Consider the following 124,178-nt stretch of genomic DNA (forward strand, 5'->3'; position numbering starts at 1 on the left):
GGACAAGATGGCCGCCTCCGAGCCAGTGTCTACGCACAAGATGGCCGCCTCCGAGCCAGTGTCTACGCACAAGATGGCCGCCTCCGAGCCAGTGTCTACGGATAAGATGGCCGCCTCCAAGCCAGTGTCTATAGAGAAGATGGCATATTCAGAGACTGTTCATGTTACTTCTGCCAATTTAGAGACTATTCACGTCACCGCCTCCAAGCCACTGTTTAAGGACAAGATGGCCGATCCAGTGTCTCCGGACAAGATGGCCGATCCAGTGTCTCCGGACAAGATGGCCGATCCAGTGTCTCCGGACAAGATGGCCGATCCAGTGTCTCCGGACAAGATGGCCGATCCAGTATCTCCGGACAAGATGGCCGATCCAGTGTCTGCTCCCGATCCAGTGTTTGTTTCTGTGTCTGTATCTGTCCTTGTGACCATTTCTGTTGTAGTGTCTGTTCCTGAGCCGGTGTCTGGTCCTGAGAGGTCTTCGCCGCCGTGGCCGCCCGAGGGGTCTTCGCCGCCGTGGCCGCCCGAGGGGTCTTCACCGCCGTGGCCACCCAAGGGGTCTCCACTGCCTTGGTCTCCCGCACAGCCAGCTCCGCCCTGGCCACCTCCACAGCCTGCTCCGACCTGGTCGCCTCCACAGCCAGCTCCGCCGCAGTCTCCAGGTCCTCTTCCGCTCCACGGGCCTGGCCCTCCATCCCGCCCCCAGGTCCGCCTCTGCTCCACCTCCCTCCTGGACATTTTGAGGAGCGTCTGGAATCCGCTCCTTAAAGGGGGGGCTATGTAACGGTCACCAGCTGGAGTGCCCTTGATACCCACCAGAAGGCACTCCAGATTAGTCTTGTATCACTCTCAGACTACATTTCCCATAACTCATTGCTCGGACTCATCTTCACTGATCACACTCACCTGTACCTCGTTCTCTGATAGCATTCACCTGTGTATCATCCTGTTTGTCTGTCTATATATACCTGGTTCATTTGTTCAATCCCTGCGAAGTCTTGTTGTACTGTGTGTCTGCATTTCTGAGCGTTTTCCGTGTTTGTTTTGTGGTTTTTGATTTTTGGATTGTTCTTGGATTCTGATTATTGCTGCCTGCCCTGACCTCTGCCTGTTTCTTGGGTTCCCTTTGTTTATTCTCCATTGTCCTGTCTGCCAATTCTCGACCCTGCCTGTACGACTATTCTTAATAAAGCTGCATTTGGATCTACATCTCCCAGTCTCGGAGCAGTTCATAACAACTGATATGACGATAGTTTTTTTCTCTCAAATGAAACGATAAAATGCTCATGAAGTGACTCTCAGAGTGGCTCTGGAGATGAAGTTTATGCATTCATGTCCTCAGTGAGGTGGCAGAGGCTGAAAACAGTGAACATCACACATGCTTCAGATTGTGTGTGTGTGCTAAATGAAACACAAAGACAAGCAGAACATGGATTTATATTTAAATATTCTTTTTGCGGTTTAATATTCATTGACACTAGCATATATCGCAAAATTTATCGGCTACAGTGCTCCTAAAGAGTTAGTCTGGAGCCCTGCGCTTAGATAAACATGGAAGAGACTGAAAGCAGCTGCCTATTAGTGGATACCAAATATACCCAGTACTCAGTACAGAAATGCTGGTATCGTCTCATTTTTCAAAATTTCAGAACCGACTTTGTCCCGAAGTACCAGTTTGACAACCATAGTAAGACCAATAGTGATAGTCCCCTAAGCGTTCAGAGATCACCCTGAACTTTACATGAAGGTCCACCAAATGACGTCCCCCAACCATTAAAAGTGCACATGACTGTCTCGGAACGTTCTGGGAATATTAGGTGGCGTCATTGACACAGCGGGGACATTCTGAGAACATTGAACATCAAAGTTCCAAATAAAATATGGTGCGCTAAATGTTCTGAGAACATCCTGAATGTTCCGTGAAGATCTGCCGAATTACTTCCCCCAACCATTAAAAGTGCACATTGTGACCTTCTCGGAATGTTCCGGGAACGTTACTAGGCGATGTCCTGAGAACATTCTGGGAATGTAAAATTTTCGATATACTTCCTTAGTTTTTGTTAATTTAATAAACATGTATTTTTGAGTTAATTTAATCTGCATGTGGCCTCACGCATTAATTGTTAAGAGAAAAATATGCCTCAAGATAATGCAAGAACATGTTCAGTATCAGGATCTTTGTATAAAGATACTGTCATGATGAAAGGTTATTGTAGGCTACTAGTTTTGACATTTAGGCAAATTAGAAAAAAAATAGTTTTGCTAAATCTAGAGTATTTAAGTCATTTTAAAATAAAACAATAACATGGTAGTAATGTAATACTTTAATTTTAATTAAAATAAATGTTTGTGCAAACAAATTACAATGCGATGTGGTTGTTTTGCAGCAAAGTAGAGACAGTAACAGTAGACATGCTAATGAAAAAGTGACAGGAAAGTAAACACACACACACACACACACACACACACACACACACACACACACACACACACACACACAAGAGATATCAGTGAAAATTAAGAGACTAAGGGGAAAGTGAAGGTCCAGTCCAAGAGAAAACTTTTAATTAGCTATTTGCATGGCCCCATCCTAAGGATTTAAACCTTTTTTTATGAGATGGCCATCCAAACAAACACACATAAAAACAAAAAAAGTCAGAAAATGTTGTGGATGACCTGGAGTGTGAGATTTGAGCATTAACATTAAGATTTGAGACACCCATTAATTGGTGTTTGTGACAATGTTAACATCAGAGCAATTTTTATAGCACCAAAGAGCAACCACAGTATAAGCACTTTTTTTTTTTCAAGGGAATTAACATGGCTTAGTTCCCTCAGCATATATACTGTATTTAAAAATATATAGACCTATATTTAAAAATACATATTTGAACATAAAAAGCGACGCTTCAGCTTTAAGGATCTCGGTGATTGGGGAGGGTTCTTCAGGCTTACAGCTCGAGTGTGAAGGTGTTTCTGAGGAGGACAGCTCCCGTCATCTCTCTCCCCTCTTCTCACAACCGAACGAACGGGTCAGCGTCAGCAACCGTGCCCAAACCTGCATGTTTGGCTTGGTCATGGCCTCCCCCCCTCATAAGTGAGCATTATGGATTAGGCTAGTGGAGGGGAGGCGACTGTAAATCCCCACTGTAGTGCTGATCTGGATTTAAACGCTGGACAGATAAATTGTCTTTTGGGTATAGCAGCCGAAGCGGGACAATGGATACGAACATGCGCAAATTTACTGTTAGAAGATGGTTTTCCGTCTACCTGCGCAGAAAGTCGCGATCTAAAAGCTCGAGTTTATGCAAACTAGAGGTGGGTATCGCTTTATTTGTTTCGTATACTACCAACATGTGCGTTAAATCATTGAATTATGTGTGGAGACAGACAGTGCAAACAATGTCGAAATCTGACCGCTGCGGTGTAAAGTTGTGCTGAAGTGCGATATGTGAAAACGCAACGGCAAATATTTTAGTGTTCAAGATATAATAACAAGCTTTTTTTCTTTTCTTCTTCTTCAAACATGCGTTGTATTTTCCATCAGATTTCTCATTGGTTCGGTTGGAAATAGCCTGAACTAGTCAATAAAAACATAAGCTATGTGTCCAGGATCCCTCTTGGAATTTCTATCATAATTTGGAACCCATTCTATCCTAAAGGATCCTGGAATCAAATAATTCGACAAGAATAATACAAATAGCTTGTATTATTTAGCTACAAATAGTTGTAAAATCTTAGAAGAGTATCTTTACATTTTTATACATTCGTCCAGGATAATTTTATTGCTTTTTATATAGGCCTGGCGGTTATTAACCTGATAGTGTGATTGGTAGGCTACTTGCACAAAAGGAAAGAAAATGCAAACAATATTTATTATATTACAAAAGCAGCATGTTTATTGTACGTTTTTAACATAAAAGATTGGTAAACAAAAAGTTTGTTTTATAGGTAAAAATATGATTGGTGTCCTTAATTTGAGAAAAGGCTATTTCCCTGCACAAAACCCATCTCATTTTTTATGGTGTATACTTTTAAAAAGCTTGTGTTTTTTACTATTCCACTCTAAACTGGGTTGTTTGAACCCAAATTTGGGTAAAATATGGACAAATCCAAATGTTGGGTTAAAAATGTAATTTCAAATTTTAACCCAACTTCAACTTTCACTTTCAACTGTACATTTTTTATTGCATTTTTAACCCGACATTTGGGTTTGTCAAAATTTTACCCAAATTTGGGTTGAAAGTTGACAACCCAGCATTTTTTAGAGTGTGTTATCATGTCAATTTAGAGTGTTTATATTGTGTGTACTATTACCCTCAATTTCTGGGGAGTTATTGTGTACCCTTTATATCACCTTAACAGTACAATTTACCGAAAGAGGATTTTAATAGCTGAAATAAGTGGTTCTACTTACATTATACAATTTAATACAATTATGATATTTACAATATGCTCCTCAAAAGTATCTTCCATAATGTCTAACAAGATCACTGTATTTAAATGGTGAAGTTCTGTGTGTTTTTTTCTCCCACTGCACAACATTTTCTTCAGCTAAAATTTATGATAGATATTCTTGGACAATAATTCAGCTCAAGTCTAAACTGCCTTTTTTATTATACAATTTTAGAAGCACTGCAATATGAATCTCATCAGAGGCATTACACACTAACATCAGCAGTAAACGTCGTCAGCATATCTTGGTTGGTTTTCAAACAGCTGTGGACCTGTGTTGTTTTTGCTGAACCCTCAAATGTCGGGTGCCTGCCGGCAACAATGATCAAACCTGGCATACCTGTCTCTCAGTATTAATGGTCAAGGTCTCAAAAGAGTTCCATTCTATGAAGCATCTGTGCCTCCAATGTGTGATAAAATGGACCTATCTTTTATGTCTCTAATACCTGTATGCTAATTGATGAATGTGTAATGTAATGTCAACAACAGAACATGTTTGGCTTGCAGGTTGTTTTAAATTGTGTACACTTTAGTAACTCTTAGAAAGGTTTTTCCTGCAGTCACTAGTTTGAAATAGGCTATAAGGACTTTTTATTTTAAAGAGTGTAAAGAGCACCTGAAAACCATACTTGAGTAAAAGTACAGATACCTTACAGCGAAAATGACTCCATTACAAATTACAAGTTACCTATTCCAGCACGACTTGAGTCAAAGTCTTAGAGTATCTGATTTTAACAGTACTTAAGTATGTCACTCGTACCAAATGTAGACTCAAAGATGCACTAGTCCTCAACACCTAAGGCCCCGTCCACACTACTGCATTTTCGTTTAAAAACGGAGACCTTTTGCTATGTTTGCACCTCCCGTCCAAACTAAAACGGGAAAAACGAAGACCTAAAACAGAGAAGTTTAGAAACGCGGCAGCTCTGTTTTGCGTTTTGAATCTCCGGAGGGCGTTTTTGTGTGGACGAGACAAAACGTAGGACTTCGGAAACGCTGACGCAGGGGCTGACGCTTGGCTCCATGATTGGGTGTTATCAGTCATGACGTATCCTTCCCTGATTCGTCAATCACTGTTTACACTGGCATGCGCATGCCCAGTGTTGGTGAATGGTCACGTGATCCGCGTTTTCAGTCGTTTTAATGCAAGGGGGTAATCCATCGACCTGAAGTTGAAGCCTCGCGGGAGCTGACATCTTGTAGCAGAACTTCACTTGCGTTAGCATTCCCATTGACTCCCATTCATTTTGGGCGAATAACGAATAACTTTACATCTGAGGCGTTTGAAGACCCCATTTGTCCTTTATTTATTTCTAAAGAAACACGACAATGTATAAATAGCTCCATTACCTTTTAGCTTATGTTATGGTCCCGTAGAAGCAGTTTTAGTAAAAGCAGGCGATTGCGCCATACCCACGCGACTCTCTGTCGCACGTAGAGAGATTACCGTATGGACATGAGAAGAAGCTTGCGCGCAATCGGGGAAACGTGGAGGCAAAATGACAAAATAATTAATCAGAATACCTAGCAAAATTGTCTCCTTCTCCTAGCTCATGGACAGCTCCTATTCACACTCTCCACCTCTGCATGTTTCGGAAGGGAATGATTCAGATTTCTCATGCCACAGCACTAGAAGACAGACGGGTCACTCACGTCCCACTACGTAGTCAAGCTCTGTTTGAGTCTGCGCGTCAGGGACGGAAGTGCTAAAAAATCGCCAAAAACGGGCTTTAATCGTCTCAATGGAGTTCCAATGAGATCGCTTTGTCCATTTATTTTACTGTCTATGTTTTAATGTGGACGGAGATCATTTCTAATACGCTGATAAAACGCTGGTGTGGACGGAGATCGTATTCGTTTTAATTCTCCGTTTTTAACGAAAACGCAGTAGTGTGGACGGGACCTTAGAGACACGCCAGTCAAAAACAAGAAACAATTCGTTTGTGAGGAGAGAAATTATATTTATTTTAAAGCCTACTTGCACTGTATGTTCTGGTTTCATCCTCATCTCATAAATTGAAAACCTGCGATTCAGCAGCTACCTGCTAATGCACTAGCATTCGCGTAAAGTAGCCTTGTTGACAAATTTGGATGAGTAAGGGCAAAAACGCACATGATATAGTACGTTAAATGCCCTGTAGATGGTGATATCACTTCTTTTGTAGCAGAATAAACAATGCTATCTCACAACCAATTCGGATGAATGAGTATGAGGTGGCTAATTTGTACGATTTGTCTAAACCCCAGTCATGGGTTGGTTTAGGGGCGGGGTCAGGGGTAGGTCATTCGTACGAATTAGCCACCTCGTAAAATATGTACGAATTGCGGGTTCGGATCGGGTTCGAATAAACTGCTGCAGAAAAGGTTAGGAGCCATGCAAAATATAACGAGTAATTGCAATACTGCTCATAAATGTGTTGGAGTACAGAGTAGGCCGTGAGATTTGTCGACGAATTGGTCGTGAGATCATTCAACATGATACGGAATTAAGAACCAGATTATAATAATTAGATTAATATAAGCATATGTCTTATTCAGATTTCTAGAAAAGGGAATATTAATCAGGTTATGTTTTTAGAAGACACACTATACATAATATGAATTGAATATAACCAAATTGTTAAATTGCATGTTAACGTGGCCATGACAGTGGATATCCTCATACTTCCAACAACCAATAACCAGATATCTATGTATTTCTTCTGTCACCATTTGTCACAACCAACTTAATTAGTCACAACTAACTTAATTTACTCAAATACTTTACACCCACTGCTTGATTGCTCAACATAGTCTTTGTCTTTTCGAAAGTATTTTTTAAAGAGACAAGCTCTCTAAATCAAGTCAGCGTGTTTTGTGTCCCTAAAAAGCAGTGTGGTCAGACACTCTGTTGACTCTGTTGGCAGAAATGAATTTCTGAGACAGATTGCCCTCTTTTGAATTGATTGGAAAGGTTAAAGCTCTGTACACCACTGAACCCAACATATCACAGCCTTTTGAAATGGCAGGTCATGGAATGTACAACTGCCAGAATAGGATTGAAATATTGGAAATCCATATGCTGCTTATTTTTAGATTGGCAAAGTACTGCATGTACTGTATGCTATAAACATTTACATGCACATCATTTTCATCAAGATCCATATTTTGAATGTTCTTTACTCTGAAAAGACATGTTTATGACAGATTTCTGAATATTTCAAAGATTGGAGATATGGACATTCCAAATAAAATACTTCACGCACATTATTTCCCCACTAAATGTTTTCTTATCATTTTTAGTAATCAAACCAACTCATTAATTCCAACCCGATCTCATGGCAATTCGTACGTATTTTACAAGGTGGCTATTTCCTCACTCGGACGACCTCACTCGTACGATTTTTGCTTAATCGTACCATCACTGGGGTTTAGACAAACGAATTTGTACGAATCAGCCACCTCGTAAAATACGTATGAATTGGTTGTGAGATAGCGTTGTTAATTCTCATTCAACATTATATAGAATTAAGTGCCAGATTACAATAATTAGATTAATATAAGTCTTATTCAGATTTCTAGAAACTGGAATATTAATCAGGTTATGTGTTTACAAGACACTCTATACATAAAATAAATTTGACCAAATTGTTAAATGCATGTTAAGTTAACGCAACGCATTCTTATTTCTCATCCCAAGGTGTCATATACTGACACTTTTGCCAATGCGTATACATCTAACGCACATGGTACCCCTTAGCGTCAATATAACACGCTTCGGTTATGGGTAGGTTTAGGTCTGGGGTAGGGTTAGGGTTAGACCACTAGGAGGCGCCTTCGGGACCAAATATATCTTCGTCTCATATTGACACTAAAGGGTGCCATGTGCGTTGGATGTATAAGCATTGTCAAAAGCTTCAGTATATGACGCCTTGGGATGAGAACGGGCTGGTTAAAGGGGTCCCTCACACATCCAACAACCAAAAAAAAAAAAAATATTAAATCATCTGACTGCTCTAGATTATTATCTTCGGGTAATAATAAGTAATATATTCAGTTGTAAGTCGCTTTGGATAAAAGCATCTGCTAAATAGCTAAATGTAAATGTAATAAATTCCCACTGTGTACAAAAGATATCCTTAATAAATGTATGTATTCATTTTAGATTTAAACTGTCAGTAATTCTGAGCATTATGAGTTTAGATGCTCATTCTCGGTGTTTTAAGAAGGTTCTGGTAACCTTTACTGCAGATAAATACAGTCTGCAGTCAGAGAGGCCCGGAGAGCTGATTTTATTTCAACACAGTGATAGGTCAGCATATAACAAAGCCCGGGAAATGAAATTGCTGGAGTAATTTAGTTAGTGCTAGGCTAGCACATGCCCAGCGTCACTAAGCTTAGCTTTGAAGTCATCAGGTTTGGCAAAAGCAGTCATGTGGGGGTAACCTGATAAGAAGACATGGTTTAATTAAATGTGAGATCAGTAATCAACATTGCACACTTCAAGAGGAAAATATCAATGATGTCAGTCTGTGATGTCATTGCAAATAAAACGACACAATTAAACGCTTAATACATGCAATATATTAAAGTTTTTAGTGTAGTGGTTTCTGATTAATGAATAAATAAAGGTCCGTAGTCAACTATCTATAAAAACATTCACGTTTTGTTGGTACATGTACAGGAAAAAAAAAGAAAAATATGTATTTAGTTTTTTATTTTGTGCAAAGAGACTCCTGAGAGGATCTAAGCAATCAGGAAGAGGTTCAATCTCTGAATACCTCATGTGGTTTTCATCAGACCCGCAAAAGCATCCAAAATATCAACCCTGCAATTTCAGTGTGTGAGATAGCGTAGGCCGACTAAGTGTTTGAAGCAAGAGTAGTCACATATTTATTTCTGAAGAATGAATGGTTGAAAATAATTGCAGCATCAGGTTTAGAACAACACGAAGGTGAGAACTATCCCTGTATCAACTCATAATATAATAGAAAAGCATAATGTTATAACGGCACATAATGTAATAAGTAAAAAAAACGGTAAGCTACTGGCAGCTGTGGATGCCAGCATCATATCGTAACTATATGGTCTGTTACTGTTTTTGTGTTAGAGCATATAGCTCTTAAATTAAAGTTTTATACTGTAGCTGGCAATACGGTATTTAGCTGTTAATTTCAAAAACAGTAACACACCGTATTTTTACAGTATGATGCTGGCAACCACAGCTCGGAGTAGTTTACCGTTTTTTACAGGATGATTTTTTTTACAGTGATATAATACAAGGTTAATAATGTAATACTTTTCTTAGAACGTAATAAAAATCTTTTGTTCATAATGCAATAAAATTGTTTACACATAATGTAATTGGTTATTGTATGAAAAACGTATTACATTATGAACACACTGTAGCAACGTATAATGTAATCACAGTTCATAAGGCAATACCAGCACATATATACATTATATTACATATAAATATACATTATACATGAAGTCAAACAATTTTTACAATTTAATAATTATGCTTTATTTAAATGTGTTGTGAATTGTACAAATAAGTACTGAATAAAAATTAATAAATTACAGTTCAGAGTTACCTGTACAGTTAGGGTTTGGTTTAGGTTTAGGGTCAGTTGTATTATACATAACTTACTGTTATTACTACTAGAGTAAGTACATGTAGTAACATGTAACTATGTCATCTTAAAATAAAGTGCTTCCTAATTTTCTTTCAATGTACTGAATTTGCAACGCATTCTCACCCCAAGGCGTCACCTTTGACCATGCTTCAATATTTGACGTTTTAGGCGCCCTTTAGCGTTACTTACATGACGCTAAAGGAAAGCGTCAGTTAGAGGACGCGGTTAGGTTTAGGTGTGGGTAGGGTACACGCGATCCTAGGGCGTCATCTAACTGACGCTAAAGGGCGCCTAAAGCGTCAGATATTGAAGCATGTCCAAATGCTTCCCAAGGCGTCAGTTAGGTGACGCCTTGGGGGTGAGAATGGGCTGGAATTTGAGCACGTTGTAAAATCATAATTTTCATAAAAATGTTGTGAGAACGAAATGCTCCATCATTTTGAGTTGCTTGGACCCAGACACATTTTTATTTGTATGCACTAAAAAAGAAAGTTTCTAAAAAGTTCTACTTGTTGAAGTGTACGTTTTTAATAATGTTTGAGATATAGTCAATGAAATGGTTGTCAAAAACTTGCTTACAATGTATAATGTATGTGTCAGAATACGATTTTCTATGATGTTTTTGATTTTTCTAAATAACTAATTAACTCAAGACATGCCCCTCTTCCTGAGGTAAATGTAATGTTAGGTAACAAGTTTTTAACATTTCACAGTTTTTTACTTACCATGCATTTCTGCTCTCACCATTCTATATTCATGGTTACGAACTCTACAGATTCATCAATAATTTTATCATTTGATGTTGAGTTTATTAATTAATCATATGGCTTCTTTTGCAAGAGCTGAAGTCAAATCTAAGATAAAGTCCTGGCATGTAGGTCTATGCAGGGATCTAACAGATCTATATCCATATCAGGTTATGTAATGCTGTCCAGGTTGTCACGTGTCAGATTTTCATCAATAGATTATATTATGACGCATGCGTGAGCCTGGAGTTACTTCAGTGCACCAAAATGTATCTACTGTACTTAAATCTGTACATGCCAAGAACTACTGGCAATGTTGTAAATATAATGTGAAATAATAGTACTTAGGAGTGTATTTAATTATAAAATATCTAATTTGTCTGAAAGAGAGGATGAGCACAATGATTTTACAGTAATACAGTTGTTGACTGAAAAATATGAGTGTTTCGATGGCACTGCTTATTGATTTGAGAGCACTGTGTAAAAATAGAAATGTGTACAATATATCCAGGACTACGTGAAAATATATCTTATAAAACAGATTCTTCTCACTGCAAATTCTGATTAGATAAGAAGTTGATAAATGCATATACATACCACTTTTAGATCACCACATTAATGCTCAGCAGCTGTTCACAACCTACAGACTTCTTGTCTAAAATGTTTATTTCAGTTATTAGGTGTTTGCTAAGGTGTTTGACCTCAACATTTAATATTTGAAGAGTTCAGATGCAAAAGCCTCTAAATGCCATTTGAAATTTTCTTCTTTAATGATGATTTTTATCAAACTTGTATATTTAAGTTCAGTAATTTCACTGAAATGGCAATGATAATTACCTATTAATTGTTATTTAAGTGAAATTCCTAAACTTAAATATACAAGTTTGATAAAAATCATCATTAAAGAAGAAAATTTCAAATGGCATTTAGAGGCTTTTGCATCTGAACTCTTCATTTAACTCCAAATATTGTTGTTTAACCTGTGTAATCATACCTCAAATCATGCAGCTTATTGAGCTGTGCTTTTACTTTTCTATGCAACTGACGTACGATTTTAAATTTAAAAGTGTATTGAAATGAATCTATATTTTATGTTTGCATATGAAATTCACAAATATATAAGTTTTTTAGGAGGGAGACTGACTCTTACATCATTCGTGATGCTTATAAGCGAGTGGACGTTAAAGTGTTCTTTTAGCATGCATTTCTAATTGCAATTCTCTGATTGGTAGAGATTTATCTGCAGAATCATGAGTATGCAGGTGTATATAACATCACGAGCTCATAGCTCAATGCAGGTCTTAAAGAATTAAAGGTTTATGTATATAGCTAAAATGATGCCACAAAGATTTTCAAATCTGCAAAATAAATCATTCCAAAATAAATATGATCTTTTTTAAAAAACAAAAATTGTTCATCACAAATCATATTTATTTTTAGTTGATTGCCATCTTATGTACACTTTCACAAATTTTACCCTGTGCATGAAAATCTTTTAGACATAATTTCTACTTCATATGTATAATTTCCCTTATAAAATCAATTCCCTTATGTAGGAACTCAATGCCGTGCATTACAAAGATTTTACCACAGTGATGGGAGTTTTATCTTTAGTTTGCGTTGTGCTAAAGACCTCCTTTTACCTGTGTAAAAATCATTGTGGCGGACAGAATTAATTATTGCTTCATTTTGACAAATTAAAAGGACATAAAAAGCAATGATCATTGAATATGTGTAATTAGAGTTGTAGCTTGTTATAGCAATGTCATATTTTCTTTGCGTTTTTCTGCATACAGACGACAATGTTTTCAAAGCGATCCCAATTCACACTGATCCACAAAAAACGTCTTAACCCTCTTAAGTCCGCACCAAGAAAAAAGTAATGGAAAATTGTTTTGTTTGCATTTCTTACCTTCTTATGTCGCTAGTAACCACACTCAATTTTATTTTTCAACACATCCCTATAATTTTTTAAATATCGGCCTTTACCAAATGGTTGAGATATCACTTAATGGTAATAAATGGTACCGAATTACACATACTTTGCCATACTTTTTCATTGCCCATCATAATTTATGATCAAAACCTTTTCTAGTCTTTAAAAAACACATTGTCAGAAAGGTCTGAGTCTCCTCAAGGTTCCATATTTTGTAACAGAAGTGATATTTGGACAGAAATTTATTAATTTGTTACAGCAGAATGTATACAATTAAATTCAATGGAATTTGTCATTTTTGGTATTACGCCTATGGCTTATGGCTTAAATCAATATGGCTTTGATTTTATAGTAATTTTATAGGAATTTTTTTTTTGTAAAATATATATTTTAGATCAAATAAAAAAAATATTTAACACAGTATATTTGATATACTGTAAATTTCCATAAATTTTCATACTTTTATTTTTTGAAGAGCATTTACTTCAGCAACCAAGTTTTGATAGTGCATTGTCCATTCTCAAAAAGGGGGATGACAATTAACCATTATGTGCCAAATCAACCGTTTGGTTGAGCATGTTTTTGAAAAATTATTAAAAATGTACTTAAGTTTTTTCATAGCACCAAGTAGCATCATTTTGTAAAGTTAAGTCTCTTACTGTGTAATTTGTAAAAAAATTGCAAAATTTCACCAAAAACAGTTCACATGGCTCGGTTGATTTATTTGTTTCTGACATCCATGTTAGAATAAGTGTTTTGACAAGTGCTGTTGATTGACACTGTGAAATGGATTTTTTTTTTTTTTTTTGGCATAATACACCTCAACCAGATGATAGAGATGGCTCAATCAGTTTGAGTTAAGTTAGTTACTCCTCTCAATAAAATATAGTGACTCAAAATGTGTTCATGCCAGGCCAGTAGTTGGCGATGCCACTTTGTAAAGAAACACTATCCGCCTATAGACTGAATTCATACACATGTGCATGAATTCACCATTTTCATAAAATTTATGTTATTGTAGTTTACACGGAAACAATAATGGTATCATATTCTAAAGCTTGCACTTTGAAACGACAAAACGCCTAATAAGTTTTCTATTCTAGTTGAAAAATTCCTAAAAGTCACAAAACATAACACATAAAGGAACCAGTGACATGAGTTAAGTGTTACCAAAAATTTATATTTCCCCTCATTTGATCAAGAACCGCAGCATATTTAAAATGCATGTCACACCAGCTCACTTTCATCATGTTGTTGATTTCCTGTAGTGTGTCTTGACAGGGTTATGATTTACAGTGTTTACCATTTCTTCTCAGATATTTCATCTGGCCCCACTGAGTATGATTTATTCATATGATATTTCATCAAGACTTTCCAAAATGAGCCTATGTGAAGGAAGTTATTTATGCAGAAAATAACACCAGAAGTTTTCTTGTCTTTTAAGGCAGATTCTCGAAAATGAAAGGGAAAAAGTGGCTAGTCATTTTGAAAGATAGGTAGCAGTTCTGTATTTCATACACACAAAGCACATGTTTATGTTGCTAAAGTATAGTACGTAGGATTTCAATTTTTTTTTGTCATGATCACCTGACCCAAGAAAAACATAGAACATGAGTAAAAGTAAAGAAAAACAAACTATTTAAAATAAAACATTGGACATTAACATTGAAATGATTTGCATAATTTTATGTTCATGCAACTTTTTCTTTTAAAACTTTCTTTTCTTTTAAACTTTTTTCCTTTATATATATATATATATATATAATCAAATGAAACACTCTTTCTTTGTCTTGGATGCAATACAGGCAAAAGCATTTATTTTAGAAGGCTGCATTATGCCTTCACATGAGGAGTGTGCTTGTGATGTTATAAAATTCACCCTAAGGGTTAGTATTAAACCTCAGTTGAAATGAATGTAGTATTTATTTGCATATGATTTCACGCAATCAAAAAACAATTGTTTTGTGAGGTGAGTCTGAAAATGGAACCACTGTGGCCGAATACTAAATTGAAAACTAAATCGAAAAGCCTGTTTGGTTCTGTTGAAGGTTTTGTTTCTCTCTCTCTCTCTTAGAAGTGACACATTCTTTGTAGATCATTTTCTTGCATTTAAATTGAATTCAGAATATAAGAGTCATTTTATTATATAAAGTGGAGACCAGGCCAAGTTGTCTCACTTACTGCAGTGAATATTTCTCAAGGTTGGGTTATTATATAGGCTATATATATATATATATATATATATATATATATATATATATATATATATATATATATATATAAAGAAAAAGAAGGAAAAAATGCTATCATATTGGAACACAATTCAACCTTTCAATTAAAATGTAGTCCACCTTAATTGTCAATAAAGTTGAGACTTCTGAATGTTTGTCAATTTGGTTTTATTTTTGTTAGCAAGAGCTATTAACAAAATAAGAGGATATTTGAAGAATAGAGTTCTCTCAATTATTATAAAATGTCCCATGTGACAACTAGCCCCAGCCTCTCCTCTCTCAGAGACTGACACACCATCCCCATGATCTGAAGGTGAATTATCACCAAAGAAGAGTTTATAATTCTTCATCATATCCTGATGACGATTGTGTTGAGGTGTCATGCGGCTCTTTTGCTTGGCTTGGCTTTGCACATATAGCTTAGCAAAGCTGTCAGAATTGGTAACCAGGCCCCTGTGCTGAGGCTGAAGATTGTATATCCTCAGTGTACTCATCATCATGTCACAGGAGTGGCCCGGGCTGGACTTTGATTATGTAACACGGCTGCACATTTATTTATTGGTTTGCATGGCATGTGTGACATAAGCTGGTTTAAGGCCTCTGAGCTGTGTCAGTCTCAGTGCGGGGTGCGTTATTCAGCTGTGATCAGCATTTGAGTTTACAGGCACGTGTCTGCAGTGTGGCAGTCAAGACTGGCAGAGAGAGAGAGAGAGAGTAGACTAAACTGCAAGATGACTGCATTTGGGACACAACTGTCACAACTTTACTGTCAAAAATATAGTTGCAACATTTTGTTTTACCTAAATTTACAGTAAAAAAATATATAATTCATTAACTGAAATAATGTTAATATAACAACATACTTTGACAACTATCACATACCACAGGTGATAATGAGAAAGCCGTTGGTGTGCAGGCAATGCAGGTTTGAGATAGCCTGGTTAAAGCCAGACAATTCTCAGTTGTAACTGAGTTAAGGTCTGGCAAAGCGTCATAGACAAATCATTTCAATCATTTCGTCACCAACAGGCGTCGCGGATAGACCTAAAACCAATCAGAGCGATGAAGGAGATGACGTATGCAGAGCGGCGGAGAAACATTTCCGAGTGTTGTTCTTTGCTCGGTTTTTAACAAAAAGGAAACGTTCAAAACGCTTAAAACAGACGCGATAGCTGATTCGAACGAGTGATGTTCGACGGCGCCGTCCATCTTTGTAATGTAGGCTACAAAATCTGCTTCAAAATCCCAGCGCTGTCGTCATCTTGTAAAGCCCGCCCCAACGTTTCTGATTGGTGCCGCGATTTCGGATTGGAAATGGGCTTGAATGAGCTCTTTGCCAGACTATCTTTCAGAGCAAATCTGAATTTGCCGGAGGTTGTCTGGGTTTTCTCAGGCTAGGTTTGAGAGGTGGCGCCCCTCAAATCACGACTTGCCTCATGGCATGACGTCACATACATCAACAACATATGAAGCAGCCTCTATGGAAGACACTGTACAGGGGCAAAGAACTTATATTGTTCTTCTATACTCTTTGACTGGGGGAGGGGATCAGGCCGCGAGTGCAGAGATGGCTCTGCATGAGTAGTATTTACGACAGTAACGTTAAAAACAAGTACTCCACGAACGAGATGGTAACCTATGAGGTTCTATTTATGCATTTCTATAAACACCATCAATGCCGTACTTTCAATGGTACACATAAGAGCTCTGTAAGTTATTTACTTTCGTTATTATTGTAATATTATGTGCTTTGTGGTCATTTAACGCCGTCTCTCGTCTTGTGGCGCTTTGAAAACTCGGTTGTGTGCGTTCATGGGTTTTGATGGAGGTGTGGCTTTGGAGACGCTCTGAGGGAGGGTGGGATCTCATGCTTTCAAAGCTGGCTAGCTATTGTAGCCGCTCCGAAATTGCCTACCCTACCTTTAAAGGCCCCCTTGAAATCGAAAATGTACGTTTTTTTTAGCTTTTAGTATGAATATGTTTGGCTTAAGGTTATGAATAAGCTGGTGTGTTTCAAAACAGTGTCAAAATTTGTATTTAGGAGGTATAAGCATTGAAAACTTTTGAGTCTCTCAATTCCGCTAAAATGGATCACAGATTTTTAAGACATCACCGTGGACTTCAGATCACATCTTCTGTCCAATCAAAATGCTCTCTAGAATCTAAAGCGTCCCACCCCTATGCTATAAATATCACTTGGCCAAAGTGACCGTTGATACGTCACAGAGCAATATGGGTTGGAGATATGAGTTATGTTGCTCAAACGCTCAAGTTTTATTCCATTTTCCAATGGAAAGGGTAAGGGTTAGTTTATTTTTTTTTAATTTATTTACACCTCTAATATTGAATCCAATGTATTATCAGCGCTTGGATTCGCTTCCATGGTTCTGTCAAGTATGACTCGCAGTCTGTGAGGTTAAACTAAACACTATTGGCTATTTGAAAGGAGGAGGAGCCAATCAATATGTTCCTCCTTAGCTTCCTGTTTCAGTGGAAACTGTCAACTCATCATACAAAGTTGTGCGTTCCAAGGCACTTCAGTTGGCCTTTAAGGGTCTATTTCTGCCAGATATGAAGGTGTCATGTCATGTATGATTTTTTTTTATTAATAACCCAAATGCCATTGTGCTTTATGAAATTTCATAACTTTTCACCAGGCCCAGAAAAAAAGAAATCTTCACCAGGCCCAGAAAAAAAGAATCTTTTGCTACATTTCTATAGAAAAAATCTTATTGAAATATTATGTGAAAGTGCCAGTGAATCGAAAGCAGTGATAGATATTTTCTTGCTTACGTCAAGTGCCTAGGAAATAAGATCTGTCATTTATTGATCCACATCATCTCCGGCTAAAAGAAAATCCCAATCCATTATTCAAGATCCTATAATTGTCCTGGCCGTAAACTGTTCTGCCTTTCGGCCTTCAGGAAAGTGATATCATGTCATCAAATCTAACTGAAGAACAACTTCTACCCGACTCCAGTTTGAATTCTCATAATAATGAGCAATTGGCAATTGCTATATAGTTTAGTCAGTTATTGCACACTGGCAGCATATTTCACCATACTCGACAACTGTTGGTAGCCCAAAGTATTATCAAATTAGCCAAATTATTTGATAAAAACTGAAATTTTCACGTGATTCTTGTTATTTTTATATTGCACACTTTAATATTTGTCATTTGCTTTGTGAGAATTAGACTCATGCACTACTGATCACACCATCTGAACCTTTTTTCTTGACCTGTTTACTACTGTTATTTCATAATCCCTGCTGGCATCATATTGCTAAATATGCTTAAGCATGGCAAAAGCATTTGTTTATTTCTCTCTGAGCTGTGCCATCTGTTGCCTTTGCAGGACGACAGCATCTTAAAGGAATTTGATATCAGCGATCATGTGAAAGAGGGCTTTGAGAAAGCAGACCCATCGCAGTTCGAGCTGCTCAAGGTGTTGGGTCAAGGCTCCTATGGAAAGGTGAGCTTTAAAAATGCTGCATCTGATTTATCCTCTGTGTGTTACTGTTATGTAGACTGCTACCAATAACTGAGATTATGTGTGCCATTTGTTTGGATGTAATTTTGTTAATGCAAGTAGTGTTTAGATTTGGGGTAATGGATGTAAAACCCCTTTCTGTGTACTTATAAACCCTTCAGTTGACCTGAGTGTACTTTGGGATGTGAAAAGGTTTAGAAAGAGAGGATCAGTTGTTGCAGGATTTACTTTGCATAGTTTAAAATTATTATCTCGTGTCCCAAAACTGAAATTTCCTGCCTGTTCTAAAACGTAAGCTTCATGTAAACAGCATTAAAAATAAATCATAATGACACTCTCAATACAAAGGCGTTACAATAATATAGGCTGCATAATCAAGATACCTTTGGAGAAAATTTAAGTCAGCATCGCTTGTATTTTTTTTAAGCAGAAAAGGCAAAGGTGGTGGACAACATGAGAAAATCTATTAGGAATATGCTTATAATTTATAAAATATACCCAATGTTTATGCATTTTGCTTAGTAGAATACTGCATTGTTGTTAGCTTAGCAACATGCTAATGCCAAATTCCATTGAAATAAATTATGAGTTGAGTCTATTTGCTTGCTATCTAGAACGTTTCAAATTGATCACTCATATTTTAATTAGGATGTTGCCTTAGCTTACTAGTTTTTGGATGAAAAAAGTCTTCATACAGTCAGTATTTATACTCCCATTTAATCCCAAACCTGTTTTTTCTTCTTCTATGAACACAAAATATGTCAAACATGTTCAAAATTGGAAAAATGACACAGCAAAGTATCATATGACACTATCCTAACACTATGTAGGGGAGAGCGGGGCACAACCTAACACATTTTGGTTTTGGTTCAATTAATTAAAAAATAATTAGACAGACAGAGGGGTTAGTTAACACTTGTGTGTAACACACATAATTCACTACAATTTTATTTGTATAATTTGATATTGTTTGTGCATCTGTATAGTAGATATCCATACATCCATCCCTCATCCAATCCTCCTTCTATTTTGGATAAATATCATAGATAGAGACATAGAAAAAAGCTGCACAGTTTTGCAATAAATAATAATAAATAAAATCATAAAATACTGTAATTACAACTGAATTAGATTTGTGTGTCGCAGTTGCATGTAAAATTATTATTATTATTAATAATAACATTAATAATAATACAAATGAGCTTAAAATACAAATTTTAAGGGTTTATTGCATTAAAAACATGCCATATTTTTAATAGATAAACAAGTTATCATTCATAGTACATTAAATTTTAAACATTTTAAATTACAACATTGTTTGTGAAAGTCCAACAAAGTTAAATGTATACTGAAACCTGAAAAGTTGTGTGGTTCCGTTTTCATTTGATTATCATTGTACACTTGGCGGCTTGTTTGTAACACTGTGTTACAACTAACCCCGCTGTGTTTTACATATTTTAAGCCTAGTTAACAGTCGCTAGGAATTGCTGACATGTTTCAAAACGGTGCTATGTTTGAGCCAATAAGACAGTAATTGAGGCAATATAAAGTTAGATTTGGAAACGTATACACTCAACTCAGAAACCGAAAAAAAAAGAAAAAAAACTATGATGAAAAAATTAATGTGAGTTTGAATGCCATTTTGCGTGATCTTTATAGCCATACTGAAAGCGATAATTGATCATTCACATCAGAACAAAGAGGTTCAAACTGTGAACTCAATGTGATCAAACAATATTTAATGACAAAGCTTGTATCAGTATGTTTTTTTATAATAATTTGAATGAATTTGATTATTTTGTTGAGAGCGCAGAGCTCTTGCAGAGAGACTTCACCCACACACTGTAAAAAAAATTTTTTTTCAAGATTTGTTATCACAACATTTTTTTCTTTTGTCAAATCATCTTAAATAATTTATTTAGTTGAGATAACTTATTATTTTGAGTTTCTGATGATTAAATTAATCTCCTTCATTGTATAAACTAATTTTTCCAGTTCAATCAACTTAAAATTTTAAGGCAACCAGTTTACTTACTTTTTTAAGTTAAACCAACAATATTTTTTTACAGTTTTTTATATTTTTTTACTCTTCTGATTACCTGTGATTTTTGATTGATTTTCACGAGTTCACACTTACATAATCAGATAAAGTGGAGGTTATGCGTCTATGGCTTGCTGTCCAAACGAAGGGCTCCGAAATCGGAATTTGGCCCAAACCCAAAGTACATAAAATACAATAATAATGTGCCGGTACTCCCTCTCCCCTCACAAATCTTTGTTTCACAAAGATAACAAAATTTAATGTTCAGATAACATAATATTTTGAGTTTCTATTGAATAAACGGTTTGTATAAACTCAATATTTTTGTTTAAATGAACTTAAAATTTTAATTTAATTTAAACCAACAATTTTTTACAGTGTGATTGTCTCTTTTATCATTTCTTTGCATGATGTTAATCTAATACCACATAAACATTAATAGATAATAGATACATTTTCAAATGAAAATAACAATTTCTAAAGAGTCTACATTCTGTTGCCACTCGAGGAAACATGAACAAGTGCGCACAAAGCTGTCACATGGCTGAAGACAACTTCAGATGTACTGTCATGTTAGATATTTTAATATTTCCCTCTTTTTGGATCTTCACAGCCCCTGGACACAGACTTAGATGTGAATATTGTGGGGTGTTGACCATACTTTTCATTTACAGGTGTTCTTGGTGAGAAAAATCAAAGGTTCAGATACAGGACAACTCTATGCCATGAAGGTCTTAAAAAAGGCAACACTAAAAGGTAAAATATACTTCAGCCCTTATATTATGTGATCTGAATAATGATTTGTACTCTATAATTTGTGTGCCTTACATTTGTTGATCTCTCTCTGGTATGTGGTGATGTAAAACCTGCAGTTATTATTTCAGCTCAGCATGACATCTAACCTGTGTGAGTCATAGCTAAGCTGCTAGGAGGCTTGAAGTGCTCTCTGGTTGATTTTTTGAAGGGTGTCTGAATCATCAGTTGTCTCAATCATTGACAGTTTTTCATTATGGGTATACTTAAGATCCATGGCAGCTTCCCTGGAAGAATAAATAAATATATGAATCTAAGCAGATAAACCTGAAATCTTAAGCAGCTAACTGACTTTCCTCATCATTTATTCATTTTCGTGATTCACCCCTTTGTTTTTACACAACAAACACAAATGTAAGCAGTTATCGTAGTGATTCACAATGCTCAGTTTGGAGTGGTAACCTATTTCACAACCCGTTCATAACCCACATAACTTATTCACTCAATGTAACCATGGTTACTTAATACTTACTAAAGTCTTCGCTCTCAGCGGATGATGTTGTGCAAGTTCTTCATGTACTTGTGAATGAAAATAACAATATTAGTGACTGTGGCACCTCACTGTCAGACCACAGCAATGCTGCAGCTGTTACGTAAGACAAACCATTCAGAGTGAAAGATCCTGTGTGAATACAACATCCATCATGCTGCTTTTGTTTTGAGACTTATCAAAGATTTGTAGTTAAGTCTTGCAGGCTTAAAGGTGAAGGATGTATTTTTAGATGTTAAAATGTGATGAGGCAACTACTTCATTCATGTAACTATTTCATTCATGTAACTTCATTCATTCATTGACTTTATAAAGCTAACAAAGCTGTTTGTTTGAGTGTCCAGCCTGACAAAGTGGCAATGGCTCAACAAATAGCAGTCGAACTACATGTTTGGCACAACAATAACAGATGTGTTTGAAACCTGTCAATCATTTTGTAATTATGTTGCTTTGGTGATGCTTGTGGAACAAAAACTGCACACTTCACTGTTCAGATTACTACTGTATACATCTCTGACTTATTGTTTTTAACGAGAAAAAAATATTTCTTACGCTGCCAACCAAAGTCCATTTTAAGTCCTGGCACAGAACATTGACATCACATTTTCATTTAGCATTTAGCAGACACTTTTATTTGAAGGGATTTACGAATGAGGAGAACTATAGAAACAATCAAATCAACAAAATGGCAACTATATGTAAGTGATTTGTAGGATTTTTGTTAAAAAAAATAGATAGAAATAGAATGGAATAGCTTGAAAAAAGCCCAGTTAAATGCCTGTGAAAGTGATTTTGTGCCTCTTTGGGATGGTATCAGAAGGTGCCGTTCACTTGCAGAACACAAGCTTCTGGAGGGCAGAGCCAGTGGTTATTGGGCGAACATCAGTGCATGCGTTCTCTTCAGCTTGTTAAAGACCGCTCTGGCTGCTGCATTCTGGATCAGTTGCAGATGTTTGAAAGAGGATGCTGGAAGGCCTGCTAAGAAAGGATTCCAATGGTCCAGTCTGGATAGAACAAGAGCTTCGACAAGGAGTTATGTAGTATCACTGATAGGAAGGGTCTGATATTTCCTAATGTTGTATTAGGCAAAGCTGCAAGACTGGGCAGTTCTAGCAATGTTGTCTGTGAAGCTTCATGTAATGGGTTTCCATGGCCCAGCAGCTGCATGTAAGCCTCACACCACCAATTACAATGCCAAGTGTCGGATGGAGTGGTGTAAAACATGGCGCCACTGAACTCTAGAGCAGTGGAAATGTGTTATGTAGAGTAACAAATCACACTCGTCTGTTTGGCAGTCTGATGGGCGAGTCTGGGTATGACCATTGCAAGAAAACCGTTACCTTCCTGACTGTATGGTGCCAACTGTAATGTTTAGTGAAGGAGGGATAATGGTACTGGGGCTGTTTTTTCAAGGTTGGTCTAAGCCCTTTACTTCCAAATCTTAATGCTTCAGCATCAGTGGTGGAATTTAACGAAGTACAAATACTTTGTTACTTTACTCAAGTACAATTTTCACGTATCTTTAGATTAAATAGTGCATACTTTTTACTTTTACTTCGTTACATTTTGCAGCAATTATTATACTTTCTACTCCACTACATTTCTAACTTTTGTTACATTTGCATTAAATTTTCTGATCAGTTTTTCCCCTGCCAAAACGTAATCTGACTGCCCATCCGTTGCACGTTTGTCTCACCAGTGATGTTTGGTTGCCATAGAGATATCATGTCAAGAGTGTTTATAATTTATACGCGAAAATTTGTTTTTACGTGCATCGGAAACGCACTGTGTGTAATATACGTTTGGTTAGGATTATGGCAAGCCAAGAGGTTCAGAATTACACCATAAATGAATCGCCTTTACTGCCAAACATAGTTATTAACATATAGTAAGGATAAGCATGATGTGTATTTTGCCTAATTGTAAGCTTGTTTCAGAAATGGTGACAACTATTTTTTTTTTCCATAAATATTGAACATCATTATTGGAGTATTATTAGGTTGAATGAGTTAGAATTAAATGTTTTATTAATCATTAGAAAATAGACATTTAGAGAATAAATTGTTATGCAAGTACATTTAAAATCAGGTACTTTTTACTTTTTAATTAAGTATGGTTGTCATTGTGTTACTTCTACTTTTACTGAAGTAAATATTTATCTGGTTATTTGTACTTTTACTTAAGTACTGAGATTCAGTACTTCCTCCATCACTGTTCAGCATACCAAGACATTTTGCACAATGCTATGCTCCCAACAATTTGGCGAAGGTTGGTACTTTTCTATTCCAGCATTAATGTAACCAAGTCTATAAAGACATGGTTGGATGAGTTTGGTGTGGAAGAACTTGAGAGTTGCAACAAGGTGACCAATCATTATTAATTTTAGTTTTTCCACTTTGACTTGCACATTCAAATTTTATATCAAATATAAAAGTGAATATCAAAATTTGATCATATTCCGGTTACAGTATTTATGGTCAAATGAACCTGTAAACCCAGTTTCCAATACTTGGTTAAGCCAGATCTGGTTATGTCCTAAGTAAATTATATTCACAATGGTCACGGCACAAAAGCACCTTTTTTGAAAAGCAGATTCTTCAGATTCTTTTCATCCACTTTAAAAAAAGAAATATCAATGGGAATATACTAAATCACTATGTATTTGTAATGAATTTTGCAATTAATTGTGCAGTTTTATGCTTTTGCCAAGGGAATTAATGAGTTGAAACATTCACGTCTTGTTATCTCTATGTATTTTAAGTGCGGGACAGAGTGAGATCGAAAATGGAACGAGACATTCTCGCAGAAGTGAATCATCCCTTCATTGTCAAACTCCACTATGGTGAGTTGTTCTCTCAGGAGACTGTAAACACAAACATTAACATCAGTTTCTAGACCACCAATTTCAATGGCAAACAGAAAATTCCTAGTTTTTTTTACTTTTGATAGGTGAAAAACACTGCTTATTTGTAACCTTTGTTGCTTTTCCCCCACAGCATTTCAGACAGAAGGAAAGTTGTACCTTATATTGGACTTTCTCAGAGGGGGAGATCTATTCACACGCCTCTCCAAAGAGGTCAGTTTTTATGAAACTAAATAACAGGCAACAGGCATAAATGGTGTTCTTGTTTAGTTGTAAAAATGAGCCTGTCCCAAACCCAAAATACTTCCTTTTCTCTGTGGAACAAACAAGGAGATGTTTTTGAGAATGTTCATGCTGTTTTTTTCCAGGAAAATGCCGTCAATGTTCTCATGTTCCTCTAAACCAAATGCAACATGCTAAGTTTGAATATGCGAAAATCCAAACGAGATTTAAGAGCACACAATTTGAATGGACTTCTTTTATTATACTTTTTTTGAGGATTGACAACATTCGCATTCACATTCTATGCAAAAGTACACCTAAAAGGAGAGATTCTTCTAAATTTCTCATATGGGTTATGGGCGAAAGATATATAAAAAAAGATATAATACCAATATAGTTGTGTCCACTGATTGTACACTTGTGGTCTTCAGCTGAGTTGCAATTGCTTACTGATTGATCATTTAGTAATTGCCAAGACATCGACCTGGAATAACAGAGGTACATCCAGACAGAATTGTAAATGGAGATGTCATTTTGGTCCAAATGCCTTGGTAATTAAAGGCATGTCTGGCATCTATTCTCTGGCGGATGGTGTAATTGGTCCCTCTTAACACTCACTACTGTAATTCTCCTTAATGGAGTGTTTGGTTTTCTTGATCACATCACTTTCTAATCTCACAGGCTCAATGAAAGCTTCCCTCAAGGATCTGTTCCCTTCGTACACGGGGAGCAAATCTCATTATTGATCTATTGACTGCAACTTTTGCTGAAGCCTGTAGTTTCTGAATCACACATTAGAGCATCAGAGGTGATCAGTGGAAAAACAATGGATTATACACTACTGTCTATGTGTTGGTAAGGATTAAGTGGACATAATGTGTTTTTTATTGATTAGCAGCACAGTTTGTGTCTGCCGTTTGTGTTGATTTTGTAAAAAATCCTCTGGGTGCTGAGGATATTCTCAGCCACTGAAACCAAGGTCATTCTTATAATAAAGGCATGGTTCACACCAAAAACAATAGCTATAAAGATTACTATAGCGACAACTATATTAGCGTTAGCACTAATGCACGATAATGTTCTGTTTATTATAAGCGCGCTGCAGTTTTGTCGTCTGCCACTTTAAATGCTTGATTCTGATTGGCTGTCTGTTTTTATCGTCCATCAGCTGGAAGAAAATCATTCTGAAAGTGATTCCAACAATATCATTTCTCTGTGCCATTATCATTACAGTTGTGGTTCAGACTCTGCTATTCTTATATATTTAAAATGATTTTTATATCTTTATCGTCATCTTTATAGTTATCATTCTTGGTGTGAACAGGACTTATTGCTGTTAATATCAATAAACTGAGCTCTTCTGGATATTTCCTGTTATCCAGTACCTTTCCCTTGGCCTATGTGCTTGTTGTATTTGGAGTATTTATATTAAACAAATAAAAAATACATTTTAGATAAATTTACCCCTATGTGGGTAAGATTTTGATATTGTGATAAAAGAAAAATAACATTTTTGCTATCCATAAACGATAATATTTTATAATAACTGCATGCTTTTAATAATTAGTTAAGCAATAATAAACAGTTAGTTCATCCTTTATAAAGCATTAACAATAATAAGCATTTTATAATACAGCTATAAATGCTTTATTCTTGATTTATAAGGATATCTATAATTTGTTTAATAATGATCAATTTATCATTTCTAAATTAAGTATTTACAAACCAGTTATTTGGGAGTGATTTATAAGATCACTTAGAAAGTGTAAGTAAATGATTATGATTAATGAACTATTTAAATGTACATTCATACATCTTGTTATATAGTAATAGTCACTTGTGTGTTAATAAGTGCTTTATTAACATTTATTTCTACTCTAATTAATGGTTAATTCAGGTAGTTATTTAGTTATTTAAAGCATTTAGTAGTGGTCAGTTAACTATTTTTGTGACCTCATCTAAAATGAGGACTATTAATGCCTTATAAAAGCATTAACAAAGGAGATTGAAAGGCTCATTTATCTTCTAAACAGAAAAAGGAAACGAACAACACAGAACATAGAAATATTTAAGATGTATTAATTTTAAATTTAAATACATTTAAATAGTGTATTAAAAATGTACTACACTTTTTAAGTGATCTTATGAACCCATGACAACTCCTAAATTACTGGTTTGTAAATAATGCTATACGTCATTTAGAAATGATAAATTGAGCATTAATAAATTATGAAAATACAATTACACACATTATAGATATGCTTATAAATCAAGAATAAATATTTATAGCTGTATTTAAAAACTGCTTAATAATGTCTATATGCTTTATAAATGATTAATAACTGTTTACCAATGCAAAGCTAATGATTAATAGTGTTCAGTTATTATTACAGTACCATTAAGTGTTACCATTAAAGGCTATCTAATTACCTTTCTTAAGTTTCACACTTAACATTATAACAGCCTCTGAGTTCTCTAACCGATAAGTGAGAGGTTTGAATCTATAAAAAGTACACGCAGCAAACCACCAAGAATAACTTTGTTGCTGTGGTGATCGGAAGAGAAATGGCAAGGATGATTTAAAAACGTAAAATTGGGCTTTTAAGATGTGACATCATTTCTTGTTGCTATACTAATCCTATACTGATCCACTCTATACCTGTGCTACAAACATGTACAGTATTTGAAGTTTCAAAGCACAAAAAGAAATAAGGAATTATGTATTCGCATTATCTATGACAAGACTGCTGTCTTATTCTAAAAAAGCTCTACAGATGCTTCACATTAAGTGCAATTTATCTTGATTTGTAGCTTTTATGGAAATCCGTGGTTGTTGACTCATGCCCCATTATGCTCATCTTTACAGTTTGAACAAACCCATAAGCCTAACAAGCATGAAGGATACATAAAACCATGCGACTTTCTGAGGAGAGATATGCTAATTCATTTACTAAGCAATCAGATTTGGGATTTTTGACTGGTAGATGATAGGAATATCATAGAGACTGGGCACTCCTGATTTCATTAGGCAGCAACCCCGTCAATTCTATAGAAACCACTCAGAGTGGAGTAGTACATATCAGAAAATATGATGGATATTTTAAAAAGACGTCACATTATCGAATTTGTCTTCAAGTAACTTAACCCCTTAACTGTCACCCCCCCCCCCCCTTTTTGAGAATGGGGGTTTGGTCTTGTTTTAGTTTGGTCTTGTTTTAAAGAAAACACTCAGCAGATTATTGCTGAAGTGAAAACACTTCAAAAAATGAAAGTATGAAAAAGTTATGGAAGTTTTAATTCACAGTAAATCAAATATACTGTACTATATATTTTTTATTTTATATAAAATATATATTTTACAAAATATTTTTACTCTAAAATTACTATAAAATCAAAGCCATAAATCTAAGTTAAACATTGGCTAACAAATTGTTGTAGTGAATTTGTTTTATCTTAAAGATACACTATGTATTATTTTTTGGGTCAAAGTATACAAAAAAAAAACCACTGGAAAAGTGTTATATATTTTGTTGATCCGTGTACTTAAGTTATTACCTTAAAATGTTTCTAATAATGTTTAAATCCAGAGAAATAAGCAGTTTTAACCAGGTCACAGTGTCAGTTTGTCATCTATCAATGACATCATACCCGCGTTACCCTTTTGTAACGCGGGTATGATTAGAAAACGCTTCACATCAATCGATCTGTCAATCATTAATGCCGATTCTAATGTGTTCTGTACCAGTTTAGATCATGTTCAAACACATTATTCCTGTGCATCTCTCCCAGTCAGGTTGTGATGCTTTTATTATTGCCTATATTGTTAAATCTTCTGCTAAGCTCCAGCATGTGATGCCTTCAACCCAGTAAAAGAGAGTTGAGATATCTGGACGCTCTGATGAAAACAGCCCCACACTTATCTGGAGCAGACTTTTCCTTCAGACTTTGATTAATGTCACTCATTGGCCATGTTCAGCTAAATAGCCCTTTTTTTTCCACCTGTCTAGGATTTATTGCACACGCCACTCTTTATCAGTCACATTGTTCAGTCTTTATTCTGGTTGCATAGAGATAGTTGTCTTTATTAATTGCTTGTGGACCACTTTATTTCATTGTATATCATATTGGTCACTTTGCTTTAGGATAACAAGATTATATAGAATCAGGGATGAATTGTTAAAACCACTTTTATCGCGGTGTCTTTCAGTGAATAATTAACTGCTGTAATTTTAGAAAGTGACAATTATGTGTCAAGTAATTGCACTCAGCAAAAGGCGACTTAATCACATCCATGATCACTCACAGGATATCGAGAACATCTCGGTTACATATGTAACCCTCGTTCCTTGAAGGAGGTAATGGAGATGTTACGTCAATGACTGACGAAATGGGGGTTTCGCTAGAGAGACCTATCACCTTTGAGTATTGGAAAACAAGCCTGCAGGGTGGAATGTTTCAACCTCGAGATGCCAAGAGGGGTCTTGCCGAGGGAAAGGCACGTGCTCGGAGGAGACTTACCATGGAAATACACATGTGGGGGTTGCTCAACCAGGGAACCATGCACATGGAGGCACCTAACCAATCACAAGGGCTGACCAACCTGGCATACACTCTGCGCACGTATTCAGTTCGTGGAGTGGAATGGTGTGGCAAGAGACGACATGGAGCAGGACCTACTTTCTGGCTACTGGAAGTGAGTACACGAGAGGACACTGGCTCTACACAGAGATTGTAGAATCTCGCAAAAGTGTAAGATGTCCCCAACCTTTCCCTTCAGCTTCCCACCGTAACAGACAAAGAGCTGGTCTGAGGTCCTGAAACACCATGTACTGTCTGCGTAAGCACGAAGGGCGCATACTGGACAAAGCAGTGCCAAGGCTGGGTCCGCCTCACTGAGGGTAGCGCTTGCCGGTTGACCACCTGATCCCTGAAAGGAGTGGAGGGAACCTTGGGCACATATCCAGGCCGGGGTCTCAAGATGACGTGAGAGTTAGCCAGCCCGAATTCCAGGCACGCTTCGTCAACCGAAAATGCCTGCAGGTCCCCTAACCTCTTGATGGAGGCCAAAGCTGCCAGGAGCGCCGTCTTCGTAGAGAGGTACTTAAGCTCAACTGAGTGCAATGTCTCAAACTGAGCTATCTGCAGTGCAGATAGAACCACCACAAGGTCCCAAGAGGGCATATGAGGGGGCGGGGAGGATTTAACTGATGACTAGGTCATGCTATCCTACCATCTTAGACTCCACAATGTCGTGGTGCGCAAAGATCGCAGTCACATAAACCTTCAGGTTGGAATGAGACAGCCTTCGTTCCAACCCTTCTTGGAGGAAGGAGAGCACAGACCTGATTGGGCATTTTCTGGGATTTTCTCGGCGAGAAGAACACCAGCTGACGAAGAAGCTCCACTTCAGAGCGTAGGCTTGTCTCATGGACAAGCCTTTAGCTGAAGTGATGGTAGCCACCACCTGAGATGGTAGGGTACTCAAACCTTCCGTGTCCCATCCTGGAACCACATGTGCAGATTCCAGAGATCGGGACCCGGGTGCCAAAGGGTGCACTCTTCTGAGGAAGGACCTCCTCAGAAGAATTGGGCAGTCGCAAAAAAGCACCAGTTCGGAGAACCAAGTCCGGTTGGTCCAATAAGGTGCAACCAAAAGGGACCTGCCATTCCCAGGGATATGGCAGAAGTCTTGAGAGCTCGTTGGCGGCACGATTCAGCTCTCCCAGGAATGTGAATGACACAAAGCGACCTCAGATGCTTCTGACTCAATAAGAGATGGCGTGCGAGTTGCAACATCCGGCGGGAGCGCAGACCACCCTGATGGTTGATGTATGCTACTGTCGCCATGTTGAATTTATATTTGTGACTGTTGTCCATTGTGACTGTTCATATCACTGTGTACACAAATCCTGAGGAAGTTTCCAAAGCTAAAATTCAGATATAGCAATGGGTGTTTCATTTCGGACATGTGCTGTAAGCTGTAGACCAATCAAAGCAGGCCATCTAAGCAATCAGAGCAAAGTAGGCGCTCGGAAAGGAGGGGTTTAGAGAGACCGGATCAATGATTGAAACATTTCAGACAATTTGAGAAAAGATGCGATCCTGCAGTGTATATTATGAAAAAAAAGTGTTTTTGACCTTAAATACATGGAAACCTATTGTGGACCTTGTTATGGAGTGTAAAAGTCAAGTTCCGGAAGTAAAAATGCCCTTTATTTTCTCTGTAGAAAGTGATTTTTAATGATAACTTAATTGAATCCATAAGACTGTATTATTTCAACGTATTTTTAAAAATAATCATATTCAACAGTGGAAGTCCAGGAGAAAAATGACATTGCATGATTCTGCAAAGAAATTTTTTACCAATCAGAGAAAAGAAACAAGGGATAAAACAGTGGATAAGACACATGCCTTTGGTGTGAGAGACACGGGTGAGAGACCAATGTGTCCCTGAGCAAGACACTTAACCCCTAGTTGCTTCAGAGGCATGCGACCTCTGACATATATTGCAATTATAAGTTGCTTTGGATAAAAGTGTCAGCTAAATGAATAAATGTAAATGTAAATGAAAACACAAGCATAATTATGCTGAAAGAAGCCATGTGAATGATAAAATAGTCCTCATTTGCTCTCAAATGAATAATTGAATAATTATGTATATATTTGCATTCTTTGCGATCAACTATATATGTATACAATGTTTCTATATACATAATTAACATCGTTAAATAATTGGCCAAGTCATTTTCAAATAGTCAATAGCCTTTAGTTTACATAACAGCAATAAACTTTGATTGCCTATTTGCTAATGCTAATCAATGGTATGTGGTTTTGGGGTGAGGGACATTCTCATCTCAGAGATTTCATTGAACAAAAAGGTTTATAGACAATTACAGTTTCATTGCAATGTAAGAGCAACTCCTGCACATTTACTTCTAATCAGTCCCTCGGAATTAAAAAAAAGAAACTGGAGCACTTCCACCTAGAGATTTGTGCTCTTGATTTAATTGTGATTCACTGAGCAGAACCATGCTTGGGAAGTGAAACGTAAATTAATTACCGCTGGTGCTCAAATGCCTCATCTGGCTGCAACAGCTGCTGCTCTCCTGGCTGGAACTTGTTACGCCAATGTACGCTCCTCAATATGGCACTGTCTCTCCCCTGATGCTCTCTACCCAGTCTAAATAAATCTCCCTGTGATTAAAATTAGCTGTGAAAAGAGCAGTTTGGGGCCTTCCAAATACAAGAACACTGTGTTCCTGTAGTTTTATTTAAGATCTGTCTTTGGGCAGGTACTGCATAAAAGGAATATGCTGAAACCAGCTTTTGTTTTCAATTCTAAGTGTATTACCATAAATATATTTCCCATTTTAAAACTGCAGGTTGAGTCTTGCTAAATAGTCATTAAGTTATAACTCAGAACATATCGAATTGATAATACTATTTTAAGAAGTGATCTGGAATATTTTTAAAGCAATATCGCAATGAGTGATCATTTCACACTGAGGTGAAACCTAGTGTTTGAGAGATACATTTATCTACAAAAGCCCAAGAGGATTGTCTTTGTAATAACCTTTACTGTAGGTTTTGAGGAAAAGCATCAGCTAATTGAAAAACTAGATTAAACTTATAGTACAAGTGGTGTTGTGGATGGTTGCCAGGGAGTTGCTATGGGGTTGCTGGGTGTTTGTTTTACAAATTTCAAAAAGAGCCCACCCACAAGTCTGTAGTGTGTGGGATTTTTTTCAGGTCATAAGTCTCATTTCTGAGAAAAAGTAATAGCACACCTCCCCTCAATAAGCTGCATGGTTTGAGGTATCATTTATGTCCATAGCACAAACTGTGCAGAACGAGTTACATGACAAAATGTACTGGTCTTGTTCAAATCCCTAATCCTAAAAGGATTTGTATTTCTGCTAAAGCAACAGCTAAATGAAAAAATTAGTTATGATATTTTTTTCTCTCTAGGTTATGTTTACAGAAGAAGATGTGAAGTTCTATTTGGCTGAGCTGGCCTTGGCTTTGGATCATCTTCATAGTCTGGGCATCATCTACCGAGATCTAAAACCAGAGAAGTAAGACCAAGCCCCATGTATATTATCAGTAAATAGCTATCATGTGTTCTAATTTACACTGCAGCCTATTTAAATGCCCTAGATAGTGACCTTATGCCCGGAAAGGCCACAAGAGTGACCTTATTTTGATAACCTTTAGCGCAACCTTGATTGGATGTGATGTTCAGGAGGGTTTAAGTCCTGTTTTTTTTTTTTTCAAGCAGCAGTATAATCCTCATCTGGATTAGAGTCAAAGAGATCTCTGTGAAACTCTCATGTAATTACAGTCATAATTCAGAGGTTCAAACTGGGTGATGCAACTAACCAGAGAGCTTCCTGTGCTGCTCCTGCTTTTATACACTTGCATCTGTTTTGTGAACTTCTGCTGATTTTAGAGTGCTTATCAAAGCTTTTCCCCTTACAATAGACTGAAATATGTACACGGCTCAACAATAATATGTAATCTGTATAATATGTATGCCATCATCATAGTTACGAAAAATGAAAATTATAGTATTTTTTTTTTTCTAACAGATATACATAAATGTGGTAATAATGAAAAATAAACCTTTTGGTGAAAATGCTGTCAGGGAAAGTACAATTCTTAGGAAATAACATTCTTAACTATATTTTGTAGAAAAAAAAATGTATTGGGTTGTTTTAAATATTAAGCATTACAGCAATATAAAAAACTAGCAGCATTCAGTACTGTTCAAAAGTTTGGGCTTAGTAAAAAATTTTAAGTAATAACTATTAAATATAATTTTATAATGTTACAAAGGATTACATTTCAAATATGCTGTTCTTCTGAACTTTCTATTCATTAAAGAATCCTGAAAAAATGTATCACAGTTTCCATTAAAATTGTATCAAGGTTTCCATTAATTATTACGCTGTACGACTGTTTTCAACATTATAAAACAAAGAAATTTTCTTTGAGCACAAAATCAACAGATTATAATGATTTTCTGAAGGATCGTGACTCTGAAGACTGAATAGTAGTGATGATCAAAATTCAGCCTTTCTATCACAAGAATAAAAAAGACAATTAAAATAAAAATAGAAAAAAATATATTTTAAATTCGCAATATTACTGTTTTTACTGTATTTTTTGATCAATTGGTTTTGATTGTCTTCTTTCAGAAGCATGAACAAATCTTACATTCTAAACTTTAAAACTGTTATATACACTCAACTAAAGGATTATTAGGAACACCTGTTCAATTTCTCATTAATGCAATTATCTAATCAACCAATGGCAGTTGCTTCAATGCATTTAGGGGTGTGGTCCTGGTCAAGACAATCTCCTGAACTCCAAACTGAATGTCAGAATGGGAAAGAAATGTGATTTAAGCAATTTTGAGCGTGGCATGGTTGTTGGTGCCATGTGGGCCGGTCTGAGTATTTCACAATCTGCTCAGTTACTAGGATTTTCACACACAACCATTTCTAAGGTTTACAAAGAATGGTGTGAAAAGGGAAAAACATCCAATATGCGGCAGTCCTGTGGACGAAAATGCCTTGTTGATGCTAGAGGTCAGAGGAGAATGGGCCGACTGATTCAAGCTGATAGAAGAGCAGCTTTGACTGAAATAACCACTCGTTACAACCGAGGTATGCAGCAAAGCATTTGTGAAGCCACAACACGCATAACCTTGAGGCGGATGGGCTACAGCAGCAGAAGACCCCACCGGGTACCACTCATCTCCACTACAAATAGGAAAAAGAGGCTACAATTTGCAAGAGCTCACCATAATTGGACAGTTGAAGATTGGAAAAATGTTTCCTGGTCTGAGTCTTGATTTCTGGTGAAACATTCAGATGGTAGAGTCAGAATTTGGCGTAAACAGAATGAGAACATGATCCATCATGCCTTGTTACCACTGTGCAGGCTGGTGGTGGTGGTGTAATGGTGTGGGGGATGTTTTCTTGGCACACTTTATGCCCCTTAGTGCCAATTGGGCATTGTTTAAATGCCAAGGCCTACCTGACCATTGTTTCTGACCATGTCCATCCCTTTATGGCCACCATTTACCCATCCTCTGATGGCTACTTCCAGCAGGATAATGCACCATGTCACAAAGCTCGAATCATTTTAAATTGTTTTCTTGAACATGATAATGAGTTCACTGTACTAAAATGGCCCCCACAGTCACCAGATCTCAACCCAATAGAGCATCTTTGGGATGTAGTGGAACGTTATTTTCGATTGATCAAATCGAAAATAACGTCATAAAGCATATATACATGAAAAATACGTTTAAAACATTAGTACTTATACAAAATTCAGGTCCATAATGTTTGTACGCGTTTGTCGTAGACACAGAATAGCATAACTAGTAGCCTAGTGGCTAAAGCCAGCGCTGGCATTTGAAAAAAATAAACACAAGGATACGTCTGGAATTATACATGCAAATACATTTAAAATGATTAAGTCTTAGCCTACTTACAGGTTGTGGCCCAACAACTGCTGCCTTTGGTTTTAAAGTTGGAACTGCTTCATGTTTTAGTAACAGTTTCTTGTTGAATCCGGTGTTGAATTCGTTGAGATTCTGGAAGCTGTCTTCCGTAAAATGCGCAGCACAGAGAGCTAAATTACGATCGTCATTTTCAGGAAAATAATCAAACATAAATTGTATCCATTGTTGACGAAGTACAGCGTCCGTGGGAAGCTCGAACACAGAAGACCTGACAGCTTGGTGAACACAACACACTCGACCAGCCGCAGAAATATGTGCAAATGTATGGGTTAGTGACATCTAAAACCCTGTAGTCCCAATCGAGTCGTTTTTGTAGGCAATATACTTTTTAAAAGGACGATATATTTTAAAAGGACGATATCTCTGCTTACACTGAACTTTCAGCACTGCAACTTTGCAGATACTGTTCATGCACCAACAGCAACATTACACACTATTTAAAATGAAAAAAGTCAAATCGCAATCAAGAAAAAAAAAATGTGTTCAGCAGATAGAGAGAGCCTGAGAGAACTCTTAAAGAAAAGGATGAATTTATCAATAAGCTATTACATTGTTGAAGAATTAAATTTATTTTAATAGACAAGACAATCACATGAGTAGGCTAGTATGTCAAAGCATGTCATGTTATTCTTAACAAGAATATTAAGATGTCCTTAAGAAAAAAAATAGCACTTCCTCAGACTCTTATAATGTACCCTAAGAACTTTCTTATTTTGAAGAACTTTTACAGCGGGGAATAAACCCTTATTGTTGAGCCGTGTACGACTACTATCTCTTTAATATAATCCTTCCTATACAGTAATGCTCTTTCAGAGCTTTACTTTCTCATATCTACCCAAAAATTGGACTAAAACCATGCTCACCTGCACACTGAATTGGCTCTTGTGGGAAATTCATTGTTGGGAATAATAAAAGTCAGAATGAGAGATATTCTGTCTGGTTCTCATCTTTAAAGTTGAAATGGAGGTGGGCTCAATGGAGGGCTCTATAGTCCTTAAGGGCACACTGTTCTGAGACCTGTCATAGGTGATTAATAGGCAAAGGCAAAGGCACCAGTATCCTAAAGACTGCACCAGTACATGCATTAAGAACATATACATCCTCAATCTTGTCACCCCTGCAAAATTAAAAAGTGTAGCATTTACCTTGTTGAACTCTCTTATTCTCTTATATTTACTTAAATGTATAATAATTCTTAATTTTATTCACTTATTTTTTAATATTTGTAACTGTTTAATTGATTTCTTCTAAGGCAGTCTGGTCTGGGTTAGTAGGGGAGACATTTAAATAAACAAATTAAAAAAATAATTGTGTCTGTAAAAAATATTATTTTTGTTCTTGAAAATAAACATAATTATCAATAAAAATGGGTGTAGTGGTAGGGATGGGCAGTTTGACCAAAATCTTATACTGTTGGAGACTAAATGATTTATATTTTAATAGTCTTAATGTTTTAATATTTTACAGTTTTAATGTCTTTTCATATTCTGGAATTTCTGTGCACAAATAAACAACTAACTCTTTGTTTGTTATTGATATATAGAGGTTTGTACTTTTTCAAAGATCTAGTAAATGTCCTTTCTATCTAATTGTAATGCTGTAGCTGCTCTCTATACAGTTATACAGAAATTAAATGTAATCGACTGTTGCTTCACCTTCCCAGCATTCTCCTTGATGAAGAAGGCCACATAAAGGTCACAGGTGAGCAAAATTTTATTTGCTTTAGCCACGGTCCATCATTTGCCATCGACTAAAGTGGCCATATGTTGATGATTTAATATATTCTCTGCTCTCTCAGATTTTGGCCTGAGCAAAGAGGCAATTGACCATGACAAACGAGCGTACTCGTTCTGTGGGACGATCGAGTACATGGCCCCAGAGGTTGTCAATAGACGAGGTCACACTCAAAGTGCTGACTGGTGGTCCTTTGGAGTCTTAATGGTAAGTGTCCTTGCAGATTGTGAAGGATCATAGACGGCTATGTGAGCACTGCAGTGTTTAAGTGTTGAACATCTAAAGCCTAGGGATGGAGGATAATGTGGTCGTAGATCTGTGGGGTTCTCACAGCAAAATTAAGCACATTTCATTAATGTTAGACTATGTTTTGATTTTATTCAAATGCGTTAACTAGCTTTGCTATGCTGCTTTCCATTCAACTCATAAAGTTTTTTGTCACTTAGTAATAATTGAATAATACAATTGAATAATGCCCTGAAAAAAATTATACTTTGGACCTAAACTATACTTTTGGAACTGAAAAAAACCAAAAACTTAAATTTGTTAGCGCCAGATTTATTAGTTTTTCTCGAAATATGTTTATGGTTATGATCAAACTTAATTTTTACGAACACAACTTAATTTTACCATTTTGACTGGATATTAGTCTTAATATTTTTGCATTTGCTCTTGAAACATTTTTTAAAAAGTGTTTGTTTGTTTTTTTTGCCTCCAATAATTTTTATTTTATTTTATAAAGATAGCTATTGTTAAAAGGTACATAAACCAATTATTTAAAATCATCACAGTTTTAAAATATATAATAATCTAGACCAGGGTTCTTCAAATTCAGCTCTGGAGGGCCACTGCCCTGCAGAATATAGCTCAAACACTCGCCTACCTGTAATTAGTAACTCTGAAGACCTTGATTAACTTGTGTCTTTGACTTGGGTTGTGCCAAACTCTACAGGGATGTGGTCTTCCAGGGTTGAATTTGAGGAACCCTGATCTATACATGGTGACCATTTACTGCTTTCTTACTAAATGAACACAAAATGAACATTTAAAGTCATATTTACTGGGGCCAGGGAACAGGAAATGGGACGCAAACTCAGAGGATGCGGCTGAATAATGTTTATTGATCAGAGGAAAAACCAAACACAACCAAAGTTCCAACATTCCTCTTCCGGAGAGTGTCCCTTCCAAACCACCAAGTACTGGAATCCTTGCCTGCGCCAAGTGGAATTCAAAATCCTCTAATGGTGAAGGCCATGGGTATAAACACACGAGGGGAATGGGGTGAATGTAAGGCAGGTTTGACATGGGAGATATAAAAGACATGGGTGGACACAACAAAGAATGTAGGGTAGACAAAGCTGTTGGACTGATGACCTTAGAGATTGGGTATGGCCCAATGAACCACGAGGCCAGCTTGTGAGCAAAAAAAGCAGTGAGCAAGAAACCCCAAAGCAGGTATAGCAGTGTGCAACAGTCTCAACGCAGTCTCATCCCAAAAAGTCATATAACTGACGTTTTGGGACGTCTTTTGACCATACGTCAATATTCGCCTTTTTAGGGCCCCCTTAAACGTCGGTAGATGAGGTTATGGGATCCTAACTCTACCCCAGACCTAAACCTAACCCGTCACCTAACTGACGTTAAAGGTAAAGCGTCAGTTGTATGACGGCCCGGGATCGCCATCTACCGACGTTTAAGGGGGCCCTAAAAAGGCGGATATTGACGTATGGTCAAAGTACGTCCCAAGACGTCAGTCATCTGACTTTTTGGGATGAGAATGTGTTGACGGTCTAGCTACAAAATGACGGCAGCTTCGGCTCCCTAGAGAGAAAACGGGAGGTTGAAAACCAAGGCAGCACAAGAAAGGGTAATGCCAATCTGCTGACAGAAGTCCTTCCAAAAGTGAGAGATTAATTGGGGCCCTCTTTCACGGAAGACTGTGAATCCAGACGGTGTGGTTCATGACCACCTGTGCAGTCTCTCTGGCAATGGGTAGTTTGAGGAAAGGAATGAAATGAAACACCTTAGAAAAGCGGTCCACCACATTGTAGGATCACAGTATTGTTGCTGGATGAAGTGAAGACTGGTGAAAAATCCAGGGCATTATGTGACCAGAGTCGAGAGGGGATGGGGACGGGACTGAGTAATCCAACAGGAGGGGAATTAAGAAGTCTTATTTTGAGCACAAACCGACACACCGTGACCTTCTCACTCCTGGATGCCAAGTAAGTTTGGAGGAATGGCCCCACTGAAAAACTGTGGGCGCACTGATTTATGAGCCCTGGGCACCTCGCCTCCATTCAAGGCCTGCCTGATACGATTCTTAACACCCCAAATACTAATAAGTACAGGGATGTAATATCATCATGAGGGGATTTTTTGGTAAAGCCACCAAAATGATAGATCCCTAGAACAGAACCAACCAGGCATGAAAGTAACCCTTCTCTGCCTTAATAAATTACTGGTTCTCCAACAGCCTCTTCAGCATCTGCCTAACGCACTGAATATGCACCTAAAGAGAGGAAGCATGGGACCAACTGAAGACGACAAGCAAATAAACTTCCAGGACCTGGAAGATATCAACATGCGGCTAAGGGGACAATTTGTATGACAAGATGATTACCAAGCAAGAATGGCGCCCAGTTAACATGAGGGTTAACAGAGCCAGGTGTGAGTCACACCAGTGAGTCAAACAGGTAGAAAACCAGTTCTTCCCTTGGTTGCCAGATGTAATAAGACTCACCAGTGCTGTGATGCGAGTGATAGTGACAGACAAGGATCAAAGCCAAATCAGTGAGCTGGACAGAAGACAGGTGAGAAAACAAGACATATAAGAGACCAAAACACGTACAAGGTGAGTTCAAAAACGGTCCGGCATCAAGGTGATGCAGAATGCTGGTATTTATTGTCCCCGATTTTAATTTTAATTAATTGGTAATAACAAGTAAGATTTTATTGATATTTAGACAACCAAATTAGAAAATTTCCCCGGTTTCCATGTTAGAAATCTGGTCACCTTATGTTAAGTAGGAATATCCCAAATCTGACTTTGAATGGATAACAGCATTAGCAAGAGTTGACAAACTTTGGGTTAATGATATAGTTAGCAATGAGTCTAAAAAATGATATATTGATGGGACACTTCCTCACTAGATAAAGGACTTGAGTGGATATCTTCTTGCTGTTGCACTGGGCCACATATTTTTCAATTAATCCTAATATTATTGCCTTGAGCTGTTGCCGGTAATTGCTTCTATAAGAGGGTATGTCCTTTGAGAATTTCCATTTCCTCAGTAGCAAATGACTCACAGCCATTGTCGGAACAAATAACTTTTGAAGAGATGCACACTTATAAGTATCAAGAGCTCAGATTGATATTACACCTGACTTTAAATAGGTGAACGTGATTTCACCAAGTACCACATGTTCCTGGATCAACTTTCCAATCAACCAATCAGATTTGAGAGATAAGTTTACAGTTTATGTCAAGTTTAGGCTTAGAACCAGAGTGAAGAACTTAAACATCAGTGTTATTAACCTTTCATTACCTTCTGATTTTAGGGAAAATATATGGGTAGGGTTAGGTTTAGGGGTAGGGAGTGGGTTAGGACTATATTTTGGAACAGGAATGTTGACCCAGGATCAACAAAAATGTCTTACTTGGCAAAATCACGGTGACCTACACCTGACTTTAAATAGCAGTTAAAGGGAATTTTAAATGTTTAAAGGTGAACTATGTAATTTCTGCTTAGCAGCCCCCACTAAATCTACCAATGGGGGCTAATTGAGCCATGCTAAGCTGCCAAACCTTGACCCATTGGGCTGGCAAATCACAAATGGCCAAAGGAGTGAGTTTAGAACAGGACAACCTGATGTGGGTGGCCTTTTGTCGTACAGAAATTACTCACTTAACCTAAAAAAGTTTATGAATGAATGCAGGACATACTGACTGTTGACTGTAACCAATTGATAAATTATTATTGGGTTCAAAGTTCTACTTTATTTACTATTCATAAAGTGCATTAAAGCACAGTTATAATCTGCAAAATGTGTATTGTGAAAAGCGCTATATAAATTTGACTTGATAAGCATGATTTGGACTAGTCTCAGTCGATGTTTTGTGGAATCTTACTTAAAAACTGCAGCCCTTTTAACTAGCTGACTTACAAATAGCCTTGCCCTAAAATCAATTCACTCACATAAGCAATGTTACATAAGAGTAAGCATGCTGACTGGAGACAGATTTGGATTTTGTATGCGCTGATATTGTGAAGCAGTGCTGAATACACAATTATTGTACCATCCGTAAATAAATTTGCTAGAGCAAAGCCTGATGTTTCTATTACTGTGCCTAGTTTGAAATGCTGACTGGATCCCTGCCATTTCAAGGCAAAGACCGCAAAGAGACCATGGCACTTATTCTCAAGTAAGAATTGTTGTATTTGTGCATTCTGAAAGGCTCTCTTTTGTTGTTGTTGTTGTTTGTTTGTTTAAATATAAGAAATAAAAATATAAATGTAATAAATTATCCTCATAAATGGATCTGTCAAAATGATGTATTATGTTTGTGGCCGTGCATCACAGTCTTATGTATTTTCTGAAATTAATAGCAGATTAAGTGGGGTTTTTTGTTTCATTTCTTTTCTCAGGGCAAAACTGGGCATGCCGCAGTTCCTTAGCCCTGAAGTCCAGAGTTTATTGCGGGCTCTCTTCAAAAGAAACCCTTCCAATAGATTAGGTAAGCTACCGTTCATAACTAAAAACACCAATATATTATTCACCTCCCCTCCATCCTTCCTCCAGAGGACCATCTTAATCCAGCCATTGTAGTTTAGTAGTCTTAGTTTATCTATATTGGTTTCGTTGGGCTTAAACCATCTAACTAGACCAGCTAGCTGCCTAGGGGGCAGCTAAGACCAGCAAATCACTGGTTTAAGCTATTTTCCAGCAAGGATAGTGTATATAATATAACACGCTTAGCTCAATAAATGCATCAGATGTTGGTCACAGTGATACCTCTTTTAGTTGAACATAGTAATGTACATTGTTCTTATGACAGCAGCAGTGGGCATGAATCTCATTTTAGTCAGAGATGATTTCCTGTGTGAATGACTGCAGTCAGACTTCCAGACGCTGCTGCTGAATGTTTGTCAAGCTGAAATTGAATTTAGCTGGGTGAATCGTATCCATAATTTATAAGGCAGAGATAAATGCCATAGAGACCCGATGTTGACCGTGGATTTGTACTCTTCTGATCCCCGTTAAGGTGTATACATCCAAATCAAGTCCTGACTCACTTGTGTATGACTATGCCTACTAACATAGTTTGAATGCTAAAATGAAAGGGAACAATTTATATGCATGTTATCATGAAATAGTTAATGAGGTGCAACTGTGTTGCACGGTGGAGCGCAATAGTATAGGTTTCCGGAACCAAAAATCCTATTCATTTATTTTTAGCGATAGCATATATTAACTTTTCAGGACACAAGGGGTAAACTACCACTGTGCCAGATATGCTTTTAAAAAATGTGTCTGTGTATTCAGTAGAAACATGCAGGAAACAGAGAAAACAGAGAAAGGGCTGTGGTTTTCTCTTTAGCCAAAAACTTGAAAACATGAAAACTTCACATGAACTTCACACTTCACAAAAACAAACACTTATGATGGTCTTTGGCTCCACCCCCTGTCAATCATACTGTCTGTGGGTGGTAAAAAAAATCAGTCTACATATCCACAAGTTTCCTACGCCCCATGAGGCCTTGCGTCAAAAGTGGGCGCGACTTCCGGTTGGAAGTAAACAAAGCGCCATTTGACATGCTTGACACTCAACAGTTGACAGTCATTCAAGTTATAGCGATCCAAACTAGCTAACGATGTGGGAACACAACCTCAACGAAATTCAAAAGGGTGAAATAACAGTACCTTTACCCTCCGCAGTAGTTGATTGGGAGTATTATAATAACATTATTAATAATCAATACTCATCAAGGCATGGTGACAGACAGTTGTGCGAGCTGACAAACAATTAAAATAAAAAATACACACGTAGTCATTGTGCTTTGGAGTTTATTCAAAATTATAAATGAATGTGCTGCTTGAATACATTAACTGGCACATTTGGTATTCTTGTCAACACAGGCTTTGATCCTGAGTTTAGGTGTAACATCAGTAGCGAACAGCCAATCACATGCTGAGAGAGTTTATAGAATATTAAGAATTTAAACAAATGTACACAGGAAGATTCGTCGTCTTTTGGGAGGTGATGGAAACTACAGTCGTTGGCAGGATCAGAGACGGGCTCTGGCAGGATCACTCTGATTTCGTTTTCAGCTTATGTTCAAAACAATCCCGTTTAAGCCACTAAATTAGTTTAGTCCGGCTATACATACAACCGCGAACAGCACATGTTGTCCCTGAGCTCCGTAACGACATCTCTCATAAAGATTTGCGTCTTTAAATAGTAAAATAATTCTCTGAAAAACAGCTAGCCTCTTCGCTAACTAACACACAAAATACCATTGGAATGCTACTTCCGCCGCCTCACCGGAAGTTTCACCCACTTTATTTTTTACAGGAGCGCCCCTCGGAAACTTGTGGATACTACGACATTGCAACAATCCACCACTGGTTAAAAATTGTTGAACGTATTCTATATGATGAAATATGCGTCTGTAGCCTGGTTTCAGCTTAATTTTCAAAACGTGTTAATTGTTAAATTCCTGCTGAAAACTACACTACCCATAGCCCCGAAGAGAGATCCGCCAATCAGAGAAGTCACTATTACAACGAGACTGGGAATCCCAGCCAAACGTGAGCTCAGCCATGACCACCGTCAACAGTTGAAGATGCTTTTGCAGACAGATGCTAGGCTAACTGGGATATGCTAACAAGCAAAACATTGATCCCTTTGCTGTGCACTCTAGCACAGCATTTTTAGATTCCTATTTGTTGGAAGTTAGCAATGTCAAGCAGGATGGGAAACTGAGCTGCAGAGGATTTTCAAAGAGGATTTTTTAACATTTGTCTGACTTAAAGATAAACTGATGTTTCATTGGAATCCCATCTGTTACCTGACTGGATGTTTGTCCTCTGGTTGTTCTCCAGGCGCAGGACCTGATGGAGTGGAAGAAATCAAGAGGCATATATTTTTTGCAACAATAGACTGGAATGTAAGTATATATATATATATATATATATATATATATATATATGTGTGTGCGTGTGTGTGTGTTTATGTGCATATATATGTATACGCTAATGCTAAGAGTTATATATAAATAGGCTTTCTGTCTTCTTGGTTAACAGAAGTTGTACAGACGAGAAATCAAGCCTCCGTTCAAACCAGCAGTGGGCCGACCAGAGGACACATTTCATTTTGATCCTGAGTTTACATCCCGCACACCGACAGGTGATTCAAATTGCAGTTGATTTTCAGATTAATACTCATTAATACTCAATATGCTGCTTTATTTAAAGAATATTCAATGGAAGAATAATGTTAAGTGTTTGCTTTTAAATGACAGAGACAATGTGATAGACAGCGAGCTGGGAACTATTCTTACATAACAGTCTGTGCCCAGCAAGCACAGGGAAAGTGCAAAAACAAATTAGAGTGAAACAGCAGAACCTGTTTACAAGAGCCCTCGGGTCCTGCCACTTAGTACATACTATTCATACTGCTCAGATGGGATCAATTGTGTGTTTCCATTCATAGAGGGACTATGTCCTTTTTGCCTTTCTAAATATAATTTTCTCTGTATGTGTCCACAGACTCGCCCGGTGTTCCAGCCAGCGCTAACGCACACCAGCTCTTCCGTGGCTTCAGCTTTGTGGCGTCTAACCTGGGTCAAGAACAACCTTTGGTTGAGATCAAGCAAATCTCTGGAAACCCCATTGTACAGGTGAGCAAGTTGTGGCAACCATCCACAACTCCATAACAAAATACTAAAGACTGCTCCAAAAACCTTAACAATTGCATAATGTAATTCTAAAAATCCTTCTAGACTACTAAACTACCTACTAAATTCTAAACTACCTTAGCAAAGGGTAGCAACAAAATGGCATTCAAATGACTTTAGCAATCTCATAGCGCCATGCAAAAAAAAAAAAAAAAAAAACACACTCAAATTTTCCCTGGCGTCAATAATGATATCCCTTAAAACCAGGCCAGCTGACAGTCTTGCCTGGGCCCGGGACAAGATTATCTTAGATGGGCCTGTCCATGCCCAGATCTCTCCTTTTCCCTTACTCTTTTTCTCTTGTTCCAATCCTTTGCTCTTCCATCTTCAGCAGACTTCCATTTTTTTATTTTTATAAAAATACCATATACTTTTACCCAAACTGAATAATAAAAACACGTTTAAATGGGTACATTTTCTATAAATGTCTTCATTTTATTTTCTGACATAGCTGCAGTTCTTGTTAAAACACACTTGACAAGCAAAATTTTGTCCATACTAGACATTTTGTCCATCAAAAGTGTGCTTTCACTTATAATTAAGCGTGAGCAGCGCAGCAAAAATAGACTCGGATCTGACCCATTATCTGTTCACCGATGCCGACAGTGACGCATTTCAGCCGGCTTTTAATTTCTCATCTCCATATATATATCTGGTAACACTTTACAATAAGGTTCATTAGTTAACATTAGTTAACATGTATAAAGAATGAACAATACTTATTCAGCATTTATTAATCTTAGTTAATATTAATTCCAACATTTACTAATACATTATTAAAATCAAAGGTTGTATTAGTTAACATTAGTTAATGGACTGTGAACTAACATGAACACACAATGAACAGCTGTATTTATATTAACTAACATTAACAAAGATTAATAAACACTGTAACTAATGCATTGCTCATCGTTAGTTCATGTTATTTAAAGCATTTACTAACGTTAACTAATGAACCTTATTGTAAAGTGTTACCATATATCTTACCATATATCTAGTAGTAAAGCTAATGCAAGGGCTAGAAATCAATGAATCCTTTGCTAAAACTTCCTCATTATCATGGAGAGTGCAGTTCGCTCCGCTTTCCCGTGTTTGCTCTCCCGTGGCGTCTGTCGTTGCTATGCAACAATGAACTTGCGCGCCTGTAAAAACGAGCGCGCCACATCGCTATTACGAGCTAATATTCTAAATATTTCCATAAGTGGCTCTTTCCTCCTTTCTTATCAACAAGTGGATTTACAGCAACCACATCAGCAGCACTGGCGGTCGCAATGTCTCACCACTTTTATGAAGAGGACGCAACTGGATGCACGCGCATCAAGTACCGGCTTTGAGAAAAACTGGAATCATGGCTTAACGTAAAAAAAAAAAAAAAATTGTACCGACTTGGTACCCATGTATCGGGTCTTTGACAACACTAATAAACGTTCTTGACCACTATTTCAAGGACAATTAGGAAAAAAACAAATAAAAAGCTTTTATGTAACTCAAATATTACATTTTTTTCACAAATATGCCTATTTAATTTATTTTTTTACAATTATTCCATAATTTAATGAGGTCCCAGTTCTCCCCAGCCCCCCAACAGACCCGAGCCTGCTTAAAACTAATCTTTGATCACCAAAAAAGATTTTTTTTTACAAAATTTTTGTCATGCCTTAAAGGGTTAGTTCACCCAAAAATGAAAATTAAGTCATTAATTACTCACCCCCATGCTGTACCAACCCCGTAAGACCTTCGTTCGTCTTCGGAACACAAATAAAGATATTTTTGATTAAATTTGAGAGCTGTATAGCTACCACATAGGCTCCTAAGGGACTGCCTCTTGACGGCCCAGAAAGTCAATGAAGAAAATGTTTAAATATCCCAAGTGACTACCGTGGCTCAACTATATGTTTATCAAGCGACGTGAATACTTTTTGTGCGAAAAAACAAACAAAAATAACGAGTTTATTCGACTATTCCTTTTCTTCCTTGTAGGCCAGAAACGAGACTTCCTTAGATTTCCACGACGCATGCGCGAGAATTGCGATCTCCTTACACTACTTCAGTTCAGTTCTCGCGCATGCGTCGTGGAAATCTAAGGAAGTCTCGTTTCTGGCCTACAAGGAAGAAAAGGAATAGTCGAATAAACTCGTTATTTTTGTTTGTTTTTTCGCACAAAAAGTATTCGCGTCGCTAGATAAACATATAGTTGAGCCACGGTAGTCATTTGGGATATTTAAACATTTTCTTCATTGACTTTCTGGGCCGTCAAGAGGCAGTCCCTTAGGAGCCAATGTGGTAGTTGTACAGCTCTCAAATTTAATCAAAAATATCTTCATTTGTGTTCCGAAGACGAACGAAGGTCTTACGGGGTTGGTACAGCATGGGGGTGAGTAATTAATGACTTAATTTTCATTTTTGGGTGAACTAACCCTTTAAAATAACTTAAATGTAATTCTACACCCTTGCCTTATTTAGTATACACAGTTCTATGAATATGCAAATTAGCCCTGTGTCCACTCACTCGCACCAGAGAGTTTCCAGCGATTTCAAACTGTGTTTTTGAGACTGTCTTTAGTTCACTGCAGTTGCAAAAGTGAAAATGCTCAGCTGTGGTTTGGACTTATGAATTTGCACTTAAAGCATATTTAAAACACCATATGAAGAGTTCAGATGCAAAAGCCTCTAAATGCCATTTGAAATTTTCGTCTAAAATGACCATTTTTATCAAGCTTGCATATTTAAGTTCAGTAATTTCACTTAAATGACAATTAATAGGTAATCTTCATTGCCATTTAAGTGAAATCACTGAACTTAAATATACAAGCTTGATAAAAATGATCATTTTAGAAGAAAATTTCAAATGGCACTTAGAGGCTTTTGCATCTGAACTCTTCATATATACATTTAAACAACATTAAAAACTTGGATTTCACCACAGGGGCCGGATTAACCATTAAGGCAACTGGGCACTTGCCATGACATCTAAGGGGCCCTGGGCACCGTCAAATATTATGGTAGATCACGTTATAAATGCAGTCCTCACTTTCCTAATTATATGCAGAATTTTGCAACCCATTCGATCAAAATATAATGTTAAATCACATCAAAAACTAGTGTCTGTGGCTTCCTGGGCAGTGAGCGAGAGCGAGCTGTCATGGCGACTCGCGTGACGCTCTGAAATTTGAAATCGGTGGGAAGATGGAGAAGCTTGCCTACAGTTGCCTAACATAAAGGTATCTACTGTCTAGCCACGTGATATTTTGCCCACAAACTCAAATTGAAACAGTGATATTGCTTTGTGCCTTTATAAAACAGCGAAAGACTTGAAGTAGCCTATTATGGGATTAGATTTCGGTCACAATTCTGCGTGCGCAAGATCACATTTTGATTGCGCAAAAGGGCATTTCGCACGCCCGTGAAATGAGTTTTGCAGAAAAGCGTTCGTCTCGCAGATAAGAAAATATTTCGAGCGAACGAAAATCAACTTTGCATTTAAAATAAGTATTTGGATGTGCACAGATGTTTTTATTCGCATGTGCAATGTTTCAATTTCTTGTTTCTCTCATACCAGCCATAAGCGCTTTCGAAGCGCATATGGCTTGCGTGCTCAACACAACCCAGCGTTACAATATGCCATAATTCCATCCAATCAGAGTTGAGGCTGCTAAATTCTGATTGGCTGGCTTGAAAACCAATCACAAGACTCCCTGCATCACCGACCGTGGACAATGAACATGCTATCTCAAAACTAAATGTATGAGCGATCTTAAATGTCCAGGTACAAGTCAATGTTTTTTCTTTGTTCAATGTGCACAGTTCATGGGTTAAAGGTTTACTTCACCCCAAAATGAAAATTATATCATAGTTTACTCACCCTCAAGTTGTTCCAAACCTCTATGTGTTTATTTGTTCTGTACTTGGTAGTCAATGGGGATTGAGATCTGTTTGATTAAAATATTCTTCCAAATATCTTCCTTTGTGTTCAGCAGAACAAATAAACGCAACTTGAGGGTGAGTAAATGATGAAAGAATTTTCATTTTTGGGTGAACTATCCCTTTAAAGCCAGTTGAAGCTCTTAATTTTGAGCTCTCAGAGTGCACCAGATTGAGCATTTAACCTTAAAATGTACAAAATATTCGGGGGTGTCGACGAATCCCCCTAGAGGGACAGAGGTCCACCCAACATATTTTTATGAAATCCTATGGGAAACACCGATCATTTTTGAACTTTACTCCAGCATAGTACAACAATATCACGGCGGTGGCGTGATTAATGATGAACAACACCTGTGAGACACATTGGTCTCATATCTCTCATGGAGGAGCGGAAGCAAAAAGGACGAGCGACGACCGTGAAGATACGAGACCGGTGTGTCTCACAGGTGTCGTTCATCATTAATCACGCCACCTGCCTCACGCCGTTCTCTCACGTCCCTTGACTTCATCCTGCTCTTCACACATACTAAGTATACTACAAAGCCATTAACATATTCACTGTGATATCGCTTGATGCATATACCGATATAAATACTATAAATACAATTTAATTTGGAGTACTTTCTTATTGCACAAAGCACATTTCCTAGTATTGAGCCTAAAATGTGTTTTAATATCCTTAAGGAGAACTCCGGCGAACAATGAACCTTTGGTCTAATAAAACATCGGTACATAGTCAACCGTTCTCTGAAATTTGTTTTCATGATAATCGAATGTAAAGAGTTTTATCTCTAAAAACTGTTTAGCGTATAATGCTAATAATGGGGGCATTGACTAAGTAAAAAGAAATCGCTATTTTATACCACTAACAAGGCTCAAAATAGCCCCACACTAACACAGTAACATAATGAGGCTCCATACATACAAAACAAAGCATTGAGAACTTTGTAAGTGTACAGTTTAATAAGAAGATATTTTATGAAGACAGTTCACTTCGCGTATACAGACAGGAGCCATCTTAAAAAATAGTCTCGATAAGTCGAACCACGAACGTCGTGCTGAGTGAGCTGAACTCTATGAAGTTCAACGAACTTCTGAACTCTATTTATGGCGTTCGGGGATCGACTTATCGAGACTATTTTTTAAGATGGCTCCTGTCTGTATACGAGAAGTGAACTGTCTTCATAAACTATCTTCTTATTAAACGGTCTGTACACTTACAAAGTTCTCAATGCTTCGGTTTGCATGTATGGACCCTCATTATGTTACTGTGTGAGTGTGGGGCTATTTTGAGCCCTGTTAGTGGTATAAACTAGCGATTTCTTTTTACTTACTCAATGCCCCCATTACTAGCATTATACGCTAAACAGTTTTTAGAGATAAAACTCTTTACATTCGATTATCATGAAAACAAAACTCAGAGAATGGTTGACTAGGTACCGACGTTTTATTAGACCAAAGGTTCATTGTTCGCCGGAGTTCTCCTTTAAGGATAGTATTATATTTGCATAATATCAGTCTTTAAATGCAAGACATTTAAATTGCACCTAAAGTATACTTGCAATAGTTCCTCTTTAGCACAATCCAACTTTATATCAAGTATATCTTTAGTTTGACCTCAGCACTATTTCCAGATAAGTTCAAAATTAGTTGTTTCAATATAGCAGACTTTAAGTATACCAAAAGTACAACTGCAGAGTATTTATAATACACAAATAAACATGTAAATGCAATTGTAGTATACTTAGCATAAAATAAATGCATTTCAAATACATTTTAGTATATTTATTTATCAACTGTAGCAACATGTTAGACTCAAAAACTGCAGCAACTGCAGTGCGACATGCAAAAAACAGAATACCTTAGCAACTGAGTATCTCAAAATACCTTAGTAACCACCCACAACACTGGCAACAGTTTTGCACTGGCAAAAATCACTTCCATTCTTTCAGAAAATGCACAGTTTGTGCTTCTTTGGTCATGATTATACATGTAAGTGATGAGAACCAATCAATATTTAACTCAAGCTTGCTGTGCTATATTGATGGCTGGTCACTAACATTTAGGAAATATTGCAGTCAGCCTAGCCAAAGTTGTGTTCTGTATTCGTTTAACGTTGGTCTTCCTGTGCGCATGCAGTTGATTCAGATATTATCCTCAGGGAACTACTGTTGTGTAGCACAGCACAAAAATGAGAAGAAAGAGAAAGAAAAAAGGAGACCCATGTTACATAATCTGAACTAATTCTGCCAGATGGTTCATACCTGAAGAGCTGCTTTATTGAAGTGTGTGAGCTGACGTGTCAGTGACCGGAAGGAGATGTATTGATTGGCGGGGACACAATGGCACTTGAGCAGATGTCTGTTCTGCGGTGCCGTCTATCTGATCTGATGTGTCATCTGCCTAGCATATATTAACTTTGGGCTCATGAAGATGCATGAGTGCAGCTATTTGTGGAAGATTTCTATACTTGTGCTGTGAATTGCTGTTCTTTTGAGGAGGTGTTTCATTCGCCTGAACATGCTGTCGATTATTTGCATATTTGACGTATATATGTCAGTTTCACTTTTCACTTTTATCTCCACGCACTGTTACAAAGCATTGAAGACGGGATGTGTATAAAATAATGATGTTAAAGTTTTAGGGAAAAATTGCTCAAAAAAGTGTGCTCCAAAAAAATTGATTCCCCTGAGAAATATGTCCATTTTAAGAAGTCTAGAGGGCATGTTTTGGATAACAAGAGCTTTAAAAAAAAACATAGGGGATCGCGGGGCACAACCTAACGCGGGGTTAAATGTAACACGGACCGTTTACATAATTCGTCAGGATCAAGCAGGCTGTCTTTCCGCTCTTTTTTTCTTGCTGCCAAAAGACAATCTCCCGCAAATTTGCGTAAAGTTTTGATTATATTTCGTGAAGATACTGGACAAAGAGTGTTTTGACACCATGAAAGTAATTTTTTTCATCATAGGTTTTTTTCGGTTTCTGAGTTGGGTGTATACGTTTCCAAATCTAACTTAATATTGCCTTAATCACTGTCTTGTTGGCTCAAACATAGCACCGTTTTGAAACATGTCAGCAATTCCTAGCAACTGTTAGCTAGGTTTAAAATATGTAAAACACAGCGGGGTTAGTGGTAACACAGTGTTACAAACAAGCCGCCAAGTGTACAATGATAATCAAATGAAAACGGAGCCACACAACTTTTCAGGTTTGAGTATACATTTAACTTTGTTAGACTTTCACAAACAATGTTGGGATTTAAAATGTTTAAAATTTTGTGTACTATGAATGATAACTTGTTTATTTATTAAAAATATGGCCTGTTATTAATGCAATAAACCCTTTAAATTTTTATTTTAAGCTCATTTGTATTATCATTACTGTTATTATTAATAATAATAATAATAATAATAATAATAATAATAATAATTGTACATCATGCAGCTGCCACACACAAATCTAATTTAATTGCAATTACAATATTTATAATTTTATTTATTATTATTTATCGCAAAACTATGCAGCCCTTTTCGATGTCTCTATCCATGGTATTGATCCATAATAGAAGGATGATTGGATGAGGGATATGTATGGATATCTGTCTATACAGATGCACAAACAATATCAAACTATACAAATAAAATAGTCCTGAATTATGTGTGTTACACACAAGTGTTAACTAACCCCTCTGTCTGTTACAATTAACCCTGCATATGGGGTAAGTTGTAACATTTGCACTTCTGTCACTTTCAGTGCAACTGTACGAAAATGGTAGGTCCTAGAAAAAAAAAATTTAAGTGTTCATTTGTAGCAGAGATGTGTATGTTGCTTGTGTAAAAAAAGTATTAATCTAACCTACCTGTAATTATTTTTTTAATTAATTGAGCCAAAACCAAAAAGCGTTAGGTTGTGCCCCGCTCTCCCCTATACCAATAGAGTTTGTTGTTGTTGTTGTTGTTGTCAGTGGGGGAAAAAAGTTCACAAAAAAGTTTTTAAAAAATTGCTCAAAAGTTAAAAAGAAAATTAAAGGAAGAAATAAAAAATAGTTAGCAAATATACATTACTGTATATTATAGCAAACATATTTTAATAGACTAAATGACTGTCCTAAAAACACTTTAAATGGATACTTCAGGATTTAGCATTAAGCTTTGTATTAGTCGAAAACCTGTAGTATTTTCGAATTACCATGCTTTCCACCCTCATATCCCCCTGAGACGAGATATTTCTGTATTTTTTTGTCTGAAATTTTTTTGGCCAGAAGGTAAAGACTACAGTCAGTAGTAGGGGCTGTTACGCATGTTCTCAACCCGCCCATAGAGGGTCTCACTCAGAGAATGAACACATAGTGTCAGCCATCTTTTTTTGGATGCTAAGCTAGCAGGCTCTTGTTCTGTGGAGAAAGCTGAGTAGTAAGAGTTACCATGCTCTTTTTCCAAGACATGTCCGGCTGTCGATGTCCGGGATTCAGCTTTTGCTTTCTGCAGTCGAGATTCATTGTTTACATGCACAGCTTTTGTTTCAAAATAACCGAATTCATTCTGATTGGTGAATCTGAATGTAGTGTTTACATGAATGCTAAACAAGTGATCGGTTCATGTGCATTTTAACATTGCTAAGAAAATTCCCGCTCCTCCGTGAGAGATACGAGACCGGTGCGTCTCACAGGTGTCTCTCATCGGTAATCACGCCACCGGCCTCGCGCTGTTCTCCCGCGGCCCTCACTCGCACTGCTCGCCACAGTAAACTAGTAGCCTAGACTTGTTGTTTAAAGGGGGTGTTTACTGCTTTTTTTCTTTGCATGATTCTGTTTATGGGGTGCAATATAATGCAATAATATTCTCACTAGAATATGAGTATGACGAAGTCAGGCAAGGAATACTATCCTTCAGAGGTAATAGCAAAACCTGACAAATGCATCATTGGAATGTGTGATTACAACCCCTTCACACACAGGCTATAAAAAAGGATTCATTTTAGAAGAAAAGTTACATATAGCACCTTTAAAGGGTTAGTTCACCCAAAAATGAAAATTAAGTCATTAATTACTCACCCCCATGCTGTTCCAACCCCGTAAGACCTTCGATCATCTTCGGAACACAAATAAAGATATTTTTGATTGAATCTGAGAGCTAGATCAGTCCTAGATAGACTGCCTAAGGGACTGGCTCTTGACGGCCCATAAAGTCATTAAAGAAAAGGTTTAAATATTCCATGTGCCTACAGCGGCTCAATTATACGTTTATCAAGCGACGAGACTACTTTTTGTGGGAAAAAACAAAAATAACGACTTTATTCCACTATTTCATTACTTCCTTATGGGCGCATGCGCGAGAACTGAGACGAGGACGTTCTCATTCGTCTACTTCTTGTTACCGGCTGCTCACCGCTTAGGAGTTTTACCGCCACCTACCGTACAAGATGATGTGCTGATATAGCTGGAAGCGCAAAACTTTCTGTTTACAAGCAGAGGAAGATGCGCGCTGTACATACGCTTTTCAATTTGCGTATTTTCCGCACTATAAGGTGCACTTAAAAGCCTTTTTAATCTTCTCAAAAAACGACAGTGTTCCTTATAATCCGGAGCGCCTTATATATGGATCATCATTTTATACGGTAGGTGGTGGTAAAACTCCTAAGCGGTGAGCAGCCGGTAACAAGAAGTAGACGAATGAGAACGTCCTCGTCTCAGTTCTCGCGCATGCGCCCTTAAGGAAGTAATGGAATAGTGGAATAAAGTCGTTATTTATGTTTTTTTCACACAAAAAGTAGTCTCGTCGCTTGATAAACTTATAATTGAGCCGCTGTAGGCACATGGAATATTTAAACCTTTTCTTTAATGACTTTATGGGCCGTCAAGAGCCAGTCCCTTAGGCAGTCTATCTAGGACTGATCTAGCTCTCAGATTCAATCAAAAATATCTTTATTTGTGTTCCGAAGATGAACGAAGGTCTTACGGGGTTGGTACAGCATGGGGGTGAGTAATTAATGACTTAATTTTTGGGTGAACTAACCCTTTAAGCCACTTTTAACCTGGTTCTATGTAGGTTTGAGGATCGTAAGTGAATTTACTGAAAGGCTATCAAGAAAGTGTATTATGCCTAATATGCTGAAAACAGCTCCAAGTGAGTTGTTTCATCTCTGGATATTACTGTTGGTCATGATTTATTTGGCGTTTCAGTCACTTATGAGTGCTGTAGGCAATTATTTCAACTTTTATTATACACTGGATCCGGATCTCTGGGAACTCAGTGGTGGGAAAGGCCATAGTTTTGATCATTCATTAAAAAAAGAAGAGGCTAACCTCAGTTTAGTATGTAAATGTTACAGTGATGTAATTGAACATTGTAAAAATAAGAGGTGTTATGTGTTGCAGAAAAACAGATGGTGAAATGTTAAGTCAGTTTCAGATATATGGGGAAGGGGTGCTGTTAAAGATGTAGGCTGGTAAGTGAAAAGTTGTATGGTCAAACTATATCAATTGATATCATTGTCATCATTGTGTTAAATCGTCATCCACAGTGGACACTGGAGCCACACTTTGTATGAATGTAAGAATGCCACTGGATTAGATTGCAATAAATCATCAATGAATAGACACGCCGTTCAAAATGAAGACACAATCTGGTTGTCAAAAGTTAGTGGAACATTAATGTAATGTTGTCATTTCATCACTGTTAATATCAATTAAATAATCATTATTTTCATGTGCATTATTGTTTTATAATGCAGCAACTTCATGGCAACAACATTCATTTCACTGACGGCTATGAATTGAAGGAGGATATCGGCATCGGAGCGTATTCGGTCTGCAAACGTTGTGTTCACAGAATCACCAGTGTGGAGTATGCTGTTAAAGTAAGTAAGAAATCGTATTTTTTTAAAAGCACTGGGGTCCATTAAAGGGATAGTTCGCTTTGAAATTATTTCTAGTATGTTTTAGCTTACCTCACGGGCATCCAAGGTGTAGGTGTCTTTGTTTCCGCAGTGGTTTCAATTTTGATATTTTTAGGTCAAACCGTTGTTGTCTGTCAGTCATATAATGCAGGTCTATGGTCACCACGTCAAAGAGCATGCACAGACAAGTCCAAATTAAACATGAGTTAATGACTCTTAAATGCAAGTACTCATTGATGGCCTAAGACACGAAAAAAGCGTTTTTTGTGGGAGAAAACGAAACATTATTTATATCGTTTTTACCTCTTGTAACCACAGCCACAAAGTGCCCACGCCCTCAGATCACTTGGACGTGGCTGTGGTTACAAGAGGTAAAAACGATATAAATACTGTACGTTTTCTCACACAAACCGCTCGTTTCGTGTCTTAGGCCATCAATGTGTACTTACAATTACGAATCATTAAATCATGTTTAATTTGGACTCCTCTGTGCATGCTCTTTGAGGTGGTGACCATAGACCTGCATAATATGACTGATAGACACGAACGGTTTGACCTTAAAATATCAAAATTCAAACTGCGGAAAACATAGACACATACATCTTGGATGCCCTTGAGGTAAGCTAAAACATACCAGAAATTAATTTCAAAGTGAACCATCCCTTTAAATACTCTTTGATTGACAAAACACCCAATGCAGAGTATTATTTAGTGAACAGCAGAGGCTGTTTCATAAGAGCCTCTTGATGAATTATCAAATAGGACAGCATCATTCAGTGTCAGTCGAAGCTTTATCAGACACCGCTTTGACAAGTCCACTTCATTTCAGATTATTGACAGAGCCAAGAAGGACCCGTCTGAAGAGATTGAGATTCTTCTGCGATACGGCCAGCACCCAAACATCATTACTCTGAAAGATGTGAGTCACAATTTGAAAAAAAAAAGAAAGAAATGCTACTTTAGTTTTATAGAGACCCCCATTTTGATCATTTATTCTCTGCCCACAGTTTTGTAATTAAAATTTAGCGTTTCTATAACTGTACTCATGGACTTTAACACTTTTTAACTTTGCTGTCTTTGGTTTATGTTGAATTGTAGATCTAAAGAAGATTTATGATTTTATAATGAAAAAGTTAATAGAGGATTGCAGTTTCATAAAATGTAGTTCTCAATAATACATTTCTTTTATGTTTATTAAATTAACTTTTAAATAAAAAAAAAATGGACCAAATAGAAGAATGGCTAATTTTCCAGAATACTCTAATTTACTATATATTTTATATAGTCAATTGAAAGGGTATGCATTGATGTCACGTCCTCTAAGCGAATAAGTTGCAGAACATCCTGCAGCATGACTGGCTTTAATAGGGGAAACTGCAAAAACGTGTATCTGCTGAAATTAAAGGCATTTGGACTTGGCAGTGATCCTTGAAACAACTTACCAAAGAACTAGTGGTCCATGGACATTGACATGTGGCCATGAATCGGGTTTCCTGACACCTAATTTTGACACCAGGGGAAATACATAAACTGTGAACGCTTTATCTGTTAGACAACACTTGAAATACAATAGGCAGATCTAAATCAGAATGAATACTTATTTCATTGTTATATACACTGCCCGGCCAAAAATAAAATAGGAAAATGCTTAGGAGTCAACGACTGGATCATTATTGCAGTTATGTTTCTAGTAGTTATGTTTGGCAACAGTTCTTCTAACCCTAATTGATGGAGTGTGTAGCTTTTCATTTCTTAACCAACCATGTACGAAGACTCATCATGGCCATATTCCAGTATGACACTGTCAAGATTCATCAGGCTCAAATTGTGAAAGAATGGTTGGGAGGGAGCATGAAGAATCATTTTCACACTTTTTTTTTGGCAGTGGATCATCATATTGTTCAGCCTGCTATGACTTTCTTTAAAGCTTCTTGGAAACGATGTGTATTCTGAAGCATTATACAATTAAGTTTGACTTGACAATTGTTCGCACTTCAAGACAGGATCTGTTGGTGAAATTAAAGTGACGAGAACATCAATGAATACTCTGGTTTTAAAGTTATCTGGATAACTCTATGCTGTTATTGTCAGGCAGACAATACAGAGTAAACTGAATCCATTTTAGAAGTTTTTTATGCTCCTATCTTTTTATCTATCTTTTTAGCTCCTATTTTTATTTATCTATCTAACCATCCCTGTTTGTAGAACACAATGGCAAATATTGAATTGATGAGTTGTCAATACATTATATAACCTTGGTTATGATTTTACCACAAAATTCAACATATCTGACACAAAACGGTAACTGCAAATTCACGTTTCACTTCCTGGAGGTCAGTTGTTTCTGCAAATTGCATTTGCTGATCCATTGACTTCTCTTTTCTGTTGCAGTCTGTAAAAATATAGCTCCGATCACTTGAATCTATTTGTACAGTCAATTGTACAGTACAGCTCTTTCCTATTGTAGATGTGTTTTTGTGTGATTTTACTGCATTCAAGCTAATCAGCAAAGCTTCTAATCTGTCTTTCTGCCTCTCAGTGGGTGTAAACGCAGTGACTCCGCCTACTGTGACATCATGTGCCATCTATAGATTCCAATTTTGATATCAATATTCAGTCACACTTTAGATCAGGGTCCAATTCTCACTATTAACTACGACTTTTGCCTCAATAAACTCCGAATTACTGCTTATGAATAGTTTGTAAGGTAGTTGTTAAGTTGAGGTATTGGACAGGATTAAAGGATGTTGAATATTGCCATGCAGAATAAGCCATTAATATGTGATTTATAAGTACTAATAAAGAGCCAATGTCCTAGTAATATGCTAGTAATAACCAACTATATTGAGAATTGGTCCTTAAAGGGTACATATCATGCTTTTAAATCATTCATTTTTACATATAAATCATACCGTTGTGGTCTATATAAAACATAACTGCAATGCTTGGGTCTGAATTCCTCATTATTATAGCTCCACAGGCCCCTTTTCTACCCCTTTTCTGATGTGCGTCTTTGAGCGACCCGTTTCAATGCGTCCCCTTTAAATAAAAAGGAGATGCGTCATACCCCGCCCGCTCTCCAGGTCGATGAGTTCACGGTCAGTTCAACTCCCCACGTTCGGCCATTCTTGTAGTTTGATTAGAGATATACGATTATATACGATACCTTCAAAGAACATTTTTATTCACACTTTAATAAAATGTCAACAACAGAAGACTTGTCCATCAAGCCTTACATATTCGAGCCAGAGCGAGCGAGTTGATAAAGACGACGACGACCCTGCAGAACAACCAGTGAAAGTCGACTATTTCTCTTGTTAAAACAAGCACACTGACAAGATAAATGACTACGGTCTAATCTTACCACAAAAAAAATCTGTATTGATAATATGATACATTTAGAAAAGCATCAGAAACTCAATCAGCATCAGATGAAACTCAAGAACAATAATACTGCAGACGTGTAACGTTACTTCAAAACAAAAACAAAGAAAGACAAAGGTACTGCTAAACCACGACCACCATGTGTTTTAAGAAAGTAAAGTACTTTATTTTTATTAACGATATTTACAGCTTTTCGAAATGCTCTGTTCGTCGTCTCCAAAGATAGAAGGAATTTACCTCTCATTCAGACGAAGTCAATCGGCAAACCCTTCTTTATACTGGCGGAAGTTGATGAAGTGGGAATCCTTGAAGTGCTTCAGGTCACTAACGTACATCCAAAATCCGAACATTTTGACTTGCCCTCTCGTAACTTCTGCATCATTGAGCTCGGACTACAAAATCGGAGCGAGAAATAATAAGGGCGGATTGCTCGAAGTGTTGGACCGGTAGTCAATGTCCTTATTTCGCAGTTCCGCTGCAAATACGGTGACGCACTTGCTCAAAAAACGTCATAGAGAACAGAAAAATCTGAACAGGTTGAAAAATATGAACAAAACAGAATATAAAGATATAAACGAATCACCTGAAGAGAATAATTTCATCTTTTCTGTACTTATAAACACTCCAAATATACAACAAAATCCATTTAAGGGCTAAAAAAGTGGATTTTGCATGATATGTCCCCTTTAAACTAAAGTGTTAGCCTACCACATATACATTTTCATAAAGTTAGGTCTAAAAATTGTGAGAGAACCTTTAGTTTAGAAAAAAGTCAAAACAGTTGGGTAAAAAAAAATGTTATTCTTCATATCAGGAAATAAATAGACATAAGTAGTCCAAATTAGCTAATGGACTAATGAAACGATTCTGTTGTGTGTTGAAATTCTTTAAATTACTTTTCAGATTCCTCTTTCTGTAATTCCTGTAATTCTCTTAGTCAACATCCTGTGCAAAGTCGCCTAATCAATTTTAAATTCTTGAACGGAAAGGAATTTCGAATTTTACAAAACACTTCAGCCCATTAACATAATTTGACATAGTTAATTAACATAGTTAACCTGCATTACCATTGAACAAATGTCACCAGATCTTTTGTGGTTAGATAAGCTCATGTCTGTGAGTGAGAGCTGCATCAGTTCACTGTGATGGAGAGAGTGAGTGTGTTGTGCTGTGTGCTGCAGGTCTATGATGACGGCAAGTTTGTGTATCTGGTGATGGAGCTGATGAGAGGAGGAGAGCTGCTGGACCGAATCCTGCAGCAGAAGTGCTTCTCAGAGCGGGAGACCTCAGCCGTGCTCTGCACCATCACCAAGACTGTGGAGTATCTGCATTCACAGGGGGTCAGTTTGCATGTGGTCACAGAGGGGGCACTTAGTGGCCTATTTTAAGGATCTAACGCCGCCTTCACACTGGCAGTTGAAATCAGCTCCGTGATACGCAATACGTTCCCAACGGACGTCAGACTACACAGTGAAAAGTGTCGGACGCGGGTAGAATAAAAATGGCGGAGAGATTAGAAAGGTTTATTCTGTCAGTTCTGTATGATCTCACAAATGACTACCGTGGCTCAACTATATGTTTATCTAGCGACGCGAATACTTTTTGTGCGAAAAAACAAACAAAAATAACGAGTTTATTCGACTATTCCTTTTCTTCCTTGTAGGCCAGAAACGAGACTTCCTTAGATTTCCACGACGCATGCGCGAGAACTGAACTGAAGTAGTGTAAGGAGATCGCAATTCTCGCGCATGCGTCGTGGAAATCTATGGAAGTCTCGTTTCAGGCCAACAAGGAAGAAAAGAAATAGTCGAATAAACTCGTTATTTTTGTTTGTTTTTTCGCACAAAAAGTATTCGCGTCGCTAGATAAACATATAGTTGAGCCACGGTAGTCACTTGGGATATTTAAACATTTTCTTCATTGACTTTCTGGGCCGTCAAGAGGCAGTCCCTTAGGAGCCAATGTGGTAGTTATACAGCTCTCAAATTTAATCAAAAATATCTTCATTTGTGTTCCGAAGACGAACGAAGGTCTTACGGGGTTGGTACAGCATGGGGGTGAGTAATTAATGACTTAATTTTCATTTTTGGGTGAACTACCCCTTTAACTGCCCTAATAATGTTAGAAAGTCAAGAAAATAAAAAAATGACATGACAACTTATCGTTATAAAATCATTATTTATTTTATTAAACGTTATGAATTCAGGTTTTTTTTATCAGTAGTACCATAGCAACGCTCAACTTCCGCTGGAATTGTCGGATAGGAACCGTCTGTAGCTTTTTGCAAAAGTTCAATTTTTTGAACGCATCCGGATGACCAACGGACACTATTTTCTTCGCACCGCACTCGGTCAGACCCATTCGCATGCGGTCTGCGAATCTCCATAGGAAATGAATGACTTACGGTCGTTTTGGGGAGGATTTCAACTGCCAGTGTGAAGGCGGAGTAAGCGTATAGTCTAAAGCGTACAGCGCAAGTGCACTTAGGGCGTGTACGAATCCACTTTAACTACAGGAAAAATGGTCGGTGCGCCGGTCTAAAAGGGTTGTCCCTATTCTCTTAATGAGTAATGGGTGTGTTTTGGGCGTAGCATGCAATAAACCAATCAGAATCTCATCTCCCATTCCCTTTAAAAGTCAGTTGCGCTCGTACCATGGCGGAATCGCAATTTACACGGTGGAATTGGTGGAAAGACTAAACTCTTCTCCAGAGAGGAATGGTGCGCGAGGAAAGCGCGAGCAGACCATCTACGAGACAAACCGGATTCCACCCTTTATCCACAAGTTTCCTACGCCCCATGAGGCCTTGCGTCAAAAGTGGGCGCGACTTCCGGTTGGAAGTAAACAAAGCGCGAATTGACATGCTTGACACTCGTTCATTCAACAGTTGACAGTCATTCAAGTTATAGCGATCCAAACTAGCTAACGATGTGGGAACACAACCTCAACGAAATTCAAAAGGGTGAAATAACAGTACCTTTACCCTCCGCAGGAGTATTATAATAACATTATTAATAATCAATACTCATCAAGGCATGGTGACAGACAGTTGTGCAAACTGAGAAACAATTAAAATAAAAAATACACACTAAGTCATTGTGCTTTGGAGTTTATTTAAAATTATAAATGAATGTGCTGCTTGAATACATTAAATGGCACATTTGGTATTCTTGTCAACACAGGCTTTGATCCTGAGTTTAGGTGTAACATCAGTGGCAAACAGCCAATCACATGCTGATAGAGTTTATAGAATATTAAGAATTTAAACAAATGTACACAGGAAGATTCGTTGTCTTTTGGGAGGTGATGGAAACTACAGTTGTTGGCAGGATCAGAGACGGGCTCTGGCAGGATCACTCTGATTTCGTTTTCAGCTTCTGTTCAAAACAATCATGTTTAAGCCACTGAACTAGTTTAGTCCGGTTATACATACAACCGCGAACAGCACATGTTGTCCCTGAGCTCTGTAACAACATCTCTCATAAAGATTTGCGTCTTTAAATAGTAAAATAATTCCCCGAAAAACAGCTAGCCTCTTCGCTAACTAACACACAAAATACCATTGGAATGCTACTTCCGCCGCCTCACCGGAAGTTTCAACCACTTTATTTTTTACAGGAGCGCCCCTCGGAAACTTGTGGATACACACAATAATAATCTTTTACATTATAATCCTTTTATGTTTAATATTAATATTTGGCATGTTTGTGTGCTTCTGTGCATCCCTGTGTGTGTAATAAGCAGAGTGTACGCGCGTTGTGGACCAGCTCATATTACTAATGCGCCCTTTAACTAACAAAAAAAATATTGCGCCATTGACTTAGAGCAGGTTTCAGTTGGTCAGTGGCGCAGTCTATTTCAGTTGCCTAAAATTAGCAACGCACCAACAATGCGCCTGAACACACCTCGTTTTCAGACCAGCACATTTTATCCACATTTTGTTCACTTATAAGTCACATTGTAGCATTTATTGCATCATTGTTTCTTCTTCTGTGTTCAGGTTGTGCATCGAGACTTGAAGCCCAGTAACATCCTGTATGTGGACGAAACGGGCGACCCAGAGTCCATCAGAATCTGTGATTTTGGCTTTGCCAAACAGTTGAGGGCTGAAAATGGTCTGCTCATGACACCGTGCTACACTGCAAACTTTGTGGCTCCAGAGGTACTTTTGGATCCATTTATCTTTTTCTGTGGAGTTATGATGTATTAATCTAAAAAATACCCTGCATTTTTCAATGTTTTTAAATGTCATACACATTTAACCCTTAAATGATTTCATTATACATTTTTGAACCCTCTTGTGCTCTTTGACTGATTTTTTTAAATTATTTTTTTTTATATTTTAAATGGTATGAAACTTGGTAAAGGTTTGGTCACATGTGAACACACACACAAAAACATAGATATATAGAATTTGCATTTATTGAAACAAGATGAAGTAAATCCAGACATGAGAGAACAGAAAGCGGCAGCAACTGCACCCAATACTACCATGAGTTGGCAACACTATTCAAAGAATATGGGAAACAATATGTGTATTTATACACAAGATTTAACAAGTATTTAACAAGAGTGCTGACTAGGGACAGGTGCTGGTGATTGGTTGTTATGGGAACTAATGAGGGTAACTGTGACTCAAACAAGGGTAGCTATGGCAATAAACAAGGCTGGAAAGACCATAAGGGAAACAGGAACTGAACATATTCCTATTAGAAACAATGGGAATGGAGAAAACAGTTCAAATCAAAAGTCCAAAAACAAAAGGCACAAAAAACGAAATCTTACTGAAAGCTATTTTTTTTTGAGACATTAAGATCGAATTGGCAGTTTTATCACAGTTTTATAGTAAAATTAAATTTCATGTAAACATTGAAAAAAAATATTTTGTGCATTTTTCATAACAATAAATGTAAAACTCTAGTACTTTTTTTTAAGTGCACTTTTTCAAACTCTCACTTTAGCAATTATCTGCCAAGTGTCTTCTTTAAAAAGAGACGAAACTTAAGTCTGTGCTCCAAATAATTTAAGATTTATGAGAGTTTAAGTCAAATTTAATTTTCAGATATATGCTCAAAAACTATGCTAAGTTCAAAAAGATATAGATTATAACTACTGCATTTGTATAATTTAGTACCATAAATCCCCTAAAATAAAACTAAAATAGCAAACTATTATAGTACATTAATTTAATAAAAACAACAACAAGAACAAATAAAATCTGTGATTATTAGGGGTCAGGATTAAAATAACAATTTTCTATTGTTTAAACATTGAAAATATGCTAAAAATGTGTGAAAGACGTGTTTTTTTATGATCTGTTTATGAAATTTTGAGATAACAACAAACCTGTGATTCATACAGGTCCTGAAGAAACAGGGATATGATGCCGCCTGTGATATCTGGAGTCTGGGAATCTTACTTTACACTATGCTGGCAGGGTAAGTTGAGTCTTCACTGGATATATCTTATATATTACAAACTTAAGTTCAAAAGTTTGCCGTCAGTAAGATCTTTTTTATTATTATTTATTTAAATATATATAATCAAATGAATTGTGAAATCAAAAGTGACAGTAAAGACTTTAAAATTGTTACAAAAAATCTTTTTAATTTTAATATATATAGACAATATTTTTGTTCAAATAAATGCAGCTTTGGTGAGCATAACTTACTTGAAGGGGTGTGCATAAGACTGACATGACACCATAATCATGACATGAAGGAGGATACATGTCATGAATATGAAGGAGGTTTCATGCATGTTTATGACAACTGTCATTCTCTTTTTAATGTAAATATGACATATTTTGAGATGTCTTGGTAATGACCACTTGACTTAAACCAATACATCATAACCTGTCAGTGTCTTTGTCATGACAACTTCACATTACTAAGACAACACAACCTGTCTTAAATATGTCATGAACATGACATAGAAGATTAATTATCAAACTTAAGAAACCACTTAGCTTTATGGGTTAAAATTACATTAAACTGTCAAAACCTGTGGTTGGTTTTGACATTAGCTGTCATGAGGCCATTATAACCTTTTAATTACAAGTTCAATTTGTACCACTGTAGTAGAAAAATATTCAAGACAGTTATAATGGCCTCATGACAGCCAATGTCAAAACCAACCACATGACAGTTTAATGCAATGTTAACCCATAAAGCTAAGTGGTTTCTTAAAGGAGAATTCCGGCGCAAAATGAACCTTTGGTCTAATAACACATTGGTACCTAGTCGACCGTTCTCTGAGATTTGTTTTCATGATAATCGAATGTAAATAGTTTTATCTCTAAAAACTCTTTAGCATATAGCGCTAGTATATGGGGGCATATAATAAGTAAAAATAAATCGCTAGTTATTATCACTAACAAGGCTCAAAATAGACCCACACTAGCACAGTAACATAATGAGGGTCCCTACATGCAAAAGCAAGCATTGAGAACTTTGTAAGTGTACAGTGGTTCGTGGTTCGACTTGTCGAGACTGTTTTCCAAAGATGGCTCCTGCCTGTATACAAGAAGTGGACTGTCTTTATTAAATATCTTCTTAATAAACGGTCTGTACACTTACAAAGTTCTCAATGCTTCGGTTTCCATGTAGGGACCCTCATTACTGTGTAATGTAATGTGTGGGGCTATTTTGAGCCTTGTTAGTGTTATTAAAGGAGCTGTATGCAAGAAATGTATTTCAATTAATCATACATTTTCCCTGATATGTCTCTAGACATTAAGAAATCATGTTTATTTCAAATACTTATATCACTGACAACAGTATTCCAGCTAGGATATTGTCATTTAAAAAGTGAAGTCGCAGCTCTTGACTGATGTTGATGTTGTCAAGTTGTGTTTTGTTCTGATGCGTCACCCTCCACCGTTCTACCAATCACAGACTCAGTAGTGTTGCGGCATTCGGCTTGCCAGCTCTTCTCCAGTTACCACAGCTGCAGAAACAAACGTGTCGGAATCAGATAAAAAAATTCTAACGTTGCGAAACCCCAAAAAACTCGATATGAATCCGAAATACTTTGTTACAAAGTCCGAAATAAATAATTAACAGAAAAAAACTCACTGTGTAGGACTCGTCACTTGCCATTGGAAGCTTCTTGTAGCAGCCGGCATTACTGCACCATATCTGGCAACCTTGAGTCAGTTGGCAACCCTAATTTGAAAGTGATTGCAGTACCAGTTTTGGCCACAATCTTGCATACAGCTCCTTTAACTAGTGATTTCTTTTTACTCATTATTTGCGCCCATATACAATTTTTAGAGATAAAACTCTTTACATTCGAATATCATGAAAACAAATCTCAGAGAACGGTCGACTAGGTACCAATGTGTTATTTAGACCAAAGGTTCATTTTGCGCTGGAGTTCTCTAATTCATCTGCTATGTCATATTTATGACATATTATGTTGTCCTAGTAATGTCAAGTTGTCATGACAAATACACTGACAAGTTACGATGTATTGGTTTATGTCAAGATGTCATAACAAAGACATCTCAAACTATATCATATTGGCATTAAAAATGTCATAATTGAGCAAATGACACTTAATGGCAGTTGTCATAAACATGCACAAAACCTCCTTCATATTCATGACATGTGATGATTATAAAGGTGGCATGTCACACCCCTTCAAGTAAAGTGTATGCACACCCCTTCAAGTAAGTAAGTGTTGCCAAAACTTGTTTCAAAAACATTCCAAAGTTTTAATAATCAATTCCAAAATACTTAATAATCACTACAAGGCAAAAGTGTGTAAACATTTGACTGCATTTTTGTGTCTTATGATATGAAAACCTTCAGGTCTAATTAGCTTTGTAGGCAAATATAAATTGTATCTACATATGCTTTGAAATAAACTATATGGTAGTTTTAATAAAGATGAGATAATGAAGGAGAAGGAGTCATTGTTTGGCATACATGTGAATCTTCAATAGTGTTATAAAACCATCCCAAAATGCACCTCATCTGCCCCAGCAGAGCTGGAATCTAGAAAAAGATTGCAGAAGCTCGATGATGAAATATTTGATTTGTTTTTGTGGTCATTACACAATTCCCTTGTGACTTTTTTGTGACCTTTCTTGTTATTCTGATATGTGGAAAAATAGTAATAAAGCTGTGCCCAAACCGGTTACACTACTGTAATATAGGTCACTTTCAAAAGTAGTAGAAAGAAAACCACTCCTAGTAAAATTAAAATAATAATAATAAAAAATAAACCCTCGCCATGCTCGCATAAGTCCATTATACCTGATTAATTTAAATTAATGGTCGAATAATAATAATCCAAATATAAACAGTTTCTCTTTGTTGCTCTCAATGAACTGACAGTATTGATATAGGGATGCTTTATTTAAGATAACCTTTAACCATCAGAATGATTTCAATAAAAATGATCTACCCACATGACCTAAGAGCACAGTCTTAATTTTCTACAAAATTATGAGTGATTTATCAACACAAACAACTCAAAACCCTATGTAGAGCATCCTTTCCCCATTGCCCGGATGAGAGGATTACTAGGTAAGCTGGGTCGAGTCACAGAGTAATTGTACTGAACACAATGCTAAAGCTATCAGAAGCCAAGAAGCACTCTCAATTTAATGTTCCTGACTATGGATTGAGCTTTTAAACCTCTGTGTAATCAGAACATTTGAAAAAAAAAATCTTGCTTTTCCATATGTGTGCACTAAAAATAACTCTGGAAATGGGGCTATTAGATTTATTCTTTCTCTTCTCACCCTTTCTCTGAAAGGGCACATTCGCAAGTTGTTTCACACACTCAGCAGCACTCATTCTGTCCCACAGTTTCACGCCCTTCGCTAACGGCCCTGACGACACACCAGAGGAGATCTTGGCTCGCATTGGCAGTGGGAAGTTTGCCCTCTCAGGAGGCAACTGGGACACAGTGTCTGACGCAGCCAAGGTCAGCTTGCTTATTTCTACATTTTACATTTACATTTCTTCATTTAGATGACGCTTTTATCCAAAGTGACTTACAATTGCTATATATGTCAGAGATCGCATGCCTCTGAAGCAACTAGGGGTTAAGTGTCTTGCTCAGGGACACATTGGTGTTTTGCAGTGGATTTGAACCCGGGTCTCTCACACCAAAGGCATGTGCCTTATCCACTCCGCATTCACCACCCCTATGTATAAATATTTGTATAAATCCCATAACCCAAAATGAGCATCTCCATATTATTCAGCCTTTTGACTATATTCAGTACGTTTGTTAACAACATTATTTTTGTTGTTTAACAAAAGAAGTAAAATCCAGTCAAAAATAATCGAGGCATGTATTTCACACGTTTTTTCACTAAATAAATGTAAGTAACACTTGGAATCATTTTTAGATTTTTTATTTATTTATTTACACTACTTTAATTAAGATTTGTGTAATGTTAAAAGAAAAAAATACATATTGTGAAAAATTACTGTTTAAAATAACTGTTTTCTATTTGAATATATGTCCAAATGTAATTCATTCCTGTTTATATATAATCAGAGTCACACGATCCTTCAGAAATCATTCTAATATGCTGATTTGATGCTGAAACATTTCTTCTTGTTATCAATGTTGAAATCAGTTTTTGCTGCTTAATATTTCTGTATAAACCATGATACACTACCGTTTAAAAGTTTAAGGTAAGATTAAAAATAAAAATAAATGAATACTCTTAGTCAACAAGGACTCATTAAATTTATCAAAAGTGAGTGGAAAATAATGTTACAAAAGATTTGAATTTTCATATATTAATCAAAGAATCTTTAAAAGAAAAAAACTTTCCACAAAAATATTATTAAGTACCAAAGAAACATTATTAAGTATCAAATGTAATTGATAATAATTGAGCAGCAAATCAGAATATTACGATTAAAATGTTTTCTAAAGAATCATTTGACTCTGAAGAATGGAATAATGATGCTGAACATTTCGATTTGATAACAGGAATAAATTACATTTTACAATGTATTAAAACATAAAATGGTTATTAATAATATTTCACAAAATTGCTGATTTTACTAAACTGTAATAAATTAACACTATTAACTGTATTTTTGATCAAATAGTATTCAAAACTTTTCAAGTCATTATTACTATTCACGATTATTTAGGCATTGTAAATTCAACAAAAACCATACAGGATGCCCATGATAAACTTTTGAGCAATGACACAAACAAACAATTGTTTATTGCTATATTGAATTTGATTTTAATTGATTTACAGAAATGAACTAAACCAATCAACTCAATACAATAAAATTTCATTAGTTAGCATTAGTTAACTAATTTAGTTAAGAAATTAAGAATGAACAATACTTATAAAGCCTTTATTAATCTAAATTAATGTTAATTTCAACATTTACTTACGTTATTAAAATCAAAAGCTGTATTTATTAACATTATTTAATGCACTTTGAACAAAGATGAACAAACAATGAACGACTGTATTTAACAGAGATTAAAGTCTTGCTTTGAAACAATCAGTATTGTCAGTCATATTTTGTTCATTGTTAGTTCATGTTAGTTAATACAATGTTAACTAATGAAACTTTATTTTAAAGTGTTGCCATATTGAGATGGTAAATGTAAACTATAAGTGTGGCGATTGGTAAACTAGTTTGATGAAACGCTCTTTGGGAAACTTAATGACTAAGTAAAAGCATGTTAACATCATTGCAATATTGCTTAATTTTATATTGCTATAATAGTGAATATATAATTGTATTTGATATACTGCCCAGCCCAATTAATGTGCAAATTCCATCAGCATTTTATCCTATAATTCATCTTCATTAGGATCGGAATGATTTCAGCCTCAGAAAACAAAAACAAAAATGTAAAACTTTTTTTTTTTGTCATCTTTGAACAGGACATTGTCACTAAAATGCTACACGTGGATCCTCATCAGCGGCTGACGGCACCTCTTGTTCTCAGACATCCCTGGATAGTGAACCGTGATGAGTTATCTCAGAGCCAGCTGATCAGACAGGACGTGCAACTAGTGAAGGTAAAATTCCTGTGACTATCATCCCATCTGTGCTGTGTTTCATCCGCTGCCAGATCCAGTCTCCACTGTCAAAGAGCGATACTGACACCTCATGTTTTCCTGTGAAACTGCACCTGTTCCACTGAAAACAAACACACTTATAATTAATAGTTCTTTTGACTTGAAATGGGAATGGAAATAAAACATTCTGGTGATCATTATAATCCTCTGGAGTCATACCTATATACTACAGATAAATGATATTGTTACGGAAGCTTATTGCATTCACTTGAGGAAACAAAATATACTCTGTTTTTCTGAATTTCCAAAATACAACAAAACCAAATGAAAATGAAAAAAAAAAAGTCCTAGTTAAAGAGACTTTGATTATATTTACAGTGTGTGTGGCCTACTTGAGGGGATGACACACTGCACATAAGCACATTATTATTGCAATTTGACCAAATAAATTACAATAACTCTTAATTTCTTTCAATTAAAAAACAAAACAGAAGCATGGTGGGGGTGGGGTAGTATAACACAGGCAGGTGGGTAAAAATGGGCTTGCCCAAATAATAGCCACTTTATAACTAAATCTGCCCATGTTAATAGAGTGAAATGTCACATTTTACACTCAGTATTGTTGGTGTAGGCTGAAGTTAATTATCTCAGAATTATGAGCAAATTTTTCATGGGAAAAAGTTTTTGCTCTGTTTTTCTGAATTAACAAATTAATTATCTCAGAATTACGGGATCATTTTTGATGAAAAAACAAGGTTTTGCTCTGTTTTTCTGAATTAATGAGTTAATTATCTCAGAATTATGAGATATTTTTCTTGAAAAATTTTTTTCCCACTCTGTTCTTATGAGTTAATGAGTTACTCATAATCTTTGAGATAATAAAGTCATTAATTCAGAAAAACAGAGCAAAAACTTTTTTCCATGAAAAATGATCTCGTAATTCTAAGATAATTAACTCAGAAATTCAGAAAAACAGAGCAGAAACTTTTTCCATGAAAAATTCTCTCGCAATTCTGAGATAATTAACTCGTTAATTCAGAAAAACAGAGTCGATTTTTTTCTTCAAGTGAATGCAATGCGCTTCCGTATATTGTGAAAAAAACATTTTTTTTTTAAAGAAATACAGAAATAGAGGATATCACATGAAGTAATTAGTTTTTAAATGTAATTTATTTATGTGATAACAAAGCAGAATATTCAGCATCATTATTCCAGTATTCAGTGTCACATGATCATTCAGAAATCATTCTAATGCTGATTTGCTGCTTAATAGTATTGTTGAGATATTGAGCGAATTCCAATCGGAAGCGAGCAGCCCTTAAAAACTTTCCGTCTCTTCTTTTCATTTACATAATGCATCTACTATTAAACAGATTTCTTACATATGAAACTTATTTACACTTCATATGGAATAAATGACAAAAATGTGTGTAATAACAAGAACATTATTATGTTTACACGTTAATTCAACTCTCCCACTATAGCTTAAAAATGAATTGTGAGGATTTGCCACTAAAACTACTTCCTTGAAGTGACCATTGCATGTACCCTTCGCAAACGGACTCATGGAAGGGCCATTCGCCCCAAAAATGGCGTCCCCTTCCGAAGTGCCCTTCAAGGGTGCAAAAAATGGCATATGGAATTTTCCCATTATGTTGAGAACAGTTGCTTATTTTTTGTGTGTGGAAATTGATGCTTCAATGAAGAGAAACTTAAATTGAATAGAATGTATGTTAAATAGAATCTACAATGTAAAAGTCTTTCCTGTCACTTTTATTCATATTAGTCATCCCTGCTGAATAAATGCATTCATTCCTTTAAAAAAATCCTACTAAAGGCCCATTCACACCGAGAACTATACAGAATAACTACATGAGCGGCCACACAAGCGGACTTCGTTCTGTTTATTATAAGCGCAGTTTTGTCGACTGCCGCTTTAATTGCTCGAACTCTCTAAAGCAGGATGGATTTTGATTGGTTGTCAATGTTTTTATCATTCAGAAAAAAAAAAACATTCTGAAAGTGATTCCAACGATATTGTGTCTCTGTCCCGTTATCATTATAAGTGTGGTGTGGACTCTATTATTTTATTTAGAATGATGTTTAAGCAATATATTTGACCGTTATCAATATAGACCATTTCACAAGATGTAAACAACACTGGTCCAGAAGCACTTCCTGTTTCAGTTTTTTAACACTACATAAAAGCTGGGATAAAATACAACCAACAGAATATTTAAAACTGAATCAAAAAGTTAAACAAACATCTTTAAGATGTTTTCTTTACATGTGAAAAAAAGAAAACAGTTACAAACTGAAACAGGAAGTGCTTCTGGACCAGTGTTGTTTACATCTTGTGAAATGGTCTATACAGTAGCTATCATCCTTTGTGTGAATGTGCCTTAAAGGGATACTCCACCCAAAAATGAAAATTCTGTCATTATTTACTCACCCACAAGTTGTTGCAAACCTGTATGAGTTTCTTTCTCTGTTCTTTCACAAAGTAATATATTTTGAAGAACGATTGGAACCAAACAGTTGTTTGGCACCATTGACTTCCATTGTAGAAAAATACTATGGAAGTCAATGGTGCCAAAGTTCTGATCGTTCTTCAAGATAATTTTCTTTGTGTTCAGCAGAAGAAAGAAACTCATACAGGTTTGCAACAACTTGAGGGTGAGTAAATGATGACAGAATTTTCATTTTTTTGGGTGGTGGAGTATCCCTTTAAATATTTTTGCATACAAAATTTTAAATGTCACTTTGAATTGTCACAGATACAACTTGGCACCATTTGGGTTTCATCTAATGTTTTGACTGTATAATTCATGATATATTAATTCACTCTATGACACCATTTTGTAGGGGGCGATGGCTGCCACATACTCCGCTCTGAATCGATCCCCTCAAGCCCCAAAACTGGAACCAGTGCTGTCTTCCAGTTTGGCCCAGAGAAGAGGCATGAAAAGACTAACATCCACTCGTCTATAGCACTTCAGCCAGACACAGGAGCGTCTACAGCTTTAAGAAATGTCAGAGCGCCCAGGCTTTTGGACAAGGTACCAGACGAGCATCCGGAGCAGTGTGGGAAAATTGGATTGATCACAGAGTGTCACAGCGATCTCCAAAGAGAGACAAATGATCTGCCAAGTGACTCCGCTGATGTCGAGATTGATGAGGGCCAGATGCAAACATCACAGCTGTCAGTGCTCAAAAACTGATCTTTCAGAGCGCTGCGCTGCGCTGTTTGTGTGTGTGTGTGTGTATGTGTGTGTGTGCCACCCCTGGGTAACACTGGAGTGTAGCATCATGGAGTGTTTCGTTTTATAGCAAAGATCACAGTTATCTCTCCCAAAGGTGCGGTCAGCCGGAAATCCAGTCGTTCATAAAAGTTGCTACTTCTTGCTGCAGACACTTTAATTAGAGCCATGTAGAAGTTAGTAGAAGATTCTTTGTTCTTTTATGGCGGCAGTGCTGCGCCTTTAATGTGCCAGCATTATTAGCATCTTTTGAACATGCATGCCACGTACAGTATGTATTTTTATGACAAACAAATGGTTCTAACATGCTAATGAAAGCACAAAGAACATATTTTATGTCACTAATTGTTTTACTAGTTGATTGGTCTTATGTAATGCTGAAACGTTTTACAAAAACACCTGTTTATATTTTTTTTCATCCTGCATATTTGGACCAAATTGGTTTATTTGTTTATTTATTTGCTTATTTATTTAATTATTTATAAATCCATTTGTTGATATGCACGTTTATCTTTATTTCTGTTAATTTATTTATGTGTTTATTGAAGATAAGATGGTTTATCTAATTATTTTTAAGTGACCTTTATGCATAAGCACGGAACCTAAACAAGTGCCACACATTTGCACTAGTTTGAGTCAACAATGATAAAGAAATAAAGTTTAGAAAATAAACATGTGCATTTATTTTAACTTTCATAGAAATGTAAAAAAAAAAAAAGTGAAAAAATATAGTTTGAACTAGATGATTTGGATCAGTGATCTTGAAAAGCTGACATGCTTTATGTACTGACGTCTTCATCTATTACACTAACATTTATCCATTATAATCTTCTGTTAGATGATGTGTGAGACGACCTTAACAAATATTATATCATTCTTCCATCAGAAGTCATAACTTGCAGTAACACTTTATTTCAATGGACACTCAACCAAGTTATAAGTAACTTTGCAACTGTAAACTGCCAGTAATTGGAGAATTCTTAATATCTGCTAACACAATTTATTTTGATGCTCTCTAACAAAATATTTGCAACTACATGTCAACTTAACCCAAACACTAACACCGAACAGTCTATGAGAGTTAGCTGATATGTCGCTATTTGCAAAGTTACTATAGTAGAATGTCTAATTTAGACCATCGAAATAAAGTGTAACCCTTTCTATGCATTAGTTAATAACCATGTATGTGATCTGCTTTCCACACGTAGCATTCTGCTTAATTAATAATCTAAAATTTTATTTGCATGCCATACACAATTTGTAGAAGCCTGAAAGTTTAATGTAATCAGTACAGATAAAAAAATAACCTTGATTTTGTATGATAAAAAAAAATGACTCTCTAAAGATTTAAAGAAGTCCTGTATTTTTTAATGAATATGATCAACACCTTTTCCGAAATGAAGGGATAGTTCACCTAATAACGAAAATGTTGTCATCATTTACTCACCCTCAAGTTGTTCCAAACTATGAGTTGAACAACAAAAGACTTCGAAGAATGTTGATACGGACAGTTGATGGTATAACTTCTTTAAATAAATCTGTATGGAATCGAATTGATGTTATGTTTTGCTATAAAATACGGACATGGCATCTGAGGACTATATTTCTCATTTTTCTCAGTTATTTTGCTTTATTTCCAGTAGACTCGTACTTACATCTTACTAAAACACCTAGGTAACACACATGCTCACGCTTCAAAAACGACGCAAACTCTGACAAACTAAAATATGTAGGAAATTACATTATGAATTGTAAATAAAAGATAGTCTACAGATTACTGAATGTCAGCTTGCTTATTTTGGCTCAAGATAAGGATTATTGAGCCCACATGTCATGCAACATGAAACTGTATTACAGGTCGAGACTTGTCCTTCCAGCAACGACATTTTGCGATGCTCTTTGCGATTGTTCGTTGGGACTACGGTTTTGGGAAACACCGCCTCGTTAAAATGTTGATATACGGAACTTGTGACCATAATTTGGCTAATGCTTTGGGCAACGCAAACTTGGAGCAACATGTGGATGTGGTGGGTGAGTAAATGATGACTGAATTTTAGGCTACATTTTGGGTGAAACTAATTATTTGGCTTACTTTCTACATGTGAAATGTGAAGCTTTGGGTTTCTGATGTGGTCGTTTTATTTTATTTTTTTACAAAACCCAGACAAAAACTAGCTAAACTAAACTACACTTGCTGATCATCAGGACAGTGATAGGATCTGTCCTTGCTAAAGAAATAGTTACTTTCATGCTCTGTGTTGGTTTGCCAACCCAAAAATAAAATAATAATAAGCAAAAAAAAAAAAAAAGTGGACTAGACTGTGCAACTGACCAGTCGTTCTGCATATTCATGGTCGTGAAAGGGATGTTTTCTTGTGTCCATTTGAAAATTATCTGATTCCCAGAGATTCCCTTACAAATGTGTCCTCCTGAGCTTTTTATAGTGAAGGAATACAAAAAGAAAGACACCATATAGGCTACCTACTTCCATCCTGACGACTGGGATAAAAAAAAAAACGGTACAAAATTGAAAGCAATTAAATTGAGTAATTGTTTGTAATCGATTTTAAAATGTTTAGCCTACAACGGTTTCACACTCAGTGCCAGGAGGGTCAGTGCAGAGTTTAGCCAAAGTTTTTGGTTCTTTGGTTTAGCTCCCTCCCTTCAACCCTAATTAAACACATAATCCAGCTAGTCAAGGTCTTCAGGGTTACTAGAAACTTCCAAGCAGGTAAGTTGGTTCAGGTTGGGACTAAACCCTTGAGTTTGAGACCACTGCGCGTGCACGTCTTGTCCTGATAGACAGATCATAAAATCTGCGCCTGCGGCTGCGCGTCCACTTTCCACCTACATTTTTTCAATGCCCGCCTTCTGTATCAGGATTGGCTATTGATCTTCCAAATCGGTCTACGATTGGGTAGTTTAGAAGTCACTCATTACAGTACGTCCAACCATATCAGTCAGAAGTGCAATGAAGGGCGGAGCTCACGGAATACGGGTGGGGAAAAGTAACGTCTGTGTCAATGCTGAACTTCGAGGAAGTGTTGGATAATTTCAACTAAACGATTTTTCACCTGACGAGCAACGATGGACAAGTTGCGTCGTGTATTAAGTGGTCAAGAGGAGAATGAAGAAGTGGGACTTACAACTCAGGTATTAAGAGACGTTAAACTTGTGTTTATTTGTAGTTTTTCTGCGTCTGTAATGGAGAGGCCCCACTGAGTTTGTCTAGTAACTTACTGTAACTTGACAGCGTTAGTATTTTTAACTTCATTTTAGTTCTTACGAAAGTACTATGATGCTAGATGGTAATACCATGGACGTGAATGATTACGTTACCATATATATATAACATGATACTCTTGTGTCATTCAAAGAATACTATGGTAGTATAACGTTAACCATCATTACAGAGTTAAAAACAACAACAACAACAACAACAACAACAACATGATATCACCATGCTATATAACACATCATATTAATACCATAGTAGGCTACATATTTGTTAGCCGGCCGCATTTATCTACATAAAGTGATTAACGTTACGTTGTAATGTTGCTCTTTTTTACATTACTGCTGCACGCATTTGTTTTCAAATGTTTAACGTTATGTGATAATGATATTTTTTAACACTGCTGGTTTTACATGCTTCCTGATGGAAAGGATCATGTGAGGTAAGGTCATGACCTCCGGATGTTGTTTTATTCTTGCAAGCCAATCTGAAATATCTGACACTGGGTTATAAACAGTTCCTGGCCCTCTCTATAAGTTAGTTGTTTTATCCTTTCAAATTTCACTAGGTATGTTTTACAGTACTAGTGTCTTAAAAAGAGTTCATATCATGACTAATCATATTTATTTTCATTGATGAAACTTCATACTATGAAAACATCATGTAACAGTAAACACGGGAATGTGTTCTTTGTAATTATTCAGTTATGTAAATCCTGTTAATAATCAGTTTGATACATGCATGTGTCCATTTAATATGGAAAAGCAAGAACAATAGCATGTTTTATTCCTGTCTTGTTCTTCCTGTGGGTCAGTGGTATTTTAATGAATCAGATGCAGTCAGCATGCTAAAAGCATAATCTTATGGTCTTTGTTGGTGGGGCATTATGAACCATGTGACATCCTGTGATTCTTCTCTTTAGATCCTGGACAGCACAACACTCAGTTTCACCACACGGTTTAAGTGGTTCGTCATATGTTTCGCATCGGGGATCTTGTGCTCAATACTTGTGAGTTAACTTTTCTCATTATTTCACATTATCACATTTCTCATTGCATCACATTATATCTGTCCAGTAATTTATTCTTTCATCTGCTGTGCCCTCATATTGGCCTAGTTGATTTCCAGACCCATTTGTTGTTACCTTAGTCTTTAAAGCTGACATATTAATCCTCTTTTCACAAGATGTAATATAAATCTATGGTGTCCCCAGAATGTGTCAGTGAAATCCTAGCTCTAAATATCCCCTGCCCAGATCATTTATTATAGCTTGTCAAATTTGCCCTTTTTGGGGTGTAAAACAAAAACATGCAGTTTTGTGTGTGTCCTTTAAAAAAGGCAAATGACCTGCTGCTCCCCGCCCCCTTTCAGAAGAGGGACGATACTTTACATGAGCTTTGGATGCAATAACAAAACAGGCAAATAATCTCACTCATCCAAAATCTCAGAAATAACCCATAGCGAAGTGCAGCCTTATGGAGAGACTCAGGCTACGTCCACATTAATCCGGATACGTTTGAAAACGGGGTTTTCGTTTAAAAACGCTCTCCGTCCACACTACAGGTGTTTTCCGACGTTTCAGTGTGGATGAGAAACTTCTAAATTCACTTTACTGCGCATGCGGGAAACTTCACAAAAGCTCACTGAGATGATACAGATGGGAAAACAAATAATAATGTCATCGCACAATAACAGGATAATTTTATTTAGCAAAATATCTCACCATCACTGATGTGTCCAGGTCGCATTCAGTCACCATACTGTATGTTTGGTCTAAAACGCAACTGCTCTCCTGTTTTGCCGCAGGACAGCAAATGTGAGTAGACTACATTATCTGTTATCTTTGCAGTACTGTGTTATGAAGAATAGCACATATTAAGTAACATAGAAAGTAACATATTTTAGCAATAGTGTGAAGATGAATAACACATAACAGGCACAATACCAAAAAACATGAATATCTATTGGTACTACATGGATCACATGACTAAACTTACGTCATTGTTTTGAAATACCTGCGGTTTCACTGTCCACACTACAACGCGAAAACGGCGTTTTCAAATTTATCCACTTTGGAGAGCGTTTTCCAAACGATACGTTTTTGTTGACTTAAAACGGCGTCTCAGTGTGGACGGAAGGCCAAAACGGAGAGAAAAATATACGTTTTCAAACGAAAACGTATTAGTGTGGACATGGCCTCAGGAAGAGGTTACAGCTTTTTAGACGCACATGGAAGTTTCTGAATGGTTCGTGGATACTTTTATGTAGGCTAGTTGTTATTGTTATCTCATTGACTTTGCATGTTTTGCTCAAACTTTTACCATTGCTTTAGAACTGGTTACACTGTTGTCGCTTGTGAAAACCAAATGGTGGCGCTGTGACTGAAAAGTGCAGATTATGTATAGGTAATATTATAATAAGATCCTCTTCCTACGTCAGAAGGGGAGTGAAATCAGATCGGCTTATTTTTTGACATGCTTTCAGAGAAAGGCTCACCAAAGCAAAGTTACTGGGCTGGCACTTTTCATGTTTTCTGAGTTGCTAGATGCACCCTATTATAGCTCTGAAACATGGGGAAGCCAGATTTTAATGACATGTCCCTTTTAAAGAATAGTTCACCCTAAAGAAATTCATTTCTCAGCCTCATAGTGTTTCAACCCAAATTTATGTTGTTCTTTTCCAAACAACAAAATTGGATGGTTATTATTTGCACTGCCAAGCTCCAAAAAAAAAAAAAAAAAAACACAATTGAAGTAGTCTATAAAGACATTTATAAAGACCGGTTTTCTGAAGCCATAAAATATTTTTGTTTTACTAAAAAGCTTATCCTCCCAACAAATCGCATTCACGCTTCAGTTTAAGGCAAGTTGAGGCAAGTTTGTAAATACCTGATCATAAATGATATTTGAGAAGTTTGAATAACTGCTAAGATTTTGGTTTCTCACACACACACACACACACACACACACACACACACAAAGGTAGGCTAACTGACAGCAAAACACAGTTGGTTCTTGCATTTCATGCAATGCAACACATGTAAAACCATGGTTACAAATGGGTGAACTGCGCGCCCTAATGACGCCACCCTGTTCCTACTTTCAGTTTGTATGTGGCCTGGCCACAGTAGAGTGATAACACTTTTACTGATAACACCTACAGCAACAACCATAAACTACAAGCAGACTGCTGTACAATATACCAAGCTGCATCAATCATCATACATCCACTAAAAATACTTGTTTCTAGAAAAGTCAAAGCTCAAGAATCATTTAGCATGCCACTTTGTGTTATATTTTATTATCTGACGCAACAATATTCATACAGGTTTAGCTTTTTTGGGCACACTCTGTATTTTTATGTAGCCTAGTGCTCTATGCCAAAGCATTGTGACACCACTAGGTGGCACAACTGTTTAACGTGTTCATGTACAAACTCTGAATTTGAGAGAGAGTTTGTACATCAGACTGATTTTGTTTTATCACAGACAAGGCATTTTGTTTGATTGAAATGTTTGGAAATGGACTGACAAGCCACATTACATCTTCTGAAACAGGGAACTGCACTCCTTTTCTTGCCTAAAGCTGGTATGAACCTGTTTGCTGTATTCTACACCCTTGGAAACATTGCAGCAATTTCAAGGTAAGTGTAATTATGGTTGCGTATAGGACATGCATACGATGACACAGTCTCTTAGATGTTGATTCAGTGTTGTAGATGTGATTTACTGCATATAAAATACTAAACATTGAGCAGGTAATAGACACAAATCCCACATTTCTTTGGGAAAATTATTAGGTACGTTACATAAACTATTATCTAACATAAAATGAACAATTAGTTATACTTTAAAGGGGGGTTGACTGCTTTTTTTCTTTGCATGATTGTGTTTATGGGGTGCAATATAACATGTATTCGTGGATTTTCTTTTTTTAATAGTCTTATTTTTCATAAACTTCACCTTTATTGTCAGCCGCGCTCTCCTATGTCCTCGAACGAGCGGTTGACTTCCTGATTCTATGAAACCACTCCCTCAGAAACAGGCAGTGGGCTCAGATTGGTTAGTTTGGCCCGGTGTGTTGTGATTGGCTAAACTGTCGCTCACGTTGTCTGGAAGGTTAACGCCCATTACCTTTACAGGCGAAACGTGCCAGTCCAGATGTAAATAATGGTGTCGAACTTCAGTATCAGTTTGAGGCATAATCAGACCGAGAAAGCGGCGATGAAGAGAGGCAAACAGAACCTCACCACACACGGCTCTTACTAAACGTTTCTGAATGATAATTTGCTAAATTTTTTAAACTTTATATACGTTTGTTTTACACAATAGCATCTGACTGGCAACAATAGCAACTGACTGGCTACCAATGTTATACTCAAACAGCGTTGGCAAGTTTACGTTCTTGATCAAATCGAAAATAACGTCATAAAGCATATATACATGAAAAATACATTTACAACATTAGTACTTTTAGTACATTTATTCATTGTACTATACATAAATTAGTACACAATTCAGGTCCATAATGTTTGTACGCGTTTGTCGTAGACACAGAATAGCATAACTAGTAGCCTAGTGGATAAAGCCAGCGCTGGCATTTGAAAAAATAAAACACAAGGCTACGTCTGGAATTAAACATGCAAATACATTTAAAATGATGAAGTCTTAGCCTACTTACAGGTTGTGGCCCAACAACTGCTGCCTCTGGTTTTAAAGTTGGAACTGCTTCATGTTTTAGTGACAGTTTCTTGTTGAATCCGGCATTGAATTCGTGGAGATTCTGAAAGCTGTCTCTCGTAAAATGCGCAGCACAGAGAGCTAGATTACGATCGTCAGTTTCAGGAACATAATCAAACATAAATTGTATCCATTGTTGACGAAGGACAGCGTCCGTGGGAAGCTCGAACACAGAAGACCTGACAGCTTGGTGAACATAACACAATCGACGAGCTGCAGAAATACTGTATGCGCATGCCTTTTTTTGCAGATTCCGGAGGAAGAGTTTGATGCAAATGTGTGGGTTAGTGACGTCTAAAACCCAGCTGTAGTCCCAATCGAGTCGTTTTTGTAGGCAATATACTCCCTGATTTTTTAAAAGACGATATCTCTGCTTACACTGAACTTTCAGCACTGCAACTTTGCAGATACTGTTCATGCACCAACAGCAACATTACACACTATTTAAAATGAAAAAAGTGAAATCGCAATCAACCCCCCTTTAATAATAAATTAATACTAACAGTTTTGCAGACATTAAATGTTAGAGTTTGCAAGCAGGCTCGACCATTCAAACTATCCAAGATAATCGTAGCAATCATATTTGTAATTTATGGGAAAGTTAATAACATTTGGTCCCAAAAAACTGTTCAGCCGCTGTTGAGTGACCGCTTAATTGTGGTTAAATCTGCAGTCCTGTTTCCCTTTATTCCGCATGCATAAAGTATACTCATGTAAAGCGATATCTACCTTACATTAAGCCTTAACCCTTTATGACCTGCCATAGAATAATTCCACCAGAGTATATCTTTCTATTTTTACATGCTGTGCTTTTGAGCATTTTCATATGCCGTACATCAAAATAATCCTTACTCTCCCAATTTGAAGGCTATGTTTGTAATAAATCAATAGTAACTAGATAAATATCTCAAAAGTGCAATAAACAAAAAGAAAAACACATTTTATTTTATTTTTTTCTAGATAATTTATTCAATACAAAAAATGGAACTGTAAATGGAAATGTCAACCTCAAACTTGTCAATGTGAAAAATGTGCAAAAAACAATTTAAAACTATACAGAATTGATTTGAACTGTTCACATAAATTAATTTTTAAGATATACTCGTTTTTACACTCATTCAAAAAAAGGGGGTAAAAAATGCCATGTAAAATATTCAATTAAATGTATGGTCAAACAGATAACATTTTGCTTTTGAATATTGATTGAACATTGAATTAGTTAAAATATAAAATAAATAGACCCTGTCAGAACAATTAATAATATAATGAATATAAAATAAATAAATAAAGCCGGTGAGCAGACGGAGAGTTCAGCGTCATCGGACGCAATTAGTATTTCCAAAACCTCCGCGTCCGTGTGCTTTCGTTTAGATATAACGTTGCGTGCACATGTGTTTGTGTGTGTGTGAATGTACTGGTATTTGCGAGTGTCTAAATGAGAAAGAGATGATATGAAGCAATGGTAAAAAGACAATAACGATAAGAAGGAACATATAGCAGATGGCAGCCAAATGTGAGTCAAACGCATGATCAAATGACGCAGCTTTTGTCGTCAACATGCAACACACGCTGGGGTCTTTAGTGCACAGAACTTGATGCGTCAATGAGCCATTGGAAGACGTAACTATCAATCGCAGATCTACAGAACATGTGTGCAAAGACGTGCAATGCGTTTTTATGTTGTTGTTTTTTTGTACGCAATTTGTACAGACTCATTAGAGGGTGAAAACAATGCAAAATGATCATGTTGGAGGCTTGATCTGAACGTTTTGCATCTCTGGTTTTGTATGCAAACAGAATGATTGAGCTAACCATTTAGTTTCAGTTTTTATAGGCTCTTAAACAGACACACGTAAACCGGAGCGCCGGCGCTCCTGTCGGTCTTAGAGGGTTAAATGCCTGATTTTTTTTTTTATATATTTCACTGCAAAATGTAACTGTTACTTATCGCACAACTCTTTATATAAAATTGGATAGTATAGCATACATGCAGTATACTTTTGTAGGGCAATACATATTATATAGCACAACTATAAATGCTTGATTGCTTTATTGTTGCAATATCTAAACTAAATATGCTGAATGTGTATGAAAGCATATATATATATATATATATACACACACATATATATAGTGAAACAGCGTTTTAAACAAGAAAACTCTTTGTCCATTTCGCGCCAGTAAACGCCAGTGATGCGCGGGTCAATGTATAAACAACCCGCAACCGACCGACGTTTTCAACTACCCGCCCGCAACTCGGACCGCAAAAAAAAAGTAAAAAAATATTGTACCCGACCCGCTTCCTGACCGCATTTTTTAAAAGTAGTAAATGCTCATCGGAGCATTATTGGGCCATAGACGTGTAACAACACAGCATCGCAAGAAGACGTAGGCCTACACATAACAATGGCAAAGCCAGTCATCATCTTTCATTATTTCAGCAAATGTCTCCCACACTTTTACTCTTTCTATTTGTGTATTTGCGGAGCTTCCACTCCCCAGTCTTCACCTTTTCTCTTGCCGCCTCCATCTCTGCAGACTGTAGTGATCATAGACATGGCCGGTTCGTAACGAATCGTTCTTTTGAACCGGCTCTTTTTAGTGAACCGGTCGAACCAGTACACTAAATCGAACTGAATCGTTCGAAACAGTTCGCGTCTTGCGTCAGTGCGGATCCACAAGTTACTAAAGTTACTCACTTTCAGACATGCCTGACAGTCCCTCTGTATCGAAATAAATCAATATCCTGAATTATATTTTACTCCAGTAACTCCAACAGTTCACTGAACCGAGACATGTTGGTGCCACTGTTGAGAGAAGTGATGAGCATGAGCAGCTGATACTGCGTACTACCAAACGCACAGGGACAGCGGTTCTCGAATCACTAGTATAGAACCGAGAACTGTTTAGACTGAGCTTGTGTGTTATCTTCGTGCCAGTTATTCAGCCAATAATGTGTAGGGCTGTATATTTCATCAAAAATTGTGTCTAGTACTATATTAATACAAATGTTTAATTGACATCTTTTTTCAAACGACCCGACCGACCGCGACCCGAATATCATTAAAAACATTTTTGGATGACCCGTAACTGCGGGTAACCGCGGGTGACCGCAGGCACCCACTCATTTCGGATCAACCCGCGCATCACTGGTAAACGCATCATCTGATAATTACAAGAACACATGATTTAAATCATAATGATGTGCTTGGATAAATCATTTATTTATAATAAATACTGCAATATTTCATAAAAAATAGTAATTGTCCATTTTAATTTCATGCTGACTTTAAGATAAACATTAACATCATGATTTTCTGTAAAGCGTAGTTGAAACAGTGTGTATTGTGAAAATATAATAGTGCTATATGAATAAATTTGACATTCGTATGCATTTAGCATATACTTTGATCCAAAGTGACTGCATTCAAATTATATATTTTTACCAATTCATAATCAAACCCATGACCTTGCTGTTACTAGTGAAATTCTCTAATCCTGATTTTAAACTGTGTTAAGACAGGTCCCAATTTTTGCAAAAAAAAAAAAAAAATCAATCAATCAATTAGTAATAATAATAATTTGCAAACCTCATAAAATTATGGTAATACGTTTCTATTTGTTAACATAATTAACTACGTTAGTTAACATGAACCAACTATGGAACAGGAACAATTAGAAACAATACTTCTAGAACATTAATCTTACTTCATGCTAATCTCAACATTTACTAATACATTTTTTTTTAAATCAAATGTTGTATCTGTTAATTTATTATTTAATGAGCCCGAGCTGACATGAACTAACAATGAACAGTTGATTTCATATTTCATACTCAATGCATTAACTAATGGAACCTTGTTGTAAAGTGTTACCAAAATTATTTTGAAAGTAACAGCTCATTTGTTATTTCCTGAAGTTTCAGCACCCTCTTTCACAGACCATTCGGTGCTACAACAAAAAACCCTTTTTAGGCTCTATGTTCTATCCTTTTTGTGAGAATTGAATTAAGCATGATCTGTTAGTGATAGCTTGCATTGCTTAGATCAGTTGTAGAAGCTGCCCTGTTTCTTCTTCATATTCTGTTAGCAGAAGACCATATCATCAACTGCCACTGAACCAAAGTAGCCACAGTTGTCCTAAATTGAACCTGGACTTCAGGAATCTGTCCATGTCTCTGTTGCACATCATTTGGAGGCATGATTGCATAAAGAGACTGAGAGGATTAGTCCTGTAAAAGATTGCATTTGGTATGGTTTCTTAACTTTGTGCTTTGTCAGTGCATCGGCTCAAAAGATGACAATATAACACTTTTTTTTTTCAGACACTTGAAACTTCCCTTCAAAAATGTTCTTTGGTTCCCATTGGCTTGCATTGTCTTTTCAGTAGGGCTTAGAAGTTCGTTCTCCTCATCTTACAATGTTGTTAAGTTGCCATGTGGCGAGATGTTCTATTCCCAAAGACTGAAACAGGTCTGTCTGGTTCTCTGAAATCACCAGCAGGCGGGAGGAATCTGGATTCAGTGCAATCTTTTAAGTGGAAAGGTTGAATTTTCTCTGCATGGTCTTTTTTTTTTTTCAGCTGTTACGTCCCAGGTCTAGGGTTCAGGACAATAACATAGATAAAGTCTTTATAACAGGACTTCTTTTAAAGCAGCGCTCAGTAAGACTGGAAACTTCTTTGCTGTTTTCTCGCAGAATTCTCTCTCGAGCTCCCCCTACAGTTTCGGAGTATACATATATGAGAAAACTGTCGTAAACCCGTTGTCAACTCCCCCTCCCATCTCGTTCAGGCAGGCCATGTGAATTTGTTTTCAGAGAAGCCGGCGAACAAACGGATTTTGTCCTCACCACTTTTGAAACATCTCGCGGCACAGATGTACCAATGCAAATAAAACATCTCCAGTTAACAGCATTCGTTTCATTTCTTTGTTAAATAACAGGCGATCTAGCACTGATATGTGTTGGCTTCTCTCAGAAACGCGCTTCAATCCGTTGCGGAGATTCTTTCCGGTGAAATCACAAATCAAAATGCACACAAACGTGTCCCTTTTTCTCATGGTTTCTAATTCCTCTCTCGTATATTTTTCCCCACTCATCAAAACATATAAAACCACTGATAAACATTATATAAATTCAACCACTGATAAACATTATTGGTTTTGATGAGGGGGAAATAAAAACTATTCGAGTGCGGAACCTCTGGCCGGACCATCACTGTATTGTGCTCATTTTTATTTATGTGCATCAGGAAGCTATGGACATCGTCGTTCAAAACATTACCTACTCGAAAGAGAAAAAAGAATGAATGCGTTACCCAGCACTTTTGAAAATGCCCTTCCGAATGCGTCTCTGTCCCCAGCACATTTCAAACCAAACTGATGCCCGAGCCATATCCACTGAGGTATGATTCTCAGAACAATATTATTCAAATGTTGAGATAGTGTATATTTGTATTGTGTTACCAAACGTTATCAGTAACATTATGGTTAAAAATCAATAATATTTCCGCTATTTATTTATTTTTAGTTTAGCCTACAGCTATAGCTACTTTGATTATGCATTATCAAAATACATGTTACGTTACATTCATCATTTTTCTGGTGATCCGAGTTGTCTATCGTAACGATTGACCAAAGAAAGTCAAACACGTTCAATTTTTTTATTACAAGTTTATTTTGTTATTGAAGCTTGAGACCGGTGGTACTGGTGGTCTGGGGTGCCTCGGAGTTGATAACACTTGCCAACGCTTGTAGCTAAAAAGGAAAAAGAAAATGTATCAATCTTTTATCAACATATCATTTATAGACAAGGTCAAAATAGCACAGATGGAGTTGCATGTGTGAAGTTGCAATGCAATTTATCGTTTACTTATAGTTCTGTTTGTGTAAATGTGGGTAAATAAATATAAAAAAGTTGCATTATTAGCTAGCAGCTCTCGTGTCGGTTTATGCATTATCAAGTCAGCAGCACAGTATAACGTTACTAATTCTGAGGCTGACGACAAGCTAAACTAATGCATAATTTGTAGAATTTCATATCGATTTATAGGCGATCTGAGAAACACAAATAAACCCTGATAGAGGAACGGACAAAACACTTATACTTACAGAAAACAAGCAAGTTTGTTTGCTAATGAAAATGCATGCGTGTGCGCGTATAGTGCCGTAAAGCAATTCGTTACCTCGCGAGACCTGAAATCTCACGATACTTCCTAACACTGAGGCCGGCGAGCCGCCGGCCCAAAGTTGCAAGGGTGGTTTTGCGGCTCACAGGCACCAGGGGGGTGCGAGACGATCACCATTCAACACGAAATCAGTAATATTAACATTACAATGACTCCAAAGCTGTTCAGTTAAGGTAAAAAAAGTTACTTAGTTCTGCTTTAAAGAACTTAGTATCCTAACAAAGAAAAACATTTAAACAAAATTACAGACACTAAACGGACTTCCTTACTAGTCAAAACGAGAGAAAACGTATATGTTCATAACAAAGAAACTGTAGTTTTACTTATTTAGCAGTATTACTGCAGCTTTAGACATGGTAGTTCCTTCCACAACTCTACAACAACCCATAATGAAATGACATTTTGCAATAGATAATGCTTTACTATCAACTCTACATATGGCAATTTATCTGATCAATAAAATATCTTACTCGCCTGCTGAGTAATAAACGCCATCTCCATGTTGTTTATTACAACATTTCAAATTCCCCAGTTCTCTAAAAGCCAAGCCAATGTTTATTCCTGTTTTATTACGAACTCTGTCGCATTCTCTCTCTCCTCTTCTGCGTCTTTTAAAATGGGCGATTCCCTGGATGTTTGGGATTTAGTGTGCTCCTTGTCAACCTTTCTCGCTTGTTGTGACGACTAACCTATGTCTCTACTCGGGGCTTTGAACTGGTTCAAGGAGTGAAAACAAAACAGAAACGGACAAAATTTTAACAGGAACAAAAACGAAATCAAGTTTAAACGTTCTGAACAGAAAAGATTTGAATTTAGCATTAAAGGTGCAATACCTAAGATTTTTGCATTAAAATATCCCAAAATCACAAGGCCAGTGTTATATATTTAGTAAAGATGATAACTCACAATATTCCAAATGTTTCAAACAATGTTTAAATCGCGAGAAAATTGAGATTTTAACCAAGGAAACGGCACGTGTCAGCAGGGGTGAGCTGGGAGTCGCGAGTCAATCGCGTCATATCCGCTTACCTCTGTTTCCGCTCTTACTACGTGTAGTCCTGGACAAATGCGGTAGTTGTAGTTGTGCGTTAGCGCCTATCAAACGGCAGCTTGTTTCGCGCATTTGTTATGGAATGGAGCACATATATTCTTTTCATTTATTCTCGGAATGTGAACTGTTGGCTGTAAAGGGGGTCGCACACCGGACGAGAAGCGCCGCGTCACGTTTAGGACAACTCCAGTAACGTTATCGAACACCAGACGCACACTTTCTCATCAGTGTATGGCCAGCAATATTGTTATGTTTAATGACAGAAAATGAAGATAATGTCTGTTCTATGTTATTGTACTGTACAATTAAATACAATCGTTGCTGAGTCTGCATTCTGAAAACTTTACCTCAGAGCATCCGTTCACAGAATGAATTGAGAATCTCACGTGAAAAATCTAATAATAATCAGTAATTGTCATTCAAGCAGCTGATTTCTGTAAATGACTGCAAAACTAAATGCATAGATATTGCAGCATAGGGCAAAGTCAGGATCCATTAGCAACGGTTTGAGGCAAAAATAATTACAATTTTATATAAAACTATGTAAATGGCGCTCTGTGGCGCAGCAGGGTTTTGAACACGGTCCTGAAACGTTGCTGGGCGCCGCGGACAGACGCCGAATGGCGCCGCCGGTATGTGTACACTTTAATGTGTTCGAATAATTATGTGGTGCAACGCGGCGCTGCAGCTTCTCGTCCGGTGTGCGACCCCCTTAACGTTAATTTTGTGAAACTGTAGCTGTGGTTGAATACTTACACGACATGAAAAGATGTGTCAAATGTACATTGCAGACATCCCAAGTCTCCCGGATCTCCCGCATATTGATAGCGTTTCCCTGATGCCCGCAAATTAGTTCAAATCTCCCGGGATATAATGTTAGAGCGAGACATAGGCTACTGCGCGCATAACATACAGCGCGCTGCGCGTGCACTGTACAGAGGGAGAGACTTTGCGTTTGTGCCTCGCGAACGCGAAAGTTAGCCTTCCCTCCCACCCCCACAATCTTGTTATCGAAATATACCTCCCGGAAATGAATTCTTGCAGGTTGGGATAACTGACATTAAATTGATTTTTTATTTTTATAAAGTTACCAAGGAGGGCCAACCACGTCAACTCCTTGCGAGAGACCTGCCCCTTCAAACCCTCTCCACCATAGCTTCGTCCAGTGACTCGTACAGTAACATCTGTGATAACTAATTTACTTTTAAACCTGACTTTTCTTGCACGGTTATTTCAGTTTAATGAAATACAAGCATGTCATTAAACGCAACGTTTATAGAAATCGAACTTTACCTCATCCATGACAACTAATTTTCGATTCCCGTCTGACTGATTTATCCACGGTGGAGTTGAAAACAACAGTTCCCATCATTCCGCGTTCCTCCACGGCGTCATCAAGCAAAGCCGTTGTTGTTGTTTTGAATGTAGCGCCCTCTAGCGGCATCTAGATCTTAGGTATTGCACCTTTAACCGGTTAATAATACTATTTTATTGTTCTGTTTAAAGGGCACCTATTATGTACCTTTTTACAAGATGTAATATTGGTCTCGGGCATCCTCAGAATGTACTTGTGAAGTTTCGGCTCAAAATACCCCACAGTTAATTTATTATAACCATTTGAATATGTCAATTTTGGCCCTGTTTAAACCACTTAACTGTCACCGTCCCACAGGTGGGACGTTTGCCACTATATTTTTAAAACAATAATATCTTAGTAAATACCTTAAATAATATTGACAAACTATATATCATTTGAAAGCTTACAATCTCTAGTTTCCATATTTGGTGACTGATTTTCAAAATATATTACAGAGGAGCCATAATTTATCAATATAATACAAGAATATTTTCATACTCATAAGGCGTGTTCAGACCTTTATTTTAAAATAGCAGTAAACATGAAAAATCATGAAAAAATGGTAGATACCTCAGTTTGTTTTTTCATGCCAAAAGTTCAAAAGATAGAATCCATTCAATTATTTTGGAAAAAAAGGTCTGAAAAGTTTGAAATATCAAGAAAAAAATAATAAATTCACCATTTGTGACGTGGTAGCTAGCTATGACTTACATGCGTGTTCTTTGTATGTGTTTCTTAGAGGTTCAATTCATATCAAAATCTGCCAAACTTACCATGCTACTTCTGAATAGGATCTCTACTTCAGAAATTGTATGAAAATTGTGAAAATAATGGTTCATATCACTCAAAACACGAATGGAAATGGAGACGCCCTTATATGGGCAGTAATGGAGTCTGATTGTGCCCTAGTGAAAAAGTTTGGTACTGCGCTCAAACAAAATCTTACTGAAAGCTCATTTTTTGAGATATCAACCTAAAATTTGAAACACAACTTGTTCAGATTTTTGGCTTTGATCTTTCTGCCATTTTAGAGTAGCCCAGGTTTTGAAAATATATATATTTATGTAAAATATGAATAATTAATATTTTTACATTGTACATTTCCATAAACTCAAACTTCTATAACTTTTTTCTGTTTCACTTTCTTAATTTATTTCACTTCTACAAAAATCTGCCAAATGTCTTCTTTAAAACAAGACCAATCATATGTCTATATTCCAAAGCATTCTTGAATTACAACCATTTAAGTTCGAAATGTGCATTTTCATGTCTATTCAAAAAAGGGGGGGTCACAGTTAACAGGTTAAAAATGAGCTGTTTCGTGTGTATACCACCTTAAATGCAAATGAGCTGCATATCCCCGCTCTGCCTTTGGATGAGGGCGTAACTTGATACCTATGGCAGTCGGTATTGAGAGAGTGAGAGAAACCGCTGTTTTGAATGTCATTCGGCGTACGTTTGAATCTGAATATATAAATAGTACGAAGAGACTCCGGCAGAATAAACACAAATGAGAATGGACCAGTACGTCTCGGTATGGTTATTTGATATATTTATGTACTTATAGAGTTGTAATCATGTCCCATTTGCAATTATGGATGTGGAACACACACAGACACACACAAACACTAACGCTGGCGCAATTTTTTGAAACTACATACACATTCTGTGATAAAGTTTGCTAAGTGCAAGTGAAATTACATTTATGCGAAGGACCTGTTGCGTCATGTTTACTTGTCATACAGGTGCTTCTGTGGCAAATGTGAGGAGATGGCTAACTTACAGAACAACAACATATATGCAGTTTTTTTTAATACAATATCTTTAAAAATATATATATATATATTTATAAACGTGTGGTTACACACTATACAAACAATGTTTAAATTATATAGCCTACACAGACATACTACGACGACAACAACTTTAGACGCATTTGTTGTTGAATTGGCTTCCATAGACATTGACTGAAATGACTATTCTCAAAAATCTTAAAATACACTTACTGTTACTGGAGGTGACAGTGGATTGCAAACAGTAGATGACGATCCACACTTGAGGATTAACTTTTAAGCCACAACATCAGGATTACCCCACGACAGAACATTTATGATTCCAAGAGACATTACCGACTGTTGTTGAAACAATGGAGGATGCTATGGGAGGATGCTGTACAGATCACCGAGGGTGGGGTCTATGCCACAACCACACTGTCAATCAAACCCCTTGCTCAATTCTACGTCACAAAGCGCTGAATCTTAGAACAGCTCGTTCTGAGACAGTGCATATGATTTATTGAGATTGTAAAAAAAACTACTGGATGGATTTTTATAATTCTAGGGTGGTTTTGATCACACACTGCCAACACACATTTATGTTCAAACACCATGTAAAAGTGAATTTTCCATAATAGGTGCCCTTTAAGATTTTAATTTGGCAGTCAACCAATCATGAATTCAAACTCTACGGCACCTGCAAATGTGATGTGCAATTCAACGTGAGTGAAATTACCACGGTTAGCTGTCAAGTTATCCTAATAAGTCGCAAGGCATTGTGCTAGCATGTTGTAACTGTTGGATCGCTGGAGTTTATCCGAGGATATGTTACCATGACACGTTATATCCAGGGTGGTGTGTTTTGAAACCAGTGAAAATTGTAGGTTATTGAAGAACCCAATTATTTAGGAAATTAAAAAGTTTATTAAACTTTTGATTAAACACTTTGGGGTGAAAGTTAGTAGTGTGGCTTTATATATGGTCAGACACTTACATGTGTTATATTATTAATTGTGTTTTGTCATTAGAACGGTCGCATCTGAGGCAGTAAGTGCGTCGCATTAAAGTCGGCATGAAATCAAATTTGACAAATCTTTTTATATTTAATTGTAGTGTTTATTATAAATGATTTATCTGCACTTCATTATTTTTTAAAAATTCATGTACACTTATAATCTTTAATCAAAGACATTACCCTTCCCTTCCCTTCTCTTCTATTTCGCTCACGTGGGATGGCGAAAGGGTGCGGTCAGATCCGATGAGGTTGCGGCTTTCGGTGCATCGCCTCTCAGAGAATCGCATGCAAATCTGCCTCCATTTTGTATGCAACGCCCAACCTCCAACGATCCAATCAATTCCCAAAGGACAAAATCAAGCCCAGCCCTACATTTTTTTTTCTAAATTCAGAAGCTGTTTCACTTGGATATACGTCACGACAAGGAAAAATATGACAATCTCAACTTTCGTTTCACACCGACTTTAAGTTTGATCAACTTTTACAAATGTTACTGTAGATATATGGCTGCTCAGTTTTTACTGTCTTTTAATATAATTATCAAAAAGCTTGTTATAAAAGACAAAGTGTTACACACATGCTGTATTGGCTATGACTAGATGGCAAATACCATGCTACTCAGCTCCTCAAATACATACAAAATTTGCCTTTACACATATCATGTTTTGAATAAAGAAAACACTGTATTTATTCAAAGAGCTATTTTTTTTTATTTACCCTTGCACTGCAAACAACCAGAGACATACTAGCCGGAGTCAACAAAATGTGTGCAGGACTTCATTCACTGTAGCAGGTGCCTGAATGAGGTATTTGCCCGTATTTTTTCTAATCAAACTGTTTTCTGAACTATAACGTTACGGAAGGAACACATGAACAGAAACGTTAAAATACTGATTCTGCTAGGAGTAAACTTTTGTTTGTTTTTATACCCTGCCATTCCCACAGACCCACACCATACAGTACATGTCAAAGCAGCCGGATCAACTTTTCTCCATACATTTACATATATGATAAGTCACGTATTGTATTGGCGAGTGACATGTACGCAATTTTCCATGAAATCCATCCTGCGCAGTCTAAAATATAAGCGCTTATATTAGGCTTGTCAGAGTAAAGCAGAAATGTGTGTTGGAAAAAGGATTGATGTATTGATTCGTTATTTAAATTTGATACTTCCAAGTAAAAGAAAAGTTTCAGTGTACATTTAATTTTTTTTCCCCTCTCTTTTTGCTTTTGAGTTTAGGGTGAAATACTGGAATGTTATGGGTGTGTACTGTAGTTAAAATTCCAGAAAAGCATGACATTGGTGTATCAATGAACTCTTGCGGTCAGCTATTTCCAATAATGATGTAGGAAGAAGGAAGAGACCCAGTTAGTAACCAGGGCAGTGAGATGTAAAAATGACCAAGAAGAATTCCCCTGGCATTCTCCCATACTGCTCCTCTGCATATCCTACGATTGCATTTTCCTTTGAAGGTCTTAACTCTGTAAGAAATCATTAAACTGAGCCATTCGGCCTCTTAAGTAAAAAATCCAGTCTAGTTTGATTAGTAACTAGACTCTGTCTTTATTCAGTGATTTGTCCTGACAGAGCTACAGAGGTGAAGTCTTTAGTGTGACAGGTCATGCTGTCTGGGTTACCTGCTTTAAATACTCACAACATTGGTTCTGGTCATGGTAGCGGTTTGGAAACCTACAGGGATGACATTAGCAGAAACTTTATTTAAAGGCTGTGACCCAGACTGAAAAGATGATTCAGATCATGATATAAGTCCTGTTTATCTGATCTGACATTTGTTATTACTCATTTGAATCTTTTCATTGTTTGCTTCTAGCTTGAAGTAGCTCATATTGTAGATTAAAGGAGAAGCAAGACAGCAAGCCCTGTTTCTTCGTTGGAATGTTAGAAAATGTCAGATTATGGCTGCCCTAGATGTGTATTCTCATAGGAGAGAGGATGACATCATGGCTGGCTCATGCATTAGTGTTTCTGTGATCTAATGAGTGTCCTGGTTAAGGTTGCTTGAGTAATGCAGGGTAGATGGGTTGAGCCCCCTGAGACCTGAGCACGGTCCATCTACTCTCAGTGAGTCTGCACACCCTTCTGCGGCATTGCAATGCTAACTGATTTAGCTGATGTCTTGCACCATAAATTAATAATAGGGCTGTATGGATTTAGGAATTATGCTAATTTGTGCAGTTGGTGTCTTCCTGTCACTCAGATGAATATTAATGGGATTTTGCTTTTCGAAGGTCAGGAGATTAAATATTTGTAATGGTTAAAAACCAAGGGCTGGGTAATATTATATATTTGTGTTGATTATGCTTGTGGTATAAAAATAGGCAACATTAATATCTCAAAGATTCTAATGTGTCTTAATTTTGCTTGTTACATTTTCTAGACATTATGCATCCTTGACATGTTTTAATAGCGTCTAAAATGTCTGTTGTAAAGTATTTTTTTTTTTTTGGCAATATGTGTTTTTATGCTACAATTGCTTTTATTAACACTATTGGGTATGTGTATGGTTTACTGAAGTTGGGACTCTATTTCCAAACGTGAAAGAGCATTTGAAGAGTTCAGATGCAAAAGCCTCTAAGTGCCATTTGAAATTTTCTTCTAAAATTATCATTTTTATCAAGCTTGTATATTTAAGTTCAGTAATTTCACTTAAATGGCAATGAAGATTACCTATTAATTGTCATTTAAGTGAAATTACTGAACTTAAATACACAAGCTTGATAAAAATGGTCATTCTAGAAGAAAATTTCAAATGGCATTTAGAGGCTTTTGCATCTGAACTCTTCATTTATCTTTTATCACCACTCACCAGACATTTTAATTCAGAACTGCCGTTATACGTACAACCACCAACGTATTAAAACATTTTAACAGATTCATGTTCATCAGGTTTTTTTTAGTGCAGTTAAACATTAAAGGGTTAGTTCACCCCAAAATGAAAATGATGTCATTAATGACTCACCCTCATGTTGTTCCAAGCCCGTAAGACCTCCATTCATCTTCAGAACACAGTATAAGATATTTTAGATGTAGTCCAACAGTTTTCTGTCCCTCCATTGAAAATGTATATACAATATACTTGTCCAGAAAGGAAATAAAGACATCATTAAAGTAGTCCATGTGACATCAGTGGGTTAGTTAGGCCGTGTGTCCACCAAAGCGTTTTTCCACGCGCCTGGTGTATGTTTTCAATTGTTTTCAATGGGAGCACCGCGCCTTTTAAACGCCATGAGTGTAACGAGACGCTGAGCGTTTTTTTTTTCACGCTGAAGCGCTGAGTGCTCAGTAGGGATGGGACGGTATGAAAATTTCATATCACGATTATAGTGTCCAAAATAATCGTGATTATCAATATTATCACGGTTTTGTTAAAAATTTATGAAAGTGCTCAAAAAGAACTAATGCTCACACTGAAAACATTTCAACAAGTTTTATAATTGAAAATCAACAAACAACAAATAAAACAAGCCCCTCTATGCAGTTTTTTAAGCAAGATTCTATTCTATGGCATTTGCTTCTTTATAATGCCCGTCGTCAATAGCAACGCATTATTACACAGCGCACTTTCATATCACAACGGACGCGCGCTCTTGTTTCATTCAAATACAACTTGCCGTCTTGCGTCTCCGGTTTTTGATTGTATTGCAAAAATCAAATCAGAGTTGATTTATTGCTTACAGAGTTTGATAATATTGGTGTGATGTATCTTGTCTGGACGATTGTTTGACAAAATGAATTCATAAACAGGTAAGATTTAAAACATTAGCTAATCTCATTATCAATTCAATATGTTCCCGTAATTATGTGGTAAAAATAAAATCGGTTTAATACGTGATGTATCTATACTTTACTATCCCTTAAAATATCACTCTTAATAATAGTCTTGTTTGAAGTTGTTCGTTCGTCTTTGGCTCAAATCCACTTGCTACAAACTTTTCTTCGCGGAAGCTTCATGCCTATTTCAAGTGAGTGACATAAAATGTTTCAACTCAAAACAACATTTCGTGCCCAATTGTTTCCCAGACGTAGTTTTGGTATTAAGGTCAAAGTTAACTTGCCTTGCGTTCAGGTGATGATCACACAAGACGACTCAGCAGATTTGAAGTGTTTCTATTGCAGTGACTTTTTGTTCGGCAGACAGGGTGACCATCCTCGATCAAGTTTCCCTCAGGACTTTTGTAAAACCCAAAATATGACCACACCTCAGATTTGGTCCTCTTAAAAGGCTGAAAAATCTCCTGAGCACGGTCACTGCCTTCCGCCATTCCTTCTCGAATAGTAATTAAAAAAAATATTGCGTGCTGCGCGCCTGCGTCAGACTGGCCGACAGGATTCAGTGAGTCATTAAAATCGCGATAATCAAACACGGCTTTAATGATAATTAAATTTTGAATGATAATACTAACCGTCAGTGCATTTTATCACGGTTTATCGTGAAACCGGTTATCGTCCCATCCCTAGTGCTCAGCGTATTTTACTGGTCGCAGAGAGTTGTTCAACTTTGGATAAAACGCAGCGCTCATCACTGTTACTTTTTACCCACCCGTCCAATCACAGTGGAGGAGGGGCGGTACTAAACAACACTGACCAACTGTCACAACATTCTTTCTGTAAAACGACATCAACCAACAGAGATAACCAAATAACAAAAATTATGATTTTATTTAGGGCTGGGCGATATGGCGATATATATCGTTACCGCGATAGAAAACGTCAGTCGTAACAGATTTTTTTATTCCGTGTATACCGCGAAATGCAAATTAGAGGGCGTGGTTAACTCCCGTGCAGCGCGCGTGAGACTGATGCTGAGATTTGTCAAAGTAACATGGAGAAAGCAGATCAAGAGGATCCACAAAGGAATTACATTTTCTAAAGGATTGCTGTTAACGTGATATGTTCGGGGGGAAAGGCAGCCGTCAACTTGAGCAGAGCAGCAGCACCCAGGCTACAGTTTAGAGGAGTGCACGTTCGCAACGGGGAAAGCATGAAGTTTACTTGATAACAACATTCATAGGCTATATCAATATCATTACGAGAAATAACCTTAAATAATGTATAGTTATCCGCATCTTTCCTTCTCTTATGTATAGTTACTTTTTAAACATGAAAATAGCATTCAGCATGAATGAACATCCTGCTTGTTAAAATGAATGTATAATCCTGTTTCTGAGGCAAAATTACTAAATATGCAGCGCGAGTTATATATTTTTTAACTCCAAACAATTGCCTACTGAACCAGTTGATAAAATCTTCCTTTGATTCGATCCGTGATTACAACTTCACTCTCAAATTAATCGATCGAATTATCTGGTTACTGGTTATCAGAGAACACTTCAGCAGCGTCACTGTGGACAATACAATGTGTAATAAAGTCATAGTTTTTATTTTTGGACCAAAATGTATTTTCGATGCTTCAAAACATTGAACGTGCGGGGACACAACGTGTTTTCCGTTTGCAGAAATGCCTGGGTTGGACTTTTCCCTGTTAACTTTTTACTACTGGTGAAATCTGAAACACTCAGAGTGATACACAATAGCATAGATAGACAAAACAGTCATTATTGTGTACTCTAGAAAAGTAGAACAACAGATGATTTTGCTTTTGTAAGTTATTAATGCACTTTTAGTGTTACTGTGAGTGATGGAAACATGTGTCCTCTTGCGAATTGGACTCATTCTGTGTCACTGTTTTTCCACAGCACCTGTTTTCTGATGGGTCCACTTAAACAGCTGAAGCGTATGTTTGACCCCACCAGGCTTATAGCCACCATTATGATGTTGGTAAGAAAGAGCCTCTGGCACACACCACACTGCGTCAGCACTGGAGAGATAATGAGAAAAGTCATTTTAGAAAGACAAATTTAACCTCATAGCTGAAGAGTTGACTCATCCTTATTAGATATTCTCCTTATGTTCTTTACCTTGTCATTGTATTAGATTACAGTGTCAAACCAAGTGATATGGGTTTAAGAAAAAAAATCGCACCAGTCCACTTTTCAAATGAAACAATTTAAAAAAGGATGATTAAATATTTGTGTCTAATGATTGTTAAAATGTAGAATTGGTTGTGTCTAGCATATGTATAATTGGTTGTGTCTGGCATATAAATATAAGACGAGAGATATGACATCAGCACATAGGAAACGGCTTGCTTGGGATATTACAGATAAGCACACGCAGGTTTGTTTTTTAGTATTATTGTAATTCTCATAGGTTTAAATTTGAAGTGCTTCACTAGCTATTTAAATACTCTTAATCTGAATTACTGCATCCTATGAAGAGAATAATAGATCATATTTGACTCATTTCACAAATATAATATTATATGGGTTATTCCTATTAGGGCTGGACGATTATAGAAAATAATCTAATTGCGTTTTTTTTTTTTTTTTTTTTTTTTTAAACAATATTGCGATTACGTTTTAAGTTCTTTACCTTCTGTATTAGTCGACAAAGACAAGCAATAAATCATTGTACACTAGGGATGGGAATCCTATAGGCAGCTCATGATCCGATCTACTTTTTTTTTCTTATTAATTATTCTTAATAACACTTAAAATATGTATTTAAACCAATTATATGTTAAAAAATTTAAACAGGATATATAAACTAATATAGCTTCAAAATATAAAAGCTAGTAAATGAAGAGGAACAAAAAGAAGCATTACAAGCAATAAACAAAGAGTGCTTTCAATATTTAAAAGTAGGCTGTCTGAATGTTTTTCATTCGGAGTGGAGCCTCACAAGCTCGGACAATAATGCCTACAGAGCCAGAGAATATATGCTCTATGGAGATAGAACAGGTATAGTCTAGTAAGTTTAATTGCGGTTATAACTTATTTTTCATCTTGCTTTTATCCACTATTAGTATAAGCCTGTTATAGCGGTCCAGATCCGAATGATGGCCAAAAATATTCTGATGAGTTTAATGAAGAGTACATCACACAAAAGATGAAGCGTTAGTTTAACTCTAGAGAATCTCTGTAAGAGCTGAATAAACACAGTATAAGTGCGCATTAAAGTCTTATCCATAAAACACTTGTGGACTGTGTACAGATCACTCAGGGCGGGTCTATGTTAAAGCTGCAGTGTCAGTCAACAGTTGTGGATTTGAACAGTCAAATCTGAAAACGGCTTGTTCTGAGACTGTGCTCATTATTTATGGAGATTTAAAAAAAAAAAAAAAAAAAAGCACTGGATGGATTTTTTTTATCATTATAGGGTGGTCGTGTACACACATTTATGCTCAAACGCCATGTAAAAGTGCATTTTGCATAATAGGTGCACATTAATAGGTCATTGTTTCCACATGTAATGCAAGTATATAGCTATTAAAATGATTTTTGCTATGCCTCATGGGTATTTGATCAGTCTCTTACCTTGTGTTTGCTCTTCCCCCAGCTATTCCTTGTGTTGACATTATGCGCAGTATTTTGGGTAAGCTTCATACAGAAGAGGTGTATTGCTGATAATTAGCGTATTCACTTGAGAAAATGTACAATACTAATTTTTTTTTCTCCCTGCAGTGGCACAAAAAGGGTCTGGCGATCCTTTTCTGCATTTTGCAATTTTTGGCCATGACGTGGTAGGTGAAAGACATTTGTCAACCATCCTTTAAAAAATGCTTGTTTCGAATAATAGAATAATTATTGTTTGACACAAATACCATAAACTCTCTTTTATTTATTTCTCTTTCTCTTTATTTTTGTCAGACTTGTGTAGTTTTTTGAGACAAACTTGCAATGTTGTCTTGATAAAAACTTAAAGTCCAATTCACACTACACCAATGTGGACAGTCATCAGATTACAGTACATCACTTCTCAAATATTCCATGACTCAACATGTTAAATCGGCAAAAACAAGCGGCGACCAATGCCAACAGGGACAACACTGATCCAACAAAACTTGACAAAAAACTCGTCTGCATCTGTGGGTGTGAATTGGCCTTTAAAAGTAACAAAATAAAAAAAAACATTGAGTTTTTAATGTGATATAGCATTAAAGAGTTAAAAAAAACCATTAAAAATAGCATTTAGTTTTTCTAAACCTGCATGTATAAGTTTATTTATTTATTTATTTTTTACTAAAAAGAAGATATTTTGAAGAATGATAATTACCAGAGAGTTGTCGGTCAGTGGCTACTGTCAACGGTTTGATTACCAACATTCGTCAAAATATCATATGGATGGGATGTATGGATGGTTGGATGGATATTCATTGTTAAAAGTAGTAATTTCCTCAATAATTAGAGATCCCACCCCAAAACACTTTGTTGAAGACATTGGCATGTCAGATGGATCTTACAAACAGAAAACCATTTTTAAAAGATTTACACTCTTTCAGAAGTATGCTTATGATATAATCAATTTTAATATAATAGTTTTAATTATAATTGATTCTGCACGCTAAAGGTTGGAGAAAAAACACATTATTGTCTGAGATTGGCATCTGAATTGTCATACAGTACTTCCCTCATGTACATGCTCTAGCCCAGCCTGCCAACGTTTCATCTCAAGATATAGTTTCATTGTACAAACCAAATTCCATAAAAGTTGGGACACTGTACAAATTGTGAATAAAAACAGAATGCAATGATGTGGAAGTTTCAAATTTCAATATTATATTTAGAATACAACATAGATGACATATCAAATGTTTAAACTGAGAAAATGCATAATTTTAAGGGAAACCTAAGTTGATTTTAAATTTCATGGCATCAACACATCTCAAAAAAGTTGGGACAAGGCCATTTTTACCACTGTGTGGCATCCCCTCTTCTTTTAATAACAGTCTGCAAACGTCTGGGGACTGAGGAGACAAGTTGCTCAAGTTTAGGAATAGGAATGTTGTCCCATTCTTGTCTAATAAAGGCTTCTAGCTGCTCCACTGTCTTAGGTCTTCTTTGTTGCATCTTCCTCTTTATGATGCGCCAAATGTTTTCTATGGGTGAAAGATCTGGACTGCAGGCTGGCCATTTCAGTACCCGGATCCTTCTTCTAAGCAGCCATGATGTTGTAATTGATGCAGTATGTGGTTTGGCATTGTCTTGTTGGAAAATACAAGGTCTTCCCTGAAAGAGACGATGTCTGGATGGGAGCATATGTTGTTCTAGAACTTGGATATACTTTTCAGCATTGATGGTGCCTTTCCAGATGTGTAAGCTGCCCATGCCACATGCACTTATGCAACCCCATACCATCAGAGATGCAGGCTTCTGAACTGAGCGCTGATAACAACTTGGGTTGTCCTTGTCCTCTTTAGTCCGGATGACATGGCGTCCCAGTTTTCCAAAAAGAACTTCAAATTTTGATTCGTCTGACCACTTAACAGTTTTCCACTTTGCTAGAGTCCACTTTAAATGAGCCTTGGCCCAGAGAAAACGCCTGCGCTTCTGGTTCCCGCTTAGATATGGCTTCTTTTTTGACCTATAGAGCTTTAGCTGGCAACGGTGAATGGCACGGTGGATTGTGTTCACTGACAATGTTTTCTGGAAGTATTCTTGAGCCCATGTTGTGATTTCCATTACAGTAGCATTCCTGTGTGTGATGCAGTGCCGTCTAAGGGCCCGAAGATCACGGGCATTCAGAATGGTTTTCCGGCCTTGACCCTTACGCACAGAGATTGTTCCAGATTCTCTGAATCTTTGGATGATATTATGCACTGTAGATGATGATAACTTCAAACTCTTTGCAATTTTTCTCTGAGAAAACTCCTTTCTGATATTGCTCCACTATTTCAGCATTGGGGGAATTGGTGATCCTCTGCCCATCTTGACTTCTGAGAGACACTGCCACTCTGAGAGGCTCTTTTTATACCCAATCATGTTGCCAATTGACCTAATAAGTTGCAAATTGGTCCTCCAGCTGTTCCTTATATGTACATTTAACTTTTCTGGCCTCCTATTGCTACCTGTCCCAACTTTTTTGGAATTTGTAGCTCTCATGAAATCCAAAAGGAGCCAATATTTGGCATGGCAATTCAAAATGTCTCACTTTCAACATTTGATATGTCATTTATATTCTATTGTGAATAAAATACAAGTTTATGAGATTTCTAAATTATTCCATTCTTTTTTTACTCACAATTTGTACAGTGTCCCAACTTTTTTGGAATCGGGTTTGTACGTCATCTCATGATATTTGTGACTGTGTGTTACATGGTACTGTGTGTGTCATGAATGTGCCTGGAATCTGGAAAACTAGGCTTTTTCTAAATCACTCTTTTGGTAGTGCTGCGCATATGGGCACCTCAAACAAATTGGCAGCTTGTTCAGCTCTTCTCTGGAACCTCTCTGCCTGGGCATCTCAACTAGTGTAGGCTAATTACCTGTTCATTTAACCATGTGTGCCGTTTGTCATCAATGTCTGGCAGCAGATTTAGAGGTGGGGGGTTGAGTACTTGGCAAGGTGAGAAAATGGGACAAAAATAAACCCATGATCAGGGTGAGTGATGATGTGACAAATGAGAGGAGTGATTATGTAGGTAGATTGTTGGTGTGATGACAAAATGTGTTTATGAACAGCCATTTTCCAAGACAAAAAACTAAAGAATGCAAGCATTTGATAATTATTTATGGTGTATGCTAAGGCAACAGTAACAAAAAAGTCTGTTGTCAATAGTGTAGTGATGTATGAAGCACAATTCGCTACTTTTAAACCAAGCAGCTTTCTGTTGGGCAACGCAGCATATATGTGTGACCAAATTGACCCTGTTGTGAAATCTGCGTGTAAACCCTGATTGCGTGCAGTACGAGCTAATTAATTGTCATGAGGCATGTCAATGTAGTGACATCAGAACCCACTTACCTTTGACACCTTTAAGTTTGTTCACACTTGAAGACCTCTTAAAGGCTATTCGCTGCCCAGAATATAAGGTACAGATGGGCAGATGGGCAGTATTCCCATGCCACTAAAGCAGCTAAGTGGAACTGGGAAGCAGGAATAATCTGATCCTCTAAGCGTGACTTGACCCCTTCACCTGGCCTCGAGCAGTGCACAGGTGCAGAAGCAGGTGGACGGGGCTCAGTGCAGTAAACCCAAATGGCTAATTTTATATGCATCACATCACACACATGGATTCTCTCAGTTTGATCTAGAAAAGTTCATCAAAACAAACTAAATTTGCTTTGCATGAAAGTTTAAGAAAAGTTTCAAAAGGCCTAGGATATTGAATTTTATATGTGATTATATATTACACAGTACTGGTTGAATACACAGATGAATAGTGATGTAACACTGTGTGTGTAGGGGGTGGTTGTGTGTCCAGTTTTGCATGCGTCAATAGGCCAGGTTTTATTAGCCATGTAATTGCCATCAGTTTCACTGTCAGGACATTCTCTTCTTTCACACTGTGACAGCGATCACTCTGGCAACCTCTTGAACCTTTGTATGATACTGAGAAATAGGACAGAAGGATTCATTAATGCTAGACATGTCTGAGAAGCTGTCAGGACATTGGCATTTGAAGTCAGTTATGTGTAACAAATCCCTAATAACCTTTCTTAATAATCGGTTGAAACATTAGGCTAAGCACACAATAGACTGTATACGGTGTCCTTTTGAATTTTTATTTTATTCTGTCTAAAATGCATTCTCGCGTGCGTGTTTTTTTTAAAAGAAATTACTAATTAATGCTTTTCTTTTAAACTCTCTTCATCAAAGAATCCTGAAACATGCATCACATTTTATTTAAATAATAAGCAGCACAAATGTTCTTAACATTGATAATAATATGAAGAATGTTTTGTTTTGTTTTTTTAGCTTGAAATCAACATATTACTGAAGTCTGGAGTACTGATGCTGAGAATTCAGCTTAAAAAATAGAAATATTTCAAAATATGTTCAATGTAGCAAATTAGCTCAATGAAAGTTTAATAATTAATTATTATTAGTTCTAATTTCCAGATATAATATAAGTTTTAATTAACATAGTTTATAATTTTCTATAAATGACCTAAATATTTATAACTCATTATAATTCATTATAAATATTTGGATCATTAGCTTAAAGCAGCAAAATAAATGTTCAATCAATTAACCTGTCCATTAGGTACAGTACAACACAGAGAATGTAGCTGAGCACATCATTCAAGGGACTTTGTTTTGCAAGTAGTGACCGCAGAATCATTAAATAAGTTTTATTTAACCCTTATGTTGTTTTCCAAAAAAACAAAAAAAAACAACAACACACACACACATTACACTTGTTGTGTTTATGGTCAATAGCCGCGTTTCCACTGCCGGGCTAGGGCTGGGCCAGAGCTAACAGCGAGCCGGGCCGAGCTAGTGGCCTCGGGCCTCAAGCACCGGGCTTGCGTTTCCACTGCCGGGCCAGTAGCCCCACAGCGCTGCCCCAGACCCCACCCCTAACACGCCTTTCAGGATCAAACGTCATAAAACCCAACCCATTTCAGCGGGTATTATGAATTAATTTATTTTTTAAATTAGGAAGATAGCGAGCCTAGCATGTAACGTTATATTAACTCACCTGCCGTAGTGGCTGCAATAGTGTCCCGAGACCAGTAGGCTACAGGCGATTCTCCATTTCAAGCAGCGATTTTTTGCGTGATATAACAAGTAGGGCTGCGGGCACGTTTTCAAGTTATTCATTAATCGTTAACCGAGGCCCATCGGTTAATACTCGGTGCATAGTGTGCGCGCCGCAACCTCGAGAAACAGAGTAAATTTTTAACACCTTTAATAATTGATTGGACCCCATTTGAAACGAAATTAATTTATAGAAATAAAACGCAGCAAGTACGGAGCAGTTAAAGCCCCATTTCCATCACCCTTCAAACTGAAATTGCCAATTGAAAATAAGCAAAACGTCCATTTCACAAAAACTCAGTGTCTGCAAATAATAATAATAATAATAACCATCATCATCATTATTGTAACATTTTATTAGGCTGCATATGTAGAAGACGCCTTTATCCAAAAAAGGAACAGAGCACAAATAAACACAATATTTTTGACAAATATCAGCGCATATCCAGTGTGTGTGGAGCACGCACTGATGGCTGCGAGACGCCCATCATGTGAACATTTTCATTGCATTTCTTTTAGTGGAAACAACTTAAAATACTCTTTAATTTCTGGTCATACAGAAAATAATAATACATTATTCGCAAATAAATTTATTTATAACAAGAAAACGTTGTGCTTTAACAATTAATCAAGGCGCGCTTCATGATCTCCGTGAACTGAAGCGCGAGACCTGAAACAGCCACCGCATTCGAATTTGTTCGTTTTAAATTGGACATTTAAAGCTTTAGTCTACAGGGGTTATATCCTTTGTAGATTAAAGCTTTAAATGTCCAATTTAAAACGAACAAATTCGAATCGAAAGCCAATATCTTCTATGTTTATGTAGCTTAATTTCTCTCTAAATGTGCATCCGGAGATGGAGATATGTTTTTAGCCGAAAATCATTTAGAAAAGAATATTTTATTAATAAACAATTAATGCCTCGTTATTTTATATTATTTTATTATCAGACACATTTATTATAGCCTATAAATCACCCATAAATCCCCTTATATAGGCTGTGGTTACGGCTCTTCTCATTCAGCACTGCGGGGAAAATATCATTTCCAGGTTCTAATTTGGCCTCAGAAAACCAGTAAAATATATTTTTTTTTCATATTAATTTGTCAAATATTTTAAATGTTTAAGGGGCAAAAAAATCAAACAAATATCTGAAAATTCGTCGATATGTAGCTATATATAGCCTAACAATGCGCAGCATTTGGCATAGGCCTACAGTTCAAATTAAAATGTTATGCAATTTTAAACGGTTAATCGGTTAAACATGGACACCCCTATGTGCATCTTGCTTCAGATCATAACGTTCCATAACACCGATAAACTCCGCCTTTTACCTTGAGCACGCCTCTAGCCCGAGCTGGCCCCCTCTGGCCCAAGGTATTCGACGGGCCAGAAATCCTGGCCGTTGGCCCTGAGGAAGCCCCGATCAAGCCCCGGAAGTGACAGTGGAAACGCGACTGGCCCTGGCACGCACTAGCACGGCCCGGCCCTGGCCCGGCAGTGGAAACGCGGCTAATAATAGCTTATAACTCATATTCTTATATATTATCATCAAATATTTGATTCAATCTTTTGGCAACTTGATTTCTTTCAATCAGGACAGGTTTTTCTTTTGGGTTCTGATTGATCAGAGATCTGAGCTCATGCACCTACATTTTTTTTATTTAAAATATTTTTTAAATAAAATTTTAAAGATATTCTGTGCAATTTATCACACTAGTGTGCTTCAATGTTTAACCTGGAAGTTCGTTTTTAAATGCTTTTTTTATCAAAATGGCACAGTCACACTCAAGCCTACGAAAAAAAAAAAATGCGTATAAATCTCTCATTATGCTATGTTATCACCAAATATTGTATTCAGCCTTTTTGTCTACTTATTTTCTTTCAATTAGGACAGGTTTTTATATTTAATTTTTAAACTGATTGATTGTGGGCCTCATTGATTTGAGGCTGAGCTTACATTGGTTTGGGGGGGGATCAAAAATAAGAGAAACATTTAGTGTTCAGGATGATCTTGGCACTTAGTTTTGTCGTTGGGTTATTGGTCAGTTGGATTATTTATTAAATATACATTAATTTTGTGTCTGATTGGCCCAGCTGCTAATCAAATAGAAAACATGTATTTTTAATTGTAATAATGTTTCACATTATAATGTTTTTACATTATTTTTGTTCAAATAAATGCAGCATTTGTGAGCATAATTGTCCTCTTTCAAAAACACATTAATGAGCTCAATGTAAGCACATCTGCTGTTACATCATTTCATTACTTTAAAAGCAAGCTGTAACTGACGTACTTATGGATTTATTCTTGTTTCCAGATCGTTTTGTTTATGAATCTATTCTAAGCCTTTAATGGGGCATTAGGTATTAACTCTGTGCATTTGTGTTTTTTTTTAGGTACAGTATCTCCTACATTCCATTTGCACGGTAAGTAAATACCTCCTTAATGTTTCATATTCACTTCCAATTTCATTTCATTTTGCCTACATTTGATCAATTTTTTTTAATTAAATTTACTGATTGATTTATTATATGTTATAGAATAGATATGTCCAACACTGAAGTCTGATTGGATGAGCTATGCGTGTGCTACAGTCTACTAGTAGAAAAGTTGCACAGAAGCATCTAGTTAAACCTGATGTAGCCTAAGCTTTACTGATGTGCAATACTTAAGTGTTTTAGTCAGCCAAACTAGATTAGCTCAAATGCCAGTTTAAATCCCAGTTAACTTCAGTGGAAGGCAGAGGTTTGTCTTCAAATGGCAGCATGTCCGACTGTGACACCCTCTCTCTCTCCCAGTTCATGTTTGTTGGGTGGGATTTGGTTGTGTACACATGGGGAGCTGAATTCCCTGCATGAAAACATGTTGTTATACTCGTGGCCTTTCGGCTGTTGGCCTTCACCATATGGCTCTAATCCCCTACTGGAGCGTATTGCTCTCCCAATGCAAATGGCTGCTTGTTTTTAATCTTAAGGTATTTCTTCTAATACCTTAAAGTCGTTTTGCTTCCGTTTCTTTGTTTGAGGCTTTTTTTGTGGCAACTTACTGAGACTGATTAAATAATGTAGGCTTGTGGAAGTGTGCTATATCTTGGAGGAATGTTTGAGCTGCTCTTTTTCATACATTGAAGCAAATAGGGTTTCAAACTTCAAAAAGGACATAAAAAAGCGCCATAAATGGGCCGTTAAAGTAGTCCAACTTCAAGAAATCGACTATCAGTGCATAATGAGTTTTGGTCTATTCATCAAAAAGCTAGCATATTGTTTTCGAAGGCTTTAAATATACAGTAGCACACACTGTAAGCTTTGTTCAATGGAAAAGAGCAGCATGAACATTATACAAAAAGGGTCGTTGTGTGTTACACTGAGAGTGGGTAAATTACAACAAGAATCTTTATTTTGGAATCAAACTGTCTGGTTACAGATATTAAAATCATTTTAGGTACTGGATGACAAAAAAGAGATCCAGAAGATTTAAAGGGGAGGTGCAAAAGAAATGAACAGAACAACATGCAATCTAGCTTATGATAACACTCTAAACTAACTATCATAAACAAGAAGGCAACGTAAACAACTTACAACACACATAATACATTCTATAGGGCCGTCATTCGCCTCATTCGCTGGAATCTTGAGATCTCCAAATACAAAAGAATCGTTAAAACGTTTTACATCCCGAGCTGAACCCGGCAACCCCCCTTCTCTCCAGCCGGAGGTGCTTGTGCATGTTTCTGATGGATTCTGACAGCCAGGACACACGCACACACACACACACAACCTGACACCCTCCCTGCTTCAAGAACCTCTGAAACAATTTCTTTGTATTCCACCTGCTGCTTTCGTTTCATTTTAAGACCAAACCCTTGACTCATCTTTCCATTTTTCAGAAGCTGGTTCATCTTTAGAAGCCCCTCTCACCATTGTTTCTTTGTTGATTGTTTTCCTAGAAACAGCCGCACCCTTCAACAAGCTCAGTGATGGCTTAAAACGGTTATAGGGCTCTTCTCATTGTTTTTACTGGATTAGCATGAGCAGGCTCCACGTCATGAGCTGTTTATCCCACTGATCTCTGTTTTGAACATTGGGCTGTGGGCATGTTTTTTTCATGAGCATGATGCATATCCACAATCTAATATTTTAATGCACTTTTGAGCCATTACGATTCCTAGAGACCATGTCATTGGGTTAGTTTGATTGTTTGTTTGTTTGTTTTTGTCTCTCGAATAATACTAGTGTTAAGATGGTTTATTAGTGATTTAAACGTAGTTTTCCCTCATGTTGTTTCAAACCTGTATGACTTTCTTTCGACTTTTTTCCGTACAATGAAAGTCAATGAAGTTTGGATCCCAACATTCTTCAAAAAAAAAAATATATATATATATATATATATATATAAATATATACAGTACAAATTAGGTAGGTTTGATTCATTTCCTTGAATCAGACAATCAATTCAAAACTATAATTATATGATTTACAGTACATCCCTCAAAAAATTCTCTGCGTGACATATTTTTATGTATTTAAGGTTTTAGTAAAAAAATTATTTTAGTGTTTCGGATATAACAATAGTTGTTAATATTTAGAATTATATTTTATTTTTATATTTTATTTTTACAAAATCTTATTTTTATTAGTTTGTCTATATAAAGGTTCATTTAAGTTATTTTAGTACTTTAACTTTAAACTGAAGATGATAAATGTTGCTCTAGTAATAGCTGAAATAAAACAACTGTTGTTTTTTTATTTCAGTTAATGTTTATTTTATCAAGTAAGAAAAATGCTTTATGGTTTTAGTTTTGGGTTAAATGATGGTCCCTCTGACTGGGAAAAACAACTATTTTTCCGAGCTGTTTCATAAATATTGTGATATTGAAAACATTAGGCTTTACTTCAAGCTCTTATGTATAATGCATTATAAAAGTAATTTTAATGCAGTAATTATGCCTGGTAATGCACCTTATAATGCATTGTATGGTCTCATGAATAATTGTAACCACAGTTATAATACATTATAATACTTATCTATTCATTAAACACACCTTTAGAAAGTATAATGCTTTAAAACGCATGACAAACAACCAATTTCAGAATCTGCAAAATAAATAAATAAATAACGAGATCCAGCTCTAATATTTACCTATCCTCATCGGTCATCTCCTTATGTGTCAAGTAAAAACATAACACGTTTGTATTTTTGGAAATAACATGCTAATAATAATCCCTTAATGTCTCTGCTGTTGTTTTAGCCCATAATGCCCCCCCCCCCCCATAATTTATAGCTTATTCAGGGTTTTTTTTGTTTGTTTTTTTTTTTGTTTTTGATGGAAATCCACCCGCTGTGCTGAAAAGCCGGGGCATCCGTTGCGCCGATATTTCATCAGAAAGCTGAGGGAGTTAATCATCATTTATTTATGTGCTGTATGTGCAGTGCTTTTAAGGCTAAACACCAAACGCTCTCCTGTTCGCCGCGTGGGTGCGTGTAATGCCAACGTTCCTCAGTCTCCCTTCTTTTCTGTCCTTATTTTATTCTCTCTCTGATTCTATACTCTTCCTTTTAACCTTGGCTGCTTTCACACCTCCTCCACTTCCTGTGAATTTTGAGCATGACAAAGTCTGCATAGCAACACATTTGGAGAGGGTGACAGAGGCGGAGGAGAGAGGGAAAAGGGTGGAGGCTGAGGCAAGAAAGGCACCGTGACCTTGTTCTGCTGTTGCCTTGGAGACCGTGATGGTTACCTCATCTTTTAGCTCCATTTCAGGGCTGGGCGATATACATACAAATATTTTTCACCCTATTTTTTTCAGTATCTCGATATTTATTATTTAATTGAGAGAACCAGCATTTTCAAACAAACAGCCACTATTATAATTACTCTAAAAAATAAAACGCAGCAAAAATATAAAAAAAAATTGTCAAGTCGTGATTTTTATTTTTATTTTATAATCAGGTTTTTCAGTAAATTAATGCAGAATACGATTCAGAATATTTATTTGAGTGATGACACAAAGCAATCAGAGTTTCCAGTCGATTCATTTAAAGCCGGGCTCAGACTACAGGAGTTTTTAAATCTTAACAGATTGTGAAATCTGTCTGCATCACGCACATAAGGAGAATCTTCTCAGATTTTCTATTCACACCTGAAGATTTGAAAATCGTGGCTCATCATACACTACAAGATATTCTTAAAGGGGGGGTTGACTGTTTTTTTTTCTTTGCATGATTGTGTTTATGGGGTGCAATATAACCTGTATTCGTGGTTTTTCTTTTTTTAAAAAGTCTTATTTTTCATAAACTTCACCCGAGAATGTCAGCCGCACTCTCCTCTGTCCTTGAACGACCGTTTGACTTCCTGAGTCTATGAAACCTCTCCCTCAGAAACAGGCAGTGAGCTCAGATTGGTTCGTTTGGCCCGGTGTGTTGTGATTGGCTAAACTGTCGTTCACGTTGTCCGGACGGTTAACGCCCTTTACCTTTACGGGCGAAACGTGCATGTCATGAGCTCCGGTCCAGATGTAAATAATAGTGTCGAACTTCAGTATCAGTTAGAGGCAGAATTAGACCGAGAAAGCGGCGATAAAGAGAGGCAAGCAGAACCTCACACTGCTCTTAATAAACGTTTCTGAATGATAATTTGCTACATTTTTTAACTTTATGCACGTTTGTTTTACACAATAGCATCTGACCGGCAACAATAGCAACTGACTGGCTACTAATGTTATACTCAAACAGCGTTGGCATTAGTTTACGTTCTTGATCAAATTGAAAATAACGTCATAAAGCATATATACATGAAAAATATGTTCAAAACATTAGTACTTATGCAAAATTCAGGTTCATAATGTTTGTACGCGTTTGTCGTAGACACAAAATAGCATAACTAGTAGTCTAGTGGCTATAAAGCTAAAAAAATAAAACACAAGGCTATGTCTGGAGTTATACATGCAAATACATTTAAAATGATTAAGTTTTAGCCTACTTACAGGTTGTGGCCCAAAAACTGCTGCCTCTGGTTGGAACTGCTTCATGTTTTAGTAACAGTTTCTTGTTGAGTCCGGTGTTGAACTCGTGGAGATTCTGGAAGCTGTCTTCCGTAAAATGCGCAGCACAGAGAGCTAAATTACGATAGTCATTTTCAGGAACATAATCAAACATAAATTGTATCCATTGTTGGCGAAGTACAGCGTCCGTGGGAAGCCTGAACACAGAAGACCTGACAGCTGGGTGAACACAACACACTTGACGAGCCGCAGAAATATGCGCATGCCCTTTTTTTGCATATTCCGGAGGGAGGGGTTGATGTAAATTTGTGGGTTAGTGACGTCTAAAACCCAGCTGTAGTCCCAATACAGTCGTTTTTGTAGGCAATATACTTCCTGATTTTTAAAAGACGACATCTCTGCTTACACTGAACTTTCAGCGCTGCAACTTTGCAGATACTGTTCATGCACCAACAGCAACATTACACACTATTTAAGATTAAAAAAGTGAAATCGTTTTAAGATTATCATGCCAGATTTAGCAACTCACGGGGAAAGCGGATGTAAACAAGATGGATACTGTGTCGGGTAACTTGCTGTAGACATTATTATATGAGGAAACATTATAGAGGCAGTCGTGTTTCCTCATTTCCTCCAACTCTTCCTTAATCTCTGTTGTCCACCGGACCCATACAGCTGCTTGTTGTTTCGCTGTCGCCATTTCAAAAGTTCCATCACTTCCGTCTCCTTGTAGACTTGTCTTTCATTGCAATCATAGTTGTAATTGTCCCAAATTTAAAATTCTATATATATCAGACATGTTTGATGTTTTTGGGGCGGCCCCATGTGTCCACAAGCAGATCGAGAGGTTTAAGATTTGATCTGTAAACGCCTCACATTAACAGATAATCTGTGTCAAACGACAGAACCGATGCCCTGGACGCATTGTTTTCGGGCATTAATCGGCCTGAAACTCCTGTACTGAGCCCGGCTTAAGGCAACCACACTATGTAGACTGTCATGTGGAACTAAACCAATTTCCAATCAGAAAACGAGCTGATGGAAAATAACACAACTTCATCCAAACCGCCTTTTTCCCCGCAAATTTTCTGTAAATAGCTGCCCAAACACTGTTAGTGCCATTTATTCTTGCCTGTGGTCTGCCATGTTTGTTTATTCTAATATCACGTTTTTGTGGTCTCTTCCATACCGGTATCTGAATAAATAATACAATCTGATTTACTAAAATCTGATTTACTAACAGCTTACGCCAGCACAAACCCTCTTTTTCCGTTAAATAAAACTACTGTCAGGTTTTACTAAAGACACATTGGAAACATTTGCACTAAAAAGGCTAGGCCAGTGTTGACCTTATTGCACATTCGTTTGTTGGAGTTTCCCTTTCAGATGCAAAATGTTTGAGAGGAGAGTAATTGAATCATGTTGATTTACTAATATTTGCGCAGTTATTTAACTCTTTATTTAACTCAAAAAAGCAACCAGCTGATAATTTTCCGTAAGTCATTGTGCAGATGAATCGGCTTTGTCTGTGTTCTTTAATTTACGCGTCGTCACGTCAGTAAATCATGCAAAGAACTTTCCACTCCTATCTGCGCTGTTTTTGATCACTAATTTTCCCCGTTCAGTCAATCTCGCCCTTAAAGGATTAGTTCACTTTTAAAAAAAAATGTTTGCTGATGATTTACTCACCCCCATGTCATCCAAGATGTCCACGTCTTTCTTTCTTCAGTTGAAAAGAAATGAAGGTTTTTGATGAAAACATTCCAGGATTTTCTCCATATAAAGCACTTCACTGGGTATCAAGCAGTTCAAGGTCCAAATGAGAGTTTCAGTGCAGCTTCAAACGACACCAGACGATGAATAAGGGTCCTATCTAGGGCCCTTCGAGTCATGATTCGAAAAAAGATTCGTTCATTTTGATGAACGAGTTTGAACAGGAGAGTCACAAATACTCATCACAGAACAGAGCAAGGCAAGCATTTGTGCTTCTAAAACTTAAACTTTTTTATTTATTTTTTAAATGAGCTATCGTTTCGCTAGATAAGACCCTTATTCATCGTCTGGTGTCGTTTGAAGCTGCACTAAAACTCATTTGGACCTTGAACCGTTTGGTTAACATTGAAGTGCATTATATGGAAAAAATCCTGGAATGTTTTCATTAAAAACCTTAATTTCTTTTCGACTGAAGAAAGAAAGACATGGACATCTTGGATGACATGGGGGTGAGTAAATTATCGGCAAAAGTTTTTTTTTTTTTTTTTAAGTGAACTACTCCTTTAAATTCGTTTAGTGTGGGCCAGCCTTTAGGTTTGAAATTAATTGAATCTACCAACTTCTTGTAATAGAAGTTTAAATCTGAGACATAAAAATATCAGAGAGTCATACTCCCTGAATGAAACATTTAAGCTTTAGTTTTGTCTATCAAAAAAAAAAAAATAATAAAATAAAATAATTCTAATAAAATGATCTTTAGGAAAATGAATACCCTAAAAAGTGCATTACAATCATCATTTATAAACCGTTTTCCGTACCTGGAAATGAGGCTGATCTGCTGCTTTTCATGCGATCTATTCCCACCAAAACATAATCAAATATGCAAGAGCTCCACCCAGTCACAACAAAGGAAAAAAAAAAACAAGCTGTTTTTTTAGAACAAAGAATTAAATTGAATGTTGAGGTAATAAACCACATTAACAGCAAGCTATCGGTTTATTTAGGATTAAGTATGATTTTCATCATAGTATTTTCATTATCCATCTGTTTCTGTGGATTGTGCTGTGAGCCCCCACCCAGATCTAATACTCCGTTGAGCCGTCAGCCATAAACAAATGTCTTTTTGTTATCACAGGGATGCTGTCATGAAGTGTTTCACCTCCTGTTTGAGCTGAAGTGTCCAGTATTCCTTCTGACGACAGGTCCTGCCTTGCAAGAGTGTTTTCTCTTTCATTTCAGAACCTGCCACATTATTCTCCAAGACCTTAAAAAAAAATCATGTTTTGTCTTAATATTTTTTTTTTTAAATATTGTGTAATATTAAGAGTGAATATGTGATATTTGCATTTCTTCCAAGCCTTACTTTTTTCTTTTCTAAAGCTTTTGTTGTTTTTATTTTGTGTGTGGCGGATGATTACATGATACACTGCCAGTTAAAACAAAGTGAAGTGCTTTATTACGTGTGATGTTTATGAATGAAATCTACTACTGCTCACTTTTGTACAGAAAAATGCCTTTCTACCAAATATAATAACAAGAGAAAAACCTTATTCTTATGATGCAACATTCACACCAAATAAATAAATAAATCAATACAATACTCATGCTTTGTTGGTTGGATGTTTTGGAATTGATTCGCCTGCTGAACAGGGAGTTAATGTGTCATATGTTATAATCTTCTGACTGATGTGTTCAGAATAATGATGCTTGTCTGAGCCCAGGGCAACAGAGACAGCTGTCACCCCACACTGGATCTCAGGAGATGAGCTGATGGCATTCCAGGAGATACCTCTAAAGAAAACAATAGCTTTTCGTTCAATAAACCCTTATGATTGTCGCTTGCATGCTCAGATACAGGTTTGTTCATTACACCTCCAGGCGTCACATGTTCTTAACATGACCTAATAACCTAGAGTGGCTGGTCTGTTTTTAGACTGCACAAGCAAGGAGACGGATGCGGTTTCCATGACGACCGTGGGAGCGCTCTGTTTTCTTGAGCTTCCCTCCTCCACAGCACTCTTCTATGCACAATGCTGATCACGTGCTGATCGATTGCTTAAAGTGGTGAGAGACTGGGTACAGCTGTTGGTGGATCCTCCAGAAAGATGCTTTACTCTCCAAAACGCAGTCAGCCAGAACACTTTCATATTCAGTGAGAATATGTTCATCTGATAGCGTACGGACGTCTGATGTAAGAAATCAGCTCTCGGAACGTTCAGCACATCCGGTTGGAAACTCAACTGATGCCATTAAGCGTGAAACGGAATAAATTAAGGTTGTTTTTCGTTCTAGATCACAGATGCTCTTCAAACAAAGCTACAGTCGAACCAAAATGTATTCAGACACCTTGAACATGTCTCATAGTTGCTATAGTTTCGAAAATGGCAATGAAATATGAACTCAAGCGTTATCAAATCAGTTGTTTGTTCACTGTTTTGGCCGTTCTTCTGTTAGACTCTCACAAATGAATTACGTTGAATAGCTGTTAAATTTAAGTACACAATTAGATAATACCAATTTAGGTCAACCAATTACCAAGCAATGCTTCATTTTTTTTCAGTATGTGGTGTATAAGGGTCACATTAGCAATTAAAACATTGGCAGGTCAAATTGCCTAGATCATTTTTGGTCCCAAATATATGAAGAGTTCAGATGCAAAAGCCTCTAAATGCCACTTGAAATTTTCTTCTTTAATGATGATTTTTATCAAACTTGTATATTTAAGTTCAGTAATTTCACTTAAATAACAATTAATAGGTAATTATCATTGCCATTTAAGTGAAATCACTGAACTTAAATATACAAGCTTGATAAAAATGATCATTCTAGAAGAAAATTTCAAATGGCACTTAGAGGCTTTTGCATCTGAACTCTTCATATATACATTTTACTGGTAGTCCACTGTATGGGTATAATATGTCACAGTTTACTTTATTTTGTCTATCCTCACAATCACACAAATGAACAATAGTGTCCTGCACCTTCTAGTTAAAAAAAAAAAAAAATGAATGATTCATTTTTGGTTTGACTGTACATGCTTTGAAGGATCAGTCGCATAACTAACAGTGTTTAATCACAGCCATTATAGAATCCTCCCAAAAGTTTTTCTTCACTGTAATCTCTATGATTTCATTCTGTAAGCAATCTATGGATGTTGTTTGTGAAATTAAACATCTGTCTTTGTGCATCTTAACAGTAAGTATAAGCCTATTGATTTTATTCCTCATTTCACTGTTGGCTGAAACACTTCGCAGTGGCTGGGTGACAGAACAGATGTCACTGTGAAATTACCAATTGCTGGAAAGGAGGGCGACGGATCAATAGCGATGGAGGCTGCTTGTCTTTAACCTCCTCTATGCCAAGGTCACCAAGGACAAAATATCGAAAAAGTACCGTTGGCTGGCTCTGCGTTGTAGAGCTCTGCTAGCTGAATTCCAACACGTTACTGTTTCAAATCTTTTTTTGTTCTATAAAAAAAGAAACCCTTTGGACACTTTTAAGACATTTTCAAGATTTAGTTCAATTGGCAAACATTTAAATAAAACATATTTTTTTAAATAAAATTTTATTTTTTAAATCAAGGTTATATTGATTATTTTATTAGTTGTTACATTACGTTGTCATTGCATTAAAGATGTAAAATTGGTTAGTAAGTGTTTGGTTTTTTTTTTTTTTTTCACTAAAATCGTGTTAAATCGTATAGGTTTAAATAAAACAATATAAAAGACGAAGGGTGTCTTAAAAGGGATACATCACCCAAAAACGTCAATCAAACAGTTGACCATATAGACTTCCATAGTATTTGTTTGTATTTGACAACTGTTTGGTTGTCAGCATTCTTTAATATATCATATTTCGTGCTCAACAGAAGAAAGGAAACAGATTTGGAACAACTTGAGGGTGAGTAGCCTATTGATATCATTTTTTTCTCCCTTTGTATCCCTTTGAGGTGACATGATCATATTAATGTGATGAATGAACTACATCAGTGTTTACAAAGCTTTTGTATTGTATAATGCAATACACTTTCTTTAAAATATACATTCATCCAGGCACTTGCATGCGCATGGCTTTGTTGTTTTAACCTTTTTGTTGTGACCACGCCCCTTCCGCCTGACACTATAAGTCCCGCGGATGCCCCGCCCCTTGTCAGTCGAAGTGAGATGTGGAGTACAGTGGACTACTGCGTCTAATATCCAAAGATCCGGTGGACCGAGGCGAATGGACGTATTTCTCCCATCATTCACGCACAGATTTCTTCATTATTTTGCGCATCGAAAGCATTCAAAATGCCTTTTCCGCCGATAAACCTGCACTCAAGGATATCATCGCCAAGAAATGAGCTGTTCAGGAGAAAGAAGAGCAGGGACAATGTCGCACCTCCTCAACCCACTTACAGTCAAAGGACAGGAGACGACAAGGGATCGGAGAAAGAGAAAATATCCACATCGTGGCCGTCGGCCAATGTAAAGCTGGCGCGAAGTAAGCCGAGCAGAGTCCCTCGAGATCCCGACACGGACAGCAAACATTCATGGTTGAGCGTCCCCAAACCCTTGGCTACCTCATGCGAAAGCGTCCCACGCTCCAGTTCTGGAGAGTCCAGCCATAAATACGCCTCCAGGACCTCTATAGCAAAAGAAGGTGGCGAGCAAGAGATCCACTTCTCCCTCAGCCTGACCCCCGAAGCCATTCTGGTCATCCAAAAGCGCAATCTGGAAAAGCAAATGATGGCCAAGCAACAGAAGTGCTGCGCGTCCGCGGACTTGAGACACCGGCGCGTTTTCCCATCCAAGAGAGCTCAGGGCAGCTCTAATAATAAGAGCTCAGGACCTGTTGCCAAACTGGACGCTTCCAATGACATAAGCACCATTGTGAAGATCTCTCTCCTCAATGATCAGTACAAATATGATGATGTTGAGTATGAGGAGGAGGACGGAGACGTGGACGAGACTGTCATGAGGAAATGTAAAGAGTGGCTCAAAGGCGTGGAAAGCGCTGCTGCTTTTGGGAAAGTTGATAAACTGTCATCTTTGCCTCATCTTAAAAGTTGATGACCCCAAAATTAGCCTACACAAAAGAAAGGTCCACTGTGAAGACTTCAGTCCACTAGTTATGTGTCAAACTCAAAAGCCACCTAATTTGCTTTTAGAAATAATGTTGTCTGAGGGTCATTCACACAGGACGCGTTCTTGCGTTGAAAAACAGCGGGGCAGAGCGCAGTGGTATTGAAGATACGCGTTTGTTAATAAGTTGAACTATTATCAATTGGACACGCCGCCTATAAGTGACCGTTTGACGTGTAAAACAAACAACGCAAACCGAACGGAGGAAGGCGCACAATATGGCGCGTGACTGGGCCTGGACAACTTAAAACTTGGCACGAAAAAAGAATCAAATGCGTCGCATTGTTTACATCGACCAACATTGAAAATAGAGAAGATGTAATGCAACAAGGCATCGTATAGCCTATAAACGTTGCAATTCACGCAGGACATGTAGCTAGTCGGGTTCATAAACGCTCTCCTAAATTTAGCCTACTGGAATTGATTTTTTTTCAACTTGACTCACCATTTAAACGTGCTTGCGTAAAAACGTCCACATAACGCAACAACGAACGCAAGAACGCGTCCTATATTCGCACACAAACTCAGCTTTCTTAATGGACTGACGGGAATGTCTGAATGTTTTCTGCATTGAGATGTATTGCTGATCATCACTCAGAGAAATTTTTTGCTGGTTACCTTTACACAATGACTGGGAAACTGTAGTGTTTTTTGCACATTACTATTGTTTTCACTTTGATGGGCTGAACGACAGATGTGTGTTTCAAACTGGAAGTATATTGAAGCGATTGACGACCCGTGAAATGCATCCAGAGGCCACGGTCCTTCCTTTGTGCCAGAAAACAATAGCTGTCGAAGACGACACTGACTGAGAGACTTAATAGACACTTAATATCTGACACTTGTTAAAAAAGTGTGTAATATGAACTGAAGGACTGTTTGATTGACGAACCAGCCGTGTACAGTATTTATTTTGCAATGTGGTGTTTATATGCTGTGTTGTTCCAAGTAATTTTTAAGGCTTCTGATAATAAAATCAAAAAGACATGTTTTTTTTATTAGCCTATTTAAATGATCAAATGTGAACTGTGTGTGTGTATAGCTAAAAGTGTAGAAAGCGCTGCTGCTTTTGAGAAAGTTGATATATATGTGTGTATATATATATATATATATATATATATAATCAATCATATTGGTAGGCCTATCTTATAGCTAGAATACATTTTTGTAGGTAGGTGTAGTCTTTCACTACAGACTTTACAGGGGGGTTTCTTATAAATATTACTAACTTATTGGGTAAAACGAGCACAACAGGGCTACAATGAACAAAGTGAAATGAATGGGCTTTAAAGTATCAATGGGACTGAAGTTGTGTAAGCTTGCACTATGGCAACGACCCCTTAAACACAGATCAGACCTGAAAATCTCCACTCTTCACTTTCAGCTCTTACTGTGGAGACGTTTGATGCTGCAGAGAAAAATACTTAGTCATTCAGAAAATTGCTTTTCAAATATATAATAACGATAACAGTAACAGACTTTGTTAGGTTGTTAGATAAGCTGTTTATCCAGTTTTTTGGGTTATTCTTCAAACATTTGAGTCGCTAGAAACTACTAGTTGATTGTTAGTAGGCCTAAAATCAAAGGCTTCAGAGAAAGCTAAACTGGAAAGTTTTTTCTTAATTATTTCTAGATTTAAAGTTAATGTTTTCTATGTGATTGTAACTAAATTATTGGGAATCCCACTGCTGCTGTAATTCAGAAATGCAAGTAATCTGATTCCTTGTGGCATCAAAATAATGAATTTAGGTGGTTGACCATGCAAAATTATTCTAATGTTCATTTTATAATTCTAGTGCATCTTGACTTCATATCAACTTAGAGCCAAATTTGAATATTTGTATTTTTACAAATTAATTGCTACTCATTTAAGTGTACTTTTTACAGAAAACTTACAGCACATCAAATATTTAATTTCTCTAACTTAAGTATTTTGTCCATGTTGTGTGTTAATAGACCAATTCACAACTTAATAGCCAACTGGTCTGATTATGACCATGAAAACTGAAGATGTTCATCGTTTTAGCTCTCTTCCCCCGATCCTGGACTCTTACCAGTCAGCACGGTGTCCAGAAAAGGTAATAGTACCCAATAGCATGCATAAAAACACAAATGAATCAGATAAAAGCAAAATTTCCCTCCTTTTCCACATACTATTAATTTATTATGAGTGCACAGAAAAGGAATTAAATATTTATCAATATTTACTTTATAGAGACCAACAGTTGGAAATACTAAATAGCATATTTTCTTTGGCATTTATTTATGATACACACACACTTTTTAGAATACTCTAAGTTGGGTAAATACTTGGAATTCTACCAACGTCCAAAACAAAAAGTCTTGGTCAACACTTTAGTTTGGGGAACACATATTCACTATGACTTTTGCCTCAATAAACTCCTAATTTACTGCTTATTAATAAGTAGCAAGGTATTGTTGTAGTGGTTAAGTTTATGTATGGGATAGGAATAAGGGATGTAGAACATGGTAATACAGAATAAGGCATTAATATGTGCTTTATTAGTAATAATGAACAGCCAATATGCCAGTAATATGCAAGTAGTGAGAATTGGTCCCCAGACTAAAGTGTTACCAAAGTCTTGTATCAAAACGTTGTGGAATATGGTGTTCAGACTTCTGTGGACACTATGTGTATGTGAAAGTTACAGAACAGAAGATACATTGAAGAAGAAATGAACGTAAATGGGTAAATTAATTATTAAAATCCATTAAGATGCTATTGATTCAGACAACAACATGAGCATGCTGGCATTTGTAATGATTGGTGAATTTTAAAAAATGAGAGCTGGATCCAAATGCAGTTATTTATTTTATGCAGTTAAAAACACGGTTTTGTTTTCTTAAGAACGAGTATTGTTTCTTAGACATGATCAAGCCACACATTTCTGCATTTCAGTTACTGTGTTGATGGAGTTCAAAGTGTCAATTAGCGTCAACTCTGAACCTATAATCCCATTCCTATGTTCCGTCATCCCTATCCATGGAAAATAATAGAACAGGAAAAGTACAAAATGACCAACTGCTGTATTGATCACCCTGGTTACAACTATCAACACAGTCCCCAGGTCAACTTCACAAGCCCTTTTCAATAGTCAAAAGCCCTTATTCATTCCACGAACCTTGACACATTCATTGGCCTACCCCATTCTGTTAGATTCTTTGTACCATACCTCAGGGTTCTTTTATAGCCCTATCTAGAGAACAGAGATAAATGATTTGCATGCGGTTTGGTTCTATTAGCAGATTGAATGTATATCAGAAAAAAAGGTACAAAACCTGTCACTGGGGCGGTGCCTTTTCAAAAGGTACACTTTTGTACCTAAAGGCTGCATATTGGTACCTTCATGGTACATATTTGTACAATTATGGTACGTATTTGTACAATTATGGTACCAATATGCACCCAGGTGCAAAAGTGTACCTTTTGAAAAGGTACCGCCCAGTGACAGGTTTTGTACCTTTTTTTCTGACAGTTCTGAATATACAGCAAAAACATTAAAGCAAGTGTGATCTGATTCCTGAGCAAATATGAGCTGGTTTGTAGTGAAACAAGAAAATCCAGTGTATGGTGTAGCCTACACTGTAAATGATTTCTGTTGTTTTCACAGGATTATACTGTTTTTCTCAACAGTTTCTTACTGTATAATCTATGTACAGTAAGTTACAGTATATTTAGTTGTTTTTACAGTATTAAATTGTTTCAACAGTTATGTACTGTGCACACAGTTGTCACAGTCTGCGTCTGCACCATCCTGTCTGCGTCTCCTGCACTACACTTCCCAGGATCCTCTTGTCTCCACACCTGAACTCACTCCCTCATCAGCCTTCCGTTCAGCGTCCTGTTTCATCTGTTTCACCTGTTTGCACCTCATTAGTCCTGATTCCTCTGTGTATTTAGTTCTCCCTCCTTCATTCTGTCTTTGTCGGTCAATGTTGAATGTTGCCCGGTGTACCCTGGCTTCCTGCTTGTATTTTGGAATTAAATGTATCTATATTGTGACTTTGGACTTCTCCGGTTCCTTCTGCCTGCTCCACACCTGTGACAACAGTAGGTTACTGTAGAATTTCAATGCATTCTGGGAAATTATCAGTTACTGTTAATCTAAATACAGCAGTGCAATTGACCGCGAAAAACACCACACACAGTTCCACGGGTAAAATTGCTAGCCTACTAATGTTATTCTTACATTTAAAATAAAAATGTAGCACTGGTTGACCATTAACATTTATGACATAATTTATGTCAGTGGGGTGTGCATGAGAGCATATTTGACTTTGGAAGAGTTTCTCTGTCGTGTCTGCTGTCTTTTCTTCCGACCTGTAACTTCTTCATCTGGTAAGTAATAATTCTTATAATGTGTATGCATACGGATTCTAGCTAATAACTTTTAAAGTTATTTAGAATAGCTGACCACGATTTCTATATTCAATTTATTCTATTCTAGACATTTTAATATAGGCTAATATGTATATGATAGGCTACTCTTCAATGTAGCCATTTGGGATGTTACTGTAAATTCAAATACATTAGTACGAAATGACCGCGAAAAATAACCACAACAAGCTGCCATTTTATGAAGAACTCTTCAGTTCCCTTCCCTCTGAACACGCATGCCGTGCATCGCGTCGCTGTCGGCAACGTTTTCGCCATACATATTAGTAATTCATATTTTAATGCGAACCATATGAGTTACTTACGTTAACAGATTAACGTTAGAAAGAAGTGGCCGCTGAATGTTCTATAACGTCTGTATAAGTCAGA

At 36.8% G+C, this 124,178-nt stretch overlaps 3 protein-coding genes across 4 annotated transcripts; all 3 read left to right on the forward strand.

Annotated features, from left to right (window-relative positions):
• The first annotated feature begins 2,944 nt into the window (after positions 1-2,944).
• Positions 2,945-74,328, forward strand: rps6ka2 (ribosomal protein S6 kinase, polypeptide 2). The gene is made up of 21 exons (XM_039652322.2): positions 2,945-3,315; positions 18,340-18,456; positions 21,190-21,271; positions 24,580-24,660; positions 24,815-24,894; positions 32,872-32,978; positions 37,101-37,138; positions 37,236-37,378; positions 41,527-41,597; positions 41,821-41,909; positions 44,279-44,343; positions 44,480-44,582; positions 44,945-45,075; positions 55,792-55,917; positions 56,786-56,875; positions 60,522-60,680; positions 63,341-63,502; positions 64,702-64,778; positions 68,160-68,277; positions 70,229-70,366; positions 73,232-74,328. The coding sequence occupies exons 1-21, from the start codon at positions 3,217-3,219 to the stop codon at positions 73,355-73,357; spliced, it is 2,202 nt and encodes a 733-aa protein (XP_039508256.1). The 5' UTR covers positions 2,945-3,216; the 3' UTR covers positions 73,358-74,328.
• Positions 74,329-75,539: 1,211 nt separating this feature from the next.
• Positions 75,540-115,873, forward strand: sft2d1 (SFT2 domain containing 1). Of its 2 annotated transcripts, none has more exons than XM_039652308.2 (8): positions 75,540-75,657; positions 77,784-77,870; positions 80,418-80,503; positions 98,705-98,786; positions 100,407-100,442; positions 100,532-100,590; positions 107,952-107,981; positions 115,405-115,873. In XM_039652308.2, the coding sequence occupies exons 1-8, from the start codon at positions 75,613-75,615 to the stop codon at positions 115,442-115,444; spliced, it is 465 nt and encodes a 154-aa protein (XP_039508242.1). In that variant the 5' UTR covers positions 75,540-75,612; the 3' UTR covers positions 115,445-115,873. The 2 variants fall into 2 exon arrangements, with proteins under 2 accessions (XP_039508242.1, XP_039508233.1); XM_039652299.2 differs by lacking the exon at positions 75,540-75,657 and adding an exon at positions 76,608-76,779.
• A 2,455-nt stretch (positions 115,874-118,328) lies between these two features.
• Positions 118,329-120,383, forward strand: prr18 (proline rich 18). Its single transcript, XM_039652336.2, has one exon. The coding sequence runs from the start codon at positions 118,559-118,561 to the stop codon at positions 119,318-119,320; it is 762 nt and encodes a 253-aa protein (XP_039508270.2). The 5' UTR covers positions 118,329-118,558; the 3' UTR covers positions 119,321-120,383.
• Positions 120,384-124,178: the final 3,795 nt, after the last annotated feature.

The sequence above is a fragment of the Pimephales promelas genome, chromosome 11 (assembly GCF_988280905.1).
Source record: "Pimephales promelas chromosome 11, fPimPro1.hap1.1, whole genome shotgun sequence".
In the NCBI taxonomy this organism is placed as follows: Eukaryota; Metazoa; Chordata; class Actinopteri; order Cypriniformes; family Leuciscidae; genus Pimephales; species Pimephales promelas.

Bases quoted from the DNA above. Each gene is read 5' to 3' on its own strand.
- prr18 (XM_039652336.2), top strand. From the start codon at position 118,559: ATGCCTTTTCCGCCGATAAACCTGCACTCAAGGATATCATCGCCAAGA.
- sft2d1 (XM_039652299.2), top strand. From the start codon at position 76,714: ATGGACAAGTTGCGTCGTGTATTAAGTGGTCAAGAGGAGAATGAAGAA. The intron at 76,780-77,783 runs GTATTAAGAGAC...TCTTCTCTTTAG, and splicing joins AAGTGGGACTTACAACTCAG to ATCCTGGACAGCACAACACT. The intron at 77,871-80,417 runs GTGAGTTAACTT...CTTCTGAAACAG, and splicing joins GGATCTTGTGCTCAATACTT to GGAACTGCACTCCTTTTCTT.
- rps6ka2 (XM_039652322.2), top strand. From the start codon at position 3,217: ATGGATACGAACATGCGCAAATTTACTGTTAGAAGATGGTTTTCCGTC. The intron at 41,598-41,820 runs GTAAGAATTGTT...TTCTTTTCTCAG, and splicing joins ACCATGGCACTTATTCTCAA to GGCAAAACTGGGCATGCCGC. The intron at 45,076-55,791 runs GTGAGCAAGTTG...TTTATAATGCAG, and splicing joins CTGGAAACCCCATTGTACAG to CAACTTCATGGCAACAACAT.